At 32.4% G+C, this 124,248-nt stretch overlaps 1 protein-coding gene across 1 annotated transcript; it reads left to right on the forward strand.

Annotated features, from left to right (window-relative positions):
* Positions 1 to 8,474: 8,474 nt before the first annotated feature.
* Positions 8,475 to 113,070, forward strand: LOC129224812 (sentrin-specific protease 6-like). The gene is made up of 20 exons (XM_054859361.1): positions 8,475 to 8,506; positions 22,443 to 22,505; positions 24,622 to 25,618; positions 34,555 to 34,618; positions 37,338 to 37,460; positions 37,836 to 37,968; positions 49,760 to 50,093; positions 63,620 to 63,768; positions 75,535 to 75,916; positions 84,823 to 85,005; positions 86,920 to 87,077; positions 88,558 to 88,629; positions 92,383 to 92,426; positions 92,540 to 92,656; positions 94,736 to 94,852; positions 98,811 to 99,070; positions 101,568 to 101,724; positions 107,079 to 107,147; positions 111,865 to 112,015; positions 112,503 to 113,070. Exons 3-20 carry the CDS (start codon positions 24,907 to 24,909, stop codon positions 112,641 to 112,643), a joined length of 3,366 nt encoding a protein of 1,121 aa, XP_054715336.1. The 5' UTR covers positions 8,475 to 8,506; positions 22,443 to 22,505; positions 24,622 to 24,906; the 3' UTR covers positions 112,644 to 113,070.
* Positions 113,071 to 124,248: the final 11,178 nt, after the last annotated feature.

The following is a 124,248-nucleotide window of genomic DNA, read 5'->3' on the forward strand; positions in this document are numbered from 1 at the left end:
TTAATGGGAGACTACCGTTTTTTGCTTCCGTCTTCCGATTTCCCGTTTTTTACCATATTCTTTCGTTTTTGCAGGTTTTTCAATCAATCATCAAAAAGTTTCACTTTCTTCTCAATAGATGACGCCCATTTCTAGTCATCCATTAATGTCAAGGGAAAGTAGAACTCTATAAAGCATGTAAAATACAGATTGAATCAAATTTTCTCCACAGGGATAGGGCATTCTATGACAATTATGTTTGGATAGAGCCAAAATAAGTTTTCTTCACCAACTTGCCACAAAGCTACCTTTCAGGGCGATTCTGCACCTTTTTTCCCCCTAAGCATACTATATAAGTATGCCAGAAAATGATAACTGCTAAGTACTCCATTTTTGCCGTATTTATTTGTATGCTGCGAAAATTGGATTTTTTTTTTGGTTGAAAAGTCCGACTATATACACACTTCTGATTTTTTTCCTTTTTACTAAAAATATCAATGTATTGAAGAAATTGGGCTTGTTTACAAGTTTCACTTGAAAGAGGTTTTTCAATTAATAACTCATTTAGTAAAAATTAATTTTTGGAAGCTTTCCACATTGCACGTTCAACAAAGCACGTGCTTTGCCGAAAATTGCTTTTTTAGTAACAAGTTTGAAAAGTCTGATTCGACTATTGAAATTTTGTCAAAGGTCCTTTTTGGTTGATCAGATTATTATTGATTGGAATTTTGTTTAAGGTGTGTAAATGAACACAAATTTCCTTTGACCAGACCTTTGACCCCCTTCCCTGCCTTTACAAAATTATATGTACGAAGGTCGTAGCCAGGTTTCTATGTTAAATCTGCCCTTGCGGCTTTTTCGGCTCGCACTTGGGGGATCATTTTGGTGTCAAATAAAAATAATTTAGCCAAATTTTCAGCTCTTTATCTCCACCAACCTTTGAGTTTTTTTTTAAAACCTGTTTTTTTGGTTTTAATTTTTTTTTTCATAGTAAAATTCAAAATTGATGAATGGTAATTTTTTCCCTTATTCTTAGGAATAAAATGCGCGAAAAATTATTATAGTCATCATTTTTGAACCTAAAGCCAATTTTTAGCGACCGCAATAAAATTTAAATATTTTTTTTCGATGCCTTTGTGAAAAGTGTCACTCACCAAATTTTATCAGAAAATGTTTTATACTCCTCTACACTCAGGAATTTTTTCGGGCTTTTTAAAGTGGTGGAACAATGCGAAAAATATTAAAAACTAGTTTTTTTTCATCATTTTTCATTTAAACAAATTTAAATTTTTGACTGCCAAAAAAATTCATTTGAACTAAGTAAATAAAAAATCGTCTGCTAAGTGAAAAAGAAAAAGAAAAAACCTTTGAAAATGCTATTTTACCAGAGGAAAAACGCCATAAAAAGACATGAAGTTATTAGGAATGCAAAAAATACTAAATTGTTCATAAATACGGCAGGGTTCGCGTTTACGCGCTATAGCGGGTTTTTTACGCTAATTCGCGGGAAAGGGACGCAACTTCCGCGAAAAATCGGGTCCCAGGGACCCAGAAAACCCAAAAGATAAGAACCAGAAAAAAAATGGGAGAAAATGCTAAAGATCTATTTAGTAAATGCTTTTAAGCTTCAAAATGACCAGGAGAATCAACAGAAAGGGACTAAAATGACCCTATCTGTTTATCAGCTATTCAAACACACCCCAATTGGGAACCAGTCAATGGAATTTTAGTGATAAGACTGGAGCTTACAGTGACCTCCTGGGCAGAGCTCAGGGAGCAAGTTCACAAATAGCCCATTGTACTGTATTCTAAGAATAAGTTTTCCCTCAACTTTTGTCTTGAGGAAATTCCTAAAAACAGAAATGAAGACTAAAAAGGAGAGAGGTTTTCAATGCAATCTTCAGGATTAATACAAGACAATTGTACAGTAAAAATATTGCAATTTGGTATTCATGTAACCAGAATTACTTTTGAAAATCATCATTTTGCTTCCCCAATAAAAAAGAGGGGAGAAAAAAATGGCGAATATTTTCCAGATTGCGCTAAACACAAAGAGTTCGGAACTTTACATTTTTCTTGTTAAATTGCTTATGAATACTTGAATTTTATACAAAAGCACTTTAACCTTGTTCTTTTTCTAATAATTCATCTCTTTCTGATGGGTTATTTTTATTTGGACTTGCAAAAGTCGCGCCATTTTGATTTTAAAAATAGAACAAAAATCAAAACAGATATTTTGAACAAGTCAAAATAAAGTCAAATATACTGATTTAAGATTGCAAATGAGCAATTTTCACACTCATATGAGAAAATGTTTCGTTTTTGCGATCGCGATTTTTGCGTTGGGTTCATTCGCTTGCGATTTATTATTATTATTATTATGTAATTGGCAATGATAATTGGGAAGGGGGAGGGGGTCTGTTTGCTATTTTCACTAAGAAAAATTTCCAGGAAAACAAAAGTTAAGGGAGTGCTTTTTGCTTGATCAATCAGAGGCACGTGTTTTATATTTTATGGTAAAACCCATTTTTAAAGTAAATTTTGAGTTAATCTCATTGTAACTGACCAAATAGTTTCTCACATAACTGAGTCTTGCAAGTGTATTATTTGAAAATAATTTTACAATGATAAAATCACAAAAGAATTAGGGCAAAAATAACCAATTTATTTTATTTCATGCCTCCCCCCCCCCCCAAGTATAAATATTTTTATATTATTCATTTACGCACTAAGATTTTCTGTTTAAAATTTAAGGGACTCATTTTTTCCACCAAAGGACCCAAATCTATTTCATTAATGGGTCCCTGGGACCCATGTTACGGATAGTTGAGCGCGAACACTGTACGGTTATATAATTTGTCCAAAATATTTTGAATAATTTTTCGATCTGCATCCAATAAAGACAAAAATTTCAAGTATTAAAGTAACTTTTTTACACTATTTAACATAATTTTTAAATTAACATTATATATAATAATTTTCAAAAATTTATGATGATTTTTTAAGTACGGTTACGGTTAGTCTTTATTCAATGAACAGATGACTTAATATTTCAGCAGACTTTACTATTTTTGCCAAATATTGAGCATGAGGCAGAAAATATATGATCGCAGATATGTGTGAGCAATGGCAGTGCGCCTACCACTAGCACAGTCTTAACAATATCTTGTAATCCTGGTGATGTCAATCTTATCCGACTGAAGAAAGCAAATGGAGAAAGCAACGATATTTTTTTGTTTTAATATGTTGCGATCTCACTTCAAATTTAAAATATTAGGTGTGATTTTGACATTGACATAATGGAGCCATTATCTTCATTCATCATCTCAGTTAAATATGATATATCTTCAGACATTTGATTTTGACATATATTTTCTGTCTCATGCTCGATATTTGGCAAAATACAAAGGGTGTATATAAGGGAGTGGCTGAGGGGCCCCTCCAAAACCTGGAAGTAAATTGAAATAAAGGTAGTTATATTTTTGGTTTTAGTTGCTCACAAACAACTTCCTAACTTGTAGTTACAGAAAAAAAAGGAATAAATAAATATGATAATGATAATAACTATAATACGTTAGATCCGAGATTTTCGAACTGGGTGCCGCAGGAAAATGTGACGGGTGCCGCAAAGTGTCCATGGTAACAACAATATGTATATAAAATTAGATTAAGATGCCATGAGAAAATTCAAATCCTTCAAAGTGTGCGTTAAGTTTGGGAACACTGCGTTAGATGGCTCCAAGCGATGGTGCTCCGGGGTCAGTAGATCCAAAGGGGTGCAGAAAATGTTTTTAACACCAACATTTCCCCCAATCTGTATGAAAATTTCCCCAAAATTTTACAATATGCTATATGTTTCAGATAAAAATTCATTCCTATTACTATAGGTAGAGATAGTTTTTTGGGGGAAAAAAAGCAATTGCATCTTTAAAACTAATAGAATGAAGTAGTAGCCTTAGAATTCGATATCTAAAAAGCAAATTAAGTAAATGCATGTAAGTTTTAATTAAAATATCATATCTACATTTATTTTAAATGTAAATTATAATCCAACAAATAGTTGATGAAAATATAAAGAGTGGTGATGCAAAAGAAAATGCATTCAAAAGACACTTGCAGAAAAAAAAATGGATTTTTCTTTTTTTTTAATCGAATCTGCAAAAATTTTTCCAGATGGTTCAAATTTCCCCCCGATCCTAGATCGCCGAATCGGACATATTCTGCACGCGTGTAGATCCATACCTCTCACTCAAGAAAAAAAACGTGTTTTGGATTAGAGAAGTTATATTTTAACAAAAATAAAAGCAAATAATGTTGGGAAAAAAAATGTTTCACTCTTTAACTCTCGTCCACTGCAAAAAATTTATAATAAGTTTTAGTTGTTCGGTTAGAGTAATAACGGAAATTAATGTTCTAAAAACACATTTATTTAGGCATTTTTCGGTCATTTCTGGAGGAGGATCCCCTAACTACCCTGTTTTACTAATCCCTGTTTACTAAGGTTTTTACCAAAAATAGTTTGAAATTGTGGCTTTAGATTTCAATTTTGAAAAGTTTCCGAGAAAGATCCCTAAAACCGCTCCTTACCTCTAAACATCTCCAAAGATAACCTGAAATTGCATTTTACCTTTCAGGGGAGGTTTCTCGAACTATTCCTTTCCAAAGATTGCCTAATGTTGGGATAAAATCTGAATTACTTTTGAAAAGAACCTTGAAATAAAAATTTCAAAAGTTACTGACTATTGATCAGGTAATTACGTCCAACACCTCCTATTTTTTTTCACCCCTTCCGCCCCAATTTTTTCTTTTTCCTAGTCGGTCTAAAAATAAAAAAAGTCTTAAATGCTACACTTCGCGAACCCCCTCAACCACTAAAGAGCTTCTCAAGCCTCGTTTTCAGGGCTTCAATGTCGAAGAATCTCCAGGGGATAGTTACCTAACGCCTTGCCTTCTGAAAGCGTTACAAATCGTTTAAGATTGCTTTTATGAAGCTTCAATTCGAAAAATGACTGAACCCCAAACGTTACCAACTAGGTCCACAGTCGCCCTTTCAAGACTTCAATTACGAAAAAATTTCGGACAAGGGTCTGACTGCTCCTGTATGAAATCAAAATGAAAAATTTAAAGTGGGGAGCATTTAAAAACCTCCACCTAGTATCATTGAATATCTCTTTAAAAAAAAATTTCAGGACTTGAAATTCAAAATAGTTTTTGGGGAGATCCCCAAAACCGCCCTACCTGTAAAATCATCGAAGTTAGTCTGAAACTGAGCTTTTAGACCTTCAATTTCGAAAAATTGGGCATAGGGGTGATGGATTTCGTTCTATCTTTAAAAAAAATCAATCGGGGCAACTTCAAAAAGTTTCATTCCTCTCATTTAGTGATGTAAAATACCTGGGTATTTATTTTTAGGGGTAAAAACCCAGGGTATATACCCGGGTAAATACCCAAAATGGGTATTTACCCAGATATTTATTTAAAAAATTTATATTCAACTACCGTATTTTCGGGAATAAGCGCCGCGGCGCATACAAGAAAAAAAGTAAAAAAATTGCCGGTGCGACGCATATATATAACGGGTGCGGAGGATACAGTGTTTTTTTTCCAAGTTTTAAAAAAAAATCGGAAAATGCTGCTAACAGATGGCACCACATCGTTTGCTTTGATTTCGCGGAAATCTCTCGCCCTTAGGTGACAAGTAAAGTAAAGAGGGGGAGGGAAGGTGAGTCAGCGATTGCACGTGTTTCGCTGAAGAGAGTTGATGCACGTGGGCAAGCAAGCCTTATCGCGTCGGAGCGAAGGGGTCAGGGAGAGGAGGCAGCAAAAGTACTAGTAAGAGAGAGAAATGAGTGTGTAAAGGGAGTTTTCCACCTCTCTCACGAAAATAGGTTGCTTGGTCAAGCAACCTAATGGGAAACTTGTCTCCTAGCTCTAATTTTATTATTCACTCACATTGTCGTGTTGCATCTTTTGCTGCCGTTCGTGCGTTCTTGGCTTATCTTTTTTTCCGAATTTTTTTAGAGTTGCTTTTAAAATGGCTTCTTAGCAATTGAAAAGTTATACTGCAGCCTTTAAGTTTAAGGTTATAAAGGAAGAAGCAATTGGAAATCGTTTTGCTGCCAGAGTTTGGCACTGACGAGATGCGTTTGCCGTTGGAAATCGGATAAATTAACCATCGAAAGTGATGACCAATCGAGGGATGCCGAAGGCAAAAAGTGAAAAATGGGGATTTTTAAAAATATTTCTTTATCGTTAATTAAAAATACCAACGAGAAATAAAATATTTTTTATTTACCTTTAATCCAGCTTGCTTTACTACTGATTGTACTTTTAAGTTGTTTAATGCTGAGTGCCCGCTTATGGAAGGTGCGGCGCTTACACCAGGTGTGGCGCATACATTAAAAAACTTTTTTCTTTGAGAATATATTACAATGCGGCGCTTACACCCGAAAATACGGTAAAATACTTTTTTGTCTGTATTCCACTATGTATATATATAACCAATCATATACAAAACAATAAAATTTTGCCTAAAAATTGTATTTTGATCACATATTTGAAGAATTATTGTGTGAAACAACTTAGCAATCTAATATGATATTCACATTAAATGTGTTGGATATGCCTAATCAATGTCCCCATCTTTTTTTTTTTTTTCACTTTTCAAAGCAAAATTTAAAGTTTTACCAGTACAAATACAAAGTGAGTGACAAACTAACGCCTCCTAAATACTAAATACCTATCGCGTTCTCCCTTTTAACATAGAGCAAAATGATCCCAGTAAGCATAATTTCGGTCTTTTGGTTACTGCCAACTATCGAAGGTCGAAAGCATTAGAAATTAAAAGCGGAGAAAACAATTGGTTAACTTCTAAGTTTAAATTTTAAAATTAACCAACTAACGATTTGATTTGAATTGTTTGGATCCATCATCATAGCAACACCATCCATGTATTCTGCCATGTGCAGGTAAAGGGTAGTAACTGCAAATTTTTCAATTCTCATGTTTTTGCATTTTTGTCATCTATTGTACATTATCTTTATTGTACAAGCTCGCTTATTTCGTTTCCGCTGAAAAAAAGGCACGAAAAAGACCTCTAATTCCAACATTTCCCTATTGTTAGCATTGAATCCAAAATGCGTTTCTTGAAATATCTCGAAAACTCATTTTTGCAGATACTTTGAGGAGCATTTTGAAGTTTTGCGGAGCAGCTCGGTATTTTGCATAAATTCAATAAAAATTTAAAACACTTATCTAAAATTGTTTTTGAGCTTTGATACTCATTTTAAGCTTTGATATTCATTTTAAGCACTAGCATAAAAATAAAAAACAGCTTTGAACACTTTGTCATGCTTGAAAACGCACGGCCGGGGAATACGGAGCAAAATAATTTTTTGCAGAGTTTCACTATTTTTGTGGAGTAACTCCACAAAATGCGGAGCAGTTGGCAACCCTTCTAATGTCAGTTATTTAAAAAAACTATGTTAAATGTTGTAAAAAAGTTACTTTAACATTCAAAGTTTTTGTCTTTATTGGATGCAGATTGAAAAATTATTCAAAATGCGTGGATAAATTATATAACTGTCTTTATGTACAATTTAGCCTTTTTTACATTCCTAATAACTTCATGAAAGATATGTCTTAGTTTTTATGGTGTTTTTTCTCTGGTAAAATAGTATTTTCGAAGGGTTTTTTTTTTCTTTTTTACTCAGCAGACAAATTTTTATTGACTTAGTTCAAATAATTTTTTTTTGGCAATCAAAAATTTAAATTTGTTTAAATGCAAAATGATGAAAAAAAAAAGTTTTTAATTTTTTCCGCCTTGTTCCACCATTTCAAAAAAACTCGAAAAAATTCCTAGAGGAGTGTAAAAGACATTTTTTAACAAAATTTTGGCAGTCACCATTTTCAGAAAGGCATTGAAAAAAAATATTTAAATTTTATTGCCATCGCCAAAAATTGGCTTTAAGTTCAAAAATGATGACTATAATAATTTTTCATGCATTTTATTCCTAAGAATTAGGAAAAAAATTACCACTCATTAATTTTGAATTTTACTATGAAAAAAATTAAAATCCAAAAAACAGGTTTTTTTTTTTTTTGATAAACTTGAAAGTTGATTGAGAAAAATTATTTTTTTGTGACACCAAAGTGATCCTCCAAGTGCAAGCCGAAACATCCGCATGGGCAAATTTAACATAGAAACCTGGCTACGGCCTTTACTCTGTACTTGTTTCTATTTTTATATATTCAGGTTGATAAAAATGATTTTTTTTCTGGCCTGTTTTCAAGAAATATGGTATATTTTTTTTCTCTTTCACTCTTCCTGTTTAACATTATTTATTATGTATATTTTAAAGTTTTTATGTTTTTATAGATGCAACTTTTGGCAGAAGCATTTCTTTTCCAAAAACAGGACTTTAGCTTATGACAAAAGTCATTGTTACTCCATATTTTTCACAACCATCTCAAACAAAGATCTTTGCCAGTAATCCGGAATGGACTTCTGCTAACATCACCAAATCTGGTACTAATACGATTATACTAAATAGATTTGTATCTAAGAGAGATTTTGTTGTGCTATTGTTATGTAAGCAGCAAAGTTTATATGACAATAACTTATCATCTATTCATGTTGCTACCTGAACAAATTTCATTCTTCATAGTTTTTTCATTTTTGATAAATGATATAAAAAATTAGAAGATTTCTTTTATTCTGTATTTTCGAAATCTTCTACAATTTGTACTAACCAGGAAACCATACAACAGTGTACTGATGAAATTTTTTTAAATAAATAGCAATCAGAAAAACATAGTAAAACATGTTTCTAGACTCATAAATTATTTGCACTCTTGTCCCCGTTGTTGAAATGTAAGATCTTAGAACTCTGCTCACATTTTAAGAAAGGTTGACACGTTTAGCGAGTTTGTGTGAGTAGTGGAGGAAATCTTTCACATGCTTTACAGATGGAATTTCTGCCACATGCAGACGGTGAAATTGGTTTCCTTTAATTTCTAGCCAAGTCTTAAACTTTGCTCTTTTCTTAAAATTTCGGTGCTTAAAAATCTTGATAACAGAGACACGAGGGCAATTAATTTTTGCTTCTAAAAATGTTTCAATATGCTCTTGTGATAGCTACCTTGTTCAATTTTTTTTCATGATGTTATTTCCTGGTCAATACAATTTTTTTTTTTTTTTTTTTTGATATCTTTCCCACTTTTTAAGCCTCAGAATCATCCTAATCTTTGCCAAATTTTGTTTGAATCCATTCTGGTGTATGATTCTTTAAAATAATGAACCGACTTTGATGTATGTGAAGTCGATGCTGTTGCAGGCAGGTAAACTCCAGTATCTGCTGGAATGACTTTTGCAATAGTTGAAGAAAAGCATTTTGGATTCAATGCTAACAGTTGCGAAATGTTGGAATCTTGGAATTAGATGTTTTTTTTTTTTTTTTGCTTGTTAAAAATTAAACAGTACTAATGCTATTTTCAGTATTGTTGATGATATCAAGACTTGATTACTAGGTGTAAGAACTCATAATTGTAAATAAATAAAAAGAATTATTAAGATTTAAATTGGATTTTTTGATGTTTTAGAAAGACTTACTTATAAGTAAAACCAAACCAGAAATTATTGTTATTAAAAATTACAAAACTTTAGTATTTCAAGCATTATTTCATTAAAGAAATTTTCAATAGTGTGCAGACAAACATTAAACCAATTTTAATTTCAATGCATGTGATTCAAATCAAAGCTAATATTGATGTGATAATAGTGCATTTGAAATACAAAATAATGGGGTAAATAAAGAAATTGGGTAGTGTTATATGAGACAAAAGTAAAATGTGAATTAAATATTAAAAAAAAAAAAATCATTGTTTTAAAACTAAAAGGGGACAGGGGTAGTTGATTTTGATGATAATTAAGTATTTTTAGGTCTTTTGCCTTGAAATCAGACAGGTTTCCCTTTTTATTTGCTCTGTTCCCTGTAAAAGTATGTTTACTCTTAAAATGTATAATTACGGCATCATGTACATTTTACTATTTGCTTTTTAAACTTCATTTTTTTTTTTTTTTTTTTTTGAAATAGTATATACACAGGAATCGTGCTAAGGATTTCGAATCGTTCGCCAGTAAATTCGCCAAATTTTTAAAGTGTTAGCCAAATTTCAAAAGTTTTAGTCAAAGACTAACTTTTACTCATTTTAAATGTATTTTTGTCTGCAGAAATATTTAATCAGAAAGTGAAGTATAACTTAATTTTTGACAATTTTTTGAGGATAAGGGCAAGGGTATATCCAGGAAGTTTTCCGTTTTTAGGAATTTGGTGAGAAAAAAAATGCAAATTAAGTAATTTTCCCAAATCATATGTAATTTTTCAAAGGAAAAAATGGCTAAAAACAACTTCAAGTGATATTTATCATTCTTCAATAAATTTAAGAGTAGAAATAAAAGCTTTTAACGAAGTAAAGACTGCATTCCTATCTTACACCGATGTTTCAGACATTGAACACAGAAACAAACTCGGTAGCCACGCTGCGCACTCGATATCCAATCAGCAAGAAGTGCAAGTACAGTGACGCAAAGAGAGGAGAGGCAAACGTCATCCTTCCTCCGATCCGATGGACGGTAACGCTCCGATTCGATGTGAACGCGTGTGCTCGCACCTCAATCTGCTCGGAGTGTTCCGAATTTAAAACAACTTTCAGTGATTGTTAGTCTGGGAGTTTTGTGAAAGGTTCGTTTTTAGGGGTTGAAATTTTGCGACAGGTTCGTTTTTAGGGGTCGGAATTTTGCGACGGGTCCGTTTTTAGGGGTCCAAATTTTGTGAACGGACCTAATTTTTATCTAGATTGACTGAAGGGAGATTTTTTTTCCTCTGTATATTTTAGAGAATTTTCTGTTCGGCAATAAATTTGCCAAATTCGAATTTTGTTCGCCGATTTTACGATTCTATCGTATTTGTTGCATTGGCGAGTGCTTAACGCAATCCCTGATACAGTAGGCGCTGCATAATGTTATATCTCAGAATCACAAAGTCCCGGAACACCTGTATATTAACATCTCTTAAAAAATCCGGTTATTGTAATTAGTCAGGGGCAGCAAATAGGGGGAGTGAGAGGGGGCAATTGCACCCACAAATTTTTCACTGAGAACAATAAAAAAAATGGCTAAATTCAATTTAGAAATTATTTGCTTGCATTTTAAGAACAGAAAAAACAGATGGCGAATAATTGTTATCCTTAACTAAAGAAGTAATCTCGTCATATGGGTTAAATATTTCAAAATTGTGTACTCCATGCTATGATGGTGCACCTTCTATGAGAAGCCTGTACAGTGTTTAGACTGCGCAATTGTTACGCGTAAACTCCATGTTATTTTACATAAAATTTTATGCTCATATTATAACTTAATGTTTAGCTAATAAGTGTTCATTGATTCCTTGTACTAGAAGCATATTTTAGCAACTCGATTTAGCAACATTATATGCTTTCTTAGAAACTCTTTGTTAAGATATGCTCTTTATGAAAAACATCTCACATCAAAAAATATTTTCACATCAACAAATATATCATGAGGCTCTTTACTTGAGAATCTCTGAGTGACACACGATGGTATTCAAAAGTTAAATCTATAAAAGCAGCCTGGAAAAATGACTGAAAAGCGGCCTTTTCAATGATAGAAAATCTGATGTCATTTTAATATGTATGACTTTGTTTTACTTTTTGTTTACTTTATTTATACTTTATTTGCGGAGCGTTTTTTGAACAATGCTACACTCAATCATAAAAATTTCAATCTGCAAACCTTAATTCTTGGATTGATTTTTGAAACTCTTAGTAATTTTCACACTAATGCATGCTTGAGCCCTTGCACAAAGTGTAAAACTTTGTGACAGAACTTTCCAACACAGTTTTTACTGTGTGCCAATGTAGGAGAGGTAACAAAACCACATGAAGTTTTAGTCAGATTATTAAATCACTATTTTGAATAAAATGATCAATTCAGTTTCTCAGGAAATTGAGACAGGATTTGATGAGATACTAGCTGCGTGCCCGGCGTTGCACGGGCTACATAAAAAGGGAAAGAGATGTCCAATTGATGTTTTTGAATTACTCTGACATCAGTTTCTAAAGCGCTAAGGAGTAAATAAATACGCGTAATGCAAGGTTTGCAAAACACCAGTAGAGCATATTTTTGGCAAAAATCTCTTTAAAGTTAATCATAGTTATCAATAATGCAAGTTATGCCTATTTTCAATTAGCACAAAAGATAAAAATACATGCATTATCAATTATAATCTGTGCTCACTTTAAACTGAATTAAATCTGATAGACTATATCTGAAACATTTGTATGTACAATTATGATCAGCTTTTTGCATAAAATGACACATACTTTTTGGTTGCTTACGTGAAACTAAAGCACCAAGACTTAATAAATACCAATTAGCATTAATTTAATACCAAGTCATCAGATTCGAATTAAGCTTTAGTTAAAATCCTTAAAAACAATATTTTTGTTCAACTCTGTTTCACTTAAAGAAATTCAAACAATCTTAATTTAACATGTTCTTTTAACGATACAAACTGTATTTCAAAAATAGAAACAGGAAGGAAAAAGAGAGTTATTACAGTTCGAAAACTCACCCATGTGACGGGAAAAAGTCCAACAAAATAAACATAATTAGTCGCACATCCTAAATGTACCAAAATATGAGGTCGGTGAATAATAAACTTACACTACAATCAATAAACATAGCTAAAGAAACAACTTTCATATGCTGAAGAGAGTTAAGAACGTTGAATGTAAAAAATAAAAAAAGGACAGACGATAAAATAAAGGCTATGTCCAAATAGGGCAACCAATTTTAAACTAATTTAAAATGAAATTCTAGATGGAAATGTTGTTTTAAGATTTGGACAGCAGCCAAAAAATCTCTTTTAAAACAATTATTAGAATTTTACTTGCTCGTGCATATGCAAAATGGCAACAGGAAAGAAATAAAAATTCCTGAATAACGTTTTGTTAATTAACGTTTTAACTAATATCTCTGCTAATTAAAGTCGCACAATTACGAGATTGGTCCTATTGTTTTCTTTGGAAAATTTCGAATAGATCGGTATCTGGTTTGACTCCTGATTCGCAGTGGTTCTAGAGAAGATAGATCTTCAGACAGACGGACACAAACAAATTTCAATATTATAGTGGATATTTATCATGGATCTGTTCAATATTATGTAGATCCGTTATAGAAAGCGAAAAAGAAAATATTACACTTATAAGTAAAATGTAAAGCACAAGGGAAGAGGAATTGTTTTGTGAATTGAGACTATACTTTTTAATGACGCTAAATAAATACTAGCCCAATTTAAATAGTTTTCTTGGTTACTTTAAAGAGCGGAATTTGAAGGAAATGTGTTTTTTAATATAACTTTCTTGTTTCATTGTTTTTTGACTATTTCAATCAGGTCAGTCATTTTATAGTAGATAACTTTTGTGTTTCAACTTTAATATTGTTCTTAACATTAAAACCATTTTATTATCACTTCTTGTTTACCAATATGTATTTTATACCGTACTGAGGAAATTCATGTTTAAAAAACTCGACCCCCCAAACAAAATGCTGAAATGCCGCCCCTGTAATTAGTGTCTTCGTTTATTGTTATCACTTTTTCATAAACTTTTAAATTTTCCCCCGCTATGTACCTCAATCAAAAAAAAAAAAAAAAGACAAATCCTGACAAGATTAACTTTTTGTGTAGTATTTTGAGGTTTTCAATAGTAATGCAAACATTTTCTAGGAATGAAACAAGAAGTTTGTTCTCAGTGACCACAGATTCTCCCTAAGATGCCTTTCGTTTGCACATAAAAAAATTTAGTTTTTGGACATATTGCAGGCATGGATGTAGGAACTCCATTGTTGCAGGTAGTGGTCTTCTCCCTCTTTGAGAGAATTAATGTAGCTTCCGGGAAAACAAGATTCCTTCTTATTAGTAAAGCAGAGACATTTTCCTTCTGTCCAGTTACCTTAAAAACTTCACTGTAAATGGTCAAACATTTAGTCCAAGATGAAAAAACGCAATAATCTTTCAAAGAAAAGATTTACATTTTTAAACGCTTTGAAATGCTGCAGGACAGCTAAAAAAAAAAAAAAAAATGAATTACTTTGTAAGCTGCCAAAGAATTGTGACAAGATTGAAAACAAAGCAAAGCTAAATGAATTTAAACAACAAGCAAAACCATGCTGGATAAGATAGAAAAGCTGAATCTGTTCTGAAACTGTGGTTTACGAATGGCTGGGAAAATGGTCATATTTTATTTCACCTATTACTATGTGATTAAAAATTGCATAATTTAGCTTTAACTGTTTATGATTCAGATATTTTCATTCTGTTAATTTAGTTATTTATAATTTGAAACTGCGTTCAGTTGAGTCATTGTGATTTTAATTTGAGGTTTTAAAAATAAATGTTCCTTAATTAGAAAAAAAGTCATTATTTTGTGTCTCCTGGGTTCTTTTTGGTTATTGTTATCACTCACTTATTGTTATCAAATTGTATTTGTCCCAAAGTGGTCACATTAAGTGGCGCCTACTGTACTTTTTTTTGGTTAAATTTATATGTGCATGTTTTTTTTTTTTTTTTTTTTTTTACAAGAAGTGTGGTTCAAGTAATATTTTTTCAGTTTCCCTTTTTCAATTTGTACAAATAGAGCGGTCCAAAAATCCCTATAATTTCCCCCCACATTATCTTAGTTATTGTTAAATTGGCTTGCCATACAGTTACCTTGGAGTTTTAAGGGTCATAAACATTGGTATGAACACCATCAAATGTCATAACATTGCTCGTAATTCCTGTGCTGTGTGATAATATCAAGCCTTTGTTACTTGTTGCTTTAAGAAGCCCTAGAGAGCATTGTCTGGTGTCATCTGATCTAGACTTCTTGGAAGCTTGGAAAAAGGGGCTTGTGAAGATGCTGAACCTCTTGCAATCTAATGGTCAGGAAAGTTATTATATGTAGGTACAATCAAAGCTGTGAAATTTACCACCTTTTTCAGGTTTAGAATTTGTCCTATATCATATAAATCAACCTCTATAAATGGACCGCCTCTTTGACCACTGAAGTAGTCCACCACAAGTGGTCAAGTTTCACTGTATGAGTAAGTAGTTTATACTTGGAAAAAGTTGTAGCGGAGTTTTTAGTAAATAGAGCCTCCCCCATGCTGTAAGAATAAGAGCTTAAGAAACTATTCTGAAGAAGAAAAAAAAATGTCTTTGAACCTAAAAAAACTTTTAGAAAAATGCAACAGCATTTTATCCAGCACAGCAGGAAAAAATTCATTTGCGTAACATATGAAGAAATACATTGCACCTACACTATAGATCCTTTAATTCAAATTATAGAAAATTAATAGTCAGTTAATCCATTAAAAATATGATATCTCATCAATGAGAAATTCAGTAAGAGCCATTTCTTGTATTGCTTCAAGCTAGTGCAGACACTACATACAGGACAACACGAAAAGAAAAAAAAAAGAGATTTCTCAAACTCAATTCATTTGATACCAACATACCCCATGCAACAAAAGCTACACTCACCTAAAAAATTCTCATGCAGAACAACCACTACTGTTGCCAAAACACAAAAACCACGAAAAACTCATACAATGAAAATAGGAACTTCGAATTTCGACTCAAACCAGTTCCGTTGAGCAAGTCGGCCAAATGCCGTCTCATAGCTCTTTTGATGCGATGTTTACAAACAAGTATGTCGTTTCTGCATGGGGAAAAATGAATTTTAATGGAAAATAATATACATTCGTTATCATTTCTTTCCTTGTGAGAAAGATTGACTAAGGAAGTAGCATTATTCGGGTAATTGAGCATATGAATCACAAAGTGCGCTGGTGTTCCATCGTGTTGTAAAGTAACTTCAATACCATTTGTTGCCGACATGTATCAAATTTTAAAAAAAAATTCTTTCACAAATCAAAAAATAAAAACCAGAATAAAAAGAGTATGCTCACTTCCGGACCACCTTGTATGTAGCCATGTAGGTATTGCCCTCATTTTACATTTTTCTTCTTTAAGCCTGCTGATTAATGTAGTGCTTTTAGAATGCATGATTGTGCTCCTTTAAAAAAAAGGTTGATAAAGTTGCTATAAAAATTATAAAGCCGTGACTAACTTTAAAAGTGTCCTCTGGCCACTGACTAAACATTTAACTTTTAAGATTAAGTGAAATATAAAATCGCATTAGATAAGAAGGATGTAAAAAAAAGGCTGTTCTGTTTTTTAAAAAATGGCAAAACTAGTGAAATTTAGTATTTTCAGAAGTATTTCTGAGGTTTAAGGTTTTTTTTTTTTTTTTGAATCAGTGATTTAAAAATCAATCAAATAAAAATAATAAAAACAAGGAATCAATTGATTAAAATCGCAATTAAAGTCACCGATTGAAATCATTGCTAGCCTGCTTGATTATAATATATTTTTGTGAGTTGTATGGATAAAGAACAAACCTTTGCAAAATTATACTTGTTCTGAAATATAATAGCTTTCTTAAAAAATATTAATTTTTTCATCTCTAGATTTATTCAAGAAAAGATCTTGAGTAGCAAAACAAGTTATTTTACATTCTAAGATGCCTAGAATTCCTATTGATACATTAAAACAAATTCAGGTAAATTGAATCTTCTTTTCATAAATTTAATATGGGCTTATTTAATTTTCAGCTTTATTGATGTGTTTTTTTTTTTTTTGAAAACCATTTAATTTTTTTTTTTTTTTTAGTGAAGCACTTTATGTGCTGTCCTAGAAATTTTGTTGTGTAAAATGATATAAATTTGAAATAATATGAAAGAAAATTTAATGTTTTTTTTTTTTTGTGTCGTATCGAATGTTACATTATTTACTGTTCCTTTTTATTTTCTAATAAAATGCTTAAAAATAGGGTTTTAATTCAAAATGTTGTAGTGGTGAAAAAGAAGAGGTCGCCAATCTAACTTTTTTCTCAAGTATTAAAAACTTAATTTTGGATTTGAAATTATACTTATGTTACTGAGAATAATCTTACTAAGATTTGAACGAATTCAGGGCCTGATTACTGCACAGACCGCCTGGATCTGGCGGGAAATGTCGGGGCCTCATCTTCCTGATGGGCTCCAAAATTTTTAAAAACATATTCATAACATTAAACAATTATGTCTTTTTTGTGAAAACAGTACGCTTTAATAATTTAGTAATTGAAAACAAACCTCTTTTGAATACTTTAATAGTATTTCTCTTATTTGGTTGGTTTCATGTGATTAAGCTTAATTTCTTGAGAATGTCATACAAAATTAAGTACAATTACCAGTACAGTCGGACCTCCATTTATCAAAGTAGCAAAATGCCGTAAAAAAATTCGATATATAGAAATTTCGATACATAGAAACAATTCTATTTTACCCTAAAAATCTCCTAAAACATTAAAATTAAAGCTAATTTTCGGGTATGAAACCAAAATTTGAATTAAAATAAGCATCGGATTAAATGAAAGTTAATAATTAAAAAAATAACAGAAATTACATTTTTTTGCCTTCATACATCTTCATTCTTTGGCAATCAGCTTGATCCGCAACATTAGGAGATTTTTGTTTTGACAATGTAATCAAGAAAAAAGTAAAAAATCAATCTACTTAACTTTAATGATTTTTACCTAAGCTAAAAAGAGTAGGAATGATAATCAACAGATAAAAGGGAAACCAGAGGCGGCGAGTGAAGCTTATAAGTGCGGGGGCAAATTTTTTTTAGGAAGTTGAATATTTTAGCCTATCTTGAGTGACTGGCAGAAGGGAGGAGAGGAGGGCTCCTGATGTTTTCTCGCGTAAATGATTTGGAATTGAAGTTTTAAAAACTCTGTTTTAGTAGAGTTTTGTCAACGTTTGGGGAATAGAGGGGAGTTTCTAGGGATGTCCCCGTAAAGTTTTTTTTTAAAATGAAGTCTAATTAAGAATAATAATAATAAAAACGAAGAAGTTTGAACTATCTTTGGTAATGTAAGAGTGAGGAAAAAATCTTAAAATGATATGGTAAAGATGCAAATTAAAGAGCTCTTTAGCAAACGTAAAGCAAGGGGTTCGGGGTTCTCTCAGAGAAATTTTGCAATATTTAAAACATTTTTTAAACGTCTCTTAAAACATTATTTCAGACTTCTCTTTTATTGGCTTAAGAAGGAACAAAAGGGTTAAGGATCTCTCAGTATTTTTTTTTCTTTTGAACTGATGAAATCCTAAGAACTCAATCTTGAATCCTTTGGAGACTTCCAAAAAAGATCTCCAAATTTTTTTTCCCCAAACAGGAATCTTGAAAACTCAGTTTTACGCTATCTAGGAGGATTCTCTTCCTTAATTTTTTTCCTCTAACAGGCAAATTTAGGTCATCTTTAAATTTAAAAGAAGAAGGGAGTGCACTCCAGGATTTTCTCCCACAAATTTTTCAAAATTGAGATTTTAAAACTAAAATTTTAAACAATATTTGTTGATGTTAATATTCGAGTAATCTCACCTAGAGTGTTTTGAAATTGAAATCTTAACGATTTGGCAATCTTTGATGATGAAAAAAGTGCGGTAGCAGTCACCTCGTCTTGCCCCCCTCCCCCTGAATCACCGCCACTGCTTGAAACTGATTTTACAGTGTTACTGGTTACAACCAGGGCTGTGGAGTCGGAGTCAGACAGATTTTGGGGTAAAGAAGTCGGGTTTTTTTTATTTCTTTAATTTTCACTGGCACTCCTTGCATTTTTTAAAAACTGACTACCTATTAATTTGATTACATCTTACTAATAAGAAAATGCTTATCATTGTGGCAACCAGCTGGCTTGATTGTTTATCGAGCTTTCTGTAACAGCTACTTATGCCGTCTCCTAGTTTGCTTATTTTTTAACTTGATTTAAATGATAGCAACTGTCAGCAGGCAGTTTTGTTGCCTAACATTTCCTAAGTAGTCACATTTAAATAATAATAATAATATATTTTTTGACCTCTATCTCAGTTATAAAATAGTAAAAGGAATGTATGAATTGCTTGAGCAAGTCGAGAAACTTCTGACGGTGCTTGGTAAATTCAAATAAGTGTTGGCTTGACCCGAACACGCAAATCCAAAAGATCCAATAAAATTTAAAAAAAATGTACCTGGCCTCTCCCCGCAATATAGTGCAATATTTTTGTTGGAAATTTTTGAGATTAAATTAAAGATTTTGGGGGATATTATTGGGGATTTTTTTCAAAATTAAAGTATCTTAATTTTTATTAACTCTGAGATTAAGTTGAGGTGGTACCCACCAGATGGGTGTCACCCGGGAGGGGGGAGGACCACAATCTGTCAAGAACAGTTTTTTTTTGACCAAACAAAAAAAACCCCCCTCAAGTTACTGCTTTCAAAAATTGAAAACACAGGATTTGATCAACATCTGTTAATTAAACATTAAAGGAAAGCAAATTAATCCTGTTCATTTTTTTTAATGGGATTTTTAAGTAATCTCACTTTAGAAATTACAACTATTCGAAAATTAGGTTGAATTTCTAGCGTTATATACATCTTAGGTTTACAACAGGGTTGGTAAAAAAAAACCGTTTTTTTGGTTTAAACCAGGTTTTTTTTCTTTTAAACCGGGTTTTTTTTGGTTGAAATACTATTTGCGAGAAAAAAAATTAATTTTCGGAAGGTAATTAAGGTTAATTACATGTAATTAACAGTTATTCAATAGTCACATTGTACCTAATTTCTTGATTAATTAAAGAGATTAGAACAAAATCTTGTAACTAAATTAAATAATTAAAACAGCTTTCTGCGGGGAAATATTGATTGAAATGTTTGACTTGATTAACATATTAGTATGCTTGTATATATAGACCCTTTGTGATACGAAATACTGGCTTCATTTTTGATTTCATCAAATGAAAGCCAGATTAGGTCTTTTTTTCTACCAGAATTACACATTCTTTTTAAAACAATATAAATAAGTAACTTTTGTAAACTGCACAGGTTAGCTAAGGCAAAGCAAATATCAAAATCCCAATTCCAATGAACAAAAGTGGGTGGGGGGGGGGACTAAGAATTATCTGCACCCAATAGTCATAAAGCAGCATAGGTGTATAGCCAATCAAAATTTTTTGAGCACACAGAATCCAAAAAAAAAAAAAAAACACCAATGGAAAGTGTAGTTTATATGTGAAGATTTATATATTTCTCAATCAATTTTTACACATACATTTGCATTTTGTTCTGGGAATTTAAAAATTTATCTTTTAATCTTCCTACATTATAATAAATATAAGGAACTATTATGTATCATAATATGAAGTATAAACTTTTTTTTTTAATTTGATTCAAAAAATATTATTTGTGTTCACCTGCAGAACAAATCCTAATTTTTAGGGTTAATCCTAATTTTTGCATTTTGTTCTGGGAATTTAAAAATTTATCTTTTAATCTTCCTACATTATAATAAATATAAGGAACTATTATGTATCATAATATGAAGTATAAACTTTTTTTTTTAATTTGATTCAAAAAATATTATTTGTGTTCACCTGCAGAACAAATCCTAATTTTTAGGTGCAAACAATTAAGTTAGACTGTTGATTACCTTACAAGTCAAAATTAAAATTCCAGGAAAGTGCAAATAAATGGGCAAAAATGTCACACCCCTTCAACAGGAGTGAGAAATATAATGGATTGCATCTACAATAAAAGATTCAATCCTTAGTAAATCTTAACTAATCATGCAAATTAAGCATAATGATGGAAGTTGACTGAAATCTGCTTTATGGCACATATATGAAATAAAAAATATATTAATATTTTTTTTCGATTAAAGCTTGTAATACATTTTGAAGAAGCAACTTTGCAATTTTAGTATTTTTCTCTGCAACTTAGCTAGGAACTTAGCATAAATGGAATTTTACATTTTCTGGGAAAATCAATGTAAGCCTGTAAAATGGATTTTTTTTGGCTTTTTTAAAAAAAAACATTTAAAAAAAAAACCGCATGGTTTTTTTAAAAAAAAACCAATTGGTTTAAACCAAACATCCCTGGTTTACAATGAAATACAACGCGAAAATTTCATAAAAAGAAATTAATATTTCAATCTCTGTTTAGGGCTTTTCCCCCCTTCCCATGAGGAAAGGGGATTCGGAAAAAATAAATAAATAAATAATAAAAAGCCAGAGTCACAGTCGGACGTTTCCAAATCCAGAAGTTGGAGCCGGAGTCGGCAATTTTTCTTCCGACTCTGCAGCCCTGGTTGCAACTAAGATTTGAAATAAACTTGAGGTAATTTGAGATCTCTCGAACAAAACAAGGTCGTATTTACACACCCCTCAACCCCAGCTTCCTTATGAGTTTCATAGCAACCTTTAGTGAACACAATTTTCTCCCCTAACTCTCATTTTTCATGAGACAAACAGTCTAAAGCAGAAAAAAAAAATCTACTAATGTTTTGAAATTTTTTTCAGTATATAGAAACAATTTTTCTATGTAATGAGCATAGAAATTGCTGGGATTTCGATATATAGAAAATTTTGATATGTGGAAGCTCGATATATGGAAATTCGACTGTATTTTTTTTGATAAATAAACTGACTAAAGATGTAAGAAAGACTCTGAAAAAAAAAAGAATTTTGCTCTCTTGGGATACTAATTAACACTCTTATATATCTCGCGGCTAGTTTGCATCTGTTACTGTACAAAGACTGGTTTTCCAAAAAGTTGTTTCTTGAAATTTAACTGGTTCAATCCACTCCTACGTCATTTCTATGGTTGAAATTTATTTTTTGCTTACTTGAACAGTTGAGTAATAGATAGGCTCATGTTGAACAAATAAAGATACTATTTTTTCAGCTACAATCAAATAGCATTAACTTTATATTTTGGATTAAATATCTTCTTCTATATGAAACATGCTGTATTATGTGTTGATAGTGTTTTAGACATAACAATGCTATCAATTGTTATGTCTATTCAGTGAAATTATTCAGCATGAACCATTGTGATCCCACCATGAAACTTCTACATCTAATTTAGTAGTGTATGAGCCTTTAAAATAATAATAATAATAATAATAATAATAATAACAAATAAATAATTAAAGAAAATGTGTTGGTGCGGTTTGAGAAATTGAAATTTTAATTCAAATTTAATTAAAATCCTATACAAAATTAATCTTAATTTTTTAGAACAAATATGGAAATTTCATTAAAAAATTTAAAACCGAAAAAGAAGCTATAATTAAACATGAAAATATAATATTATTATTTTTAATGAAGCATGTTTTTAAACTATGTGCAGGGTGTAAAAAATTCATAAGTCTTTTTTAATGAAAAAAATACTGATTTATTTCTAAATTAATTTTGTTTAAATGTTATTACTTTGTAAAAACAGGGTTTTATACCACCGGAATGTTTTTTTTTCTTATAGCAAAATCAAAGTCTTTCTATTTCCATTGTTGATAGTGGTAAAACAGCAACTTTAGAAGCATCGGTGAGTATTTGAGGTTTTTAAAAAAATATTTTAAATAAACAGTAGAACGTTGTTTATTCGGACAGACCCAGATCAAAGCAATTTGAATGATTTTAAAGCTGGATAACCCAAGAAGTAGGATATAAGCATATTCTTAAATGAGCAGACTTACTGTTCATTACGACAAAAAAAAAAAAAAAAGACAAGAACCCATATTTTGTAACAAACTTACGTAGGATTGCTTACAAAACATTAAACAGCATCAAAACAATTCTTCACATGGTTTTTTAATAAAGAAATGGTTCCTATCTTCTGGTTCAAACACATATGAGGCAGTGAGAAGCAAAAGGACGTAAGTGGCAAAATTAAAAATTTGGAGATAACCAGTACAAACAGTAGGGGAGCCTCTCTTCGGCCTTAGGGCAAGAGTTATTACTAGTAACTCTGGTAGGTTCTGCTGTACAGCATGATTTAGGAAAAAAAACAATGAACACCTACCTAGGCCGTTATCTTTATACGTGTTTTACTCAAAACTTGAAAATGTTCACTTACATCCCTTTGCTTCTCATTGCCTCATATGGTGTTTGAATCAATAACAGTGATTCAAATGCTTTATCATTTTAGTTCAGCTGTGGTGGTATTTGTGAGATTACCATATTTTACTGCACAATCTGTGCTGGAGCTGTTCATTTAATCAAAATAAAAGGAAATGTTAGGCTAACTTATAGTTATGTGCTTTCTATCATATTTTAAAATAATCTATGTGAACGTAAAATGTTTTAAAAGGCTACAAATTTGTTGCGAATGATCTGGAGATCCAAAAGAACGAGGACCGGATAAACCTGGTTCTAGCATAATTTATATTTGCAATATGATCATATACTAATTCAGTTGTTATTCTTTTAGGCATTTTTTAATTACAGCAATAACTGTCTAATGAAAACTTGTGTTATTTGCGTGTGTTACTTTCAAAGGCACGTCTATATAGCTATAAAATTTCATCCAAATTGAGTAATACTAGTGATGGAGACAAGCTTTGAAGATGGAGAAATAATTTATTTTTCAATTGATTGTCTTTTCTACTTTGAGGCAAAAAATTACTTTCGGCAGCAATGAATAAGTTGAAACGGATTTTTGAATTTTATGGACTGTAGTAAAAATTTATTATAATACATTGCAAATAGTAGTAGATCATGTTTTTTTAAAATAAATGTTTTCTTTCGATTGTGTCATCTATTCATCAACTTAAAACTTACTGTGCTAGAAGCTTGAAAAATTGTTACGTTAAGGTAACAACTGCGTTACTTGATGTGGAATGACTCTTGTTTTTATTAAAATCATAACCTTGAAAATTTTCAAATGAATTTTTGTGCTCTTTAAAAGTGTCAAATATCAAAAAAGTGCTGAATCTGTGGCTTAATTTTATTTGTGTTTCAATTATTTTGAAGTTTTTAATCAATATATATCACCTCCAGTTAATATTTCACTCCTGTATTATTAAATATGTGAAATCTTTGGATCAATTCATATTGTATTGATTTGGCAATTTATAAATTGTATCTTTTAAATTATTTTTCCAAACGTTCAGTAACCTGTGCAATTTTCATTAATTTCAAAATACATGAGAGGGACAAACTGAAAATCTGACGTGAACCTCTTTGATTTCACCCTTGAAAAGTCAAATTATTGATACAGAGTGCAAATAAAATATCACATAGTTGGTTATTTTTGTCAAAGATATCTTAAATAATTTTTGATTTTTGGAAATAATTAAATACACCAGCTTTTAGATAACTTCATAACGAATTCATTAACAGTTTAACTAAACATGCGCAAAATATTTTCTTTTTAAAAAAAAGTATTTGAAAAAAAAAAGTTTGGTATGTTTATTATAAATAACTAATGCATGCATGTATAAAATTATGTACACTTTAACTTAACTCCCCAACCCATTTTTACTTTAAAACTTGTAGTTTTTCTTGATCTCACAAACACCCCAGCTCAAATCTATAGATAAAATGAAAGGACCCTACAAGTAGCTTTTATTATTATTTTTTTTTATTTAGTGTGTTATTATTTTTAAATTTCAGTTTAAAGCAAAAAGACCTTACTTGAGCTCAAAATTGTCTGTTCCCAGGTATCCAGAGATACAAGATCGAAGCAAAGCACCTTGGATAAACATATTGCTACTAAAAATCCTACAGTTGTCAATGACTCAAAAAAAATAGTGAAAACACCTGTTGCGGAAAAAGTTTCTTCATCTCAAAACAGATCAACTCCCACAGAAACTAAATCAACTCATGTGGCCACTAAACAGTGTTCATTTTACGAAGCTAATTCTTCTGTTCAGTCCAAAACAAATCAGCTTCCTCAGACCTCGTCTGAAAATAAGAATTTCAGCCCTCAACCTAGGACCAATTCAATGTCTACTGAAAATAAAGCTACAACTAATGCGACTCGCGTAATGCAAAATCTCTCATCAGCATCAGATTGCAAAGTTCAAACTATTTCTGCTCGACTTCTACCCTCACAGAGCAGGAATGTTCAAAATGTAAACGTGCTTGTTGTGGAAAAATCTAACCCGCAAAAAGCGACACCACATAGGGGAGCTTCTATGACCCCAAGGACACCAATTTGTGAATCAAAAACACAAATGGCTCAAAGCAGGGTCTCTCAGAACCATCCAGCTAGGTTTGAAGGTAATAGTACCAATCAGGGTAATAGGAGCTCTTCAAATGTAAATATTCTACCAGAAAAAAATACTCCTAGAATAGCTTCAACAGTCGAATCTAAAGGACCAGCTGCTAGAATGTCAAAAGAATTACTTGAAGCAAAAAGTCAAGCAAATACGTCTGGCAGAATAGTGACAAGTATTCCAGAAACTGTAACTACAAACAGCCAAAGTAGAGTAAATAAAAATATTTCTAATAATTTTATAGAAAACAGAACAAATAATATTCAACGCAATATAGTTATGATATCGCCAGATGGTAGCATAAATAAAATTACTCCTCTCAGACAAATAGATTTCAAAGGGCAAAAAGCGTTAAATACTTCTACTCCAAGTGTTTCCGTTCAAGAAAACAAGAGTCAAGGAGTTGAGGGAATCACAAAATCATTTACTCCAAAATATGGTAAGAGAAATATTTTGTTTTATTCCATGTAAAGTTTAGTAATGTATGTTTTTGCTTAGAATGATGTTTATTTGCTTAAAAGTTTAAACTTCAGTTTTTTTCTTGAACTGTCTGATTTCAATATAAATGTGTTGTTACATATGGCGGATAAAAATTAATGTCACTTTATTCAGGGGTGGTGGTTGTCTTGATATTCCTGATCAATTTTCCTGATTTTTTTAGCTTTTTGGCATGCTATCCCTTGTTTTTGAGAAAATTAAATTTTTTGAATGTATTTATCAAGCAGACTTGTAGTATTGCTGTTGCTGCTATAAAAATGCATTTCTTATACAAAAAGGGCAAATCGGTATGAGTTTATGTCCTGTCTTTGCCGGTTTTTGATTTTGATGAATATATTTACTTTGCAATTCAGACAAAGTTCTGTTGGTAAATTGTTGTTTGCTAGATTTCTGCTGTCAACTCCCATTCAGGAATAAAGGTTTTTGAGAGCAGAATACTAAACGAGTTCAAAGTGTTTGTGGTTGCAGGTTGCTTTTTCTCATTTGTAATTTATATTTTAAGTCATCCACTTTAAAATAAATTTAGAAATGATAAATGAATAAATTGTAAATCAATCCTTGGTTAGTTTTTCAATAGAAATTGTTTTTCTACAAATGCTTGTCTCAGTTTTTTTTTTGTTTCACAAAAATTTGATTAAATTTGAAGATTAGTGAAGCTTTTATAAACCTTTGAACAAAATCTTTATAATTTCAATTGAATTAAATAATTTCTTGTTTTTTTATGTATAAACCCTTTATTTTTTTAAAAGTGTAAAAAATTGGCCACTAGGGGGTAAAAGTTGTTCTAATTTTTCTAAACTTCCTAACTTTTTAAAAACAGTCCTAAAACTCCTAAATTATTGAGCTTTGTCCAAAATATCCTAAAATTGTTATTATTTTGTGCCACCTTTTTACAGAAAACGAAAAATTTTCCCCTCAAGTTCAGTTGAATTTTTCCTACAAATTCTTTTTCACTTTCTGCTTATATCTTCTTCTGCCGATTGAAGCTCATGCTATAATTAAAAATTACTTCTACCAAGAATTACAGTGATTTAAGCACTGGGGAATGTGGTAGAGATGAAAATTCCAATTAGTAGTTGGCATTGCCCAGCCCAATCAAAACTTTTACGCCAATTTTTACTTTCTTCTATATCTAATATATAGGAGAATGTATTGGATTCGTTCAAATTTTCGAATTTCGAATTTTGACCGATTCGAAGGTTTTGAGGTGTACTGAGTCCATTTCGACTATTTTTGGAAAATGTCTGTCTGTCTGTGTGTATGTGTGTGTGTGTATGTGTGTCACGTCTGTGTGTGACCAGTTTCTTGTGGCCGCTCTACAGCAAAAACTACCGCATGAAATCGAACGAAATTTGGTACACATATGTGCCACTATGTGAACTTGTGCCCAATGGTTTTTGGCGCGAATTCCTCCAAGGGGGGTGGAGCAATGGGACGTTTTTTGAATTACGCGTGCTTGCTATTCCTCAGGAAGTAACTGGCGGAATCAAACAAAATTTGGTCCATATGTTGCCATCAACAGGAACAGGTGGTGATTCAATTTTGGTGTCAATAACTCAAACAGGGGTTGAGCTATAGAACGTTTTTTGTCCTCAATTGTGACTGCTGTATCTCAAGAAATAATGAACGGAATGAAAGAAAAATTTATTGGCAAGTAGCCCCTAGTGGGTATAAGAGATGATTTTATTTTGGTGTCAACAACTAAAAAGGGGGTAGCGCAATCACCCGTTCTTTTTTTCCATTGTGAGTGCCCTATCTCAAGAAGTAATGATACGTTCTGGTTGAAATTTGGAATATATGTAAACCCATATGTAAACAGGCTTCGGTTCAATTTTGACGCCAATCGCTCCAAGAGGTGTTGTTTTTTTTTTTTTTTTTGCGAATAAAAATAGCTTTATTAATGCAACAATAAGAAAGATAAATCGTAATAGATTGTCGTCTGCGTATTTCTCGTGATTTTAATTGTATGGAAATGATCGGAAATATTATCTCACTGATTTAAAATTTTTAACTGTTGCCATCTTATGTTTGTTAACAAATAAAATATTTATAATTAATTCAAGCGAGGCTTTTAAAATAACTTTCAATTTTCGCTCTTTGCTTTGCTTTTGCAATAATTCAGACATTGGGATGGTCGTCTAGTTTTTGCATGTGTAATTTTGTTTTTGTTGGGAATATTGCATATTGTCAAGCATGGGGAGGGATCAGAAAAAAAAAGAAAAATATAGAAGAAAGTTTCGTGATGGCCACAACATACTGGTTAAAAATATTCGTAGCCAATTTGTCCAGGACTTAATCTTTTTAATAAAAGAAAAAATGGTCTATCTTAAGAGATGTAGCGTGTGTCTTTTTTAAGAGAAGTATGATGTGGAGAAAAGTATTGACATATCAGATTTTTTGCTATGCTATGCTATGTTTATGTATAATATACAAGAAGTTCCGTCTAGAACTAAATGAACCTACTTTCCCGTATAACCATACTACTTTCTGGTACCTGATCAGTATTCTCAAAAATAGCTAAAATCGCAAATTGTTTCAAACATATTTTTTAAATATTTTAAGCTGATTTTTAGGAATAAAATATTCCTCACTCATCTAAAAAAATCAGATGCGTAAAAAAATAAATAAATAAATAAATAAACGAACAAATAAAACAGCAGCACCTTTTAAACAAAGCAGCTAATGCACTTTTTCCCATTAAAAAGATTCTTTAACTGCTTTCAAAATGAAAAAAATTATAATTAAAATTAATAAGCTCATTAAAATAAATACATCATATGAAAAAAAAATGTTTCTTTTTTCCCCGTAGCTAAAAATAATTTTTTAAATGAGTTAATACACTAACCAAAATAAATAAAAACAATAAAATGTCAACTTAAAGAAATAATTTTTGTCAAAGAAAAAAAATCGTCTGCTCATATCTTTATGTAGAAACTTAAATGACTTCAAGTTTATTCGCCAAAAACTGATTACCTAAACTAAAACTTGAGCGTGAAAATAAAAACAAGTCAGATCAACAATAATTATTTCACAGTTAAAACCATAGCTGCGGAGTCGTAGTCGATTTCATTTTGAGATAAAGGAGTCGGAGTCGAATATCCGTCAAGAGTTATTTTCAACAAAATTTATTTGAAGTAAATCCCACCTTCAAGTACGGAATCTACATTGACTTTCAGTTTCCCCGTAAGCGATAATGTAGAGGGATTTGAACTGTTCAAATTTGAACGGAAAATTGTTCAGATCAAAAAGATACTTTATATACAAGTTTTTCATCAAAAGCTTTTTCCTACAAAGTTTGTTTGAAGCAAATTCGCCTCATAGTTTGGAATTGCCTTGAATTTCCCCGTAGGCGCTAATGTTAAGTTTTTTTTGAACTGTTCACAATTGAACAAAAATAGTTCAAATCAAAAAGTGAAATACAGGAATAAGATGTCCTTACCGAGATCTTTCGAACAAAATAAAAGGTTTTTCGAATCGGACTATTCATTCAAAAGTTATTGGGGGGGGGGGGGGGGGGCAGACCGACAGACATTTTCCCCCACCTCAATACCCTACTTTTCAATTTTTAATTTTTCCATATTTATTTAATTATTTTATTTATTTTTAACTTTTTTTTGTTTTTTGCGATATTTTTAAGATGCATTAGGAATTCTTTCATGCTTTTTTCTTCTTTTTCTGACTTTTACTGGGAAAGTAGGCTAAAAATGAAAATCAGAAGGTTAAAAATTAATATAGCTTTAACCGGAGACAATAACTAGTGTTTCTGTGCTGCTCGGCATTAAAATACTCAATAACATTCTTTAGAAGAGTAAAATACAGACGATTCCGGTTAATAGGACCATGTTGGGGTGTGACCATTTCGATGCTAATAACCGGCTGGTTCGACTAAGGGAACAAGATCTGTGTAGCTTGACCAAACGTGCTTAGTGATGTGGATCGGGTAAATACCCAGTGGGTAGGTAAATATTTTTTGGGTATTTACCCGGGTATTTACCTAAGGCCTGGGTAAGTACCCAAAAACTGGGTATTTTACAAAAAAATGCAAAAAATGAGTCAGAATTTCTTTTTTCAAAAATTTAAATATGAAATAATTGGTAAAACTGATACATACATATGCGTTACACAGTTTATAATATTTCTTATTGGAAGACTTGATGAAATTATGAAAGAAACATATCGTGAACCAAAGAATCTTTCTTTTCAATGTCATAATTGGACAAGTATAAGCATTTCAATGATGAACTTCAGGATTTCAAACTCACAATCTAGGTTAGTCATATCCAAAATGAAAAAAAAAAGGGGGATCATGAGGGATGCTCGGAAGAATTTACTGAGAAATTATTAAGACTATGATGTTATTTATTTATTTATTTTATTGCTGTTTAAGTGATAACCTGGCAAATATTGAAACAGTTTTCATATAAATAAGGAAAAAAAATCAAAATATTGTTTTCTGTTGCCTTGCTCATTTGCATTTGCTCCCTGGTACTTCATGATGAAAAATTAATCGAACTATTTTTAATACATGCAGTTAGTGATGTCGGGTGGGATTATAAATATTTTTTTGGGTATTTATCCGAAGGCAGGGTAAATCCCATAGTAATTGCGCATTTTGCCAAAAAAAAAAAAACTTTAGGTGGTATCAAAAGGTGATGATTTTCTTTTTAAAACATAAACTGTAATATGAAAGATTAAAAATATAAAAACTTATATATTATAATTTCTTTAATTAAAGGCGTGATGAAATCTTAATTAAAAAAAACGTCAGAATTTGGAATGAACTATTCTAAAACTTAAATAGGATGGCAGGATAATTTAATTTTTTTATGGGGTAAAACAAAGGGATTTAAGTTTAATTTTGTCACATAGATGGCGCTAGCACAACTTTTCATCTTTGATTTTTCATAATATCATGCTACTAGTTAGTTTTGGCTTTGAGTTGTAATCAGTTTGTCCAAAGCCTGCTAACTACTAAATGCCTATCACATTTGCTTTAAATGGATCCTCCGCCAGTACACAAACAACGTTACTACCTAACGGCAATACATAGATGGTGTTGCTTTGACGATGGATCCAAACAATTCAAATCAAATCGTTAATTGGTTAATTTTAAAATTTAAATTTAGAAGTTAACCAATTGTTTTCTCCACTTTTAATTTTTAATGCTTTCAACCTTTGATAGTTTGCAGTAGCCAGAAGACCGAAATTATGCTTACTGGGATCATTTTGCTCTATGTTAAAAGGGAGAATGCGATAGGCATTTAGTATTTAGGAGGCGTTAGTTAGTTTGTCACTCACTTTGTATTTGTACTGCTAAAACTTTAAATTTTGCTTTGAAAAGTGAAAAACAAAAAAGAAAGATGGGGACATTGATTAGGCATATCTAACACATTTAATGTGAATATCATATTAGATTGCTAAGTTGTTTCACACAATAATTCTTTAAATATGTGATCAAAATACAATTTTTGGGCAAAAATTTATTATTTTGTATATGATTGGCTATGTATACATATATACATAGTGGAATACAAACAGAAAAGTATTTTAGTTGAATATAAATTTTTGAAATAAATACCTGGGTAAATACCCATTTTGGGTATTTGCCCGGGTATATTCCCTGGGTATTTACCCCTAAAAATAAATACCCAGGTATTTTACATCACTAAACGTGCTATATGCAAAACATTTAAATGCCATTATCAGGGTTCGCTGATATTTATCAGTTGATATATGTCATGACATATCACGGTATATATCCAATATTTATTTTTAAAATATCATGATATTTTCAAACCCTGGCCATTATGATTATTGTGAGCCTTACATATGTGGTGAGCATACAAAGAAAAAAAAATGCTGTTTGCAAAAAATTTGCAGTTAAAAATAAACTGAAATACAGCGAAGAACTTTTACACGCGTTCAACAACGTGTTCAAAACAATATGGCATTAGTTACGTTTGTACTTTGTCTGGTGAGCATGCAAAGAAGAAAAAATGCTGTTTATGAATTTTTTTTAGCTAAAATAAATTAAAATAAGTCCACACTCATTCAACAACGTGTTACATTCCTTCCAGTCAGTATCAGTTTAAATTGTATATTAGCCGAGTCATTAAGAAAATATTTTTCCCCAAGTATATAGCTCTGCTTACAATCAAATTTTAAAGTCTCACAACAGCCATCTTACTTATACGCACTGCTTGAGCATATGACCAGTCCTTACTCTTTAAGATGCATTTGTTTGTGCTGGGGAAGGAGTTGAAACCTCCAATCGATGACATTTGGTTTCTCCTACCTTCTCAGGAATGGCTGGCCAAGTGACTTTTGCCTTCTATAACAGCTTCCCCTCTCCTGCCTGCACCTGTTGATTTTTTGTGCATAAATGAGTATTCCCTGCCCCCTACTGCAGTGTCGGTGGGTTGCAGGTATGCTCACCAGTCAATGAGTTGTAGACCTGCACCCTTCACCTCCTCCAGCAGCAAGGTTGCCGGTTCTCTCCTTCAAACCAGTATCCAGCTCCAAAGGAGTTGGGAACTTGGAGGTGGTAAAAAGTCAACATCTGCACTACCACTCTGTACGAGTGCAAGGCAAATTACAATGAGGTTTCGCCCGGTTCCTCGAGGGGACCGTTTAGGCATCATACAACGCAGATGCCACCCAACCATTAGCACGGTGACTCACACCTTAGATTGGGTATCCATTTTAGTTGTCTTTTACGACACGCATGGACCACATTAGGATTATTCTGCTCCGGTCACCACACGGAGATAAAAATGCACTGTAACCAGGGTTCAAAAATATTATATTTTCGGAAATATCAAAGATATCCGATATTTTGATATATATCGGATGTTTTGATATATATCCGATATTTTGAACAAGCACAAACTTAAGTCTCCAAAGTAGTAAATGCATCCTCAAATCACTCTTAATTTTCTTATATTATTATTACAATATGTAGACTTAAAATTAAGGTTGCTTTCCTTATTTATATTTAATATTTCACACCACATTTTTATCAATTTTAATGGAGTTCATTTAGCATTAGCTGTTTTACCCTTTTTTTTTTTGTTTGCTACTTTTGCACACTTATATGATTCAGAATTAAAAAATATGTACTAATTGATACACAGTCATAAAATATTATTACAACATTTAATATTTAACTAGGCACTTTTAATAGGATTTAAAATTGTTACATTACTAATAATTTTGCAAATATATAATAATTTTGTAAATATAAAATGAAAATTATTATTATATTACTTTGTTACATTAATTATGTATTAATACATCATTAAAATATAATACATAACTTTTCAGTTATATTTAACAATAAATGAACAATATTACAGTGATTAATTTAGTTTTTGTTGAAAGTACCATAGTTGGAAAAATAAATATCAAAATACCTTGATATTTTCAAGATAAATATCAGATATATATAGTGTGATATATATCATAATAGATATCGACCGATATATATCGGCAAACCCTGATAGTAACAGTGAAATTTTAAAAACTGAAAAAAAAAAAAATAATAATAATTTGAATTCTGAAATTTAGAATTCAAATGATGTTTATCGCACTCTCGAGTTGCGACAGGATCCTACTTATTGGTTACTACCTTACTCACTTGTTTCTAGAAACGGCTCCTGTCCCTCCTCTTAGGCGGTGACATGTGTACAGTTGTGTATTTGTAGGCTTGTGTGTTTGCGTAGCCCTGTGTGTATGAACGTTGCATGTGTGTATGTGTGTAAAGGTGCGTGCATGTATGTGTGTGAGTGGGTATGTATGAGCGTGCGTGTGTATAGGACATGGCCAGGAGAAGCGACTACCGAGAGGAGTGGCGGCTGCAGAGGATGGTGGAGTTGAAAAAGGAACCACAATGGCAAGGACGGTCAATTAAAAACAATTAGCAATCGTGATTGCTCAAAAAAAAAAAAAAAAAAGCTCCTGTATGAAACAACTTTGGTTTATTACTGCCGATTTATTAATAAGGTCACAATGGTTGCTTGTGTGTACATTGCTTGAAGCACTTGCAAAACAATTATGGTAAAATGATTTTATGTTGAAGAACATCATAAAGTATTCTGCTTTGGGGACTTACATTAATATTTAATATTACGGAAGGGATATGGAAACTGTTCACATGTGCCCCTTGATGTTGTGTTCTCAAAAATCCCACCATCTACTTTAGAACTAACTTGCAAAAATGAAGAATTCGTAATTTAGCAAAAAAATGTTAACATTGTCCTAATTTTGCATGAATGTTCATATAATGGTTTGCAATAATTAAGTTTGACTTAGTAATTAGTTTAAAAAAATGTGTTTTCACTCAAAGAAGACTGATAAAATTACATACAACCCCTGATCAAACTAAGAAGTTGTCAGCACAGAAACACAAAATGACTCATTGCTCTAAAGTTTGGCCAAGAGGTAGGACTGGTAATGCCATTACTTGAGAATTTTGCAAGATTTTTCGTTAGAAGTTATCTTAGTAAAACATATCATATTCACACGTGCCCCATGCTCATATGTGCCCCCCCCCCCCTTGCCCCTACATACTGAATATGGCACCAATCAAATGGATGAAACCCCATTTTCTTTCTTCGCTTCATGCATTGGGGCCTAATATTTCCCTTGCAGTGTTGTAGTTAGCGAGATTTTGCTTATAGAACTTTTTATGAGACTTTCACTGCTGACTTGCCCATCGTCGAATTTTTAGCCTATATATTTGTGCTATCTATTTACTTATTTAATTGTATTGTTCAATTTGTGTATGTTGTATATTGTTAGTAAAAGTGACATGTATTGTGTTGACATGTATAAAAAGTTACTGAATATTAAGTGTTATTTTTTTCTTTCAAAAAAAAGTTATTGCTGATAAAATGCATGAAATCGGCGTTAAAAGAGAAGCTATTAAAAGACCTGTGACTAGGTGAGAATAAATTTGTTTTACTCTGTTGCATTCAAAAAAAGAGTTCCTTAGCATGTAGCATTTCTTTTTTATTTCAGTATTTTTTAGAATTTCCCCTTAACTCATTTTGAATAGTAAAATGTTTGATAAGTTCGCTAGCTGTTGAGCAGATTGCTTGTGTTCAGAATTACATGTACTAAGTTTTCAGTCCAGATACTGTACATAGTAATATTCATAAGTTTAGATTCTTTGCACATGTGAGGTAGTTCCTCTTATTTTCATGAGCATTTTCATTCAGTTCGGAAAAATCAGGTTTTCCTCTTTCTAAATTTTTTTTTTTTTTTTTTTTTTTTTGATGGTAATTCAAATGTTGTGTGTATGACTTTTCTGTCTGCCAAAAAAAAAAACATTTGCAAGAATAACTTTTAAAATAATCTTTTTTACTTCAAGCTACTGTATCTTATGTCCAGCTTGATTGTGTCTGTTTAGGGGAAAGGGGATAGATCCAGCTTCTAGTTTTAAAGGGGATCATAATGGGGGGGGGGGGGAAGGGCCAGTTTTGCACAACATGTCCCCAAAATGCAGTTTTTTGACTGTCTTTGACATCATTCTAAAGGAGGTCATGACCTTCCCTCTAAAAATATGTGCTTGAGAAGAGGGAGGGACAGATAAGGTCTGCCCTAAAATTCTGCTTCAGTTTTCTACTCTCTGATTAAATTTTATTTATTTATATACGTTGGCCTCAAAAAGTTAAGGTACAACATGTTTTTCGAAGCTCACTATTAAAAAAATGGTAGTAACAACAAGATGCATAGTTTGCATGAATGATAATAATGAGCTGTAAAACCATTTATAAAAAAACAATAGCTGCCAGTTTTATTTTATAGAAAAGAACATATCTTTATGAGTGAGAAAAAATACGCAAATATCAAGCCTTTGTACTTTTGTGTGTAAGTTGTCTTGATTTTTAACTTTTTGGCGTTTCAGTGACAATAGTCAATAGAGTTTAGAAAATGTCTCAGAGACGTTGTTTGCCCGATTCAATAAGGTGGCGGGCAGTTAGATGGATGGAAATGGGACTGGCTCAGGCTGATGCTGCTAGACGTCTCAATGTGTCTCATAGTGTTGTTCAGCGACTTTGGGATCAATACCAATCAGAAGATTTTGTGTCTAGAATAACTGTGTTCCAGGACGACCACAAGCTACAAAAGTTGTAAAAGACCATGTTCTAGTTCTTTCAGCCCGAAGGAGAAGAACCACTACTGTGCCGCATCTCATTTCAGACCACTTTGTCATACCAGAAAGAAGAATCTCTGCTACTACGGTGCGAAAGCGGCTCCATAATGCAGGTCTCTATGCAAGACGGCCAGTTGTGTGTGTTCCGCTCAACAATGCAGAGCGAAGGATCCATTTGTGCTGGGCAAGAGAACATGTTTCATTGACCCAGCAGCAATGGGTTTCTGTGCTGTTCTCCAATGAGTCCAGATTTACATTGGAGAGTGATTCAGGGCGTCGACTGATCGAGGGAAGAAGCTATGAAATTAAAGATAAAATAAATTCCACTTGCACACCCACATCTGTATATACGTTCGATTTTGAAAACTTGTTTTCTAATGTTCCTTTGGAAGACCTGAATGCAACTCTTCTGAAAATCTAATTCTTTGAATATCGGTGAGGAGCTAGGGATAGATAGAAATTTTTTCGACAGTCTTTGCAGTTATGTCTTTTTAGACTTTCTAATACAATTAAACTTTCAATGTTAACTCGTGCACTGCCGATCTCTCAGAAACCTGCAAATTTTAAATTTTAAGTACAACCCCTGCTCCCGCTCTCCATCGACAAAGCACTGCCCATCCAGTTAATTTTTACTGTTTAAATGTAGTTGTGGTTAAATTTATCGGTTTGTACTGCTTCTTCAAGTTCTTGTATACCTTGTTAAAAAAAAAAAAAAAACTTCTGATTTCTGAATCTGAAGTGAGTATATGTTCATCAATGCCTTGCTGAAATCAACTAGATGAAACCTGCTTATCAACAACCAATTACGATATTAAAACTCACTTTTGTCAAATATATTGCAACATTGGGAGAAATACACTATTCGGTTTCATTACTCTTCCTTCACTCTACATTAAAAAAAAGGAAGTACAGTTGGCTCTCTGTTTAACGACGTTCAAGGGACCACAAAAAATTGTCCTTAAGTAGAATGCATCCTTAAATAGAATGCTTTTAAAACTAGAGTGGAGCATCTGGGACCGTGAAAAGTCGTCTTTAAACAGAAAGTTGTTAAATAGAGCGTCATTAAACAGAGAGCCAACTGTAGATCAAAATCTTTGCTCCTATTTTTGTTTCCCTTATCGCAGGTGTTAAATTTTTTTTTTAAAAATTTCCACTAATTTTTGAATTGGTTTTGGCCATTTTATTCCCTCTTTCTTTCTTGAAGTTTTGTTTTTATTTTAACAATAACCCTTCCTGGGCCCTTAAAATATTTCTGGCGGGCCACTGTTTAACGATCCTTAATTTAAACTAAATATCATATTTGCATAGATTTTATTTTTCCAACATAATATTTTTTCATTGACAAAATGAAGACTGAAACAACATCCAGACATTTAAGAACCGAGTTTTATTAAAAATATACAGTTTATGTGTTTTTCTTTGTATAAAGAAAAATAATGAGGTAAAATAAAATTAATCCATACAGTGTGTAAAATAATTATGTTCATTCCATATTTTCCCTTAGTACACCTGTTGCTAAAAAGAAATGTGTCACCAGAAGCCCAGCAGGAAGGAAAACTGGAATAAACTTGAATTTGGTCGAAGAAATTCCTGCTGATGAACAGCAACATTTTATAAATAATTTAAAGTAAGGAATAAATTACTCTCTACTAAATAGATAAGATTTTTCTAAATTTAATATTTGATGCTGATGATCTTTTGCCCAATATTAAAATGGAACATCAATGGTTACTTAAATTACATATCAAAAAGTTGAATAAAATATTGCATGAGTTCTACCAATTCACTTAATATTTCAGAAAGCTTTCCTATTTGAAAGAAAATATATGACATGAAGACACACTGATATCTGATGTGATATATAAAAAAGCATGTGAAAGAAATATTCTAATTCACTAATGAGTTAAATATGCAACACTTACTTAAAGCAGTTTGTGAAAATTGTTTATGTTTTTTGAACTTCTTTAAAAGAAAATTTCTTTGCTTTTTATTTTATATTTAGAAACCGTCCTGCTGGTTTGTCTATTACTCCTATAAATTCAAAATCATGTCCTACAGTAAATCCTAATTCAAGTGCAAGTTGTGTTAATACCAGTTCAAAGGTTGACACTGGACATAGTGACCCAATAATAGAAGTAAGTCTTTGTAAAATTTTGTGTGGAAAGAGGACACTTAAAAGCTTAATTTTTTTAGGAAACTTGATGCAAGCATGTTTTGTGTTATTTATTCTAGTTTTTAATATTTATTGAGTTGAATCTTTTCTTTTTAACGTTAGATATTGCATTGGATATAATCTAATAGCTATAGAAAAAACATGGATGTAAGCAATCGAAAAATAATTGTGGAATATGATGAGTATGGTGCTAAAAAGATATTAAAATAAATATAAATCAATAGAAAGAAGGAAATATGCAATTATTGTTATTATTTTATTGATAATGGCTTGATCTAGTTTACCTGTCCATTTACCCGAGGTCAGGTGCATCCTCATCATTATTAAAAGTAAAAAAGCAATGCTGGTGTCAGTATCCCAAATAACTTGATCAGGGAATGTAAAGCGATGCAACAAGAATAGCATAAACCAGAATGCAAGCATCTTGTCCGTGGCATGTATACTACTTGTTGGGATTTTTTCTACCCAGCAATGATGTTCATTCACAGATCGGCAAGACCACCAGATGGCACAGCTAACAAGGAAAAATTGAATGTCCCAATTCTTCTCTTTTGTCTTTTTTACGTGTCTTAAAAATATTAGCTAAAAAACTACTGTAATCTAAAGTTTGAGGTTGCTAGGTTTAGTTTCTTGAGTTTATTTTAATCTAAAATATTATAGGAACCTTAAAAATCCTAAACATCCCCTGAAAAATCCCAGGAAAATCTATGGCGGAAAAAGGAATGAAGAGAATATAAAAAAGGAGCTAAATATAGCTAAATACTAAAATTGCCATTAGAGTTAAGACAGCAGGCCCAGCATTTCCAAATTTTCCAGGTTTTTCTTTACAAATCAATTAAAATAACCATTGTTGGAACATTCCTTATATAATCAACAAATTTTTAAAACTTTTCTTTCGGCACCATTTTAAAAGTTTGGTGGTATTTGGAAGGCAATATGTGTCAATATTCTGTACTCCCAAACTGTTACATTTTTTCTTGGGAAATTTTTTTGAAAAATGGAATGAACTTTTCCCCCTAATGGCGTCCTCCTAAAAAGTCTTGGAGGATACACTCGGGAAAACTCTCCCCTTCCCTTTTAATGTTTCCATTATGTTTTTAAAATTTCAGTGTCAAAAAATTCCAGTGGAGAGTCGCCGGATTCCTAGTAGTAACGAAATGTAGTTTAAAATTGGGTCGAGTATACTTCAGTTTTTAAATGCTTCCAACTGAGATCACTGAGCCTCCTACTCTCTCAAATGTGACCAAAGATAGTTTTGCGTTTTGTAATAGTTTAAACTTGAAACATTTTCATTGAAAGCTCCCGATGCTTCCCTGTTCGATTAGTTTTACCATGTGTAGCCTAAAATTGCATTTTTTAAATTCCCATTTCGGAGAATTTCTGAGAAGAGCTCCCGACATTCTATTCCAAACAAAGATACACTAAAACGAACTTCAGTTTTGAGAGAAAAAAAAAGTTAAGAAAACAAAATCGTGGGGAACCCCTTCTTTACACACTCCTCTACCTATATAGATCAACTAATTTTTAAAAAAATTCGGGGGGATTTACCTGATTCTTCCCTTTCCTCGTGTCTTTCCTATGTTGTTAGTATAGAAGCTGAAACATGTGCCTTTTCAGATCTATAACCATTGATATCCTTTTTCAAGGCACATAAAAATGTGTCAGTGTTAGCTTTATCTTACGTTTCACAAAGAAAATAGAAACTATAGCTGTAATATAATGTCTTTGCTCAACTCGAAAGAATCGAGATGCGGTACTGTTTCATTTAACTTTTTTAATTTACAGAGGTGGGCCAAAATATTCTTTTGCCGACCTCGCCAAAGTCAGCCAGTCCGCACCTGGGGGTGCTCCTAACGTTTAAAAGCAATTATTTTAAAACTATCATTGATAAGGTTATATAAGAGAAAAGGGTAGGAAGGGGGGGGGGCAGAAACCATTAGAAAGTTAAGTCTCAATGACACCATTTGAACGTATTTTTGGCCAAGTGTGGGAAAAGAGGACAATTAAGCTGTTCTTCTCCTGAAATGTTTGAAAATTGTTATCCTAAAAATTAATTTTAAATAATTTTTGGTGACACTATTGATGTGCGTAGGGATTGGAGTTTCTCCTCAATGAAGGGGCAGTCGCCCCTTCCTGCCACAGCTACACTCAGGCTGTCTGAGGGATGCACTGAACACATGCATATGTACCAGGGACAGTGGTTGGAAAAATTGCATTTTTTTTTTTTTTTTTTTTTGTAGCAAACTACAACTATTTTGTTAAAAATGTAGTGAATTACAACCGCAACTATTTGTTTTTTTTAATGTGGCCACTACAAACTAGTTTTGAAATGTAGTTGCTACTTCGCTACTTTTCAAAAAATAAGTAAATAAAACGTATACACACTAATGCGTCTCACGAAAAATGAAAGTCTATTTTTCATGTCATATACCCTTTTATGTTTCCTTTTATGTCAAAAGAATTGTGAATTTTTTTTAATATAATTTGAACAATGGTAACACGTGCCGACTTGTGTCTGAAAGTGTAAACCAGCACTTGTATGCTAGGGCAAAATAAAAAAAATACTTTTTTTTAGGAACATGAAATTTTTGTTGATAAAACTCTACTCCCCCTATACCCCACACCCCACATGTAAAACATAACATGAATTCAAATTAAAAAAACATTTACATATCCCACACTTGGCCTAAAATTTATAAATTTCTTCAAAAAAAGATTTATTTCTTTTAAAAAATATCTTTTAAAAAATTACTTATAAATTTAAATAAAATATCAAGTTCAAAAAGTATTAGCAAACACATTTTGAGATCAACATTTGCAAATGAATAACAAAAAAACAATATATTTAAAATGAAAAATTTAACTTAACCTTGAAAAGATCCATATCTTTGAGTACTATGTGAAAGATTTAAATATTTCGGGAGAGCAAAAGTCTCCTTTTAATGCTAATTACCTACTTTACTGTTTATATATTTCAACTTGATGATTTCGTAAAATTTACCTTACATTTTTAAAAATATGTATTGGAAAAAAAATGCATTTTTTGAAGAAAATTATAAATCTTATGCCAAGTGTGGGATACCTAAATGTTGTTTTAGTTTGAATAAATGTTTTTGTGGTGCATGTGGGGTAAAGAAGCAACTTTTATCAACAGAAATTTCGAATTTCTAAACAATGTTTTTCTTTTTAAGGGGATATCACACGAGAGAAATTACGGTACATCGCAACTGCAATAGGAACCGTCAACGCTATCTGGAACTGGTTTTTCTGAAGTTGCCTACAGGGTTGCCGCCGGTTGCGCGGACGGTTGCTCGATTTGTTCACAACGGAGGCTACCATTTTTTAGTTTACATCCATGTGCTTGCGCTTATTCATTGCTTTTTGTCAATTCCGAATTTGGTTGTCACACTGCGTCGCTTTAATTTGACACTTATGGATGAAATTAGTAATCAAATACTTAATGCAGCTCTTGCAGCTTTAATTCTATGTGGGTTTGTGAAAAGATGGCAAAAAAAAAAAAAGGGAAATGATCAAGGCAATGATTTCAGAGCTAGAGCATCAATTATTATTTCATGCAGTCTCCATAGCTCCTCCTGTTAAATTCATATTTGATTTTTAACATTAATTTGTAGAACTTATGGTGAAAATTTCAGAAAAACAGAAAACTTTTATTACTATTAATTGAATGTTTAATTTAAAGTGATAATCTACATTTAAAGAAGACATACAGAATATATGACTTCTCTAGGCTTATTTTTTCCCATAACTACTAAATTAAAACATAATTTTAGATAGGAATTATTAGTCACTTATTGACAGGTAAGAAAAAATTTTAATTCTAACAAATTATACCTAAATTCATAGCTAAAAACAAACATGAAAAATTAAAAAAAAAAAAAAGCCAGCAAACTGTGATCAATAGGCCTTTCATAGTTATTTTTTTAAACTTCGAGTTCATAAATATATTGGAGATGTGCTAACACTTTAACCTACACAAATATAACGCCACTAGATACATATTGCACACAGGAAAATCAGTGGCCGAGTTTATTTAAAAAGTTCCAGACATTTAAAAATAAAATGACGCTTTAAAAAAATGTAATGAAACGATGAAGCGCAAAAAAGCCAGTATTATTTAATGTACAATTTTGAAACTTTTTAAAAACATTCTTTTAGTCGATTAATAAAATCATTAAATTTTCAGTTAAATGTGCTACGCGTAAATAACTGGGATTGCAGACTGAACTTTCATAATTTGAGCTGCAATTAAATATTTTGCTCTGTGAATGGCATTTCATCATTTGACGTCATACGACATAAATGTAAACAATGAAAGCACAATGATTTAAGTAATTTTTCAAAAATATTAAACAAAAACAAATTATTTAAAAAATGGTCAGATCCTATGTTTTTAAGCATGCTCTTTCAGAAATTTTTTTTTTTTAAATTTTGGAAACAACCCCATTGTAAAATTTGTGCAAAACAATTTTCAAAAACCCAATGAAACGAAAAGCACCAATATAAGTTAAGAAATACATAAAATTCGCACTGATGTTAACTAACATATAAGTAGCAATTTAAATTCAAAATCAGATGCAAAACCAAAGGTTAAATGTCGCTCATCCATTTTTTAAAGTGTAACTGAAAATTTTTGAAACATAAAATAAATAGAATAATAAAAAAATTTTGAAAAAAAAAAAAAAAAAAAATAGAACCAACTTCAAAATTGCTCTAAAAAGTGAAAAATAATTTTATTATTTAAACACCATCGATAATACTTTTAAACATAATTTTTGAAGTTGGTGCAAAAACGATCGATAAAATCATTCGCAGCCATAACTCAACTACAAGTATAAATTTAACCAGGTCCAGTTTCTTCACTACCACATGCATTACGCATTGATGACAGCATATTATTTGAGTAACGATATAAATGTTTTGTTCCTAACTTTGGATGATTTTTTGATAAAAATATGAACGAAGCATGGTTACAATGGATTTTACTTTTTGTTTTTGCGCCAACTTCAAAAATTATGTTTAAAAGTATTATCGATGGTGTTTAAAGAATAAAATTATTTTTCTCTTTTTAGAGCAATTTTGAAGTCGGTTCTATTTTTTTTTCAAAATTTTTTTATTTCATTCTTTTTAGTGTAAATGTAGATATTTCAGTAAAAGTAAGAAGTTGCCTAGTAAGAAGTTCAGCTCTATATCACTGTATTGCTTTAGAAAAGCCTTTATTCAAAATTATCATTACAATTACTATTAATGTTACTGTTATATGGCACCAAACTTTTATAACAATGAGTTTCATATTGTCGCATAGATGAAGATAGCGAAGACAATGTGAAAGCCAAATGAAGCGAATACTCATTAGTCTCAACTCGAGATCTTAATTCAGAACCACGAATGAACGTTACATCTCCTTATATACAACTTGAGAAAGTGCTGGAACTTTCCAGACTTGGAAAGATACAGAAATTAATAGAACATTCGAGAAAATACGGGAAACAGTAGAAACGAAATTTTAGTAAAATTCACTTTGTCCTAGTCGGGATTTGAACCCGGGTCGCTCGTGTAGGAGGCAAGAATTCTACCACTGAGCCACCGTTATCCATGAATGAAAAGTACGAACTTCGCTGCAATATCATTTAATAGGGAAATTGCATAAAATTTACTGTTTTTTGCCCATAACTTTTTTTCTAAAGAGCAAATATGGTCAAACAAAGTAATGGGACCTAAGTTGAGCCATCCCCTATCCATTAAAAAAAGAATCATCAAAATCGGTTCACTAGGTGAGACGTTATGAGTGGACAAGCAAAAAAAAAAACATACATACGGTATGAACTGATAACCGCCTCCTTTTTGAAGTCGGTTAAAAAGGAATTCACTCATTTCTGTCACCATAATTGCAAAAGTATTTTCCAGTGACGCTGCCTGACATCACGAAATCCCTGCGCCCAGATTGGTTCCTTCGTAACTTGCCCAGAATTAAAGGCAATTTTTTTCTAGCGGAGGAAAAAAATTGCCCCTATACGAGCAACTGCAACTTTCCATAGCACACGAGAATTTTGGAGCGATCGTTTGTGGAAGTGAGTAGAAAAACCGGTTCCAGATAGCGTTACGGTTCCTATTGCGGTTGCGATGTCTGGTAATTTCTCTCGTGTGATATCCCCTTTATATATATACAACCTAGCATTACAAGTGCTGGTTCAGTTTCTGACAGAAGTCGACACTGACTGCCGTTGTTCAAACTACATGAAACTTTTTTTACAATTGTTTTGACTTAAAAGGGAAAATATAAGAAGTTGTGCGACATGAAAAATCAACTTTTTTTTGGGGGGGAGGGGGCAGCCTAATACACACTTACACGACGTAAGAGGATTGAACGAAAAAAGGTTTAGTTTAATAAATTAGCTCATCTGTCTATGGATATGACTAAGAATTAGCTATTATTTCTTTTTTCTTTTTTTAATGCAAAATGTCCATTACCACACTAATATAACACTGTAATGCTTGCATTTATAATAGACCAGCCAGGGCAACTCACTATTTCTATAAAATTTACAGTAGCTTCTTTATTTGATGAATACTGTAAAAGCACTTGTTTTTGCGAACTTTAATTTTCGCGTTTGTTACATGCTCATTGTAATCACAAAAATTTAAGCCTGGCGAGATATTTTTGTGTTTCAACTTTTCATCTGTTCATATGAAATTCACGAAATTTTCAACTAGCAAAATCACTGCACACGATCCCTTAAGTGCCTGCTTGGCACAGGCGTTCTGAGACAGTAAGAACGAGATTCGTTTTTTTTTTTTGAAAAGTATTGGTTTTCAAGAACGCATACCTAAAAAAACCACTGGAAATGCGACATATATGCATAAAAACAATTTCACAACAAATTTAGTTAACTTTCACTTTTATTCGGAAACAAATTTTTCCTGCCGTGTCCGAGATATAATCGAAAACCACAAAATTTGGCTCCCCCTTCCCTCCTTTTAATTCCCCCCCTAGGGTCGGGGACTTTCATTATCTTTACTTATTAATTACTTCTTACAAACCTCTTACTGAGGAAGTGCTGGCTTTCTGCTCTTCCATTCGTTAAACAATGTCATGGGTATGGAGCTAATTCAAACTGCATATACGTAGTTCTGCAAATCTCTGTCCAATTTCTTGGTAAGGGGCTGTGCATAAATAATGTCAAACTTTTTTCCAACATCTTAACCCCCTCTCCCACCCCCCTTTTCACAAAGTTTGTTTTACAAGCTACTTTTCATAAACATATTTGTATATAGAATGCTTGGGTTTATCAATAGATCTATTTTAAACAAATCTAAGAAGGTTCTTTTGCTTTTATATAGGAGTTTAGTAAGACCCCATTTGGAGAATGCTGTGCAGTTTTGATCGCCTTATCTGAGGAAAGATATTTGTGTGTTGGAAAGGGTTCAAAGAAGGGTAACTAGACTAGTAAGGGGAATTTCAGATTTAGGATATGATACTAGACTTAATGGGCTTAATATGTATAGCCTGGAGCAAAGGAGGATCAGAGGAGACATGATTCAGTTGTTTAAATTTATCAAAATGAATGATGTTAATGGATTGAATTTTTGCACCGAAAGCTGGACGAGGGGGTCATTGTTTTAAGCTATTCAAACCTCAGGCCAACCTGGAAATAAGGAAAAACGACTACTTTAGTAGGGTTGTGGGCACTTGGAACAGCTTACCGGAAGAGGTGGTAATGAGCAAGGAATAGATAGCTTTAAGAGGGCCATTGATCTTCATTGGGGATTAATAAATTGACTAGGACCAGCCTAACTGGACCAAGAACCTGTTGCTACTCATCACATTTGTATTTGTATTAAAAAATGCTTTATGTCACACTTCTTACTCTTTCCTTTCCCCTTGTCACAATTTCACAACCCCCTCCCTCCTTAAACATCAAATGTTTTGTCGTAATCCAAATGCTTCTTTATTGTCCATCAGGATTGTCGAATTCATCGAGGAAAGAGCAAGTGCACGATCCTTTTAAGTCAGTTTGAAGTTTGTAAATGGCAAGTGTTCCATGTTTTGTTAGAAAGTGCTTGTTTAAAATTCTGTAACTTTTGATTGGTTGAATAAAATATGACAAAATAGCATATCAAATAGAAGGAAACGTAAAGCTCTACAACTTGGTCATTGACAATTTTAAAGAATACTGATCCTGCAAATCACTAGGAGCAAATGTATGACAAAAAGAGAATTTTTTCAAAAATCATCTTTTTTTCATAACATATACCCAGAAAATTATTGGAAATTTGACAAATATGTGTAGAAACAGTTTTGTAGGAAGTTAATTTAGCTTGAAATTTTATTTTAAACTCATTTTTCCTACTGTTTCCAACATTTTCTCGAAAAACCCAAACTTTTCTTCCCTCCTCCCTCCCACCTTTAGCTCACCTCCTAGGGATGGGGACTTTTAGTATGTTTACTTGCTAACTACCCCTAACAATATTCTGAAATCAAAAATTATCACATTATCCATGCACACTACACCCCTGTTTTGAGCACTCATTGACTGTACTACAGTTGCACTCCTGAATTTTGAGTCAATGAGAACAATTTCAGATTCTGAGGCTAAGTTAATAGCAATGCATTCAAACCTCATAAATGTGAAACTCACAAAACCATGATAATTATTTCTTCTGAACCAGATTTCATCTTATCCGATAAATCATTGAGTTTTCTATATATATAAAGGTGACAGTGTTTCTTTGTTTGTACCTGATGGCTAGAAGCCCCTATAGCACCTACAGCCCTGAAACTTGGCACAAAATTCGAACGTACCCCGTGGGTCTGCACCTTGAAGCCTGAATTCTAAATTTCGAATTAGTTTTTTTCTAATTAATTAAGCTAAAAATTCACATGTTTTGCCAAATGGGTAGTTAAACCCCCCCCCCCCCCCACCCCCTAACATTATATATCGTTGAAAAGGGATTTTTTTCTGAACAAGAAGGTGTTTGTTCCATTTCTCTCACTTAATTAGAACTGGAAATATAAGCGATTCTAATTGAGCCAATTTTCAAGGCTTCTCTTTCGATAAAAAGCTATAACACTAGGTCCATTTTTCCAGACAATTTTCAACTATAACACTAGGTTCATTTTCGAGACAATTTTTCAGTTACTTTCTTTTTAAACATTTTGGAGGAAGTTGCCTTTGTTGCTTATGAATATTTTACTGTTATTACTTTATTTTAAATTCATTGTGTGTATGTTAGTTGATTTTCCTTTTAATTAGAAAGTCTTTTTTTGAATTTGGTGATGAATTATGGAGTTTTTTAAATTTGAAAGCTACTGAAGAACAGGGAAACGTTCAGGGCCTCTCTGGAAATTTTACAATGCTGAAGTTTCAAAAACGCAATTGTAGGCTATCTTTGACAGCATAAGTTTCCAAATGTTTCCAAAAAATGTTGGGAAGTCAGATGGTTTTTCCGTCTTTTTTTGAAAATGACATTCTAAAAAATGCGAATTCAGCTGTTGTGTGATGAACAATGTTATGAGAGAGAGTTTGGAGGGGGATTTCCCACCTGGAATCTTTTTCGAAACTGTTGCTCATTTTAATCTCTTCACTACTGAGAAGAAAAAGGATTTGCAGTCTTCTATCAGAAATTTCTAAAAAATGAATTTGGAGCCAACCTGTGATGAAGTTAGGTGATTTCGTGGACATCTGGGGTCCCTATCTTAGAATTTTTCTGAAGTTGAAGTTTAAAAAACTCAACTTGAAGCTATTTTTAGAGACATTGGATGAAATAGGGATTTTAAAGTTCAAAGTTAATGTCCTAAATACACACTTTAGACTATCTTTAATCATTATACAGGAAGGGTCGGAGCTTGACTGCCTTCAAGAATTTGTTGGTATTGAAGTTATAAAAACTCAAAAATCAATATTAGGCTAAAATATGAGATGTGAGGGGATGGGGTGGGCATTATCCCTTGGAAATGTTTTGAGATCAAATTTGGATGATTCACTTTTTCAAATAGAGATAGAAATGTGAAAGGCTTTGCCTAGAGATCATTTTACGAATTAAAAACATTTCCTTAAAATGAATGACTAAATGTGAACCTCATTGTATAAAGGAATTAGTTGATGTAATGTAGTAGTACAAGCAATTATTATTCGAGCTGTGAGTAATTTTTTTCATAAAATGAACATAAAATTAATTCTGTCTTAGTGAAAATTTTGTAGTCAATGACACATCAAAGCAATTGAAATGGATAATGCTATCCTGAAAACAAGCAAGAAATCGCCCACCATTTGAGATCTCTCCTTTTACTTTTGTTGTCACTTTCCTTTAAAAAAAAGTTTTTTTTTTTTTTTTTGATATGGTGGTTTCCTAAGAACAAAAAATAAAGTGGTAGCTTCAACATAAAAAGAAAGGTTATGAAATTTATTTTTTCCTCCGTAATGCTAGTTAACCTTAACGGCAAAAAGAAAAAAAAAAACATGGTCCCTTGACTTGACACTACTACCTCCCTCAGTCTGTAACTTCAGACGAAGGAAGAGAAAAAACTAACTATAGTGCTGAGATGTCCACAAGAAAAACACATGTTTTCTATTAGAGTAATTTTATTGTCATAGTCGTACTAAAACCTTACAATTCGAAGACCTTTTTTTTCTGTTTTGCTTGCAGTAATAGATCAAATGCATGATTTCCTTATTGGGAAAATGCGTTAAATTTTTTCGTTTAAGAGGTGTGGAATTGCCGCCCCCCAAAAAATGCCGCCTGCAGTCTTGAATTTTATTGAAACTTGGCATGGTTACTTTTTTTGTGTATTTAAGAAAGTGTAAAAATATATATGGTGAATCTGAAATGGTTTAAGCTTTACAGCCTGTTAAAAGTTTTGAGATTTCATGATTAAATGAGGCAGCTGTAAGTTGTTCTTTTGATTCCAAAATCATATTGGGAGGTTTTTAAAAACAAATTTTGGATTCCAATGCAAGGAAAAAGATAACAAATCCTTTTTTTTTTTTTCAATTCTTACTATGAAAAGTATGTTCTACCACGTAAAGAAATTTTAGATTTTTCTCTCTGTTGCATTCATGGCTTCTAGGTTCTAATTTGATGTGGTTTTGGATATCATCCTTTTTACGCATTTTTTTTTTTGGATTTCCTCCTTTTTGCTCTCTGACCACTCCCATCCCTGATAGTAGAAAAATGAGCCGGATAGGCCAGATACCGGATGTCTACCGTGTATCCGGTGCATCCCTAGTTATAATTAGATAATTCTGTGAATATTGTTAGATAAGTGATACATGAAGAAATTTAAGTACTAACAATGCTTGGTCTCAGATGGGAAGTTGTTAACAATGCTTAGCAAAATTTCAATTGAATTTTGTGTGAAAGGCTTATATTTTCTCCGAGAAACTACTAGAACGATGTTACGGTGCATTCCAGCACCAAATCAGCAGTATTATGTATGTGTGTGTAATAGTATGAGACAAAATATTTTATAATGTTTGGAAATTGGAGAAAATGTCAGAGAATATTATCTGGCCATTCTGAAAATGTTAGAGCTGCATTAACTCTAAGAAAGAAATTTGGGGGTAAAAGATTGAAGTTGACAACTTGAAATTTCTTTTATTATCATACTAAACTTTGTTTATTTATTTTGGTATTCTGTGTACATTAATGCTTGCAATGTTTTTCAATTACATTGTTTCTTCTTATGCACTTTTTAATTCATTATACTATCTCATAGTTAAACTTTTTGCCTTCAGGAACCACCTGATGAAGATTCCAACCCTATGTACTGTTCAAAATGCAAAATTTTTGTGGCCTGCTCCTCTCAATGGTGTCCAACGTGTAACAATAAATTATCATTACCTTCACCTACAGAATATAAAATACAACCTATGGAACCCAATTATGTTGTAACACAAAATGTTACTAATGTAACAGTATCTAAAAGGATAATTATTAACCGCCATGAGTTACTACAACCAGGTAATCGAAGTTTTCACATACAAAAGCAGGTTCTCATTGAAACAGGTTCAGTAGTTCAGACCTCTCCTCGTTCTAAAGGTCGTCCAAAAAAGCGTCCAAGAGAGCCAGGCAAGTGATTGTTTTAATATTTTTTTTCGTATGTTTTTTAAAATTATTTTTCACGTTTTTGAACTTCGGTTTCTAAAACTTGAAGTGGGAAAGTATAAGTAAGTTGTTCCTTAGAAATTTCTAAATTACAAAAATTCAATTCCAAGGTGCTTAGAAGCTCTTTAATTAAGGAAATACATCTCGTAAGTACCCCCTTAATTATTGCAAATCAAACTTTATAACTTTATAAGCTTTCCTTGATTATCAGTCTCTGATGTATAGTTCAAAACATTTGCCAAAGAATTAAAACCAAGTCCATAAATTATCAATTCATAAAAGATATATTTAAAGAAAATTTATTTAGTTTGAGTTATATTAATTGCAAGAAAAATCTAGCAGATTTTCTAACAAAGCCTTTATTATCGAAAAAGCTTCAATATATTGTAAATGTTTTTTTTTTTTTTTTTAATTAAGAAAGATTAAATGTACATTTGATGGGGCTGATTGTCAGAATTATCTTTTTTATTTCTTTAAGCCAACAATTTAAATCCTAAGGTTTCCTAGAACATTTATTTTCTCATAGTCATAGGTGATTAATGGAAGGTGTCACTTGTTGCAGAAGAACTTTAATGCATAATATGCAAATTAGTCAATCATAAAAAGAGTGGGCATTTTCTAGTTATGTATGTTGCTTTCCACTCCAGATTCCCCCGTACCTACCACTATTTGTGATTTAACCAATTGGATGGGACCCTGAAGACAGCTCTATAACAGACAGTTAATAAAAGTGTTTGATTTTCAGAAATGCCTTTTAAAATGGATGACTACAGGAAGTCCACTGAGATTATAGATATCGGGATACATTAAAGAAGTGTTAGCAGTAATATTTCTGCTAGACGATAACCAGCTAAATAGTAATAGCAACTAATATTTTTATGTCTAAGGGAAAGATTTGTTTTAAAAATACTTTTTGGCTTACAGATTAGAAATTTTATCAATTTCTTTTTGTGAAGACTATTTTAATATCGTTCTGTTTGCTTAAAATTTAAGTAACTCTTTTTTAATTTCTTTTACATAGTAAAGGAAGTAATGTATTCGCAAAAAAAATTTCACTGAAAAATCGGCCTTAGTTTCCATTTTGCCCGCCTCCGAATGAATATTGAGTTTTTTTTTCAACCCAAACACACCTGGATATACAGGGTGCGATCCAAAAGTAATGAGCCTTCATTTAAAAAGACAGATTTTTTGAGCTGATCGGCACAACTGCCTAATAGTCTTAAAAGTAGGCACCTCCTGCAACAATGTACTTCTGGCAGTTTTTCCAGGACTTGAAGGCATCCCTTAAGTCCTGTTTCGAGGTATCTGCTAAAGTTGCCTTGACATGTGCTTCAATGTCCTCGATTGAGTAGAAATGTATTCTTTTCAGTGCTGATTTTAATAGTGAAAAAAAAAAGAAGTCAGGGGGCCACAAGCCTGCCTGTAGGAAGGCTAGGGCAGCACGGGAGTGTTGACTCGAACCTTCTTCAGTCAGAACTCTCAGCACAAGTTTCGCACAGACTTTCTGCGTGTGCAACTTCTTCGTAGCAATGTGTTGCACAATTGTTTCCAATAAGTCCAGGGCTTTTGCTACTTGGTAGAGACTCAAATACCAGTCCGTGTTAAAAAATTTACACACTCGTTGCAAATTTACATCCGTACAGGCCGACAAGTTTCCAGACTGGGGTTCGTCAGTCACCACTTCCTGGCTTTATCAAAAACTCTTGTGCGACATCGTGCTGTCCTCGAATAGGACAGACACTCAGTCCCAAGCGCCTGTTGAAGCATTGCGAACGTTTGGGAAGAAAACCAGAAGCATAATTTGATCTCTTTGCGTTGCTTTGATGAACTTTTCATATCACCGTGTCACAAATCACCGTATAGGTGTTACTGTTAAGGCCGATGGTGCCGCTCTGAAAGCTGGGAGGCAACTGAACTGCATTGTGCTGTAAAGCCAACACTCCTCACCACCGTCACTGTCAAGCGGAACGAGCTGCAGGGCGTGCATGCTTCAGTATAAAGTGAGGCTCATTACTTTTGGATCGTACCATGTATGCTTAAAATTGTATAGACACCCGAAATATCCATTTTGACGATCCCCGAGTTAATTACAAACCAGTTTTCTCTTGATGTTCGGATTATGTATGTGCGTATGTATCTCACATAACTCAAGAATGGTATGTGCTAGAAAGTTGAAATTTGGTACGTAGACTCCCTAGTTGTGCACTTCCCATTTTGGTTGCATTTGGATGTTCCAAAGTGGGTCTTTTAAGCCTCTTTGGGGGAAGGGGGGGGGGGGAATTATTGCTAATGTCAATGCAAACTCAAGTGGTGTTATCTTTAGGCAAACATTTAGCGATATATATCGGCAAGCTTTTAGTCGGCAAGTTTTGTGCCAACTTGGCGAGAAATTTGGCGTTTTTTACTTTTTAAAATCTGGTTTCAATTTGACTACTATTGGCGATATTTAGGGGGTTAACCATTAAATAACTTTAAATTTGCCAATATTGGGAAAATTAATTTGTATAAAACATTTTTTCTTGCTTCGGTTAGCAACAAACTTGGGGTGAAAATATGGAATGTGTTTCTTTGCTTACTCCAAGTCCAGGGCACTATTATCATTAAATTAGCGTAAAAGGAAGTCATGTGATGCACACATCAGCTCATAGAATACAAGTTGTTGTTTTCAAAATAAAATTCCTTTAAACCTGTTTAAAATAGAATTCTTGTTTCTTTGAAATATATATCTTCAGTGCTTAAGTTTTCAAAAACGGAATTGAAAGTTTGTTGCCATGCAAACTATTGAAAATAACGCAAATTGTGCCATAATTTATTATTATTTATTATTATTATTATTATTATTATTATTATTATCCTTTTTTTTTTAAACTCTTATTTTCTTGAAAAATCCATCCTCATTGCTTCAGAAACTAATGTGCTAAAAACTGACTTTTTATGTAGTACTGTTAATTATCTAGGTTTTGAGGATTTTAAATTATTTATAATTTATACATGCTACAATTTTAAAAATCTATTTTTTTTTTTGTGTAGCAGCCATGTTTGCTCATTCGTAAGATAGAAGTAGACAAGACTATTAATTGCCAAAGTTTCTAAAAACAGAATTAGATGCTTATCTCAACACACACTATTGAAAATAACTTAAAATGTATTATAAATCATGTTTTTTTAAAAATAACGTATTAGTTTCTCGAAAATGAAGTTTTGTCTGTGCAATTGCATTTGATCCACATTGCTTTGGAGGCTTTGCTGTGAACTAAAAAAAAAACTTATTTCATCAAAATTGAAGCTTCCTGCAGTTTTCTCATTTATTTATTTTGAAACAATTCAAAAAGCTTTTTTAAATAGATTTTTGATTGTGCAAAGTTCTTTTTATTTGTTTATTTATTTTTCTATGAAAATAGTAAAAACTCTCCCCCCCCCCCCCTCTTCCCATTTTGTACTTCATAACTTGGTGACAGTGGTGGACACTAAGTGTTTTAGATCTAGTGGCCACTTTTAAGAGTCTTGACCTTTTTCATAAAAGCACTCTTTCAACCTTGAAAACTTATTTTAAACCAAGGGCGAATGTTTCGCTAATATTTCAGTTGGTTTATTTTGCTTTAATGACCAAATACTTGAAAATTAAATGTATATTTTATTGGACATCTTTGCACATGGAAAGTCATGAGAAATCATAGATTTCAACTATGATCAAATTTGATAATTGAAAAGTCAGGATTTTCAGCAAAAAATACTCAACAAGTATCATATCAATGATTTTTCTGAGGGAAAAAACATTGTTTACAGTCGAACCTCATTATCACGACACCCAGATTTCACGACATTCTGAATGTCACGTCACTTTCTCAAAGTCTCGGAACTTATGCCCTATAATTTTAATTTTAACTGGCTTCAGATTTTGCGATGTTTATTGTAGGGCAACTTCGATTACGACAACACTTCGAACTTGCCAAGACTGGATCGAATTTTTCTTTGCAATCAAAATATTTTCAGTAAAACAATGAAAACATCTGGAAAAGTTTATTGTAGAAATTTCTGACTGTGATGAGACTTGCTCTTGCATGACACCTCAAAAATGGCGGAGGCCAAGTAGATAAGTTCTGAAAGCTACAGATTTTAGACTTACAGTATTACCCTATCCGGCGTGCCGGAAAAAAGCAAGGGTGAGCAGTATGTCGGGAAATTCGAAATTTTCTGGCATGCTGTATAATTTGTGGTTTATTTCGCAACAAAACAAAAGTAAATTTCCCCATTCAGTTCCAATCAGAAAGTAACCTTCTTTTAAAAAAAATTTCATATTACATAAATATGTGCTTGTTATTTATGGTAAGTCATTATCAACGGATTTAATTATATGCCAATAAAGTAATCTATTCTGAAACTATCATTATTACTGCGATTTGTTTGTAATTTTTTTAAATAAATTATTTTAGGTTCCTTTTAGACAGCTAAGTTTAATTTTTATTTATTGTATAGCTATGTTAAATTCTTTAGCACCAGTTTAGAGGCAGTAACTTACTACTTAAATGTGTGCTTAGTTTTAATTTAATTTTCTTTACTAATAATAAAGCTGAAAGTCTCTCTGTCTGTCAGGATCTCTGTGACGCGCATAGCGCCTATACCGTTCGACCCGATTTTCATGAAATTCGGCACAAAGTTAGTTTGTAGCATGGGGGTGTGCACTAGGGTGGACCGAAAAAACTTTTTTTGGAAATCTGTTTTTGGATAGTGCGGAAAAGTTGCTATATGGGCCCGTTATTACCCATAAAAAATTTCACTACATTTGTTTAATATTTAGCCGGCACAATTTGACCTTGAAAAACTGAAAAAAGGGCAAAAATGCACTTTTTCAAAAAAACGAAAATGGAGGGGGGAGGGGGGGTTAAAAATAAAAGTTTGAAGCTAGTTTCAGCAAACATTAGAAGTATATGTCAGTGAATTAGTTGAAATCCTCAAAGCCTTTTATACATTTCGTGGAATATTTAGCTATGCTCCTTTAAGACTGACACATGGGAAAAATGAAAAAAATAAATAAATAAATAAATAAATAAAGTAGTTCCAAAATAAGTAAATACTGAAATGTTACGCAATACGTTACTTAGAAAAAGCAGTGAAAATTCAATCAATTTTATGTGACATTTGTACGCCAATTTTAAAAAAATGCACACACTCAAATAAAAAATAGTTACATAAGATGCTAATTTTTTAATCTTCGGTTCCAATTGTTTCTCCTGGATAATAAACGGCGCTCAACTGCTTCTATTATTCCTAAGATTATGTTATAACTATTTTATATATGTTTGACAAATAGAGCCCTTGAGTATTAAAGAATGTGACTCCTCTGAAGTCTTTTAGACGGGAGCCGGACATTTCGAATGTCATTGCATTATTATCTTTGTTTTGGTATACAACACGACTGTTATGTAGAGACGCGCGAAAAAGAAAGTAACGCAAGCAAGCACAAGTAGTCTTCTATTTGGACCTGGAAGAGATTTGTCTCCTCCCGATGCTTTATTTCTTCCAACATATGAGGACATTATCAGATGTTATCAAATCACTAAAATGCAAATAAAGGGAGAAGGAAGTAAGTAACCATCTTCAGCAAGTGTGGTCGCTGTAGTTGCAAAAAAAGTTATTGATATTTAGGGGAGTGCTTCCCTTCCCCTTGTTTCGATAAGAAGAGTGATTGCCATGATTATATCTTATTATTTTAAATATAATAGCGCAACAAAAATGCTAAAAATATAAAGACGCAACTTTTACAATCAAAGCTAGGCAAATTTAAAGCAGAGGCTACGACTTTGACGTTTGTGCCTGCAAATGCTCAGATTTATATTCGTGTAATTGCAGAAAAAAAGCAAAAGTCCCTGATAGAGAAAAACAATTTCTAATTGATCAAAGGACAGTAAGAAAAATAGCTATTGGAAAAGTGGATAAGGTAACAAATAATGCATATTTCGCTTATCCTGAACAGCTACTGTTGACAATGTTGTTTGACTCAAGAAAATACATTCGGGAATTAGCTGTTAGGTGCATTCTGAACTCTAGAAATAAGAAGACGAAGAGCTCGGATGGTTACAGTTTTTTAAGCGTCCTAAACTCAATTTTGAAGTTATTGATTATGTTGATTTAGTTCATTGGGCAAACTGTGTTGCAACAGAGCCACCTCTTACAATGCATCTAAAATACCAACAATTGAAAGAAATGTGCAAAGAACAGCCTACAGCTGTTTCGAGAAATTTCCCTTTCACACGAAAGCTGTGAAACGTTGTGTGAAACTAATAACCGAAGCTGCAATATAAGTTATGCGTGGTGAAACTGCACAAGATGGATACATTCGTGCCAAACTTCAAGCTAGGAAAGAACTTCTATCATTTGATAACAAGGGGCAATATTATTCCAAAAAATAATATTCATTATGCATGAGGTATTATAAATCAAATTTGAAGATTTCTTTTTCAAAATTTTATTATCTTTATATGTAATTCTAGAAAATGTATGATATTATTGCATGATGATAATTACTATGATTAATAGTGCTATTTAATTAATTAGTCTGTGATTTAATTTTGAAAAATAATTTTTACCATGGTTTTTAAAACAATTCATTATTTTTTCATTTTTCTCCAAATTTTTGATGTCTGACAGGAGCGGTTAAATGCTCATTAAAATCAATGAAACATTTTATGGGCTTGAACTGGCTCATTATATAACATTTTCGGTGCATTCCAGCAAAATATTTGGTGTTTAGTTTTTTAAAAAAAATTTCGACAAAAACTCATTTTTCTCATTTTTTTCGGTTTTTTAGTGTCAAATAGCACCAGCTATATATTTTTTAATATCCAAGAAATTTTTCGTGAGTGCTAACTAGCTCATCACGCAACTTTTGCTCGCTATCCAAAAATTGATTTCGAAAAAAAAAAATTCTGCTAATTTCGGCCCACTCTAGTGTGCACCTCGAAGCGATTTTTCGAAAATTCGATGTGGTTCTTTTTCTATTCCATTTTTAAGAACAAAATTATCATAAGATGGATGAGTAAATTACGAAATTATCATAACGTGGAACCGTAACATGGGCAAACGCCAATTGGCGAGATACGAAATTATTATAACGTGGAATCGTAACATGGGTACAAGCCAATTGGCAAGAAAATTCACCATACATTATTTGTAAATATACAGGCAAACCAAAAGATCTTTTAATTTTTCTATTACGGGCAAAGCCGTGCGGGTACCACTAGTGATAAAATACAATTTTTTTTTTTTGTTAAAATAACAATTGACATTGTTAGTAAATATTTTTTACAAAATTAAACTGTTTATTAATACTAATAAGATACGTATAGAGCTTATATTCATTTTTAAGCTGAATATATATTTTTTTTAGAATTATGTTTTTTCTAACCACGATTTTTTCGGCATGCCGGAAAGGACCAAGGGTAATTCCATATCAAATCAACCAATGGTCAAAACGTCATGTCTTTAGATTTTGCTCATTTTTTGTTCTAATGAAGTATTACCACAATAGAGAAAATATACAGAGTTTTGGATTTTTTTACGCATTTGTTTTCGAGTTTTGTAATTTTAAAGTTTTGACAAAGTTAAAAAATTTTCCTGACGCGTTTTCTTTAAACGGCCGTAATTAAAAAACTATTTGACCCAAAGAGTTAAAACTGGTGGTGTTTTGTTCTGTATTTAATAAGGTTTTATAAAATATATGACATGACCTAGTTCTACCTTCTTTTTTTTTTATTTTAATTTTTTTTTAATTTTTTAAATTAAAAAACTTCAAAATTGAAATTTTTAATTTTTTTGAAAAAAATTTTTGTTATTAAGTTTTACTTTAGCAACATTTATGCAAAATTTCATGATGGCATTATTGTGGTATCATAAGAAAAAAAAAATATTTCCTCTTTCAACATCTTGATTCATGTAACAATTCATACTGCTTGATCAGCTGGATCATTCAAAGGGGGTGGAGGGTGGAGGGATGGCAAAGACTGTGCCATTAAGATTTTTAAGGGGATGTTTAAGGGGTATTTTTCTCTGTAAAGAGGTTTCATCCTTGTGGGGGGGGGGGGCTACAATATTTGAGGAGGTGTTATTGGCACCCTAGGCTTGATCACCTTTATACATATAGATGTTTATATATATATATATATATATATATATATATATATATATAATAAAAGTGAAAAATATTGAAAAGACCACACCAAGAGCCCATAGATGCGCAACGCAGCAAAACTAAAAAGCCAAGTAAATATAAAATTAAGCAAACAGAATTTCAAATATTAAACAAATAATAAATAATAAGTGATGATAAAAAGCCAAGAATTAAAATTTATTAATTTAAAATATATTAGTCTACTTATCAAATGGTCCGTAATCGAAAGTGTTGAAATAATTCAGTAAAGCAAAGGTCTCAAATCAACATTTTTTTCAATCCTTTGTTCAAGGGCATGACCATCATGAGTCATGCTTCAGCACCTACATCCCTGCTACCCATCCCCTAAGTAGCCACTCCCACTCATCAGCTGCCTGCTGTAACTTGAACCCTTAAGCTTTCTCCTGGTATAATATGAAACCCTTCTGCTTTCTCCCACTACAGAGGCATTGAAATCTTCAGTACTTTGTATGTTCTTGGACAGTGCACATTCTAAATTTTACTGCTTGCTTTCTTTGAGAAATTTTTTTTCCAAGTTTTGTTATTTTTATGTTAAATTTATTTGCATATTTTTGTTGTTAAAAAGTGTTAAGAGCCAACTTTCAGTTGAAAATGGATAAACAATGGAGCATATTTTGCTGCAATCCATTGAAAAAGGAAGGACATTGGGTGAAAAAAGATCTAAGAACTATAAGCTTGTGGATGACAACACTAGCGTATGGCATTGAGGAAGGAATGAAAATTTGTACTGCTTGTTGCATACAATTAAGTAAGCAAAAACATTATTCAGTTCCTGAAACTGATGATATGAGTGAGTTAAGCAAAGATCCAAAACCAGGCTCTAGTACAGAGGATTCAGAGTTCATTGATGAGGAGTCAGGTCTTGATTATTTAAATGCCAGTTTGACATCTGTTGGAGAGTCACCTGTCATTAAAAGGAAATGTATGAGTAGTAAAAGATATTGCAAAGAAAAAATGGAAAAAGTTAAGTGCACGCTGAGTAAATCATTTTTTCAATCATCATCTGATTAAGATGATAGTAAGTGCAAATGTGAAGGTTCACAAACAAAAATTCTTGATCAGCTGAAAAATAAATTCGTCACAGCAAGTAAAAGTGAAAAATTGCAAATTTTGACAATTTTACCAAAAGGTTGGTCATGTGCAAGAATAGAAAAGGAATTTGGTGTAAGCAATTACATTGCTAGAAAAGCAAAAAAAAAATACAGGAAGAAAAGGGAATGCACTCGACTCCAGACCCTAAACCAGGGAAAACTTTATCAGCAGAAACAGCTGTACTAGTAAAAGACTTCTATCAAAATGATGAAGTGAGTAGGCAAATGCCTGGGAAAAAAGATTATGTTGCTATAGGTAAAGATGCTGTAGGTAAGCCCATTCATATACAAAAAAGACTCTTATTAGGAAATTTGCAGGAAGTCTACAGCCTTTTTAAAACAAATTTTCCAGATTTGAAAATTGGATTTTCAAAATTTGCCGAGTTGAGGCCCAAAAACTGCATTATTGCTGGTGCTAGTGGCACTCATTCAGTATGTGTTTGCACAGTGCATCAGAACATTAAACTGATGATTGCTGGCGGTAACTTAAATAAGGTTACTTTACCTCAATGTGAGAAAACCCTCAGTACTTACAAGGAATGTATGGCAAAAATTATGTGCAATCCACCAGCACAGTCATGCTTTTTCAATGAGTGTGAGTACTGCCCAAAAATTGATGATTTTAAAGAAGCTTTGATCAAATTCTTTGAAGAAAACATGATTAATTCAATAACTTACAAACAATGGATTACTGTTGATCGCTGCAATTTTGAAACAATATGTAAACCAGTTGAAGAATTTGTTCAATCATTTTGTAATCAGTTGGTGCATTTGAAGAGACATAATTTTGTAGCAAAACAGCAATCACAGTTTTTTTCTGAAAAGAAGACAACATTAGGAGAAAATGAAGCTTTAGCAACATGTGACTTCGCAGAAAATTATTCATTTGTTTTGCAAGATGAAGCACAAGGGTTTCATTGGAACAATTCCATGGCGACCATTCACCCAATTGTTGTTTACTATAACAAGAAAGATGATATGACAGGAAATCAGGTTGTAGTTTATAAGAGTATTGTATTCATCTCAGACTGCTTAATACACAACACAGTTCTTGTTCGTGTTTTTCAGAAAAACTTGATAAAATTTTTAAAAGATATTCTGCCTAACTTGAAGAAGCTGTACTACTTTTCGGACGGCTCGGCAGCTCAATACAAAAACCGAAAAAAATTTCTGAATCTTTGCTACCATAAGGAAGATTTTAATGGAATTGAGGCTGAGTGGCATTTTTATGCTACAGCACATGGTAAAGGTGTATGTGATGGTGTAGGTGGAACAGTAAAAAGGCTAGCTGCTAAAGCTAACCTCCAAAGTCCAACAGATAACCATATATTAACACCTTTTCAACTTTTCCAGTGGGGAGTGCAGAATTTGCCATCTATCACTTTTTTTTATGTGAATAATGAACAATATGTTGAAGAAGAGAAAATTCTAAAATCAAGATTTGAGAAAGCTGTAGCAGTTATTGGGACTCAAAAGTTACATGCATTTATTCCCATCAATAATAATCAAGTTCAAACAAAAACATACTCATTTTCTGAAACAACAGAAACTCACAAAGTTCAAATGAGCCCTCATAATGAGGATGTACAGTTTGAAGAAATTGTGGGTTATGTTGCTTGTGCCTATGACAATAAATGGTGGATAGGATACGTAATTTCAAAAGATCAGGTAGAAGAAGAAATCCAGGTTTCTTTCCTTCATCCTAGCGGACCATCATCATCATTCATTTATCCAGGAAAAGCAGACATTTTGACTATTCCTAAAAATTTTGTTCTGTGCAAATTACATCCTGTCACTGCTACAGGCAGAACATACCAAGTTTCGACAGAGGAGATGGCAAAAGCAACTGAAATCTTACATAAGAAGAAAGTATATCTATACTAGGACTTACTGAGTTCTATAGTAGCAAAGTGAGTTACATCTCAAACTGCTTCTTAATGGGCTTAAAAAATATTACATTTTACTGTAGCAATTAAATTATATATAAATAAAACTGTTAAATTTGCTTTTAAAATATGGCTATAAAAGCTTCCAGTATTTTTTAAATTAAAATTTTCAAATTTAAATAAAATTTAGATTTTGTATTCAATAATAAATATTTTTTCTCCGAAAAGATTGTTTGAACTTGTTGATATGCTTGTAATATTGCCAAGTACTTGTTTTTCTCTGCAATAGTCTCGGTTTAAACTTGAATTACTTTTCATTAGAACAAATGCTTTTCACAAATAAAATTAAAGCAACTGTTTAAAAGAGAAATTATTTTTTCTCCATGAACCACAAAAATGCCATCATGAAATTTTGAATTTATGTTGCTTAAAAAAGCCTAAGTAACATATTTTTTTTCAAGAAAATTAAAAATTTTGATTTTTAATTTTTAAATTAAAAAAAATTAAATGATTTTTTTTTTGTAGCTATTTTTTTTTTCACATATATTTTAAAACATCTTAAAATACTGAACAAAACAGCACAAGTTTTAACCTTTTAAGTCAAGTAGTTCATTGATAATAGCCTTTTAAAGATTACTAAAATATGTAAAATTTATGATGCTTCCAGAGTTTAAAAAAAATTAAAACTTTGGAAAGAGTTGTTGAAAAAAATTTGAAACTTCAGATTTTTCATCATGGAGGTGTGTATCATAGACAGATAAAAAATCATTACATTCTAAAACATTGACCTTAAAAATTTATTTTTTATTGGTTGATTTGACATGGAATGACCCATTAAAGCAACTGTTGAAAGAGCAAATTTTTTTTTTTCTGCATGATACCAAAATAATGCCATCTTGAAATTTTGAATAAATGTTGCTAACAAAAGGCTAAATAACATATATTTTTTTCAAGAAAATTAAAAATTTCGATTTTGAATTTTTACAAATTAAAAAAAAAAAATTTTATTAAAAAAATTAAAGAAATTTTTTTTTAGCAACTAGGCTTTGTTATATATTTTTGAAAACCTTATAAAGGACTGCACAAAACGGCACCAATTGTAGAGTTCAAAGTCAAATAGTACTCTAATAACAGCCCTCTTAAGATTTTAATCAATGTAAAATTTAGGATTCCTCCAAAATTTAAAAAACGCATAACTTTGCAAAGAATTGTCGAAAAAAATTGAAACTTCAGTTTTTTCATCCTGGAGGTAAGTATAATAAACAGACAAAAAATCATAACAATCCAAAACATTGACCTTCAAAATTTATTTTTTATTGGTTGATTTGATATGGAATGACCCCCAGGCAAGTGTTATTGATCTGGTGACCCCTGAATTTTGCAACATGCCAGCTAATGCAGGGTAATACGTTAAGAAGGACAATAGAAAGGAATTCAAAGCTGGTGGATTTTAATACTGGACTAGAGAAGCAACAGGAAAAGAAAAAGACCATAACTACCTTAAGTAAGCTATAGGTGGTCACTACAACGAGACAAAGAGATAAGATCGCCCCGTTAGATTGAAAAGGAACACACAACTTTTTTTAAAGTGGATTAAAAAAAATAGAAATTGTTTTTCCACTTTCGAAAGGTGGGGGGTTAGCCGTCAAGTTCTAATCAAATTGTGGACGAAAAAGAAGAAACCAATTAAGGAATGAATAAACCAATTCCTTTATTGGTTTCTTTCTTGCTGACAATTACAGAAAACCTATTTTTGTTCACTTAATAACCAACTTCCTGGAAAGGAGAGTGTTAAAATATTTTTTCAAAACTCTTATTGGAAAATATTTTAGAAAGCATCAAAACTATTTATTTCTTTATCAAATCTGTAATTTTATTATTAAATAATGTATATATATATATATATATATATATATATATATATATATATATATATTTTTAAACTATTCTGGTTATGACATTGTTCCGACTATGACAACGCATTGTTGACAGTCCCAAAGGTGATGTGATAACAAGGTTCAACTGTACATTTAAATTTTTTCCTGGTATAACTTTTTTCAGAAAAAAAAGAAAAATTCAATTTCTTTTTTATAATAATAAAGAAAATTCGCAAAAATATTTTGCTTTTCACAAAACAGTGGCTGAAAAAATGAAACCTGGATTGTCCTCTGTTTTTATATTTATCATCCCACTTTTAAAAACCTTGTTCCTCCTTCCCCCCCCCCCCCCCACTAAAGCTGCAAAAATGAATATGTGTACTTTGAATGAACTGTATTGTTCATTTATATGCAAAAAACTTTTTTTTTTTTTGTTCTTTCAAAATAGTTTGCTTGACTTTGTCTTCTGATGAGGAGGAGCCAACACAAGAATTTAATTCATATCAAGAAGAAAGTGCTTCAAATATGAAAATTTTCCCTATGGAATCAGAAGGCAGCAAATCTGATCAATCTGGGCCAGAACTCCAGGAAGATGAGGTATTCAATTTTACTGAGATCTTTTTCCTCTATTTACGTTTTTAAAGATTTATTCATTGCTTCTTTGCTCTATTATGGGAAAGATTTCAATTAAAAATGTTTCCTGATAATATATCAAAAGCTTTTGGCTATTTCCTTTCCTCTCCCCGCCCCTTTCCTGTTCACAACGAAAGATGAGCGATAGTGTAATAAACCAATCAAACTTAACATGAAACTGCATTACTATGTTATCTAATATATTATTTAGATCAGAGGTTTTATTAGCTGTGAATGAAAATATTTCTCTTAATACAGTAAAACCTGTAAAGTTAACCACCCTTGTAAGTTGACTGCTATTTTCAGGCACAGAATTAGATGATATCATATAATTCAACCTATCTTATAATCGGAACAGCCTCTCGCTTGTTCCGATTGCATTTTCCATTCAGCTTCACCATTTCACTATACTCATTATTTGAGAACATTCTGCGAATTGCACAAGTTAAAATACCTGTGGGAAAAAATGTGCAATTCTATGTAGATCCGGTGGTTCAGTGATAGGTTCAAATTATCACGACTCGAAGTGAACTTAGCATCTTTATTGAAGACTATGTACATTATTTACATATTGGTGATTAAACCAAATCATTTATTCTAAACAGCGAATTACTCGCTTCCACGGAGCTTGCGCTTCGTGTTTCGAATTCTATTCCATCTCTTCCACTCTCAGAGTTGCCACTCAATTTTTCCATAATCAACTTACTTAATTCAATAAGCGCTTGCAGCGCCCTCTATTGGAATAATAGGCGGGAAAGAGCATAGAGCTTAGGTTTCTCTACACACTCCCCACCTAAACTCCTCGAGTTTACATTTTCTTTGTAATCAAAATATATTGAAATATAACAATAACAATTTTACACAACAAAAAATGAATATAGCAATATAAAAAAAAATATTTAGAGAAACAAATAATACCATATTCAAATTATTATGCTTTTCAATAAGTAATGAATATCAAAATGAAACATAATTAGACAAATTCAAAAATCAAAATAACGAAATTAAAGTTCTAAACTATCAAATTGTTTGACTAATATATAGAAAAGAAATAAAATGAAAGTTCCAAAAGTTTTTTTTTTTTTCACTGTCCATTGATCATTTCCAAAGGATACACTAGTTGTATCGGCCTCCTGTATTGTCCGTCCTTTGTCTTAACTGTGCTGGCACGAACAAGTCCATCACGTCCTTTAAAGAGTTCTGTAATAATACCCAAAGGCCACAAGAACTTATTTTTGTTACTTCCTTCGAGAAGTACCACGTCCCCTATCTTGAGAGATTTTCCTTCTTTACTGCAATCCAAGCGATGTCCAGTTCTTAAATCTAGAAGATATTGGGTTTTCCATTTCAGCCAAATGTTCTTTAACAGTTTTGTCTGATACTCCTTTCTTCTTCTCAATTGGTCAGGAGAAGTTTTGGCGATGAGATCAGAGAAGTGAACTGGATAGCTGTGGTTATTCTTTGCATAATTTAAAAAATGTAAGGGAGTTAATGCTTCAGGTTCATCTATCTCATTGTAGGTGTAAGATAGTGGGCGCGAGTTCAAAACTGTTTCCACTTCTGTTAGAAGCGTTGTCATTTCCTCGAATGTCAGAAGGGCTTTTCCTATTACTTTTCGCAAACATTCCTTAACCGATCTAACAAGGCGTTCATAGAATCCTCCCCACCATGCAGCTCTTTCGATGATGTATTTCCATTGTGTTCTTTCTTTAGCTATGAAATTTTTAAATGTATCATCTTCCAATATTTTAGAAAACTTTCTCATTTCTTCTTCAGCTTTCTTAAACATCTTAGCATTATCGGAATAAATGATTTTGCAATTCCCTCTTCTACTTAAGAATCTTCTGAATGCAAGTAAAAAGGCTTGTGTCGACATGTTTGACACAAGTTCAAGATGTACGGCACGAGTTACTGCGCAGGTAAACAAAACAATATACGACTTTTGCATATCTTTGTAGTTCTTTACATATACAGGTCCCGCAAAATCAATTCCGCAAATGGAAAATGGTGGGGACTCTTGGATTCTATCTTTCGGTAAAGGCGCTGTCATTTGATCTGCTGGTTTGGCTAAATATTTCTGGCAAATCAAGCATTTTTTGATGATCTTTTTAATTAACTGGCGCCCCTTCGGGATCCAGAAGCGAGATCTAATTTTGGCTAGAGTAGCAGATGTACCTCCGTGCATTATTTTTTCATGCTCTTTAAATACTATCAGTCTTGTTAGCGCGGAGTTTGTAGGCAAGATGACTGGATGTTTATTATCCAAAGAAAACTCTGAGAACTCCAATCTTCCTCCTAATCTCATGACTTGCTTTTCATCGATGTAGGGGGCGAAATTGTACAACGGGGAATTCTTTTCAACCGAATTACCCTCACTTAAAGATTTAAATTCTTCTCCAAAGTGTCTTTTGTTCACATCGTATCAATAAATTTTCTGCTTCTTGTAGCTCTTCTGTAATTAGAGCTCCTTGTATGTTACTAGATTTTCTCAATTTCGCGATAAAGCGTTTTGTCCATGCTGTAACCCTCAACAACTTTTCTAAGTCACTATATTTGGATAAATCAACTGGGTCTTCTCTATTTTCGACTATACATTCAAGTTCATGTGTCTCCAGGGATTTTTTTCTATATTCTAGCTGAGATTCTTCTACTATTTTCTCATGGATCAATTTTGGCCAATGGTCAGGCGAAAGTCTCAACCAAGGTGGACCTTGTGTCCAAAGGGGTTCATTAATCAACTTTGAGATCTTTGCTCCTCGGCTGACCAAGTCTGCTGGATTATCACAACTTCTGCAATGTCCCCAATTATTTGGTGACGTCAACTTCTGAATATCCTGAACACAATTCTTAACAAAGGGTTTAAATGCATCGGGCTGTTTCTTGATCCAAAAATACGTTATGCTTGAATTGGTCCAAAAATAACAAGGGATATCCAAATTCAAAATTCTAACTATATTATTTCCCAATTTGGCAGATAGTAATGCCCCCATTAGTTCTAATCTGGGTAAGGTGAGTATTTTCAATGGCGCAACCCTATTTTTGGAAGCAATGAACGTCGTTCGAATTTCTTTATCATTCGTCTTGAAACGTAAGTACGCAACTGTACCATATGCCACAGTGCTAGCGTCTGAGAAGCAATGTAATTCGATATTTCTAATGTCTGAGCACAAACTTTCAAAAAAATAATGTCAAGGGATTTTGAATTTACTTATTTGATGCAACTCTTCGCACCATTTTCTCCATAGGGAGATCAAATTTTCAGGAAGTGGCTCGTCCCAATCTATATGTGATGCCCAAATCTTCTGAATCAAGAGTTTGATTCTTACAGTGAAGGGTCCCAAAATTTCTATTGGGTCAAAAATTCGTCCTAACACTTGTAGAATAAACCTTTTTTTCTCAATTGGCTTCGATAAAAATGACAATAGGCTTCGAATATCAAAATACAGTAAATCCCTCGAATTATCCCACGCCATGCCCAGAACTTTTAAGGCGATGTTTTCAACATCAGAAATTTGAAAATTTGCATTTGAAATTATGCCTTCTTTTTCCCAAAGTTCATGTAATTCTCTCGAATTAGTATGCCATTTGTGCAGTTGCATGCTCGCTTCCTTGAATATCTGGATTGTTTCCAAAGAAGTAGTCAAGGCTTCTCTGACTGTGTCTCGACTTAAAATTACATCATCTACATAAACATTATTTTCTAAAATACTAACTGTTTCAGGGTAGAGTTGTTTATACTTTTTAAAGTGATGTTTGAGAGTTGCTGATAGTAAAAATGATGAGCTATACAGTCCGAAAAGAATTGTTGAAAAACGATAAACAAGAGGCGGGATATTGTCATTGGTGGGGGAGTCAGTGAAGAAAAATCTGGTTATGTCTCGATCTTCTTTATCTAAGAGAATCTGTAAGAACGTTTGCTTTATATCTGCAGTAAATGCTACTGGATAATATCTAAATCTTAACAGAATTTCGAATATCTCCGGATACAAATTTGGGCCAACGTGGAGACAGTCATTTAAAGACGCGGAGTTTGAGTCATGTGATGACGCATCAAAAACAATTCGTAATTTGCTTGTGGTTCTATCTTCACGTATTACTTCCCTATGAGACAAATAAAATTTGATATTTTCTTTATCCGTTTCGTCTGTGACGGGTTCAATTATATTCTGTTTCAAGTAATCTTGTATTATGTTTTGGTATTCAGAAAATAGTTGCGGATTTTTTTTGAATCCATTTCTAAGTCGGTTGAACCTTTGTTCCGCGATTTCTCTATTATCATCCAATCTTGATGTGTCACTTTTCCATGGTAATTTAACTTTATACCGACAATCTTCGTATACTACATCAGATTCGAACTGTTTGAGGATTTCATTTTCGGTTGAATTATAATTTTGATTTTCGCATATGAGTCCGGAATTTTCCAAATCCCAAAATTTTTCTATTTGTTTCGAGATTAAACCTTCCTCTACTATCACATTAAATGATAAAGTAAAGTTATCTTCTCCTTCTCGTCCTTGTAGGCTCCAGCCAAAAATAGTTTCTACAGCGACAAGATTTTTGTTCAAACGTTTAATGTGACCCATTACTATATTGTAGTAATAATCTGCTCCGATCAAAATGCCAACAGGTTGTTGACTGTCAAGAGAATCCGCTAATATCAAATTTCGTAGCAGTTTATTTTGTCTAATTTCTTTTGATTTTGGTGGAGGAATGTCCGAACCTGATATGTGATCGGTTACCAATAATTCAACTTCTATTCTAGAATTAGGGGAACTTCTATGTTCAAGTACTAATCTAATGACGTTGTAAGTCTTTTGAATTGGCGCAGTAATTCCAAAAGTGTAAACCAATAATTTTTCTTTTCTAATTACTTCAAGATCTAATTTATTAGCTAATTCTTGTGTAATGAAAGACTTCATGCTTCCATTGTCCAAAAGAAGACGCGGATAGCTTATACCTTGTTTTGTTTTGATTTTTACCGAGCAAATTTGCAAAAGCATCGAATTGGATTTAGAATGTGATACGGCAGAAATGATTTCCTTATTTTTTTCAAATTGATTATCATTATTTCTCGAAAGTGAACTTGCTTCTTTTTTGTCGGTGTCATTATATTTTAACTTTGAATGGGATTTATAACAAATCGCCTCGGAATGAGCTCCTTTGCAAATTTTGCAACGCTTAGTTGCCTTGAAGTGGCAAGCAGATATTCTGTGATTTTTTTCTAAGGCATAAATAACACCTGCCATCCCCCCGCAATACATTCCTTTTTTCATCCACGTTGAGATTTACAATTTTCTTAATTTCGTAACTTCATTTGAGCTTTGTACCGGGGTCAAACTCAAGAGATTGGAAATGTGCGTGTTAATTATCAAGTCATTTTGACCAAATCTATTTTTGAGAATGTCTATCGCAGAATCATAGTTTGTTTCCGAAATCGAAAAACCTTCTATAGCACTAGCAGCATTTCCGCTCACATAACTTTTCAAATACAGTAAAACCTGTAAAGTTGACCACCCTTGTAAGTTGACCACCTGTCTATGTTGACCACTTTTGTCAGGAACGGAATTTGTCCTATCTCATATAATGAAGGAAAACCTCTGTAACTTGACCACCTCTCTATCTTGACCACCTGTCTATCTTGACCGCTAATGTACGCCGAATTTGGTTTGAAGTATTGTAAAAAACCCTTTGTAAGTTGACCACTTGGTTTATTTTTTTAAACTTTCTTCATCAAATTATATTATTTTATTATTTATTAATTATTATTATTATTATTATTATTTGATAGCTTTCCAAGAATGTTTTTAATGCTTTGATGACAGACTAGCATTTTACTAACTAAACAGCAGCATAAAGCTTATGCTGCTCTTTATTCTCTAAACTTGTTTTTCATTTGTTGTTCTATTTGAGATAGCTTTTTGTTCTCTGTTCAATGAAAATAGGTGTCAGTTAGAAAGTTCAAAATCTTTTCTTTCAGTTGCAATATGTTATGGCAACACAGGAATTGTGCAAAACGAGCTGGCCCGGATCTAGATATTTTGGGCCTCCCTGCAACAAAATATGTTGGGCCCCTCCCTAGTGGCCAGCAGTGTCTATTTGTAAAGTGCATAAGTCTTAGTGCTAGTTTTTTTCTATTTTATCTTCAATTTCTAGGGTCATTAGCCCCTTTAAGGACGCGGACCCCTCGCACTGCGGGTACACAGATCTGGGCTGCTAATGAATAAAGTTACATGTTTCTGGTGCAAGGGATTAAGAGATAGGACACTTTAATTTTGCCTTTATGAACTGGGAGAGTCGAGCTTGTTACTCTTTATGCTATACATAAAAAGGCTTCAAAAAGAAAGTTAGTTGAACTTGAGATTAATAAAAAGTATGAAATATTAAAATTAATTGAAAATGGAAAAATCCAGAGGAAATTAGCTGGCATATACGGAATTTCTAAACCTACAGTGTCTAATATAGTTAAAAACAAGGAAAAAATAACTAAATTATTTTTTGTTTATTACTAAAAATACTAATAGGTATTTTTAATTATTGTTTTTTCACTTTCAATAATGTTAAACACTGAAAGTGAGTTTAACAGAAAGAGTAAGGGTGAACTATTCAAAAAATGAATACATGATGCCGCCCTTTATAAGTTGACCACCTGTCTAAGTTGACCGCCAAAGTGCTGAACCGCAAGTGGTCAACTTACACAGGTTTCACTGTAGTTGAATTTTTCGACTTTTTAAAGTGTCGTGTTCTTGTGAATAGTTACTTCGAAAGAATTCCAAAAATTTATCCAATCACCGTAATCACTGTTGAATTTTTGGATGGAAGTTTTTGGTAACCGTACGTTACTTTGTGTTTGGTTTCGAATTTCATCGATAAGAGAGGAATTATTTGATACGTTATTAATGGACGTCTTATTTTCATTTCGCTGCTCTAATTTCTTAAAATAACGATTTATCCGACATTTCGTCAAAGTTATTTTATCTTTATAATTCATGGAAGTTTCTATATCAGAATCTAGTTTCTTCTCGTCTTCTATCAAAATTTGTATTTTTTCATCTAAGTTATCAAGTTCTATCTCCTTGCTATTTAACAGTTCTAAACAATTTTCTAGTTCTTCATTTTGCTCTTCTTCTATGTATTTATCAACATTTTTTACGATTACCGTAGTAGAAGAGCGAAGAACAGTTCTTTTTTGTATAAATGATTTTGGTTCCATTTTCAATGATTTTCAACAATGTAAATGATTCAAAAGTTCCTACCTTTTGCAGTCTTCGCATAAAAATGCTATCCAAATGATTTTCACTTACTAAAATTTCAATAGTTCATCTTCCCGGCCGATGCACCATGTGGGAAAAAATGTGCAATTCTATGTAGATCCGGTGGTTCAGTGATAGGTTCAAATTATCACGACTCGAAGTGAACTTAGCATCTTTATTGAAGACTATGTACATTATTTACATATTGGTGATTAAACCAAATCATTTGTTCTAAACAGCGAATTACTCGCTTCCACGGAGCTTGCGCTTCGTGTTTCGAATTCTATTCCATCTCTTCCACTCTGAGTTGCCACTCAATTTTTCCATAATCAACTTACTTAATTCAATAAGCGCTTGCAGCGCCCTCTATTGGAATAATAGGCGGGAAAGAGCATAGAGCTTAGGTTTCTCTACAATACCAAACATAAGTGCAACAGATGTTTAAAAGCATCAGCTAATTAGTTTATGAACTACAACAAGATATTAACTATCAGTTTTTATAAAAGAATAATGGAAATATGTAACAAAATTATTAATTTAAGAGCATCTAAAGTTTAGCATTGTTTTAGAAAATGAATTAATATTTGTGTCATGAAAAATTTAAGCTATCGCTAATATCGTCTGCACAAATTAATTTTTTTTCTGGTTCAGAAAGTCGTTACAACCTAATAAATGAAATCTGTTAAAAGGGAAAAATTAGTATCACAAAATTATCATCTGCCAGCTGAAATGGAAAAACAGAAGTTCTAAATAAAAAAATTTAAAATCTTTTACGGTTTTCCCTTTGTTTTAAATATACTTTTTTTTCCCTTTTCAGAACACATTAACTTTAAACAGGGCCGTCTCAAAGGGGGGTGAGCGGGGCAATCGCCCCGGGCGCCACAAAATGAGGGGGTGCCGCAAGGCGCCCCTCGTTTTGACGGAACACGACGGCATTCACATGAAAACAACATTTTCGCAAGGGACGCTTTGCGCCGCCCCTCAATGCCCTGATTCTATAAAAATAAGAGCACCTGGCGGCGTCCCCTCATTTTGTGTATCATAGATACACAATTACAGACACACAAAATAGCGAATCATTGCAATGATTCTCTATTTTTTCCTAGGGCACGAAAATATTCCTCTCTCTAAGTCTCCAAAACATTCATTTCCTTTGTATCATTGAAGCAGATACAATTTCTGAGAATTAAACTGTTTGAAATCAAACAAAAGGTTTTCTCCTTTGTCTAGTTCTCACCAAATTTGCTTGAATTCTGCCCCTGAGTGCAGTGACGTAGTCATAAAAAAAAGTTTTAAAAGGAGCATAATTCAAAAAACAAAAATTTTTTTTTTTTGATCGGATAGGAGAAAAGGTCAAAAGCTGTCCTGTCAAAATTTTGAAACTTTTAGTTTTAAAAACGCAATTTTAGCCTTAGAAACGTGATTATAGGCCATGTTTATTGACGTTAGGTTAAGGGAGGGAGCTCAGAGACTCTTTCAGATCGATAATTTTTTTTAAATAGATTGAAATCAATTTCTTCTCCCCCTGCGAGTTTTCGAAATTGAAGTTTCAAAAACGCTACTTTAGACAAACTTTGAAGATTTTATGAATAGGAGGGTCTGGAGGGTCTAAGAAAATTGTTCAAAATTATGGTTCAAAAAATTGAAGCAATGTTTTAAATTAAAGGGCTATTCAACTTAAATATTTCGTAAGTGTCGTTTTAAAAACCTATTGCTTGTGATATTTAAGAAAGACGGCATGGAGACCCTTGCACAAATATTTTCTTAAACTCAAGTCTTAAAATGCGATTTTTAAGGCCATATTTTGTAATATTAGGGCCCGTGATTTTTCGAAATTAGAGCTCCCAAAAAACGCTATTCGGAGCGATTTTCGATGTTGTTGAGTATTTGTAAGCTTCTCCCTAAAACTTATAAGTATTCGATGCAAAAGAATAACATCTTTGTTTATAACATACATGAAAGCTGGTATTAAGTTGGTACGAGTAAAACCAAAAAAAAAAAAAAACTCTTGAAAAGAATCATTGGATGAATCCAGATCAAAATTTAATTTTGATGTAATTTACTTCACTAAATACTTTTTCTATTTATAGTCAACAAATTATTCATTCATGTCCTTAGTTTGATCAATATGAATAACCAACTCAGTTTTAAGTGTTTGCTTTTATCTAGTGGGATAACATCAGATAAATATTTGGATTTTCAACCTTTCTATTTTTCGAAGTTTTTGGGGCATTAATGTTTTACAAGTATTCGAAACAAATTCATTGCTTGTGTTTTAATTTGTATTATGCATAGTCCTCTGATTGTTCTGTTTATTAATATGTAAAAATAAAAAGTATATATTATGCATTGATGCTATAACTAACTTGATTTTTCTGTGTGTATAGGGGGGCGGGGGAGCCACGAAACTTTCGCCCCGGGCGCCGTCAGCTTTTCGGACGGCCCTCTGACTTTAAATACAGTGATAACCTTTTGCAGAAATTTGAGATTCAACACCTTTTTTAAATTCAAATTCTTACATGGAAATTAGATATTATTGAAACAAAATGACAAAAGATTTTTAAAAAATCCTTTTAATCATAAATAGATCTTTGAGTTTATAAAAAATCCTTGAAAAGTCTTTTCAATCATTTTTAATGCTTACTAATAAAAAAATAATTCCTAATGACAAGAATCAAAATTAATTTAATCCGATTAACACACTTTGTCAATTCGCATACATGCCCTTAAGAGCTCTCTCGCTGACATCATATCTTCAAAAATTGTAATTTTTCAAAACATCATTACTGGGTCAATTTTGGTCTGGTGGTCCCAGAGGAGTGATTTTTTTTAGTTGTAAATGTTAAAGTGTCCGGAATGTTTTACTAAATATCATTGCTAAGACTGGGGGACTGTATAAAAAGTAAAATTTTGTAACTTTTTCAAAATTTGTTTTTTTGACAAATTTTATGAATTTTGATTCCTTGCGCAATTCTTTTCAAAATAGAACTATATGCTTATCTCTAACAGTTTAGGAATTAACTGTTGGTCCACTTTTAGGGTGGACACCTTGTATGTGGGCAAACCCTGATGCAGCTGCAAAATGTATTACTTTTTGGCATGATACTTTTGTTTTATTGATTTTGAAATTTGATCCTTTGTTTAAATTTCCATATGCCATTTGTGGGATGAATTTCATTTAATCAATTTTTTTTCATGTTGTCACAATTTGCTCATATGCTTACATGAACTTGTAATAACCTAGGTGCAGATCCAGAGGTGTGTGTGGGGGGGAGGGAGGGGGTCATGACTAACCATAAGCAACCAAATATTGCCTAAGGCTGAACTTTTGGGACATATTCCGAAAAGTTCACCCATGCCCTATTTGAGCTCAAAAATTACTTTAACCTCCCCTTTTCAATATGACCCCCTCTAAAACCATAAACTGAATCTGCCCTGGAGTCTACCTATTTGCTTTGGACGATCATTACAAACCCAATGTTAAGGTCTGTTTTTCTGCTTCCTCCTTCTCTGATTGTTGTTTTTTTTTTTTTTTAGTGACATTAGCTCTGGCACTCTTGAGGAGAGCCCAATTTTTACCCAACTCAAAAGCTGATTTGTGGTTATGGGGTTACTTATAATGTCTCTATGGTTGAGTTAGTGTAAAATACATTACTGATTTTTTATTAATGTATGCTTCAATGTACACTTACTCTGGGGTACTCAACTTATTACATTTTGGGAAGCCTTAAGGTTTACAGTTTCCTAATAGGAACCTCTTCATTAAAAAGAGCACAAAAAATAAGATATCAAGACATAACTCAAATGTCATGACATCCGAATGAGTTAATAATTTACCAATGAGCTATATATTTGAATAATTTACAAAATTATTTTTTCAGCTCATGGTTTGATACTTTGTCAGTACAAACATCTTAATAAAATACTGAATGTTGCTTTTTTTTTTTTTTTTTTTTTTTTTTGCTGCTTTTCTAAAATGTATTCTATGAAAAATATAAAAAAAAAAAATCAGCACATAAAAAATATAAATACAGTTAGAACCTTATTTATCCAAAACTCTTTTAACTGAAACTTTGTTTAACCTAAGTTGCATTATTATTATTATTATTTACTATTATTGAAGGGTTTTTTTAGTAAAATACTACAGTAAAACCTGTAAAGTTGACCAGCTTTGTAAGTTATCCACCTGTCGAAGTCGACCACTAAAGTACTGCACCTCAAGTGGTCAACTTACACAGGTTTCACTATATCACTTTAAAGTCACATGAAGCAACAATCTCTATTACATTAGTGAAAATATAAGATAAATGGAGAATTTTTTTCTAGTTTTCACAGCATTGAGGGCATAGAATATTTGAAATGCATTTAGCACATATAGTGGGAAACAAGAAAATAAAAATGTTTCCATCTTGATCATATCTCACATCTTTTACACATGGTATTTGTGCCTGTATATATTTGTACACAAATGTTTCTGTAGGAAAATGAAGAATCTGATGATGAATTTCCTGGAGTGACCGATATACATCCCAAGATGCATCCTGAGGAAGAAGAAGAATTTGATGAAGAACCGGACGAAGAAGAAATGATGGCAATGGAAGAAGATTGTGAAGAAGAGGAAGAGGAGGCATTATCTGGACATGAAGAGGGAGAAGAAGAGGAGGAGGAAGAAGAAGTTCCACCCGAAGATGAGGAAGAAGAAATGATCCAAGAAAATGAAAATTCTAACGGACCTCAACAAGTAATGAAATGCCGCAGTATTAGAATTGGTTCTTATAAAGTTCATCCATCTCGGACTAATCATATACATGTATTTTTGGATCCAAATAGTATTCTATTTCATGCTCCTCCTGTGAGGGAAAGTAAGTATATGAAATGTTTTTTACTTTCTGTATAAGTGGTCTATTTATTTATTTTATTTTTGTATTTTTATGGCTGTTGTGCATTGTTCTTATAAACCATAATCAATTACGTACTGATGATGTTTTATTTATTTAAAATTCCATTGATTCTCACATGCAAATTTCTTGCGAAAAAGTACAGTATGATTACTTAATTTTCCAGTGCTCTTTTCTTGTCTGAGTTAGGTTTTGAGACTACAGTTTATCTGCAATAGTTTGTTGTTTTTGTATCTCCTTATATATTTTCATCTCACCTGCCTAGTTTTTGACATATGCTTTTGACACTTTTGTTTATCCCTCTATTAATATTTGTTTTTCACAGGAGCGTCTTAAAAGCTGAACTTAATAGTCAAAGAATTGTCACTGTTGATCAAGACAATCCACGACTTAGGTTGATTCCGTTTAAAAAAATCGTTTGTTCTTAACAAGGTTTATGTTTCTATTGGTCCTTTCAATTAGTTTACATTTCTCGTTGACTATTTAGCTTGTGCTCTATTTTTACTACTTAAACTGTGCATTGTTTTGCCTTTTTGCTTTTATGCCTTTATGTTTGTAAGCAGGGCAGCCACTGGCGACTAAAGCAACTATTTTGAAGCAAAGACTACTATGGCAACTATTTTAGCCAAAATAGGGGTAAACCCACTATTTTTGCAATCAATTGTAAAAAAATTGCAACTGGAAAAAGCAACTAGAAAACATTAGAACTGAAATAAGAATGAGAGGAAAGATATGTAAGCACTAGAGGATGTGTTTGTGAGAGATTACTATGCTCTCAAATTCTTGCCAAGTTGTCAGTATATGTATAGATTTTAAAGAAAAATATCTGAATTTTGTTTGTATATTATGTAGATATATTCAGTTGTCTTCGCTTAATGTTATCATTTTGGAACCCCACGTTTTTATAACATAACCCATTGATAACAATTAAGACTCTCAAAATTAGGTAAATTGCCAATTTAAGCCATTTATACTGAGTTTCAAAATAAAATTAAAAAAAAAAACTCATCTTATGTCTTATATTCATATTAAAACTTTAAAATTATACTTAATTTGCAAAAAAAATGGTGATTGCCTCTGAGCTTTTAGAAGCCTGTTCATAAATTACTCAAAGACATATTTCTTGAAGTCATTGGAACAGTGTTTCACCCTATGTAAACACCTACTTTTAATGCATTCCTCATTTCAGCATTTATACAAATTGGCTCAGCCTCAAATTATTCTTTATCTGACACATCAGTCTTTTTTTACTTCCTTTTACAAAAAGGAAGTATTGTATTCACGAAAAAAATTTCACTCAAAAATCGGCCTTAATTTCCATTTTGCTCGCTCCCGAATGAATATTGATTCTTTTTTTCAATCCGACCACATGTGGATACATGCCTAAGAACGTATAGACACCTGAAGAATCCATTTTGATGATCCCCGAGTTAATTACAACGAGTTTTCTCGTGACGTCTGTATGTACGTATGTATGTGCGTATGTGTGTATGTGTGTATATATCTCACATAACTCAAGAACGGTATGTCCTAGAAAGTTAAAATTTGGTACATAGACTCCAAGTGGGGTCTAGTTGTGCACCTTCTCTTTTGGTTGCATTCGGATGTTCCAAAGGTGGTCTTTTACACCTTTTTGAAAATCATTTTTAATTTCAATGTAAACTCAAGCGGTGCTATAATTTGACCAACACTTCGCAATATATCGCCAAGCTTTTGGTCGCCAAGTTTTGTTGCCAGCTTGGCGACGAATTTGGCAGTTTTTTAAAATTTAGTTTCAATTTGGCCATATTTAGAGAGTTAACCATTAAATCACATTAAAACTGCCAATATTGGGAAAATTTATCTGTATAAAACATTTTCTCTGCTTCGGTTAGCAACAGACTTGGAATAAAAGTATTTAAAAGTGTTTTTTTGCTCACTCCGAGGCACTATTATCTTTAAATTGGAGTAAAGGAAGTCATGTGATGCACACATCAGCTCGTTCTACGACAATCTGGCATGCAAACTTTGTATTATGTTAATACGTAAGCTGCAGGATTATTTTAATTAATTTCTACCCATGACTTAAATTCTTGAGATGTCATATCTAAAGGATTTTCTCTAATTTTTTAGTTTCCTGGTTATTTTTTTTTTCGAAATCTTGCTCAGTCAAAGCAGTTTCTGATCATTCCAACAGTAACCTGATCCTTGATTCAAAAATTGATACCATTAAACAAGGCAGGGATCACTTAAAGGGATAATTTTAGCTTGGAAATGAGTAGAGAAAATCTGAACTGAGCGATTTGGACAAAAAGAAGCCATTGATAACTTAAACTGCAATTACATTAAGTGGAGACTACTGTATGTGATGAACTTTATAAGAAGTGAAGCAAAAGTTTTTCTGCAGTAAATTTCTCATTGTGGATGCAGGATTTGTTTTCATTATTTGGTAAGCAAATGGAATGATATTTAAGGTTTGGGGCCAAAATGTCGCCGGGCCAAAATGTCACCTGTCCAAAATGTCGCCGGGCCGAAATATCGTCGGTTCAAAATATCATCGGTCCAAAATGTCGCCGGTCCAAAATGTCGCCGGTCGAAATGTCGCCGGGCCAAAATGTCGCCGGGCCAAAATGTCACCGGTCCAAAATGTCGTCGGTCCAAAATGTCGCCGGGCCAAAATGTCGCCTGTCCAAAATGTTGTAGATCCAAAATTCGTTTATTCAGTTGGTAAGAAAAATTTAAATGTACAAAAATGATGTTTAACACCAAATTTGCAAAATAAATGGTTACTGCCTTTAATGAATGTCTCCGTTAAAAATGGAACTGGACTAACTGAGTTTCATGATAAATTCTAAAAAGGTTATTCCGTTTTGATTCGCAACCCTTGGCTGTTTTTCAGCAAACAAATAGAATACAAGCGTTACGTTATCTTATTTCTTGTGACTCGCTATCTACCAACTGTAAAACGTTCTGACGACGTTCAGTTCTGACGTTCGCTAAATTATTTTAAACTTTTCTTTAAGAATAGTGTGCGTTTGTCCGATAAAATATCAAGAATAGTGACCGATTTTTTGGGGACATTCTACGTCAAAACCTGTAGTAAGAATTCGAACGATACCCGCAAGTACTCATATATGATTTAGGGCTGCGTGGTTTTTTGCGTCAATTCGTTCAAAATAGTGGAGTAACTTAACGTTTTCATCGATATGCGTGACTGTCATTGCTCAAAAAATGATGAACAGAATCAAATAAAATGTTAGGAAGCAGCAGGGGGACAGATTTTGGGCTCAATAACACCAGAGGGTGGAGCAATCGAATGTTTTTTCCTTTCTTTTTTATTATCTGTGATTGATATATCTCAAAAAGTAATACAGTAGACCCTCGTTTTCAGCGGGTTTATTTTACTCGGTTTCGATTATACGCGGTTGAAGATTTGACACCTTTATTTTATTTACGCAGATGAGTTTCGGTTTTACGCAGATGCGGCAATGCAAACAGGTAACATTTTCCTCTCTTTCAAAACCCAAGCTCCTAAAGATTGCAGATTACACGTAACTAACTGCATTTTGGCGTGCTAATAATCGAACTTGGGTCCTTGGAGACATTTTATGCAATTGGTTCCAGAGCTTTTTCCATCGGAAGTAAAGTGATTAAACTCACACAGTTCAGAACTCACTGGAAGAAGAGCTTTTAGGAGTGACAAAGGAGGTCAAAACCAATGCGGATACCGACTCCGGTGACACACAACCAAAAACGCTCACATTGAAAATTTTCGAACCATCCGTAGACAATAGGAATGATCTTTCTGATTTGTTAGTGAAAGAAGATTCTATCATGGAAATGACGCAAGTGATCATGGATGAGTTAATGCTAAGCAAAGAATTGGAGGAAAAATTCTTAATGACTACCAAAAAACTATCATAGTCAGCTCTTCTTCATAAACAGAACACGAAATTAGTTTGTTTTCTTTATGCATATTGTGCATAAAAATTGATATAAATACACATTAAACTTATTATACAATTAGTCATCACTAGAATGAAGTTTTTTTTTTAATCTACGGAACCTAATTCCTATTTTGACACTAATATTGGGTCTCAATTTACGCGGTTTCGATTTACGCAGCATTTCCGTGGAACATAACCCCCGCGTAAAACGAGGGTCTACTGTACAAAGGTTAAGACAAAATTTGGTCTACAGGTATATCTTGAAGGGCGAGTTGCTCATTTATTTTTGGCTTCAGTCATCCCAAAAGGATGGATCACAGAATAATTTTTATCGTTTTATGTGACTGCTATATCTCAAGAAGTAATGCGAGGATTCATACAAAAATGTAGTATACAAGTGAAATTAAACGAAAACAAGTCTTATTTTCATTCTAAGTTGAGTTTCGTAATCATTTACGTGAGTCAGTGTAATTAAATAAACAATGAAAAATATACCGAATTTATATATGAGAGGTTGAGCATGATATCAATAAAATCTAAATTAGCCGTGTATTCCTCTCATTTTTGTAGCACTTTAACTAGCGTGAGTGTTAAATAAAAACTGAGTTTGCATTCTTATATAATTTGCGTAGTAAAAATTCACTAATTAAAACAGCAATTTTTTCTGAGAGAGAAAAACTTATTTGTTTATTATTATTATTATCAATATTCTTTTCTTTCTGAATTACCAAGCTATATTGAGCTGGAACTATTACTTTTTGAAACTCATTTTAAAAATAAGTCTAGGTCAAAATTGATCTGAATAATCTCATTGATATCAGTTATTTCACCCTACATTATGAAATTTTTTCTTTTCTATTTAAAATTGGAAAATGTGATTAGCTGGCAAGCGCTACTTCGCATGCATGAAAGTATCCTCTTGAAAACCTTCAATAAAATAGCAGTTCTGAAATTGTCCCTTGATGTTCTATCGAATATATAAATTTCATGAATGTTGAGAATTGAAAATATTTGTCATCGTGTAGAGTCGTTTTTCAAAAATCTGAGTGAAAGATATCTGTTTTAGCAGTTACAGGTTTCATTGATTTCAAAAGATTTGACGGTGAACATTTCGATGTAATTTCAGAATTTTACTCATAAGAGATGAGAGTTCCCACGGCAGTTTTGATCTTACTTTAACCAACGTATATCTCACTGAAAACGTAGTTTTTTTTTTACAGTTCTTAGGGTAATGTTGATAAATCTATGAGAAAGTTAAATTTCATTAAGATACTTTTCTACTTTATTTCCACCCTGACCCGTGATTTCGAATTTTTCCAGTGAAAGGGGAGAGGGAGGATAATGGGCGTATGTATAACCAATGCAAATTTCATAGGATTGCTATAAAAACCACTCCCACTTGTATATAAAAAAAAATTCAAAGTTGAGGGCCATTCCGCCTGATCCCCTAAATGACTGACCTGTCACTACCGTAATAATATGCTAGAGTGAAGGAGTTATTTGTTTTTACTTCATTACGCCAAAAAATACAAACCGCCTATTCTCTTGCCATATTCAAATTGCGCCTCACAATTCTTTCATTCGCGTTTAGAACAGTTTAGTTTTACTTCCATACCAATTTTTTGTCTGAATCCTGGCATTACATCTTGATCCTTTATGTTACATCTTGAGTATTATTATTAATCAGATTAAACGAGAAAAAGAATTCCGTTGCAGCAGCCTTTCACATGTTTACGTTTGTAATAGTATACAGAAAAACGTATGTTTTTCTGAAAACTATTAATTTTCTGGAATTAATCTTATGTTTACGAATTAAGACAGGAGAAAACGTTTGGAATTTTTGAAGGAACTTACTTTGAAAGGCAATTAATATTCTTTCGCAACTTTTATGCTGGAAAGCATCGACGTACATTTAAATTTTTCGTACAAATTGAACTAGCAAATTTTAGGCCGGCGACATTTTGGACTGGCGACATTTTGGGCCGGCGACATTTTGGACCGGCGACATTTTGGACCGGCGACATTTTGGGACGGCGACATTTTGGACCGCCGACATTTTGGACCGCCGACATTGTGGACCGGCGACATTTTGGACTGGCGACATTTTGGACTGGCGACATTTCGGGCCGGCGACATTGTGGACCGGCGACATTTTGGACTGGCGACATTTTGGGCCGGCGACATTTTGGGCCGGTGACATTTTGGGCCGGCGACATTTTGGCCGCGACATTTTGACCCGCGACATTTTGGGCGTATACCGATATTTAATATATCATAACATTATTTGGCATAATATATTACACTGATACAAGGGTTGGGGCATAAATCATGACAAATATTTTTTTCTTAGAGATATGTAAACGGATCACAAACGTATATGTGTTGTGTGGAAGTTCTGCAGGCATAGTTTGTATGCAGAACAACAGATGGCTCAGTGATAGCTGGTAGTAGCATAGCAAGAAATTTGCCACGTACATCGCAGACTAGATGCCTGAGCTGCAGAATAATTCTCTTCAAATGTAAGAGAAATCTCTGACAAATATCGTGCAGAAATTCTACAGAAAACCTGCAGATTCTCTGCAAATATCGCCCAACTTAAAATATAATTTTGCAAAAGTTTTGCACAATTTCTGTAGATTTCTTCAAATTACAAGAATATCTAAAATTGTTGTGAGTTACGCTTATTCGGTGGAAAGCTCATGCAAAACGTTGAATTTGCTGCATCATTTGCAAAAAATTTAGATTTACTTTGAACTTCGAACTTTGCAGGATTTGTGCAAAATTAAAATATTTGCTGAAAATCACTGATTTCTGCAGTAAATCCTCTTTGGCTTTATCTGCTCTATGACCGTAAGTACCCTACAGGGATGAGTTTTTTCCAGCTTTTGTCTGAATTCCAGCTTTTTATGTTTGTTTTGTAAAATGTTTCTACTTTTTTGACCTTTTCTGGCCTCAGAGCGATCCTATATTTCTTATAAACCTGAAGAGATCCTGATTTTTCTTGCATTTTTCGTTCCCCTTTACTGAATTTTTCCCAGTTGATCTTAATCCACTGCAATTTCCCCCATTAACGTATGTTTTGGAAACATGCCAACATTAAAACTCGTGCCTTGCCGAAAATTGCGTGCCGTATTTGAGACTTCAATCACTTTACATCCTGAAAATATTTTAATTATTTAGAAAGTTTTGCTATGTTTTATTATATGCTACTATAACTTGACTTATTTTATTTATTATTTTAGAAATTTATTTATTCATTAACATTGTTTTAATTGCTTGTTACTGTCATATAAAGTTAACCAAAAAAAAAAAAAATGTGGTTCGACACCCAGGTTTGAATTTTTATAGAACTTTGCAGTTTGCATCTTTGCTCTTTCTATGCATTTATAAAATATTTTGGGAGAATCTCAATCGGTTTAGGTTTCACAACCTGCTAAAGGTTTTGGGATTTTATAGTTTTCTTGATCAACTAATTTTGCAACTTAAGTGAAATCTTTAATCCATCTTTTGGTTGAAAGCTTGTGACTTTTTGAAGTATCTAATTTTCACAGAAATGCACAGAAACAGTCAAGTTTTAAAAACAGGGGAAAAAAAAACCACAGAATTTAAGTATTTTTATTGTGATGAGTTTTGTTACAGGTTGAATGTGAATTATTTTCTTTAAATATATATTTAATTATTTGAATAGTGCACCTATTAAATTAGTCCATTTGTTTTTTTTTTTTTTTTTTTGTGTAAGATTTGAAGCTCTGATATTTTTTATAACTGATATAAGTAGAATACCAGAATACACAATAACACTTTGAAAACAAACAATATGTGCAGTGTTTAGTTCTTCCCAAATATTTGAAGATAATTAGCATGGGACGCTTTTCGTTGTATGTTTAAAATTTTTTGGGTATCCCTCTTCTGGAAGCTTTTTGGTACATTTTTGGATATTGTCCTTTCTTCATTTCTGTACGATGAATTTTTAAATTTTTTCCTTTTTTGCTCTCTGATAACTTTTTCATTCCTGCCTGGAAGAGCAATCCATAAATCATCGACTATAAGCCAAAATTTTCCGTTCAACATCTTTGTGTAGCCATCTTTTGGTCATACCATTGACCATTTTGAATAAAAATACCGCTTCTGATGCAATGAGGTACTTGGAACTGATGTCAAAGCACTTAAAACTCTTCAATGTTTGTAGGAAAAGAGGCTGCACAAGAATGAAGACAGATCGGGATTTTGCATTTTCTGTCAAGAATGTGTGCCTGAAATTTTGATTTCTCAATCTTTTCTGCAGTAAGACTGAATACTGAACATATAAATAAGATTTTTCTTTCATACTTTTGTATGATATGTGTGTTTTGAATTTGTGATCAAGATTTGTGGAAAAGGTCACTTCTCTACGTGTACAATGCTTGAAGAACTTGCAGTACAATTTTGGTCATACAATTTTACGTTTCAGAACCTCACCAGGTATTCTGCTTTGGAGCCCATCTGGTATTCAGCACCTCCCATATGGTTGGCAACATGTAGTGATAGTAGCAGGTAGTAGCAGATATTGATGGTCTTTAGGCCCGGGTTTGTCATATCAACTTTATGTGTACTGTGTTGTCATTCTTTTGCACCATGAAGGCCATATTGCCCTGTATACTACCATAATAAATTAGAGAGTTACGATATTTCAGTGCTATTCATTGCGCACACATGTAGTTAATCCTTTCCTTTCCCTTGTCCTTTCATCCGTATAAGGTTTTTCAACCGGACTGATATCTTCAAAGAAAAAAATAGTTGCCGTAACTTTTGCCCCAACACTCGTGTATTTCCCTTCGACTATTACTATAAGATTCTAGATGTGCATTTTCAATTATCAATTATGCAAGATATTATTGAAATTTATCTTAAATAGCTTTTTGTTTTTTTACAAAATTAACATTGAATGCTTTTCCCCCCTCTCAGTAGCATGTGTTGGCCTTAGAAATATTGTGCTGAAAAGTTCTGATATTACTCGCATACTGGTTCACTTTGGAAGGTGCCTGCCTATTGTTTTTGTATATACCACAGCAGCATTTGGTGAAGCTCTTAGAAGAACCTTAGGAATGGTTGAAGGAGAAACACCTTACTTTGATCCTACATCCAGTGGTAATTATTTTAATTACATTTTCATCATGTGAAATTTGTTTAAATGGATATTTTAGCTGTTTTGCCATTGCTTTAGATAACGTTTTGTTTTCTTGGGGAAAGAAATGATCTGTTAAAATTTATGGCAATTGCGTGTGTGTGTATTTGTTTTCTTCTATAGTAAAATTTCAACAGCAATACAGTCAAACCTCGTTAACATGAATTCGATTGGAACACCAAAATATTTCGTGTTAACCGAATTTCGCATTAACCAATTTCCACGTTTACTGGATTTTGTGTAAGCAGACAATTTTTTTTGTTTTTATGTCTCAGAAAATTTATGAACCAAAGTAAATACCTTTGTACAAAAATGTACACTCAAGCATTTATGTTTATAATTTAAGCAAGAAACCCAAGTAATTCAAAACATAGGCAATGGCTATTCGGACCATTTCTCTATGATAGTGCATTTTCACACATCTGATTTTTCCTTGATCTCAAGACTGGATTTTCGCAGCAGTGTTGACGAGTAAAAAACACTTTATCGCTTATAGACCTAAAACCTCTGCATGGGCAGAACAGGTGTCCAGAATTAACTTTTTTTTTTCCACAATGAAATTTTACATCTAGGTTTGTCAGTCACTTGTCGAAGGTTTCACTGTTCATCCAAGCTTTTTTTACTGTAAGCATAGTCTACAGCTAAAGTTCGTACTTTCTTGAAAAATGTGTTTTTTCCCGATTTTCCTACACACAAGGAGAAGAATTTTCTCGCTGCCATCCATGCCGCTTGCTTTCAAGTGCTATCTTTTAGCTTTCAAAAGTAATTTCATGTAAAAGTATGAGAATTTTTTTTTTCTTCAAGACCTTAAAATTTTCTTCGACTTATGCAGGATTTTGTCTAAATCCTCTTTGTGTTAAGCGATTGATTTAACACTAATTTGTCTTTATCTGACGAGAAATGGCATTTATTTTGTGCTAAGTGAAAATTTGTGTTAAGCAAGTTTGTGTTAATGGGGTTTGACTGTATTTTCAGATTTTATGTAATATTAAAGAAAAAAAATGAAGTGAATCATCTAACATTTTATGCTAGCAATATACCGAATTTCAAGTCTGAGTAGAGTTTCCAAATTTTAAAGCTGCGAATGCAGGACTGTTCCACTGGCAAGGGTAAGGGTTGATCTGTAAGCTCATTGAAAACCTTCCAGGAGAAGAGGGTTTCCAAGAAAAAAATCCTAGAATTATTTCTGTAAGTTTCAAAATGCTATTTTCGCAAAATTATTTTTTTTGTATTTTCCTCCCATATTTAAAAGATATAAAAAATATTAGACCCATAAAAAAGTTTTATCACAGATTTCTACAGTTTTAGGGGCGATTTAAGTAGTTTGAGAATTTTTAGAAAAGCTAATTTTTGTGTTAGAGTATGGGTGTTAGGATGAAGAATATTTGTGGGATTTCTAACTAAAAAACAATGCAAGAGATAAAACGAAATTTGATATAATGTTGAACTTCGGTAAGAACTCGTGTTGATAAGATTGTGCAACAATTGAAGTTTGACCAACAAGTGAAGCTTAAGTTGTGTTTGACCAGTAGTTCTGGGGAGAGGAAGGAGCTAGGAAGGTGGGATACTGTTTTGAGGTATGAATATAGGGATTTTTGAAAGTGATGGATTATTGAAAAGAATGAGAGCTGATACAATGTTTTTATATATAAATTCGTATCATTTTTAGAATTAAGTCAGTATTTTTAAACGTTGTACACATGAAACACTTTCTGCATCTGCTAGAAGTTTTTGAAATTTTTTTATCATTCAGTGTATTGTTTACAATAATGCTGCACTGTTATTAGTTTGTTCTCTAATCAAAAAGTTTTCAACTGTTTTAAAGCATTACCTTTTTTAAAGTATTTTAAAGTAAAGATGTATAATTTTTTTACTAGATGATAGACAAGAAAAAATAACACTTCTAATAGACCAAATAACAGAAGATCATCGTCGTTTTCTTCGTGAGGTATTTCCTGGTGATCAAAAAGTTAAGGAAATTGATCAAAAAACTGCTAATGAAATTTTGGTCAAGTCTACTCCTCAGCAGCCCCAGGTATTATATTTAATAGCATTTGATTTTTTTCCTTGTGTCTTGATTGCTCTAATCAATATTTCTATATTGCCAAAAAGTCCAACAAAGTTCTTTTTACTTCAGACCTACCTTTTGAAAATGTTAAGTTTTGTTAGGATTTCCTAGTATATTAGTATATACATTTTCAAAAAAAAAAAAAAAAAAGAGATCTTAAGTGATGGAAAAATGAAAAGATGGACTACCAAAAAGACAGACCCACGGCCTTCATTTTACTGATGGATATGCCACTTTTTCGACTGGTAAGGCTGGCGCTGGTGCTTTCTCCAAATATTTTAATCTTCAAGAGATTCTAGACACTTGGGCAGATAATTTTGATGGAGAAATGAGTGCAACATTTATGGTAATCAGAGCTATTGGTGAACCAGCTATGCAAAATATTGTTATCTTCGTTGTTATCTTCTTCGGAGAATATGAATATCAGCCTGTGATTCAGATTATTTCTGACCATTAATTTATACCCCTCTGAACTTGAGCTTTAGTGTAAACAACGCATTGGCTCTCTTTTTTGCTCTGGAAGAGAGGTCATCTTCCAGTGGATCCCTAGCCATTATAGAATCTACGTGAATGTACAGGCAGACAATTTAGCCAAAAAGGCATCGGCTTTGCAAACATCTTTCCATCAAGTTTCTCTTCAAAATACCAGGAAACTTCTTGCAAGCAAAATTAGACATGGTTCAATTTCTGCTCTTAGGTACATGGCTGAGGGAAAATCCTATGCTTGCCTTCTTGATGACCAGCAGTGCTCGTCTTTCCATCCTTCCCACAGCTGAGGGAGTCGCTTGTTTTAGAAAGATTAATGGATATGACTATCTGCTGTCTTTACATAAAACCAATCTGGCCTATTCACCACTTTGTGTGCTTTCTAACACCTCTCCTATGATTCGGGAGCATCTCTTAAGTTTCTCTTATTCTTAAATCTCTCTTCTGTTCTCTCTTATTCTTGGTTCTTAAGTTAAGCATTCTCTTAACTCTCTTTTTGACATTTATTTCAGTAATGACTTTCGAGTCCTCATGTTCTCTGAAGCCATTTCAATTCTGTACTGGACTGCAAGACGTGTCATGTCTGAAAAGACAGTGGCAGGCGTAATATAAATTTTAAAAATAATATTTTCAACCCTGGTGGGTAGATAGGAGAATATGTAATTACATTATGTTGCATATAGGGGTAACAACTCCGGTAATTGTCACTTCAAAAATTTGTTCTTAAACTTAACTCTGTTTTCATTACTTAGAAGAAAAATATTCACTTGCAAATATTTTTGTATCCAAGAGGCACATCTGTGCATCTATTTAGTTCAATAAAAGCAAAAATATTTGAATAGATATTTTTATTAAAATATAGTAAAAAGATTAACTGCCCTTCTGTTAGATAATTGTTTCACATACATTTATATATTAATGCTTCGCATTTAGAGCTATTTTAATGAAAATATTTTAATAGCTTCAGAGTGTACCGTTGAAGCCAGAGCCAATTGCCGAATGTCAAACAAGGTCAATGGCAGCTCTGCAACAAGTAAGTTTAAATGTGCTGTTGTTTTATTGCATGCACGTATAAGTTCTGTAGTCCGGTTTTCTATTAAGATATGAGAAACATCTAAACACACATTAATTTAAATACTATGTACTTGACACATTGGATTTGTATTCAAATGCTTTATTCTGAAATTCCAGTACATTTAATTGTAAAAATATTCTTCCTATGAACTGGTATGCATGGTTAGAGAAAAAGGCTCAAAATTTTGTTTGAGAGCTTGCCAAACATCTTGAAAATCTTCTCTTTCAAAACTAATTGCTTTAAAGACAGGTTTCAAATTTAAAGAGATGACTGCAAGTTGTTTGGTAACCTTTCTTTTGAACATAACTTTAGTGCAATCTACATCATAGAACAAAAGGATTGGGACATTTTCAAAAGTTTACATTTTTACAGGTTTCTTGAGAAGTATGGGACTTATTGTTCTGTAACTTTTGCCACATAAAAAGTATGCTCAGCTGCTATTTTCCAGTAACAATTCAATCATCCGTTCATTTAGGGGACCAGCAGCAAATTGAGAATGGAAACAAAAAAGGAGGTTTTTGATCATATTGTTGGTACTTAAACTAACGAATGTGAAAATTGTCACTTTTCATCAGAGCCAAAGCAATTTTTTTTCCATCTGACATGTTTAGTTATTTTTCTTGTTTTAATTTTCATCAATAACTTTAAGTGTAAAACTATTCATTGAAGTGGTTATCACCAGTAGGTAATCCTTTTTGAGTACTACAGCAAACCATTGAATTTAAAAAACGGGATTCGCGATTTTTCTCATTTGTTAGTATAGCATTCCCAGCTAAAGATATCAGTTAGTTGAGAATAAGTTAAAAATTTTAAAAATAATTTTTTTTACTATGTACAGTTACTTTTTAAATTTTTGTAAAAGTGTCACTTATATTCACGAAAATATAAGCAATTCTTTCAAAAATATGAATATTATTTGTAGGTTTTGGGCTTATAACATACAGAGATTTTCTTTACCTCTTACCAAACATTCAGAAAACTTGACATCATGCAAGAGAAATACAATATCAAAATACGGGATTAAAATATTGAAAATTTGATGAAATATAAACATAGAAAGGAATTTAGTTTCACTTTGCATGCGGGTGAGATAACAATTTATAACCTTCATACTTTTAAAAAATCAAGTTTAATGTATTAAAACTTTTTAAATATATCATCTAGCTAATTAGCAGAATCACAATAATTCTCAGATTAACCACGAGTCATAAGGAATCATTCACAAATTTGTGTGCTTTAGGATAGAAACATGTTTTTTCGAACAATCCCTTACACTTCATCTCACTTTTGAGAATCATTCAGATACAGCTCATTACAGTCATCCCTCGCTACTTCGTGCTTCGACTTTCGCGGCTTCACTGCATCGCGGTTTTTTCTAGTTTTTTTTTCAAATATAGTAATTAGCCTTTTTTATGTGCTCGTGTAAACTTTTTTCTACAAAACAATAACAAAGTGTGTGTCTTTTAAGTAAGGTAAGCTTTTAACTAAGGTCTGAGGGGCTAGTTGTACCTGGAGATATAAAATCCCAGAAGAAAGTGTAGGGAATCGCTATCTTATTTTAACCGTTAAATACTAACTGGAAAGTATAAATCACTGTATTATTACTAGGGGATAAATACATCTGTAAATGGTGTTCAACGTTATACGTAAATGTAGACGAAAGAATGGGGGCTCCTACGGTCACTAACGGGCAATTGATTCATCATCGAACAAGTTGAGATTTTTTCATAGATTAGTAGTAGTGTGTAAGAACTGCGTGTGTGTGTGTAGTTTATTTCTCAATAATTAACAATGTGGTATCTTTTACGTCTAACGTATCTCATTTTCTTATATTTTGTGTAATATATTAAGTAATACAAATATAATGGTGGCTATGGATGCTGTTTTATGTCTAGGGGGCTCTAACTATGATAAAAACTTATTTAAGTTGCTGTAAGTAAGTTTTATGCGCTCTAAGTAGAAAAATATATACAGAATCCTACTTCGCGGAAATTCAGTTATCGCGGTAAAGTCTGGAACGAATTAACCGCGATAAACGAGGGTTGACTGTAGATCTCCGATATCTTTTTAAATTTTTAAGATATTGAGCTGGAATTTTTTTATGACTTGCCACATCTGCATGGGTTTTAAATTATAAAAGTTATTAGTTGCTATCTTTCTCACATGCACAGGGAAAAAATAATTACTTTAAACGTTTATATTTCATGAGATTTAAAAAAAAAATTTTTTTATTATGTTTCTCTTGTATGCTGTTAAATTTTTATGAAAGTTTAGTAAGGGGTGAGGGACCCCCCCCCCTCAAACAAAATTTGTCTTTTTCAAAGAAATGCTTATATCTTCATTAATTTAAGTGATACTTTCACAAAAATACAAAAGTTAATTGTACATGGTAAGTAAACCTATTTCTGAAATTTATAGCTTATTCCCAGCTATTTAGGATGGAGGATAATAAAAAACCGTTTTTTCATCAATTTGTTGCTGGTCCCCCAAATGGAGGGGCAATTTAATTTTTACTGGAAAAATTGCAGCTAGAGCATAACCTTTAATGTGATAAAAGTTACATATTAATTGATCTCTTATTTCTATAGAAACCCTTAAAAATGAATTTTTGAAAGTCCTAATACTTTTGATTGCATAGTGTAAATTGATATTTTTTATTGCATTCTTCTAATCTTTCTTCTCTAACATCACTTTTGTATCTAAACAAAAGTAATCAGTTTTAGTGACTCCTTTTTCTATTATTTTGTAATCCTGCTTTATTAATTTATTTAGATTCATATGATTTTTTAAAAGCCATTCAACCATCTTCTGCTACCAAAATTTTGAAAAGGACAATCTATATTATCTCTGTAGAGGTGCTTACAAACTGGTAAAAAAAAAAACTGGTATCAAAATTCTCACACTAACTTCGGAAAACTAAGGCTTTTGTTGTTGTTTTTTTCTTCAAAGGTTGAAATTATGAAAGTAATTTCATAAAAGCTTCTTATCTAAAGCAAAAACTTGTGTGGAAAATAAGCTTTGATTTAAATTGTTTGTTTCTATTTACTAATTCATTCTGCTGTATGTTTAAGTTAATTATTATATTTGTCAAGTTAAATAACTATGAAAATCCTGCAAAAAAAGGAGGGGGAGGGGATTACTGATTTTTAAAATGGAGCCATGTTTTTGAAAACCAGACCTGGTGTCGTGAGCATTCAGTGACACCTCTTGAGACTCAAAGAGAAACCAAAGCAAGTCCTTGATGTAATTTCACGTTGAGCATGAGTTATTGTTCATTCTTAAAATATGCACAAACCTTCATCGCAATGGTAATTTCCATGGAAAAAGAAAATAACATGATGTTGCTAGAAATGGGTTTTGTGTAGAGAAAGGGAAGAAAAATAATTAATGCAGTAAACTTCATTTTTGGGCATTGCTGGAAGGATGAAAGAAGTAATTTATACAGCATTTAGAAAAGGTTTCAGGGAGAAAGGCAGTTTCACTCTGGACCCTGCAAAGTAAATCTAAAATTATTGCTATTTAAATGGTCTCAATTACACCATTTCAGAGCTGTCGTGTTTTAGAAATCTTAATTAAAAATACATGCTTAACTAGATTTTTTAAGCTAGTAATTGGTATTTATTTGTAGGGGACATTCTAATGATGTCAACTTATCTTTGATATTTATCACAACATTCTACAATTCCTCTTCTTTTTTTTTTTAATTTACAGCAGCAAATGACAATTAAAGCTGTTCCTCCAAAACCTGTAACAAAGTAAGATATTCCTCGCATTTTTAAAATTTACTTTATGTTTAAGCGTGACTTTTTAAAAATTGTATGTATTCTTTTACAGCTGTTATTATTTGATTAATTGTTTACTTTTTCAGAATACTAACTTATCCACCACCACCTCAAACGGGTGGAATACCTATAACAAGTGAAGACTTGGCCTGCTTAAATGAAGGAGAATTTTTAAATGATGCTATTATTGATTTCTATTTAAAGTACGTAAAAAGAATCTGTTTTATTATTTTAGTTCTAAAATCTGTACTTCAGAGACCGTTCACCGTAAGTCACACATTCACTACTTAACAGTAGAGAGAAAAAACGTTTGTCTGGCTCATACAAAAGATGGGATGTGTGCTCTTTTATCACTGATAAATAATTAAAGGATTTTTTTTTTTTAGAATTTCGTTCACATGGTTTATGCGGATTAAAATTCTACATACAATGCACTAATAAACAGAAAATCTCAATTTTTGGACTCACGTTAGTCTGGCTGTGAGGTACAGAAATACTAACTGAATTCTGCTATTTTGAGTCAAAATTTTGAATTTTTTAACATTCCAACCTTTGTTATGCATTTACATCAAAATTGGGTTTCAGAAACTGAACTGTAACTTTTGGAATTTGTGCAGAAATAATACAGTTGACTCCCACTACAACGCTATCTGACTTATGCAAAATGCCTATAATGTGTTTTTTTTTCACCAGTAAAGGAATTTTAAACCTAACGTGAATTTCTCACCTGTAACACGAAAATTTTTAGAAGGGAATTGTAGTGTGTAAATATCGGCTTCTTTATTGGCTACTTTTTTCTCCCTTAAATGGACCTTCATTCCTTTAGCATCAGTGAGAGCAGAAGTTCCCACACCATACTAGTTTGAGCATCACTTCTACAAATAACTACTCCTTATTTCCCATTTATTTTTTTCATCCTAAATGCGAAAGTTGATAAAATATAATGACACCTAAGAGCACTGTTTCATTTTACGTTTGTGAAGATAGATAGAAAGGAAAGTTTCTGACAATTAAAGAAAAGCTAAAGCTTCTAGATTCTAAAGCTTCTTGAAAAACTGAAGCTCAACTAAAAAATGCGTCGAAGGTAGCATGACAATTAGGTATGAGTGAATCTTCCATCCATGCAATTAAAAGTCAAGAAAAGGAAATCTGTACAAGTTTACCAAGTAGTATCTTAGTAAAATGCAAAAATTTATGAAAATGGAAGCTGCTCATGTAGTATGAAATATACTTTTAATTTATATGTCACAAGCTACATTTCCCGACGTTGCACGGTCTTCCTCGAAAATAAAAGTTTCGTCTAGTGATACATGTTTAACAATTAGGTTTAAAAAAGAAGGAAAAAAAATAGCAAACTTTCCTGTTAATGTGTAGAAAGCACAATTTTATGACTCAAAATTCAGACATCATTGGATTTTTTCGTAATCATTCTGGATTTTCTGTCCAAACCCCCCAAGATGGTCTCCATACACCCCATTTTGATGAAAAAAAACTTATGTGAATTCTTGAGCATCAAAGGATCGCTGCGCCATGTTTGGAAAAAAAAAATTCACGAAAACTGGATTTGCATAAGAAAAATCCCTTGTGGGGTGTATTCGCACCCTCACCCCTTTCCTCATAGGTAGGCGAAAACCCCTATGACAAATCCTGACCATCAAAGAACCACTGTGCCAAACTTGACAAAGATCCGACGAAAACTATGGATCTGTGTAAAGAAATCCCCTGTGGGAGGGAGGGGATTGCGAACAAAAACTACCCTAAGTGAATTCTTGAGCATCAAAGGACCTGTCTGCAAAATGTTTGCAAAAATCCGACGTAAACTGGATTTTCATAAGGAAAACCTCCTTGGGATGTTTTGCCCCCCCCCCCCCCCCCATCGGTAGACGAAACTAAGCTCTACCAGAGTGCTTGCTTGACTGTTTTGAGCTATCCCCAGTCCCCATATTAGCAAAAGCACCAAATACCTTCAGACTTCTATCAATGCTTTCTAGCGGCTTTTGTATCAATTCTTAGAAAATATTACTGGTAATCTAAAATGTCCAGGTCTTGATGAAAGGTGAAAGAACAGTCATGCAGTTAAGCATTAGTTAAATGAAGTTTCTTAGTTATAACTCTTAGTCTTAATTAAACTGGATTTTTCTTCTGGTCTGTATTTATTGTCTGAAAAGGGGAGTATGCATTTTATTTTGTGATATGAAAAATGTTTTGCAATTAACAATTTTGATAAACTGTCTCTTGATAATTTTAATAATGAATGTACTTATTTATTAAAATGTTTCTAGGTATGTGTTCTATGAAAAGTTATCCGAGTGCTTCAGAGAAAAAACCCATATTTTTAGCTCTTATTTTTATCCAAGACTCACTTCAAAAACTGACAAGCAAAAGGGAGAAGATAAGACGTAAGCATTTTCATTTCTTGTGCTGATTTTCTGTTATTAGCCCAATTAATATATTTTGTTAAAAAGCTAATAACAATATTATTATTAATTTGCCATTTGGTACTGCTTGCTTCCAGGCAGTATTAGATGGCAAAATGAATGATATTTTTATTCATAATTTATTTGTTAATAAGTATTAGATATAAGATTTTGATTAAAACTTACATGTATTTACTTAATTTACTTTTAAGTACCTGAGCCTTGACATGCTACAAGTTCAATGCAATAATTTTAAAGATACAATTTATCTTTTTTCAATTTTTTTCTATGCCTATGGTAATACGGAATTAATTTTTATCTAAGGCCTAAAACATATTTTTAAATTTTGGGGAAATTTCCACATGGGTTAGAGGAAATATTGGCAACAAAAACATCTGCACCTATGTTCGCTTGATCTCTTTTTTTAAAAAAATGTTTTTTTTTTTCTTAGTATACTTATGGAAATGGCTTAGTAATGGTCTGGGGAAGTTTCCCAATGTACAGAAGTTACTCTTAACGTTTTAGTGAAGGGCAGAACGAATTCTGTGTATTATATGTTGATGTACTGAACAATAACCTTTTACCTGAAGCACTATTAGGTACAAGTAGAGTCTCTTATGCAGCAGTATAATACCTTGACACATGTTTCTGAAACTTTGAAATCATGGTTCTATGCTTATTTCATGAAATTACTTGACTAGCCAGCCTAAAGGCCTGATTTAAATTCATTAAAAACTCGGAGGCATTCTGATACACAAAATTTACAAAAATGTTATTCAATATCGAAGTAAGCAAGAACTCAATTCCTCCATCGAAGAATCCTGGATAAAAATTTCTAAGAGTTTACTTCAAATTCCCTGTTGTTTAGAGTGATAAAGGTGATTGAGAAGAAGAAGAAAATTATTGTTAGCTTGTGTGTGTTTCGCATTTGAGGCACTGGTTTACCCGTATAAATTTCTCTAGTTTTTACAATGACATTTTTTAATTAGTTATGGCAAAACATTTATCCTTTGTTTTTTCAAATGTTCTGCATTTCACAATGATTTTCGGCATTAAAAGTAATTTTTTTCACACATTTTACTAACTTATTTCAGAAAAACCTCTGTGTGTGTGACTTTTCTGTACAATTTTCTGTTGTCTTTATAATTCTAACCACCACTCTTAATAAACTGACTTTTAGATTAACAGCATTGTGGCTGTCTGTGAGAAAGGAGGCCTTACTGATAATATACTATAAGTGTTTGAATTAGTTGAGACAAATATATTTTTTTGGGGAACTTTCAACTTGGTTACCAGCTAGCTCCTTTGAGCTCCCCTAAACAATTCTATCATTATTAATGTCATCTGGATGTCAGTATTGACTGTTTAAAAATAATCTAGATGAAAAATTGAAAAATTCTTTAGTTTGTTTCTGTGAGAGGAGAAAGAAATTTTCCATTATTTCATTATAGTGTACGAAACAGGGATACAAGGCCTTGAGAGTTACAGGAGAACAACACCAAAGATAATCGTACTTAACAGGCATAAATCCATTTGGTAAAAAAATATTTCCTGTGTTAGGTATTGGAAAATCGAACTTTTGACAACTTCTCTTCTGACAATCAGTGAGAGATCTCTGCTGCAATCTCAAACAATAAATATCAATATCAATAGGAAATAAATGTATGGCATAGTTCTTGTAGCTCTAATAATGCTGTTTCGGAGATAAACATATTTTGGAGTTTTCTCTTTTCTCCTTCGCATTTGCCTTTTTTTCGAGGAGGAAATGGTTCAGTTAAATGCATTTCTTCAGACGTCCGGAGAAGCTCGATTTTTAATACCAATTATAGAAGTACTCTGCTATTAATTAAGTACGTTGCTAGTAAGATTACCTTTGCTAACTTTCAAGGAGTTATATCCCTTTTTTGCATAGTAAAATGAACAAATGCAAAATATAACTTTCTCTATTCACAAAAACAATCTGAAGAATTGATCAACATTCATAATTTCTCATCTAAACCAGTTCTAAACAATCAAAGCTGACATCCAGATCACATTCAGACAGATAGCATAGCTTAGTGGGACCTGCTGGATCTAGCTGGCAATGAACTTGAAAGCGCAAAATAATAACTTTATCCCAATTAATTCGTACACTGTAGTTTATATTTTTACCAATCGCACATAATATTTGGCTAATCATGTGTTATAAAAGCTTATTTTAAGCATTTTTTGCTTCATTCAAAAAATTAATTTGTAAAAAAATGGTCTTATCTCAATGTTTTTGGATTCTTAGGACTCTAATGTTTTTGATGTACTGTTAGTTTTTATGAAATTTTGACTTTCATGGCAGCCTAGGAAATAAGCGGTATCGCATCGCAGTTTGAGGTTCAAACACATCTTTCAAGACAATATCATAAATTGCATTGAAAGTTTTGCAATGCAAAAAAATAAAGAAATTTTATTTTTAAAAAATAACTAAGGAAATCATATTTTTTTTGATTTTAGTTTTATTAATAAATAGAGTGCAAATGGTTGAAATTGTTTTAATGGTACAATTTTATTTTTTTTTAATGAAATTTTTATGCCCTAAATATTCTTGTATTTGTAGAACCACCCTTTTGTACCACTTCTTCTATTTTGTAAAAGACTAGGGGACTCTGCCCCCTGCTCATTAACGCTCACAAACCCCCAAAGATTTCTTCGCAATCTTATTTGATTCGCAAAGATTTAAATCCTCAATTAGAAAGAAATAGATTAAAAACACATTATGAGCTAGCTCCCTTTGGATAAAAAAGCACTCCTTCCCTGGGTTTTAAAATAACTTGTACCAACTACCAGAGCCGTAAGGTCTAAGGGGCTTATGAGCAATGCAAAACTGCAATTTTGTACATTTGAAAAGTCGCTTTCATATTTGTGGTCTCTAGCTATATATTTTGCTCTTTAGCTTGGGTGCTTAAATAGAGTTGAGCCTAAAATTTTCCGTTAAAATCAAAACCCTTAAAGTTTGTAAATAAGAAAAAAGAATTATGCGAATTGAAAAAGCGTAACTATGGTAACGCCAAATAAAACATCAATAGTTTTAATGGAGATGAGATTATTCTTACTTGATTTTTAACGGCTTGTAACTTTTTTTTCCTTTGGAGATGGAATTTTAGTTTTTCGACCACAAATCGTATCAGGTCTGGAGTAAAAAAAAGCCGCTCTTTCCAGTGGTGTCAAAAAGATAATTGTGGGACTGTTCCTTCTCTTTTTACTGATAAATTTAATGAAGAAAGTAGTGCCTTAATTTTAACTAAGCCTAAAAGGGTTTGAGCTAAAAACTCAAATAAATCTCGCCATATTTAAGTTAGAGCATTGAAACAAATTGTGTAGAATGCGAAAAATTCTACCCTTTCCAACGATATATAATATTAATATGTGCAAGTAATTTTTCACCCCTTTAATACGCAATAATAGGCAATTTACGCAAAATTTGAGCTTAAAAAATTAATTACAAAAAAACTAATTCAAATTTTAAAAAATGAAACCCCAGCTGCACACCTCTGGGGCTCGAAGTAATTTTGTACAAATTTTTCAAGCCTGTATGTGCTATGAGGTCTCCTGGACGCATGTCCGCCACAACTTCCAGCCAGAATTTCTTTGAAACCTTACTTTTATTTACTATAAAGAGATAAGTGATAAGAGTTTGTAACTGAAGTCATTGTTCAAAACTTTTTAAATGCACACATTAAATACTGCATTTCTTTAAAAATGATTGTTTTCTTGTTGGAAATGAAATTTGACAAATGTTGTAAAACTTCTCAATTTTACAGAACTGCTCCTTTATATCAGAATTTGAGGAGCAGTACTGCTCCTCAAAATTAAATACTTATTTCCCATGCTGTTTCATGGTTCAAAAATCTCTATTTTTTTTCTTTGAAAGCACATAGGTTTTTTTTTAACAGTGATTTCTTTTATGCAGTGTGCAAGTGAGACGCCACAGTCAAGTCAAAACATGGACAAGGCATATAGATATATTTTCAAAAGACTTCATCATCATTCCTATCAACCAAAATGTTCACTGGTTTTTGGCAATAATATGCTATCCTGGACGGGTTCCTGATGCTCCCACTCCATCTGTTAATGAAGAAGCAAACAAGTCCTCTGATAATGTGACTTCCACAAATGATCAAGATGAGGGAAATAAATCCATAAATAAAGACCAAAATATTAGTGCTGATGGTAAGATATAATTTACATTTTATCTTGAGATTGCTTTCATAAAGTTATGTGCAGATTCTCTTAAATTTGAGCATCAGTGTGCATGTTGGACAAAATAATCCAAAATGTGTGGTAACTGACATGATAGGCTGAAATTGATATAATTGCTGATACTGAATTTTCTTTTGATATAACTTAATGCTTTAATATTAAAATATTTTAAAATATTACAGTTGAACCCCATTTAATGAATTCATCGGGAACGAAACTTTAATACGTTAGATTGGGGTTATTTGTAATATTAGGGAGTGAAAAAATTACAAAAATTTACTTACCTTATCTAAAACCCCTAATAAGCAACTGCCCAAAAATATCCATAATTAGAAAGTTCGCACTTTTTATTCAGCATTCCACGACTTATTACACGCTAGTTAATTTAAAATTTTAAACTACTGTAACACACAATTTTCTTGATACTCGACTCGAAATAGTTCTGTTTCGACTTTATGGAGAGAAAAAATACTGTGTCTTTTTCAGCTCGCTGCATGAGATATATTTTTACAGTTTCCAGGCTATGTAAAGCATTTGGAAAAGTAACAGTTTTAATGGAAGTTTCACTATCGCTTTCAGCATCAGAATCACTATTCGTTGGTTGCCACCTAACCTTCGCCCGTCAAAAATTGTCGATTTCCGAAAAAATAAGTCTTTTTCTGCTTCGAACAATATGGATGTAACATTTAGAAAATCTAAAATCCAATATTTCCTAACTGAAATTAACAAAAACATTTTTTTTTTGTCTGTTAAAATAATTTGTTATTTCGGGGTTTATTATTCGGTAAATAGGGGTTTTTGCCTTCATTTAAGTTGGGGGGGAGAAAAATTTGCAAAATTCGTTAAATAGGGAATGGTTAAATTGGGGTCTAACTGTATTAATTTATTCACAAATCCTTTTTTTTACACACTTTTAAAATGACTCTTGCCAAACTGGTTCTGAGAAACAGAGAAGAGGATCAAGTCTTAGAACTGCCCTCATTAAACATTAGTTAAATCAACAGTAGCAAACATTATATATATGCTACTTAAAATATGCTGTGAAACTTCATATAAAGGGTGGTAAATAATGAAATTTATAAAAATTATGGTTTAAGTATGGAAAGGGGGGAGGGGAGAGAAGATCGTTGCTAGTGCATATAATTTTCATATAAATTTGGTATTGTTTGTGTAAAGTGCAAGTTTTTGTGTTAGCATCATGTTAATATTATTTATATTTCTATATTCTATATATCAATTCCATAATGTGGTGTTGACATTCAAGAATTAATTATTTCTTAATTTTTTTGTACCAGTAAAACATGTGCAATTGCTTTTGCCAGTATTGATGCTTCTTCAGTCAAAGCACAACACTTTGTTAACTGACAAAGAATCGGGCGGAATTGCATTAACTGCGACATCTTACAGATATATTTGTACATTTACAGAACTTATTTCATGGCTAATGTAATGTTGAAACTGCACATAAAAATAGCAAATTTACAATGTAATTTATTTTTGTCAATGGAAAAAGCAATCTTATGTGTTTGGTCCTTTGTCAATACACTTATATTTGGCAATGATGCAAACTACATCTGCTTTGAGCTACTTCTAAATATTATTCTAATGTATAAAATTTTGTCCCACTTATTTCTAATGTATTGTAACCAAAGGGGGGGGGGTAAGACTCAAAGAATTTCACCTTTGAAATTTTGCAAAATACTCATTGCTTTAATTCTATTCACAGAGAAGTAAAAGATGGATTTCAATGTCCAAATAAATTACACAAAAAAGAAGTTTTAATGGTTGATTGATTATGTGTTCTGTTGCTTCACAACGCAACAATCAAGGCAACTTCAACATCTGGTTGGCTTGGTAAGCCAACCAGATGTTCACGAAACAGAAGAGGATAAGCTTCTCGGAAGTCATCTCAAAACCTTAGAAGATATCCCATTTAGAGGCAAAATCATAAAATCTGATATTACTCTCCTATCCAAAGGGGAATAAGATGAAGATCCATGCGGTACAGACTTCTCTTTCAAATTCATTTGTTCTTTGAAAAAGCCTAAGACATGTTAGGCAAAATCTCAGTTTAAAACATTCTAGGTGGCCTGCGACCTGCAAGACCAGAAAATGGTTATCTCTCGATGAGAGTTGTGGAAGCATCCATTTTGTATTTGTATGAGATAAACTGAACTAGGTTCAGAAAATATATTTTGTGTTGTGTGGCTGTGTTTGCTCTTAAGTAATTAGGGTTAATGATCAATGAAGTCTTGTTGAGCAATGTTAGATCGAAATTTTTAATTAATAAATTCTGATAAAAATTTCTGCTTGCCAATTATTTACTAATTATGCATTGTTGTTCCAATTAAAATAAGAACAGTCTGGTATTCAGTATAAGCCATACCTCAGCAGTGCTTAATTCATTCAGCTTTCCCCTATTTTGAACACAACTTTTTAATGCATTTAATTATTTTTATTTTTCCAGGCATTGGCACAAACAATGATGAAAACTCAATGCATAGTAGTAATAACTCACTTTATGAAGCTGAAGAATCTCCAGATTCTGAAGAGCCTCTTCCAGAAGCGCCTGACAGTAGTACACATCCTGATGTAGTGCAACAAAATCAAAGGAGAAAAGAAACGTAGTTATCTTTTTTAAATTCAGCTCTCTTTTTTTTATTGTTTCATTTTATGAGAAAGCCGATTCAGTTCAGTTTTGTTCATTTGAAGGAACTATTTTTTTTTTTTAATTTATTCCTGTGTGAACTTAATCTTTTTAAGTGATTTCAGTTCTCGTTTTCAGACATGCTATTTCCAGATAATTGTGAGTTTCCTCTTTTTTTGTCAGTAAGCTTTTCATTTATGTAATAAAAATCCAGGAGTGATTGTGTTCCGGTATTTTACCGGATTTCCGGTATTTTCATCTTGATTTCCGGTATCTTCATCTTCAAAAATACCGGAACTGCTATATTTTCAGAAAAACTCACTTTTGTAAAATTTTGGTTGATGTTTAATGAAACGCCGAAAGTCCAAATTGAAGACGTTTCGTTTGGTATAAAGCGTAAGCTACTGTCATGTTTTGCAAGCTCTATGGTAATTATCGAAGAACAGCTGGGGTGGGAGACGGAATAAAGGCTAGACAAGATGAGGAAGGAGGGTTACTTGATATTTTCCCCCTTAATATTTTCTTTTCAAGATGTCTAATAGCATTTTTCTGTTGCATATCTTAATATACAGATGATGTAATTAGGGATGCTCATTCCCCCCCCCCCCCCCGACTGCGATGGCACCCCTCAATTTTACCAAGCCCCATTTTCCCTCAAGAATTGCCACCCATTAATAAAAAGACTTAAATTCTTCTAAATTAATTTCTCCAAAAGTTTCTGTGGTATAATCTGCCTCATAATCACCCCCCCCCCCCCCGACACAAACACATGAAAATCCTTGTTAATCCTTGTTATAGCTTTTCACCAAGATGGCCTATGGCTTTTCTCGGTTGCAGATGCTTATGTAATAGTTTTTGCAGCCCCCCCCCCCATAAAATGTTGAAATTTAACGACCTATATGTATCGAAAATATCGATATTTGGAGAGTGATATATCGTGGTATTAAAATTCGCATATCACCTAGCTCTATTGCGCAGTGATCATAATGCATGCTGCCCCTTTTGACCCACACTTATTTGATTCTGAAATCTTTATGCACTTTTAGTAAATGAATGTAATTAATGGTTAAGGATTCAGATACAGTGGAGGGAAATAAAACATTCTTTGAAAAATTTTAAGAAATGAGAAAAATTAAAAGAATTTCATTCCTTTGTGCACATGGACGTATTAAGTTCAATTAAAACTTCAAGTTTTAGCCCCAACAAATAATTATGCATATAAATAATGTGTGCATACATGTAATGTGTATATATATATGTCCTTCAAAGCACTTTTTCTTCTTGGGAAAATAAGTTCAGGTATTTTTTATGGAGTCACAATCACCCCTGAAATCTAAGTGAATTGGTTTGCACTTCGCATTTGAGCAACTGTAGCATGTCTGTATTTACATACATGTAAGAGATTAAGAAACTATTCAGATTTATTATTATTATCATTTTGAACAACTTATTTATTGCACCAAACGCATAAAAAATTAAATATAATAATGATTAGGGAAGAAAAGGCATGGTGGCAGGTATTTGACGTGTGACAATTTTCGGCAGTTTAAACCATTGTTTAAACTGTCATGCCAGAAACCTTCCTGTCGAAAATGACTAATATACTGTCAAAAACCAGTGTAAAATAAAATTTAACTAGAAAAATTTATTTATTATTATTATTAAATTTTCAAATATGATGAAAAGAAACATTGTGGGAAGTGATCTGTTGGGTGAATTTAAAGTTGAAATGCGGAAATATTTTCAATTTCATATCATTTTTATGCTACTAGTGAATAGCATGCTTTCAAAGTAAAATGCAGATGGAGTCAGCATTGTCACTTAGTACTTTTATGTTAGATTGAGATCATAAGGTTAAGGTTCAGAGCAAATTAAACTGCATAGCTGCAGGGTTGCCACAGACTACTTAAATGCAACTTTTTAAACCTTTTTTGACTTTATGTGACTTTGGAGACATTTTCAAGCAAAATCAGGCTAAGAGCAACCTATTTTCACTAAATACTTTTTTTTTTTTTTGAGAGAGAGAGAGAGAGAGAGTTTTTTTCAGAAACAAGTTTTCATTTGAAAACACTACAAGTTCTTTCATTTGTTATTTTGAAACCTGAATAAGGTGAAAAGCAATGTAAGTAAAGAACAAAATCTCAAAAATACAGCATATAGCTATTTCAGGGCAGTTTTTGCACAACTTTTTTGTGTGCTGAGCTTTTTGCACTGATGAAATGGCTCCATTATAAACTTGATATAGGAGCCATTCCATTTCAGATCAGGCAGGGTCTGTCACATGACCATCACCGATTTTTTTTGAAAAAAATACGGTAGTTACAACTAAGGGACATATGAAATATCACTAAAGGATTTTGCAAGGAAAAATTTTTTTCTTCAGTTACAGCCTATTAAAATTCTGAACAAAATCCGCCATTTTGGAAAAAAGCGGCAAAACACTCCATTTGAAATGGACACTATTTCAAAAGTATTTAACCTACTTGAATTATTCTTTTTTCTAAAAATAAATAAGGACCCAAACATCCTCTAGATATCATTTTTGAAAGTTTAGTTAGGTTTTTTGATAAAGAAAAAATTCTTTTTTGCGGCAAAAAAATTGCATTTTTACTGATTTTATGATTTTTTTTCTCCATGAAAAAAAGTTTTTTTTACTAAACAGAGATGGCAGTCTAAAGCCCTTAGATGATAGTTTCATAACATATTTTATTATAATTCTTGAATGCATACAGCCTCGGGAAAAAAAATTGAAATTTTGAAAATTTTCAAAAATAGCGATTTTTGAAGTGATTTTACTCAAAACACCATTTTTTAAAAATCTAAAAATTGGCTCATTTGAACCCCATATAATGTTTAACAAGTGGATAGACACCGCATCCCGTATTTTTTCCCATAAAATGTTTTATGATTTTTTGAAAGTGACCTTATCGCCCATGGCATGCACGTAAAACAAAAATTTCTAATAATTTCAGTCACTGAAAATCTGATTATATTAATGCCTAATAGCTACAATAATGGTGCACTTTATCAGCAACAAATAAAATTTTACTGACTTTTAATAATATAGCTGTATGAAACCGCTTCTGATGACCCAGTCAATTTGTCTTTTTGTACTTCGTTATATAAATATATTTTTCTGCTGATCAGCGTCTAATTGTTATGGGAGCTGAGGTCCTATACTTTCTTATTTGTTTCACTCAAATTTTTGTATTTTTGACCGAATTCAGGCCACTTAAGCATTAAAATAAGTTCTGAAGACTATAGGGATCCTGCACTTTTGTTAGAAATTGGATCCCTGGCTATAATAGCTACCTTTGGTGAGATCTGTTTGGTTACCTCAACTTACAACCATGTTCAATTGATTACTTCTCTCATAAAAAAATGCTTTTTAAATTCTTAAACAAGTGAGTTTTGCGGTTTGAATTTAGCATACATATTCTTACATATAAAAGTAACCATACGAGGTAGGACACAAAAATTATGTGACAACATTCGCCAATGACAACCAAAGCACGAAATGAAAATTAATAATTTTAAATGCATTGTATTGTTCTTCCCTTTGATGGTTACCCCTGTCGCGTAATTGAGTTGAAGAGAAAGAGAACTGAAAGAGAAAAAATATGATTTGTTGCTGCACATGAAAGTAACAGTGAATGCATAGCTTTGGAGACAAAATAAACTAATATTTATATAAAAAACAGATTTTAAACTAATATTTATAAAAAAAAAGGAAAAATTTTAACTGTTACTGATAAAGTACATCATTATCGTAGCTATTAGTCATTAATATAATCACCAAAGGCTCTTCTATCTAAAGGCTACACACAAAATCTTACAAAAAGACGAATTGACTGGGTCATCAAAAGCGGTTTGCTACTGATATATTATTAAAAGTCAGTAAGATTTTAGTTGTTCCTAATAAAGTGCACTATTATTCTAGCTATTAGGCATTAATATAATCAGAATTTCAGTTACTGAAATTATTGGACATTTTTATTTTACATGCATGCAATGGGCGATAAGGTCACGTTCAAAAAATCATAAAACATTTTATGGGGGAAAATACGGGATGCGGTGTCTATCTACTTGTTAAGCATTATATGGGGTTCAAATGAGCCAATTTTTAGATTTAAAAAAAAAATGGGTTTTTTCAGTAAAATCACTTCAAAAATTGCTAATTTTTGAAAATTTTCAAAATTTCAAATTTTATTTCCGAGGCTGTATTTATCCAAGGATTATAATAAAATATGTTATGAAACTATCATATAAGGGCTTTAAACTGCCATCTCCATTTAGTAAAAAAAAAAACTTTTTTCATGGAGAAAAAAAATCATAAAATCAGCAAAAATGCAGTTTTTTCGCGGCAAAAATGAATTTTTTCCTTTATCAAAAAACTTAACTAAACTTTCAAAAATGATGTCTAGAGGATATATGGGTCCTTACTTATTTAAAAAAAAAAGAATTATTCAAATAGGTTAAATACTTTTGAAATAGAGTGTCCATTTCAAATGGAGTGTTTTGCCAGTTTTTTCCAATATGGCGTATTTTGTGCAGAATTTTAATAGGCTGTAACTGAAGAAAAAAAATTTTTCTTGCAAAATCCTTTTGGGATATTTCATATGTCTCTTAGTTGTAAGTACTGTATTTTTTTCAAAAAAAATTGGTGATGGTCATATGACACTTTTCATACCTGCCTGCCTGATTTGAAATGGAATGATTCATAGCTGTATTTTTCTTGAGATTTTGTGCTTAATTTACGTTGTTTTTCACCTTATTCATATTGTAGTGTAAATTTTTTTGATAATTTTTCATTTGTTTTGAAACTTATTTATTATTATTATTCATTTCTATTTCATCATTTTTCTTGGGAGGGATGAGGGGACCTATCTTTGTTTGTTACTATGGACCAATCCACTCCATTATGAAAGGATGCTTGCTTAATAGCCATAACAGCTAAGTTCTTCATTTTCCCCTCAGTCTATGATTTTATTTACTTTCTCCAAAAAGTCATTTTTTACAATTTCTCATGGTAATGACCTTAATGCAGCACTCTCTCATTTAAATGAACTATTGTAATAAAAATCAATAGAAATGTACAAAAGAAATCAAATTTTATTAATCATCAATATGTTTGGTAAAACCCTTCCTGAAACGCAAGCCTGGTTACAGTCCTACATTCAACATCATGAAATAAATTTCAAATTAATATCACTTTTTATTTTCATGCTCATTTATTATATTTTAAGTATTCATTGAAATAGCTTTAATAATTACCTCTATTTCAATTGTTTTGGTTTCTTTTAAACATTTTCTCTTTATTTTTTCTTACAGTCCTTGTATATGTATATTTGATTCGTTGAGTGGACCAAATAGATGGAAAATAGCTGCTACATTAAGAGAGTATGTATTTGTTTTCAATCCCTATTCTAACCTTCACTAAGGTGCAAAACTCCAAAATAACTTGCCAAAAGATAAATGTTAAGCTTAAAGAAGGAACTCATTTATTATTATACTTTAAATATGTACATTCAAAAATGTATGTTAAATTTGCATAAATAATAACATTGAGCTAAAGCAGATAAATATTCTTAACTTATGTATTTTTATTTGTTAAATACACAATTTTTTACTTGTTAAAAGTTTTCATTTTCATGATCTATAGAGTTATAATTTTCAAATTCCTCAGAAAACTTCATTGAAATAAAATATGATAAAAAAAAACATCCTCCATAATTGCCAAAAGTCTATAATGCACAAACCATGTTACTTATGGTTACATATATAATATAAGGGCAATTCCATGTCAGATCAATCACCTTCTTTAAAAATTTCATGAAATACAGGGCTTTTAAAACCGAAAAATTACAACAAAAAAAAAAAGGAAAAGTTGTGGCATTCAAATGACTGTAACTTCTCTCCTAATTATAGTAGAATAAAAATTCAAAAAACATTGTAAAGCTAAAGAATAGAGCTTTCTATTGATATAAAACATGACTTTCTTACGACAGGTTTGAGTTTCAAGGTCATTCACAGTGACTTTTGACCTTGAATATCTCAAAACATGCCCCCTTAGAATTTCTTCAAAAAAAAAGTATTTTATAGCTCTAACACTATTCTTTCACTGCACCAAAACTAAGATTAAAATTGCAATGGCAAGGTACTGAAAAAAAATTAAGAATGTTCACATGTTTTGCAATGTGGAATTCCATATGTCAGGTCAGCGACCTTCTTGACCTCCTCACCACTTCCGATTTCAATGAAATTTCATGAGAAGAACACATACAATGATAAATAACCCTGCCATTTTTCAGAATTCTACTTCAAAAATGTTGTGAAATACAGGGCTGTTAAAAACTTTAAAAGTGCAAAATAAACGGAAAGTTGTGACAGTAACTGCTATCCTAATTACAGTAGAATAAAACTTAAAAATCATTGTAAAGTGAAAGAATGGAGCTTTCTATTGGTGTAAAACATGGCTTTCTCATGACAGGTTTAAGTTTCAAGGTGCACCGTGCGTCAACCGTGTGAATGTTTCAAGTGTTCACCATGGTTCAATTCACTGTGAATTTTGACCTTGAATGTCTAAAAGCACGCCACCTTAGAATTTCGTTAAAAATATATTATTAGCATAATTAAAACAATAAATTAAAACAATAAAATTAAAACAATAATATTACGACAGAATTAATGTAAAACATGAGACAAAAATACAGGGGTCGAAGTGGTCCTATATATCTTATATTTCTTATGTTTTCAAAAAAAGTATGAAAATCGTCCTATATTTCCTATATTTTTGGAAAATGTCCTATATTTCCTATATTCCTGCTTTTTTATCCAATATATTTCTGTAAAACAACAGTAAATAAACTATCTGACTTCGGATTTTTCGTCAAAAGTACGTGTGCAAACGAATTTCAAATTAAGAAACGCAACTCACTAAATCCTGCAACAGGCATCTTCTCTCATTGGCTACAGCAATATGACGTCACTGTAGTGGGTGGAGTTTCGAGAACGAATTCTGAAGTTGGTTTTAGAATTTTGCGTTTGTTTGGCAACAGCAGTTTGTTTTGTTTTCCAGCGTGTTTTTTTTTTTTGTTTTCGCCGGTATATTTTTGTGTTCAGTGCATTTTCCGATCGGAATGTTCTAATAGTCTTTTGCAATCTTTTCTTTTTGTGGAATTTTATAGAACAAAAGCATTGCTTATTTCCTGGTAGTTCTCAACACAAAGACGGTTTTTATTTATTTATATAAGCTATGTTTGTGACACTTCTATCCCTGAAAAAATTGTGAGTTGCTGTGTTAATTATCAATAAATTTCACTTTGTTCCTTTTTTTTTGTCTACAACGTACACTTTTTTCAAAAATTATTCTTTCAACTACAGGAAAGTCATTTCAGGAGTAAGTTATAATTTTGTTTGAGGGTTTTTTTTTTAAAACAAAATCATTGATAAGAATAAATAAATAATATGTATGTATTATTTCTTTTTTCATAGCGAAACTATTCATATAATGTGTCCTATATTTTTGTGGAAAATGTCCTATATGTGACAAGTCGATCACTTCTACCCCTGAAAATATGTAAGCTTTTCTTATTTTTTTTTTCTTGCAGTCCCTTGCCATTGCGATCTCAGCCTAAGTTTTAGTGTAGTAATAGAACAGTGTTGAAGTTATGAAATATATTTTTTTGGAAAAATTCTAAGGGGGCGTGTTTTGAGATATTCATGGTCAAAAGTTAAGGTGAATGCCTTTGAATCTGACACCTGTCGTGAGAAAGCCATGTTTTATACCAATAGAAAGCTCTAATCTTTAACTTTACAATGGTTTTCAAATTTTTATTCTACTGTAATTAGGATAGAAGTTACAGTCATTTGCATGTCACAACTATGCGTTTATTTTTGCACTTTTAGTTTTTAACAGCCCTGTATTTTGTAACATTTTGAAGTACAATTTCGATAGGTAGAAACACTTCTATTTTATCATAAAAATCTCCTAAAACATTAAAATTAAAGCTAACTTTTGCCAACTGTAATGCCCTTTCATGTTTTTGAGTGAATTTTCTGTAAGTTTCAGTACTTTTATTAGTTTTCCGATTTCTCATAATAACAGGAACTCTGCTTGCGAAAATACTAAATTTACCGGAAAGGACATTGTTGAACCTTCGTGCATCTTCCTTCTTCGGCTATTCAACTAGATCCGCAACATTAGGGGATTTTCATTTTGACAATGTAATCTAGAGAAAAGTAAAAAATCAATCTACGTAACTTGAATGATTTTCACTGAAGCTAAAAAGACTAGGAATGATAATCAATTGACAATATGGATAACTTGAAACTGTTTTTACTGTATTACTGGTTGCAACTAAGCTTTGAAATAAACTTAAAGGAATTTATGAACTCCAGAACGGAACAAGACCTATCTACCCGCCCCTCAACCCTAAATTCTTTGTGAGTTTCGTAGCAACTTTTAGTGAACATAATTTTCCCCTCTAACCTTCATTTTTCATGAGACACACAATCAAAAGTGGAAAAAATCTACGAATGATTCAGAAAAATTTTCGACATATGGAGATTTTTTTGATACATAGAAACAATTTTTTTATGCAATAAACATGGAAATTTGCTGGGACTTCGATATATGGAGGTTTGACTGTACTTAACATTATTGGGACTTTGAAAAAGTGACGTGACACCCAGAGTGTTGTGAAATCTGGGTGTCAGGATAACAAGGTTTGACTGTATTACATACTTCATTCTTGAAAACAATTTTCTGCCAAAATTTAGAAGAACAATTGAACATAAAATTCGTTAAAAAAAGTATATATATGAAATAAATCTTTTGGTAAGATTAATTTAGTATAATTTTTGTTAAGTAATTTTGAAATACTCCTTTGCTTCCCCCCCCCCCCTAAGTATTATTATTTTTATTTCTAAGCATTTCCAAAAATGTATGGGGGATGATTTTGTGTTCCAAATTCAATAAAATTACTCCCCTTTAGTAATATTTTTCGTCTTTCAAAATTTTGAATTATTTTGAAAATGGGTATAAATTTTATGAACTATTAAAGAAGATCTCTTGAACTTGGTATTAACTTTTATAATTTCTAACTTGTATAAGTAAAATGTTACTTTTTGAAAACGCTAACAGAAACCATATGCTTTGCCGGAAACTGCAGCCTGTTAGAGATGTTAGTCCTTTTGTATTCAGTAAATGTTTTTTTTTCCTCAAGTTGGAAGTTATTTCAATATATGCTGCCTCAATTTTCTTATTTTGTTTTTATTTTAATGCTGAAGTTATTTTTTAGCTTTAAGTCAGTTGTTAAAATTTTGTTTGTTGTTTTAGGGAAAATTCCAAATTTTATACAAATGTGAACTTGGTTGATTTTTTTTCCCCCTTTCTTGAAATAAAATTTTTACACAGTTGAAAGTTTTTTCATATTTTTATTTGTGTTTCAAGTCTGCTGAAGTCATATTGGAAGCATATGTTACTTTAAGAAATTTGAAAAGAAACAAATGAGAAAATAAATGATTCGCAAGTAGCAATAACGCATGTACAAAAAATTCATGCTGTTATCTCTTCCTGTTCATAACATATTTACTTTCCAAAACTGAGATTTTGAGCAATATTTCAATACTCTTGTTTCTTTTTAATGCATTTATTTATTTATTTATTTTAAAAGCAGATAAGGCCACAGTACTTGCAATCTGTAATCAAAGAATTACATTGATTTTAGGTTTTTTAAATCTTTAGTTTGTCGCAACTAGTTCAGAAAAGTGCAAGGTTCATGTAATAGTAGCCAAAATAAGTTTTCAATTCCCTCTAATTAAAAATATCAATAAAGTTTATGTTTTTTTGCAAATGAATTTCATAGTGTATGTTTCTATGAATTAAGCTTGAAAAAAAATCAAAACTTATGAGGTAACCATTGTTTGTTAAAATTCTGTGCAGTGGTTTGTTAATAATTTTTGTCAAAGATTTAGATGGTGTTAGAAACTGTTAAGTCTGCTTTTCAATCACACATCAGAACAACACTGGAGAGGAAAAGTAATCAAACTGTATAAATTGTCGCACTTAATTGTATTTTTGTACATTTATCATTGTTTCCCAATTTCATTTTAGGTATTTGGAAATGGAATGGCGAATGAAAAAGGGGACTAAAAAGTTTTTTGATAGGAATACAATGCAAGGATGTGTCATTAAATGTCCTCAACAAACTAATTATAGCGATTGTGGTGTTTATTTATTGCAGTATGTTGAAAGTTTCTTTGAAGTAAGTTGACCAATTTTCCTTCTACAAATGCATACGATTTATGTTTTACGCATTAAATGAAACTGCATTTTGTTTGTTGATAAAATGATAGAAATTTTCACTTCGGACTACATTTTAAAATTCTAGTTATATCTTAATATAATTGTTTAGATTTAATATGATTTTGCTTTACCTGACAATATTTATTTTATATATATATATATATATATATATATATATATATATATATATATATATATATATATATTTTATAATATGTATGCAAATATTTTAACACATTCTAGGTGATAGTTGCTTCTCTTTTAAATGGTCATGTTTTTTGTAGTGTTTTTTTTTTTAATTAAACTACCGAAATGTATGGTTTCAAGCTCTTAAATTAGCTTTTTGTTGTAAAATGTGTTAAGTTTTTAAATTGCAATGTAAGTGATTGAAGTAAACAAAATTTTTAACTTTTATGCAACTAAATGTTTCCTGATTTCTTTTCTAGAATCCTATTCCTTATTTTGGTAATCCAATGCCTGATCTGTCTAACTGGTTCCCTGAAAACAAAATAGTTAAAAAACGACAAGAAATCAAAGACCTCATTTTGACTTTGCAGAAAAAACAGTCCCCATCTTCCGCTAGTTGAAAGGCAAAGAAATCACTTCACAGTCTGAAAATTCATTACATTCTGCATTTATATTGCCAGTGTATGAAACAATGGAGTATTGTGTGCAGAACTATAGCATTGATTATAAATATTTTTCTCTAAATCTTGGGTTGGAAATGTGTAGTTTTGTTGGTGATTCATGCTTTTACCATTAGACAGGCCACTTGAAGTGCTGTTTAAAAACATTTTGTGCACCTGTTATTGAGTATTGTATATAAATATAATCATATTTGTCCACTGTCATTTTTATACATTAAATTTTCTTTTGTTACATATGTTTTATTGATAACTCAAAATAAAATACACATCAACTGCATGTCTGTTCAACATTATTATTATTATCTTTATTATTATTTAAAGGAGATGTAATTGTCAGATGTAAGTACCTTTTGTAAAAATAAAAAGATCAATACAATCCAATGAGCATGTATTTATTGAAAAGATTTAAATGCAATGTGTTATTTTTTTCTGATTTCTTTTATTTAGAAAAAGTAAGTATAAAGACATAAAGTTGCATTCATAACTATACAATGAAACATTCCGGTCCAAAAAAAAAGTTTCAAGTTCCTGTATTTATTTTTAAAAAAAAAATGAATGTCACTTTCTTCATGAAGCGTCTGTAAATAATCAGCTCCTTGGTGAGAGGAGGGGGAAATCAAAATATTAAATCCTCGTAAAAATAAATGACGTTAAAAAGAAATGTTTTTCCTTTCATAGTAATACTATAAATATTGAAACCTCATAATGTTTTACTTCAAATTTATCATAAAAATATGATTTATGTTTTAGCAAGCAGTTGGTTATCCTAATTACATACGTATCAGTGGCATAGCCTAGCTCTCTGTTTTCCCTTTCCTCCCAAGTTAGCTTAGCTATTATAAACATTAAATTTTCCACAGTGAAAAACTTAGTTAAACTGCTTTTTTTTTTTTTTTTTTGCCAACATTTTTTATTTTTTTAACTAGAAACATATTTTAAACTCAAATGTTATTTCTATTTTGGTGCAATTAGCAAAATAATGTTGGAAAGATTTCATCAAGCAATGCAAAGAGGGTGTGAACAAAAATAGGCAACCAAGATTATTGTTCAACTTTGCTGGATGTTAAATGACATACCTATAACGGAAAAGTATAACCCTTATCACAGCTTTTGTAAGCTTTCATGGCTTATAATAGAGTGCAAATTCTATGCAGTTGAATTTTATCTTTTCACCTTAATACAAAAATATTTGCAAAATTAACTTAGAAATGTTTATATGTTAAAATACATTAAAAGTTGTTTTTCAATTTTTTAATAGATGTCAACAAAGTATAACACTAGTGAACTAACATTTAGACATATGAAACATTAATAGTGTTCCTAATGTAATTTTTGACAAACATTTACTGTTGGGGTGGGTGCAAACCTAACCTGGCAGTGTTGTAAAGGCTAGCTCCTAATGATAGCATTACGACTCTGCCAGGTTAGGTTTTTCTTAACTATAGATATGTTCCATTACCCACAGCTTTTGTGCCATCATGGGTTTTTAATTGTATGTACGTGCATTTGTATTAATAATTGCAGTAATGTGTCAGGGAAATGTGTAATTGAGTCTCATAAGTTCTGATTTATTTGTGACCACAGACCACCAAAATTGTAAAACCTTAGGAGCCAGGGAAAAAAATTAGGCACCAGGAAAAGTATTCCTCAGAGTTGATAGGAAAATTTAGTTTAACTTGGCTTCTGAAAGAACTAGTCACCAAAGGAATTTTTCTTTTCTTTTTTTTTCTTTTACCGAACAATCTAATGACCCGGATTTCTTTAAGTAATGTTATGAATTATGTTTCAGTTGCAAGATGGGGAAATTGGATAAAATTTGAGCTCCCCATTTTTAATGTTCTTCCCTGGATAAAGTATTTATTTTCACTTATTTAACCAAAGGATCTTGACACGTGAGCTTTGCTCTGCCTATGGTTTGGAGTGAGCCACAAAACCATTTGCCTGTCTTATTTCTGCATTATAAATATTAAAGAAATCACATGTAAATCAAAATTACAATGAAATACCACAATTTGTTATCAACCATGAGACCATTGCCACATACTGAAGATCTGTCTGTATATCCGACTGCAGGAGAATATTTAAAGTGTGGTGTAGTTATGAGAAGTTTGAGGAAGATGATCCACCTTTGAAGCAACAGCCCCTTTCTGTGTTCAGTCAGATCCCGCTACAATGCGATCCGACTTACGCGAAATGTCTATAACGGGAGTTTTTCATGAGTAACGAACTTTTTTTTCCGTACACAAATTGCTCACCTGCAACATGAAATTTTTTGAAAGGAGCGGCGGAGCGTTAGAATGGGCTTCATTGACACTAAATGTTGTTTAAATGTTTGGTTAATCCCTTTAGCATCTCTGAAAGTGGAAGTTCACGCATTGCATTAGTCTAAACTGTCTAAACAGCACTTTGCTTTAGTTTATACAAAAAGCTGCACAGATTCTGAATGTTTTTTTTTTTTTTTCATTTTACGTATGAAAGTTAATAAAATAGAATGGATTCCAAACGCGCTTTTTGGATATGAGTGAATCTTCGATACGTACAATTTAAAGTAAAGAAAAGGAAATGTGTAAAAGTTCAGAATTTAGTTTTAATACTGAAGCTACATATGTTGTTCCACAACGCAAAATTTCGACTTGCGCGACGGGTCTTGGAACGCATCCCTCGCGTAAGTCGGGATTCAACTGTATGCCATATTTTTAAGTTAAAGTAATTTAAATAAACTAGTTCTGGACTTGTGACCTGTGCTTGACCACAAAATATATGGAATTTCGGCAATTGACTAAGTTACAGGATTGCATGTGAATGAATCTAGCAAGGGAGACAGGAAAGTAGTGGTGAGGTATTCAAGGGTGCTCACCTGGAGGGGAATGTGCCCTTGCTCTTAGAAGTGGGCACCCTTGTGGTATTGATTCATGTGTTTTATAATGTCACTTGTGCCTTATTAATTTACTGCATTCTCTATGTTGAAAATGAGGGGAAAGAGTTTTTCTGTGGTTTCAACAAAAAAAAGTAAAATGTTTTCATTTTGTCCAGAAATGTAAAATTGTATTAAAGCAAAATGGTACACTCAAAATTATGTTCTAAAAAAAAAGTTTGCAGGGCATAAAACTGGTCAGTTAAAGTCAGTATTTTAAAAATTGGTCAGAATTTAGTCAGTAAAGTCGTTTTTTTTTTGTTTTTTTTTTGCATATTTACCAAAAAATTAATATAATATTCGCTGCCATTTTTTTTTTTTTTTTAATTTTCAGATTAACTTTTAAAAAGGCCAAAAAAAAAAAAAAAAAAACAATAAAATGCTAATATAGCAGCCTAATTTTGCCAATCCTGGTAGTCTGTTTTACTTAAAATGCATTTAACTGAGCGCAATAGGGCCATTCCACGGGAAACGGTCATTTTGTCTCCTACGGGACGCCTCATGTATTTCATTAAAAAAAATACTTTAAAATATTAATGAACGACTCCCTTCTATCCTCCTTGGCAGCAATAGCAATAAAAGAGGGAAGGAAAGGAAAAAAAAGTTGGGTGTAAAATTATATTAGAGTTGTATCACCATATTTCGAAGCAGCAAACTGTCGGGGGAAAAAATCGATATACCTTATAGAATCGATCTTAGCTTATCCTTAATAGCTCTTAAAACATTAAAATTAAAACTAATTTTCGTGAATGAAACTCAATTTCTAATTTATTTGAAAATCGGATTAAATGAAAGTTAGTTGGAATTTGAAAGAGAGCACTTTTTTCAACTTTAGGATTACTTGAGCGGGGCCCTTTCAGGCTGGGCCTGATTACCGGATAGGCCAACTAGGCAGTGGCTTAGGGGCCCTTAAATTGCTAAAATTGCTTTAGCCAATAATCTAATAATGCTAAAATTGTAAACTTTAGCGGGGCTCCAAAAAACTGTTTTGCCTATAGGGTCTTCTAATACCTTAATCAGGCCCGGACCTGCGTACCCGCAGACCCCACAGTGCGGGGCCTCGTCTTTAAGGGCCCAACGACCAAAGAATTTTTTTAAAAAATCTAGCACTAAGACTTATTAACGTTTCAAATATACACTGCTGGCTTGTGGCCTCTGGGGAGAGGACAGACCCTACAGATTTTGTGGCGGCGGGGGGGGGGGGGGGGAGGCAAAATTTATAGATTCGGGCCTGGGTCCCGTAGACAGCCACCTAACTTGTCTATTTTGTAGTTCTGAGGTTGGCCCTTGGCCAAGACATTTTTTGAGGCTCCCATGCAGTCAAACCTTACACATTTAGTCTTTGCCTAAAACAATTTCAGCTATTTGAGGTCCCCGAAAAAGCAGGGGCACTAGTCCACAGCATAGTTTGCCCATTCAGTAATCAGACTCTGATCGTCACAAAAAGCATTAGAAAGCAGATCGAAAGAGTTACGAGGAAATCAAAACATTGTTTTATCATTTTTCGCTTACAAAAAAAAAAGGAAAAAACGCTTCGTTTGGGGCCCTTCCCAGCTCGGGGGGCAGGGACCGATTTACACACTTGGGTGCCCCCCCCCCAAAAAAAAAATATGAAGGTAATTTTTGGATATTATTTTGATAGAAAGAAAACTAAAATAAATTCCTGATTTTCATATAAGAAAATTTTTTACAGTCTCATGGAGAAACTGTGATGGTTAAAGTAAATCATAATGTGCGTTCCCTTGTTTTCTTCTTTATTTTCTTGTAGTAAATTCTTCTATAATGTCCTTATAATCAAATTTTGCGGTCAAACTTCCTTCTATTGATAATAGAGCGAATGAAGATAATTTACTATCAGAAATGAGAGTACGCGAAGGACATTTAGTTCCCTTCAATAGCGAAAATGATCGTTCTCCAGTATAATTGGAGATTGGCAAAGTCAAAAACAATTTCAGGGCTGTATCTATGTTGGCAAAAGTATCCATTTACCAAGTTTATGGATTTTTTATTTAACATTTCGGTGACTGAACTTTCTTTTCCGATGATTGAACTAATATGAATAAATTCATCAGGAAAAGATTGCTCCAAATCACAGGAGTAAGATTTTTGAAGATCTTTTGCACTTTCTAGAATATTTTGCTTATGGCATTCAAACAAGTATGAAAATTTCTTTAATATGCCATCATAGGCTGACATCCTGAATTTTAGTTTTGTAATCAAATTACCACAGATTACAGAAAAACAGGAAAACTTGAAACTTTACTTTGAGTCTAATATGACTTCTTCACATTGTGTATCATAAAACTGTTTTGAAGGGTTTTTTTCTGTCTTTTTTGCTCAAAAATATTTAAAAAAAAAATGATGACAGAAATTTGGTGCCCCGGGCCAGTGGCGGCGCTAGGCGTCGGCGACTGCAGACGGCCTCGCGCAGATAGGGCCTCGCAAAATTCTCAGAAGTAAATTCTCAAAAGTTTTAAGAAATTTCCATGTTTTCAATTGAAGCTCTTATTAAATGCAACAGACACAAAAGTAATCAAAATAGTGCGTGCAGCGGAGACTGCACAGAGCCAGCTTTAGCAAATGCGGGGCCCAATTCTGTAGGAACCTGAATTTAAAATATTCACTAGCTACAGCTTATTGATCAGCTAACTCTATCCCCCCCCCCCCGCATCCCGTTCTATTTCTTTTCTTTTTCTCTTGTTGAAAAATTAGAAAATATTCAAAATGCTGCTCCTCCGAACACACACCCCTCCATACACGCGCGCACCGATAGCATTATGGAGCATCTGAAATTTCGTTTCGAGATCTTAAATTTCGCGATATTTCCAGCTTAAGGCGATACGGGGGTTTCAATATTTTTTACAGTAATTTTCAATGAATTTCTTTGAAATTTTCAGCATATTTACATGATGCTAACACTAACTCAAATATAAAATTTCATTGAATTATTTTGAAATTTAATTTTTTTTTAAATTCAAATTTAGATTTTATAACGCTTTTGTCATATTACTCCTTGCAAACGAAAATTCATCAGATTTATAAAATACTAGCAAAATATGATACGTAAAACAACCGAAATTAGGACGTTGGAATTACTTTTTCAAAATTTTGTCTTAAAGATAAATAATGAGAAGAAAAGCCGAAAACTAGACGTTTTCGATAAAATATGTTCATATTTCAATAAAATATAGCAAATATACTCCACAAAACTAATCAAACAGAAAAATCTTTCACAACAAAATGTTAACAAACCGCTTAAATACTTGGCATAAAATTTTCAGCAAATTGAAATAATAATTCGTTTGCAAGGAGCAGTTTGAATTTTGTAATTATGTCGAAAATTAGGTTTTGAGGAAATCAACATTTTCTGTTTTATTGCCAATTTCATTATTGAATAAACAAATTAGTTTTAAATAGAAATTCACCACAAATAAGGTGTTATGATTCATTTAAAATGGTATTAGTATTAAAAATTTAAATATTATATGCTTTTTTTTTTACTCATGCATTTTATATGCATTTTTATGTGCATTTTTTAGTAAAAAAAAGGGGGCGCGGCTCCTACAAAAAGTGTCATAACTTCGCCAGTTTTCCACCGATTCAGTTCTTTTTCTTTTTAAACGGTTCAGCTAAAGGTCTAATTTTTAGAAATATAATGAATGAAAAAACGTTTGTTTGATCAATTTTTACTCATCTGAAAGCCCCTTATCGCCTTAAAGCTAAAGCCCCCAAATATACCAAAATTACAAAATATGGCCTTAGAATCGCATTTTTAAGGCTTGAATATCAGAAAATATTCATGCAAGGGTCCCCATACCGCCTTTCTTTTATATCATTAGCAATCAGGTTTTTTAAACTACATCAACAAAAAGTTTAGGTGGACTGGCTCCTGAATATAAAATATTGCTAAAGTTTTTAGAAGCATAATTTTCAAAATTTTTCGAGGGAAGAGCTCCCTCCCCTTTCCGTAAAATCATCAAAGTTTGTCTAAAATTCTGTTTTTGAAATTTCGATTTCGAGACAGGGCCGATCCTAGGGTGTCGGCCGCCCGTGTGCAAAGACCTGATGTGCCGCCCCTCAAGAGTAATTTGCATATTTTGACTAATCTTTAAAACGTCTATATAAATCTTTCTTCAAATTTCTGTATCAAGTTATAATTTAAAAAAGAGTGAGAAAAAAAAACAGAAGAATGTTGAATTTGTAAAAAGGAAGAAAAGTTTTATAATAAGAAACTCCTTATGTACAATTTATATCTTTGAAGAAAGTAATAGATACCGAAATTTACTAGTCTTAAAAACGTATTTTACAATCTGTCTTCGGTGACATCAGAGGAAGGACGGAAGCGGGGGGGGGGGGGGGGGGGGATTGCTCCGAGAAAATTATCGAAATTGGCGTATGAAAAATAGTTTTAGTTAATCTTTGGTTGCGTTCGGTTGCAAGGACAAAAGAGTCGGGTATATTCATGGTGCATGGAGAAATTTTCGAAATTGACGTCAAATATCGCAATTTTAGGAACTTTTTCGAGACTTCAGGTGATAGTAATGTTGGAGTTCTTTCCTAAAATTCTTTCAAAATTTAAATCAGTTTGAAGCTATTTTTGTGACCGTAGCATAGGAAGGATCGGCGCTCTTCCCGAAAATTTTCCGAAACTGAAGTTTTAAACACGCAATTTTGTGTTACCTTTGTTGACCTTGCTAGAGTGAGGGAGATTCAATCGTCTCCCATCATAAGTTTTCGAAATTGAAGTTCGCAAATTTAGGCTGTCTTTGGTGACGGTAAGGGATCTAGCGGCTTTCCTGCGGTAATTTCTCGGCGCAATTGTTTCAAAAACCCATTTTTGGCTGTATTTGAAAACAATATGAGAAACGTGAAAATATTCCGAACCGAAATATTTTTCAGAACTAAAATCTATTGCAGGCTATTTTTTTTAGAAGGAAGGGTTTTGGGACTCCCAAGCGGATGTTTCTAAAAGCGCTATTTTATACTATCTTTGGTGACGTTAACGAAACTGGGAAGCTTTGGCGGATCTTTACGGATGTTCTTCGATATTAATATCGGAAAAATACAACTACAGAATTTTTTCCACCTTACCTTGACGACTGGTGGTTATGCCCTAGTGCGGTAGAAAGTTACATATGCCAAGCAGTTCTCCGGAATTTTTTAGAAATTGAAGTCCCAAAAACGTATTTTAGGCATTGTTTGATAACGATGGGATAAGAGCGGACGGGGGTTCAGTGTGTCCTCACGAACTGTTTTTTTGAAACTGAAGTCAATTTCAGGCTAGTTTAGGCAGGAAGGGTTCTGTGGCTCCACGGAACCGTCTAAACGAAATTTTGAGGTATAGTAATATTGCATTGGAGAAAAGGGGGATCCGGGGTCCTTCCCCGAAAGTTCTTGAAACTGGTGTTTGAAAAACGCAACTTAACTTTGTTTTTCAATAAATTAAGTGAGAGGGGTAGGGATTAGGGGGCTCTCTAAAGACGCTAATTGAGACTGTCTTTGTTAGTAATCGCAAAAATTTCGAAAAAGAAATCCGAAAAATGTCATTAAGCAATTTTTGAGGACAGTAGGAAGGGCTGTCTTCTAAAAACACATTTTGGATTTTGAAACCAACATTTTTAGGCTATGTTTGATTAAGTTAAGGTGGAAGGGGTGAATCAAAGACTTAATAAATAATTTTAATTGGGAAACAGAGACTTAAGATCAGTGGTTCAACCCGCAAAATTTTCCGAAATTAAAGTCCTAGAAATGCAATTTTAAGCCTTCTTTAGTCTCGTAAAGGAGGTCATGGCATCCTTTTTGATCTTCGTTTAGGAGCTTCGTTTAAATTTGCTACCCGGGGGAAGCGCCCTGTCCTCCTACCTGATTTGAAATCGGGCAGTTCATTCGGGATTATAATTAGAAAAAATTTCCGTAAAGGGGGGAAATTACAAAATTCTAGTTCGTCATTCATATATGTTTGACTCTCAGAGTTGTCGCAATTTTCCACTTTCTTTCCATGCATCCACGATTGTTGAATACAGAATTTGTTGTTTGAAATGCTTGCGAGAGTGTCTAATCAGTATAGCTTTTTTTTCTATATAAATAAAATATGTCTTCATTGTTTAGGTCTATAAAAGCTTGGGGGGTAAACATTAGTGGCCGCCCTCGGTGCTCCTTTTAGAAGGCACCCTTTCATGCTTCAGGAGGGGGCCATTTCTCCTCCCCTGTATCCATGCCTGATTACCGGTTTTGTCACAAACTTTGCAACCAAATGAAGCATGTATGTAAAGAGAAAATACTATTGGACAATGAACCAACACAATGTTCCCAAACATCCTATTTTTCTTAAACTATGCTATACTGCCGGGAAACCGACACTTACTTTGATAATTGAACATTTAAAATTCAGCATATTTATTCGACTAATTATAAGTTTTCTTGTGAGAAATTCTTGAGGAATTTTTCTTGCTTATAAGAACTACATGATGCGGCCTGCGGCTGCCCCTTGCTTTGGCCGCCCTTGTGCGGTGCACACTCTGCACACCTGCTAGGATCGGCCCTGTTTCGAGAATTTGCAGGGGATTGATTTTGACCTACTTTTTTTAAACAAAAGAATCGATCTGGGACACTCTCTGACCCTTTAAGTCAATAAAAATGGCTTATAATTGCGTTTTTAAGGCTTCAATTTCTAGAAATTTCCACCGAGACCTCTGTAAATTTTTTCCCCTAACATCTGCAAAGAAAGCCTAAAATGGCGTTTTTAAACTAAAAATTTTAAAATTTTTCCGGGGAAGGACCGCCGGACCCACCTTTCTATCAGGTCATTTTTCCTCTTTCAATGTGCCGCCTCCTCCCCCCACCACCAAAAAAAAAACTTTTTGATTGCGCTACTAGTCACGAAACGTTTTTGTCCTAGCAATTAAGTGAATTGGAAACTATAAGTGCCAATAGTTACTACAAAAATTAATTCCGTGAATTCAATGATTTGTCTGAAAATATTTTAAGATTAAAAGGGCCTCGCAAAACTGCATCGCCGACGTCTACTTTTGCTCTCGCGCCGCTACTGCCCCGGGCCCCGAATGCAACGCCGTGAATCAGTCCCTGTCGGGGGGGGGGGGGGGGGCCTCGGCGATCGTCGATCTGGCCAGTCCGCGCCTGGCGAAATATATTCGCCTTACCCACTTGCGTATATACTATCTATTAATAATTTTTACAAATTAGTTTAATAATATCGGTTTAAAACAAATTAAAAGTAAAAAGTAAGAACTTGAATGATTATCGCGAGATTTAGGTCCTACTGAGTTGAAACTTTTGTATTAATTAACTTATTTTTTAGTTTCTAAAATTTAAGGTAACATTCAGCAATAAAATATTACATGACAGCTATCGATACAGTACTTGAATTGAAAAAAAAAAGTTTTTAAATCTGTATTTGCATTGTGTATTATCATGCAAGGTATGTGTTATCATCCAAATGAAAATGTTTCTTGGTGATTTTCAGCCGTATTTTGCGTGAAGGATGGCGAATTACAAAAATATTGTAATCAGAGATGTAAAATTCATAAATTAAATAATTCTGACAAATATGAAAAAAAGAGCATGGATAAAATAAATTAAAAAAGTAGTATTTATTATTTTTTTTAGTGCGGGTGCACAACCCTCTGCACATGGATTAATGAATAGCAATAATTTACAAACAACAGAAGTAAAACTAACATTCTGGTTCGAAATTTGAAATCCTATTCCTTTGATCTGAAAAATATTTAATGACCTGAAAGTAAAGATATGTTTACCCTAAATTACTCTTTCGACGGTACCTTCATCTACTGTATGTGAATATATAGACCAAAATATTGTTCGATTGGTGAATTTTTTCGAATTTATTTGGAAAATGTTTGTCTGCATGTGTGTTCAGGGCTGCTAGCTCAATCAAACATTTAATATTAACATTCTAAAATGAATTGATTTACCACGAAAAATTTTTAAGGCTGCAAGATATTTAGAGGAAAAAAACGTTAAGCTAAATGATTTGTGAAGTTATTCTGTGCTTTTCTTTTGGGGGGGGGGGGGGGGGGGGAGGGGGACCGGATCGGCACTGCGGCGGAAATCGCGGATCTGGCGCTGGAGCATTCAACCTAAATACCCAAGGGATATCATGCTGCATAATCATACGACCAGGCGTTGATCAACGGAGGGGGAACGCTACCCTCCCAAAATCCTAAATGATCCTGAGTGTTTGGTCTCAGATAGCTGTGTAATTAATGTTAGAACTAAACTAAACCACTCTACCAAAGATGGTTCAGAAAATGACCAAAAATTTGAATTATCAATGTCAGGGAAAGTTTTGCGCAAAAATATTCCAAAATATCTTGAGTTTAAGTCACTGTCAGGTGTAAGATTTGGAGGGAGCCAGTTACGAACCTTGCTTCGAGTGGCAAAGTCAAGTGTATTGATTTAGAGTTCAAGCGTGATTTCAAAAGGATAGTGTCCTGACCTCCTTAACGAGACCAAAAATAGCTTAAAACTTAACTTTTCGTTCTTTTACTTAGGAAATATTTTGAAAGAAATCTCCGAGTCCCACACTCTTCCCTAATATCCACACGAATAACCATAATAATGCATTTATAGGGAATAAATTTCTAAACCATA

This window comes from Uloborus diversus, chromosome 6 (genome assembly GCF_026930045.1).
Source record: "Uloborus diversus isolate 005 chromosome 6, Udiv.v.3.1, whole genome shotgun sequence".
NCBI classification, from domain to species: domain Eukaryota; kingdom Metazoa; phylum Arthropoda; class Arachnida; order Araneae; family Uloboridae; genus Uloborus; species Uloborus diversus.

What these genes read in the sequence shown, in the direction of transcription:
- LOC129224812 (XM_054859361.1), top strand. Translation starts at nt 24,907, where the DNA reads ATGTCTACTGAAAATAAAGCTACAACTAATGCGACTCGCGTAATGCAA. An exon ending in TGCTCCTCCTGTGAGGGAAA is followed by an intron (nt 75,917 to 84,822) that starts GTAAGTATATGA and finishes CCCCCCTCTCAG; the next exon opens with TAGCATGTGTTGGCCTTAGA. An exon ending in CCAAAATATTAGTGCTGATG is followed by an intron (nt 99,071 to 101,567) that starts GTAAGATATAAT and finishes TTATTTTTCCAG; the next exon opens with GCATTGGCACAAACAATGAT.